Source organism: Enoplosus armatus, chromosome 6 (genome assembly GCF_043641665.1).
Source record: "Enoplosus armatus isolate fEnoArm2 chromosome 6, fEnoArm2.hap1, whole genome shotgun sequence".
Classification (NCBI taxonomy): Eukaryota; Metazoa; Chordata; class Actinopteri; order Centrarchiformes; family Enoplosidae; genus Enoplosus; species Enoplosus armatus.
This window is the reverse complement of record NC_092185.1, coordinates 25,973,514-26,096,636: the sequence shown is the minus strand read 5'-3', so window position 1 is coordinate 26,096,636 and position 123,123 is coordinate 25,973,514. Positions and strand designations below refer to the sequence as shown.

General features: G+C 44.5%; 3 protein-coding genes across 3 annotated transcripts; all 3 read right to left on the bottom strand.

Annotated features, from left to right (window-relative positions):
* Window positions 1-4,072: 4,072 nt before the first annotated feature.
* carmil2 (capping protein regulator and myosin 1 linker 2) lies at window positions 4,073-51,626 on the bottom strand. Its single transcript, XM_070907108.1, has 41 exons — window positions 51,599-51,626; window positions 50,004-50,110; window positions 49,556-49,606; window positions 49,163-49,222; window positions 48,934-49,055; window positions 47,649-47,746; window positions 47,312-47,382; window positions 47,094-47,167; window positions 46,937-47,012; window positions 45,447-45,535; window positions 42,069-42,163; window positions 41,857-41,943; window positions 40,732-40,841; window positions 40,103-40,180; window positions 39,197-39,273; window positions 38,231-38,335; window positions 36,388-36,457; window positions 36,185-36,266; window positions 35,398-35,494; window positions 34,540-34,594; window positions 34,079-34,251; window positions 33,745-33,813; window positions 32,515-32,608; window positions 31,939-32,025; window positions 31,496-31,624; window positions 31,035-31,151; window positions 28,548-28,723; window positions 27,187-27,274; window positions 26,662-26,751; window positions 26,486-26,552; window positions 23,304-23,839; window positions 17,263-17,366; window positions 11,659-12,562; window positions 9,255-9,356; window positions 9,088-9,124; window positions 8,845-8,913; window positions 7,781-8,043; window positions 5,754-5,889; window positions 5,384-5,473; window positions 4,744-4,860; window positions 4,073-4,623 (listed from the first exon to the last, which is right to left on the bottom strand). Exons 1-41 carry the CDS (start codon window positions 51,624-51,626, stop codon window positions 4,073-4,075), a joined length of 5,631 nt encoding a protein of 1,876 aa, XP_070763209.1.
* Window positions 51,627-53,490: 1,864 nt separating this feature from the next.
* On the bottom strand, window positions 53,491-62,647 carry ctcf (CCCTC-binding factor (zinc finger protein)). Its single transcript, XM_070907502.1, has 16 exons — window positions 62,591-62,647; window positions 61,978-62,158; window positions 61,710-61,855; window positions 61,458-61,577; window positions 61,104-61,283; window positions 60,803-61,018; window positions 60,505-60,667; window positions 59,476-59,646; window positions 59,219-59,352; window positions 58,073-58,193; window positions 57,745-57,894; window positions 57,457-57,617; window positions 57,061-57,243; window positions 56,848-56,980; window positions 56,502-56,765; window positions 53,491-56,274 (listed from the first exon to the last, which is right to left on the bottom strand). Exons 1-16 carry the CDS (start codon window positions 62,621-62,623, stop codon window positions 56,027-56,029), a joined length of 2,604 nt encoding a protein of 867 aa, XP_070763603.1. The 5' UTR covers window positions 62,624-62,647; the 3' UTR covers window positions 53,491-56,026.
* Window positions 62,648-72,645: 9,998 nt separating this feature from the next.
* On the bottom strand, window positions 72,646-98,228 carry ripor1 (RHO family interacting cell polarization regulator 1). The gene is made up of 25 exons (XM_070907363.1): window positions 98,165-98,228; window positions 92,030-92,153; window positions 91,730-91,882; window positions 90,923-91,001; window positions 90,702-90,725; window positions 90,118-90,171; window positions 89,261-89,410; window positions 89,045-89,108; window positions 87,930-87,973; window positions 86,357-86,482; window positions 85,346-85,494; window positions 85,072-85,204; window positions 84,551-84,667; window positions 83,571-83,690; window positions 82,494-82,651; window positions 81,655-82,336; window positions 79,408-79,547; window positions 78,404-78,524; window positions 77,198-77,333; window positions 75,990-76,151; window positions 75,720-75,878; window positions 75,410-75,606; window positions 74,057-74,140; window positions 73,842-73,932; window positions 72,646-72,743 (listed from the first exon to the last, which is right to left on the bottom strand). The coding sequence occupies exons 1-25, from the start codon at window positions 98,226-98,228 to the stop codon at window positions 72,646-72,648; spliced, it is 3,429 nt and encodes a 1,142-aa protein (XP_070763464.1).
* Between the last annotated feature and the right edge of the window lie 24,895 nt (window positions 98,229-123,123).

The following is a 123,123-nucleotide window of genomic DNA, read 5'->3' as shown; positions in this document are numbered from 1 at the left end:
CCGAAACACATGATATATTAAGTGTATACTCCTTTATATTGTTATTGTATAGCTGCCAACTCTTATCGTGGACTGTAATATACATTAAATGTGTTTAAAGAGCAGAGTGCCGCGTCTCATGTCTTGTTTGTGGATGCAGGTATTGTGCTGTATGGAGCCAGGACAGCGGCTTTTAGATTTTGGCATTGAAAACAACATTTTGGCATTGAAAACAAAAAGCTGAAGTGAAAAAGGGAAACGCTGGTATTGAAACACTTGCACCGGGAGAAAGTTGGCGCTGAAACAGAGGCCGGGAACCAGATGAATCCAAGCGGGCTCATGTTTCACAGGTTTCATTTTCAATGGAATGTTTTTTCAATGCAGGCACTTGTTTCAAAGCATCAGCAATTCCAATAAAGAATGAATATAACATACTTGTTTTGACAACACACTTACAATCTTATTTTGATATTTTGTGCACTTGTGATGTGTTTTTCAATGCCAATCTTCTGATTTTTCTTCTTGTTTTTATTGAGTTGAATTGTTTTTGTTTTTTTAATTATACATCCCAGAAAACATTAAAGTACTTTACTGAGTCTTATGCTTGCGAGTTTGGGTTGGAAGGATGAAGGTTTCACACACTCGCCCACATCATTACATGTTCAGTTCACTTTCATTTGCACTCACTTAAAATGCCATATAACACAATTTGTGATTTACAGTTTGTTTATTGGCGCATTTAGTCGGTTTAAGTTATATTTATTCGTTTCTCTTTGCCTTTGAGTTACCTGGCTGCTGAGTTCTCCTTCCCAAGCCAAGGACCATACAAAGTGCTCTCACAGCATGGGGGGGGGGGCTATGTTGTCCTCCCCTGTGTGTTTATTGGTTTGATCCACCTGTGTTTTTCAGTAGAGGTATGTTTTGTTGACCTCTTAAAGGGGCCCTATAATAATAATGCCTTGACTGCACATAATACATTTCGGCATGTATTCAAAATGCAATATACGTCGTATCAGAGCCAGATACGCCAAGGACAGCCTGAAATATCGTGTACATATCAATGTATATCTAACTCTAAGACTGTCCCTGACCCGCAGCTGCTCCTGTCTCTTATTATCACCCTACTGTATTTAACAGTCCTCTGATCCACCAGCTGGGAGCTGCCTGGCCGCTCTTTGATACAGCAAAACTAAAAAAAACTGGAACTTCCACGATCCCAGTGGGGAATACGAGGGAAGAAATGGAGCATAATTAAGAATAAAACAAAAGGAGATCACTGTGCGTGGAACACACTGTGACTAACAAGGAAAGCAACTGCAGGGGAATATAACATACCACCTCGCGTGCCAGCCCCCGGCACAGCAGCCATGTTCACTTTGGACTCCCCAAAGGAGACATTTAACAAGAACTTAAAAGTCTAAATTGTTTCTCACAATCGTGGCCAGATTCTCCAGTTAGCGGGGTCTCGTCCTGAAAAGAACTGCTGGGTCACTGGTTCCTTCCGTTCGCTGTGCGTTGCGTATAGTTTTTCTGTGATGGAACACTGACTGAGATAACAAACCTCTGAAAACAACATTTCATCATCAGCGCAAAACAGTTGACACAGTAAGACTGGAGCTGTTGGAGCCTCTGAAGTTGTCGGACCCCAAGGAAAATACATTGTAATTTGTAGGGGAAAGGCAATGGTGTTGGTTTATCCTCTGGGGAAACACGGCCGTGCTTGGACGATTATATTGCAAAATCTGTTTGGAGGTTGTTCAGTTTGTCTAAAACGGCTTGTTTCAGACAGAGGGGGGGGGGCTGAGGGTTGAAATGAGCAGAATATGGGAACTTTAAAGATCCAATAAAACATCTTTATTTAAAATATCTTTAAAGTGGCACGCTAGAAATGTAGCATTAAATTTGGCACATTAAAAAAAATGCAACAGAGGCCGATATATCCTGACTTTTAGTCTCGATATGGGTCAAACTCCAAAAACACTGGAACGACATTTAAGGATGTTCAAACTTCACATCCCCAGTTTGTGATGGGGGGGGGGGGCCTAAGCTAATGTAACCCTGCTGACATCACCAGGCTCCTCCAGAGACAGACGACGTCAACGAACAGACCCGAACAATAAATACAAGATGACACACAATTATGACACAACTCTTTTAATAATTCTTAACTTAAGTATAGGTATGGATTTACACTCTGTTCATAACTTTTGTTTTTTTGTTTTGCTTTATGTCATTTTTGTACATATTCTGTGCGTGCAAGGCAAAGATAAACATGACGGTAGAAAATAACCCCCCCACCCCACCCCCGGGATGAGATGGGAGGCTCAGGTCACCGACAGCGTGGGGAGCTGAACTCACGCACACACACACACACACGCAAAAAAAACACACGCCATTCTGCGCAACTCACCCTGAGAGTTTGAGACTTCAATACACTCGCGTTGTTATCTCGCAAAATATCTCTATCATATGTTGGGACTTTTTATTAGGATCTCGTCTGGTCCTCCTGCGATATGATGGACATGTTGATGTTGATTACATACAGTGGAACGGCGTGCAGAACTTTAGTGCCCCCCCCCCCCCCCCCCCCCCCCACCCCGTGTGTTGATCTGGAGACTCTAAAGGCTTAAACGTGAAAACACTCTTGTGAAAAACAACTTGGAACATTTCCCCCCCACGTTGATGACACGATCTGATCCGGTAGCAATAGCGTAAAGGAAATGGATTTGACATCATTTTCAATGTATAGAAAATGTGAGGAAATAACCAGAAAATGGGGCCAGCTCACCTCTCTGTAGGGGGAGGGGGGGGGGGGGGTATTGTTGAAAAACATCACCTTTTTATGCTTTATGTAGCTTCATCTTAGCCTGGTTCCAAACCTCCTAAGTTGCCACTCACATTTGAAATTCCTCTGAGCGATGGAAAGGTCCGGTTCTGTCCTCCTGACTGGAAAACAGGTGTCTTAAACCGCAGGACCTCTGTCTCCACTGAAAAGACGGGGCATTGAGTGGACGGACGTCACAGTGGGTTCGGGCCCATACAGCTAACAGAGGCCAGTTTCAGGCTGATGACAAAAAAAACTCAAGTAGAGGATCGAGAGGGGATTAAAAACACCGTGTGATCAACAACTGGAGTCATTAGGATTTAAACGTTTGCCAAAAATCCCCCAGTTGAAAAAAAACGAATGGGAGCAAATGTGTGTTAATGTAGGTGAATCACTTAAATCTGAGTCCGTGTAGCTGAAAGTGGCCGTGTCATTTTCTAGATCTGAAAAATAAATAAATAAGTCAAGAAGTGAAAAGATGCATAAACTAAAATCAAGCCCCCCCGCCCCCCCCGCCCCCCCATCAAATCATAGTGAGAACTCGTACATGTAAGCAAGGTGATACAAATGATAGAACGTGTCGATGAACCTCCACTCGCGCGCTGTGTTGTTAAAATGAGCCGAACAATACAGACACCCAGCCGACGCTCTCATCTGTGCACTCGTTTAGCCGATGCCGGCTGCATCCCATTTCAGACTGGGCCTCCTCAGAAGGACACTGAGCCTTTTTGAGGGCGTGCTCAGACTGAACGCAGAGTGAACTTACTCAATGCACAGAGGCTCCCTGGGCTGGCTGAGAGTTAAATGACTTACAAATGTGTTTCAACTAGAGAGAAAATAACAGAATGATGTTCCTGGTCCCTTTTTGGACATCAGCCAGAGGACGAGCCGTCCACACACGCTACGCATCTATGTTGCCAAGCTAGCTACGGCTAACGTCTGTACATTTGTAGTCTGGCACAGCCCATCGTTGTTCTGGGATAGAAGGGGGCTTCCGCTTCCCGTTCATTCCCCCCCGAACGACCAACAATATAGCGACCGCTGAGACGTTAGCTGTGAGCTAGCAACACAAATAAAATGACATTTAGTCCTCAGAAGAGGACCCCCCTGACATGGGACACAGCAGCTGTTCTTCTACAGTCAGCTACTCTCAGACCTCGACAAAGTCCCTGATCCCAGTGATGTCACAGACCCTCCTCCTCCTCCTCCAGGTGTGTCTCAGGTGAGTCAGTCTGTGTGTGTGTGTGTGTGTGTGTGTGTGTGTGTTCTTCAGACAGAGGGGGGCTCAGTTCTTTGGTCTGCTGGCTCTGCCTTCGCTGTGTGCTGTTTGGAGCCCGCCTCTCCTCTCTCCTGCGTGCTGTTCCCCAGATCCACCGCGGCCGGTGCCGTGCCGGGGCCCTTCTCCTCGTGGGACGGGGGACTCGCTTGGGGGTTTTCTGGGGAGTCGGACGCAGCGGGGATTGTGCTGGGGGTCTTTTCTTGAGGTGGCGGGGACGCCAGCAGTTTTTCGAGAGTTTGGGGCAGTGCCGGGGCTGTGCCGGGGCTCTTTTTCTGGGATTTGGTTTGGGTTAGGGCCGGAGGCCTCCCCAGGATGGGTGGAGCTTTGTCGAGGGCCGCAGCCGGACTGAAGAGTCGGGGTGCTGATGCTTCTTGTGGAGCCTGAGCTGTAGAGGAGGGACACCCGGAGTATGGGGCTTCCTCCTCTCCTGGAGGGGGTTGCTTTGTGGTTTCAGCTACCATCCCTCCACGGCCCGTCCTTGCTCTCTCCGCCCTCAGCTCCTCCTTCTTTTCTTCAGCCGCCTGTGTCGCTGTGTCACCGGCTGGGTGGATGAAGAACACGCAGACAGAAGGACGGCTGTGTTATCATCGCAGACAGAAAGAAAAAACAACGAAGAACTGGAAAGTAAGAGATGAGAACGACTGATAAACACCGCTCTCACCATCCTGCGCTCTTTGTGCTTCCTCCCCACTAGGTGGTGGATCTTCAGTGCAGGTGGGCAGATCCCCTCGGTTGCCCCGGAAACGGATGGGCGACCTCTGTAACACTGCCTTCAGCTCTGGGAGAGATGGAGAGCTTTAATTATCACTGTGTGAGAAAACAAACTCTAAATATATTTACAAGAAACAATTGAAATACGCATTAATGCACCTTAACAAGAGATGTGGACATATGAAACCAATGACGGCAGGTCACACAAGTAGACAATTGCTTCACTTTAAGGGGGGGGGGGGGGGGGGGGGGGTCACCAAGCCCAAAAGGTATTGATTCAAATAAGGTTGTTGATTCAAATCAGCATAAGCGGCATGAAAACACATTTCAAGAACCAGCAAATGACATTTTCCAGACTTGAACCCGAGCTCGTGCAAAGGTAGTCCGGCTTGGGAACTGACCTCAGGTTTTGAAATCTAGTAGTGTCACTTCAAGAACCTTCAGAGACTTGTGCTTTCATGTGCATGGTTTTTATACTCCTTATCTTGCTGTTATTGCTTACAGGTGCTCAGTGTTATTTAGAAATGCTGTTCTTTTTTTTTTTCTTTTCTTTAATATTGTCTTCATTAAACACTTTGGCAAAGTCTCACCTTGCGTCATGGCCAGAGCGTCCTCGTGGACGGACACGGCCCTGCGCTGTGGAAGGGGCTTCATGTGTTGCCGTGGCTTAGGAAGACTCTCTGAAAGTACACACACACACACACACACACACATAAATCATCATCAGATCACTTTGTAATATTATTGTGAACAATGTTATGTGAATGTTCATTTAAATGTAACTGACTGAACGCAACCTTCTATCCATCCTTTTACGATGTTAAATGCGTGGGGCGGTTGGCATGGGGAGGGGTACAGACTACCTGATTTCTCATAAAAGCTCATAACCCTTCAAGTAATACATCATCATACCCTAATCGGGATGAATTATTTGGTTCTAGAGAGATCAGTCAGACGTACCGTCGGTCACCGATTGTGCTTTCTCAGAGCGATCCTGCGCGCTGGGACCCCTCCACGGAGACGGGGCCGGAGGAAGCAGCTCTTTCCTGGGGGACGGAGCTGTGGCTGCACCCCGGGGACCCTCCTGGCATCCATTCTAGGGATGAAGATCAGAGGGTGCCTCAGTGGGTGCTCAGTGGGGCGTCATAAATAGGCAGTGGCGATATTCGATAATGTATATATTAGCTCTGTGTAGCTAACAATGCAGTCTAATACAAGTGAATCACACAGCCAATCAGGGTAATCCACGGTTGGCCAGTTATGTGCTAGCTCACCCTGATTGGTTGTTTGATTCAGACCTGGTCCAGTTTTTTAAAAGACTACATACAAAAGGGGGCGGGTGCTGACAGACATTTTTTTAAAGAAGCCCTTTAGTTGGATATTGTTAGTGGCATGCAATGGGTAAAATTAGTTATTTCACCCGAAATTATAATTCAATAATATTGCCTGCTGTAGCTTTAAATTGTATCATGTCGTGTGTGAGTTTTTTTTTTCTAATATTCAGTCTACCCTCATTGATATAAATGGGTTGGGAAAAGAAGTTAGAGAGGAGGTATTATGCTCATGTCCAGCTCTATATCTTTATTCTGGGACTCCACCAGAGCAGCTTTGCATGATTCACAGATCTAATAAGTCCTTCTTCATCTTATTGTGGCCCTTCATGCGGCCCCTGCAGCCCACGAGTGGCAGGGAGACGCCTCTGAGCCCTGAGCACAGCTCACCGCTTCATACTGAGCGGCCGTGGTCGACAGTAACTTAGCTTGGAAAATAGAGACATGGGGACTGAATGTGATGAACTTCCTGTTCATCAGACCACAACTGAAACAAGAAGTAGGTTGGAAAAACGATAGATGTTGATGATAGAAAGCTTTAGAAAGTGACTGCTAACTGCTGCTAACTGTAGCTGCCGTTAGCTCAGTTTGCTCTGAGCACCAGGGGGAGTGTTGGTGTTTACACCACCAGCACAGGAGCTTTGGACCGCCGGGAGGAGGAGGTTTTCAGTCCCGGGCTCCGAGAGTCAGATGGATTAGAGTCAGTTAGCTAAGAGCATATATATAGATATATATATCTATGGCTAAGAGGACTGCTAGATGCACAGCTAAGGGTTAAGTTAGGTTAACAGCAGCTACAGTTAGCTTAGTTAACGATGACTTTAGCAACAAGTAAATCCATCTGTCCTTCAAGAAAGGACCGTGGGCGTGCTGTCACTGCTGTGCCCTGAGCAGATGAACATCCCTGAGGCTTATTACGTAATACGTCTCACGGAAGTGAGACGCGACAAGCTGAGCCGTCTGAAGACTGAGCTTTCGGCTCACAGGGATTGTTTTTTACATACGTTTTCCTCATTATTCGGCAACTTTGGTAACGTTTAATAGGAATATCCGACACTGCAACACTATGTATATGACAGAAAATAAGGAAAAGCATAATAGGTTTAACACCTAGGTTGACCTGAATGTATTTGATTATACTAGATCATTTCATGACAAAAGGTTTGAGGAGACACAAGTACTCATTGTGTCTCCCACGAGGTCCCACTCAATCATTGCATTGACTGTTTCTCAGAAACAATATTGTCAAAGTAGTTCCCATGTGGTTCAACAGAGGGCTCCACTCACGCTGAGTTTTGTTTTCACAATTGATTTCATTCAAAGTCCTCTCATGTTAGTTACTTCCAGGATTGCACAACACATATAACTCTGGTTTAAACATTACTGCCACCTTGTGGCCTGTATTAGTCACTGTACCCAAACTGAACAAATGTAGCTGTTCTAAGTTGTTGTTGTTGTTGTTTTTGTCACATTACATTCTCATATTAGTATTATTTTATATCCATCTATCAATCACATATTCAGGATCTTAGAGGTGTGTGTGTGTTATTCTTTTAAAACAAACTCTGAGGTAAAGAAAGAAAGAAAAATCAGCTCTGGGCGTACAGCCTTGCTTCTGAATGACCTTCCCAGTTTTCTCACTGACTGCGGTGCTACCTGTGCTGTAGTCTCCCCCGGCCGGCCATCATGAGTGTGCGCTCTGAGCTGGACCCTCTCTGCTGAGCCGCTGGAAGGCGGAGCAGAGGAGGGCCGAGCTCCTCCTCCTGCGGGGGCGGCCGGGGTGGGGACCGGGGGCTTGGCCGCGACGGCAGGTTTGGGTGGCAGGGGGCCAGCGGGGCGATCGGGGAGGGCGGGCTTCGGGTGAAGGGGAGGGTCCAGTCGGATGGCGTCCAGTGCTCTCACGGGATGCCTGGGGTCTGCTGGAAACAGAAAGTGGGAGAGACAGTGAATCACTCGTGGACACTCACTGTGAATGATGCAGGTTTGGTCCAATCAGTGACTGCAGGTTGGACAGGTGATGTAGATGATTCATTCCCAGTTTTCAATGGATTTTGGCTTTAAACCTCTTAAAGTGTTATTCTATATTTTTGATATTGTCAACAAATCCCATAAATATCAAAGCCAACAATGCCCCAAGTCCATCGGTTCATATTTAAAAAAAGGCTCAGTGAACTTATCCTTTAAGGCTTAAAGGGTTTACGGGGAAAATCCATTGAAACATGTCTTATTTGCCTCCACTACATAACCTTTGTTACTATTTTCTAGTAGTGTGCATGTACATAGCTTGTTGAAAATAAAAATTTGAAATAAAAAAATAAAAAAGGCTCAGTATTTTTTCCTTAAAACAGCTGGTCACTAGTTTTAAGCAAATGTTACTTAAACGCGAGGAAATAGTGCATTTGTTGGGGACTATTTTCAGCGGCGGATAAATCCACATTTGGAGCTCTAGTGAGTATTTGGGGCAGCAGGACGGCGGTGTGTGTGTGGGATTGAGTCCAAATAAACTACAGTGTGTGTGTGTGTTCATGCTGATGAACTCATTCATGTGCGGCTCATTGATGCGATTTTAACAAACAATGGAGCTCTATGGCACAGAGGAAGAAGATACATCAGGCTGTGATACACACACACACACAGTACTCGTTGGTCAGTAGGATCGACTCATTATTGGTTTGGCTCTGCACGTCATCTAGTAAAGGGGGAATAGGTAACGTTGATACCTGATGAAGTGGACATGGTTCTGGGCTTCATGTATGTGGGAGGTGGTTCAGGTTTGTCCAGGATAGCACCTGAGGGACGGAGATAGCATAGCAGATAGCAGTACGGCTGAGAAACTCAACCCAAGCAGGGGGCTCCGTGAAACAAATACCATCCACATCCCATACGTGTTAGCTTTAACTTAATGACTGAAGATTGTAAAATTTGTGTTGATGTGATGGAGATAGAAAAAAACACACGCTTACCTTCAGAGTTGGCCTTTCTCAACTCCTCGTCTTTATTCTGCGACAGACACATTGGACAGTATTAAAGTACCGCAACAAGTTTCGGGAATGATCTGTATTAAACTTAAAGAAGCAAACCACCAACATGGTATAAAACCATGGCCGGTGGGCCACGCCCCCCGTCCTACCTGGCTCGTCTTGGTGGCGGGTGGAGTTTTGGCCACGCCCATTCGGTGCAGCATCACCTGAAGCCTCTGCTCAAAACTAGGTGTGCTCTCGGACGCATGCTTCTGGAAAGACGATACGTGAACATTTATGAAGAGTGAATGTGAATGTTCACACACCCACACACACACCCACACACACACACGCTCAAACAGACATACAGTTGGCTGATAACTACCCAGTGCCAGGACCACACTGTTACTGTGGGTGTGGTGGTGTTTCCTGGTGTAGTTGTGTACACATTCTGAATTATTGGATTAAGGTCCTGTTCAGTCCTCGGCGCAGACTTAAAGGACAGCAACTGTGTTTTTTTTACATGTCGTAGTCCTTTTGCTACTACTACTACTACTACTACTACTAATAATACTATCAATAGTGAACAACTCCAAAACATAGCTTTTTAAGGTATAAATGTGTTTTTCAGACCATTCACGTCACCACAGTGGGGCTGGAGTGATATTGGGATGAATTCTAATGATAAAAAGAATAAAAGATATAAGTAAATCTTCTTTCCGTAACCCATAAAAATGTCGACTGGTGACTGGTTTGAAACCACAACAATTAAACTTCTCATATTTGATCAAAGGACAAATAGTGGCACGGCGAGTTGTTTGGTACCAGCCAGTTCAATACACAGTGTTTTTTTTCTAAAGCCTTCTCGAGAATGGACGGATCTCAACATGCCAGCTTGGTGTTTGGGTGTGTTCAGCAATGATGTAAGCCCAACAGGCGTCAACTGCCTTGGAATCAGGTTTTTTTTTTTCTTTTTTAATAACCCTAACCATTGTCGGCTTTGTCAAAGCACACTGACGTCACATTATAAGCAAGCAACTGATCAGACGCAATTCAGTATGTCGGACTGTCTGAAGCTCAGCGCTGACTGCCTCTATGCACTCATTCAGGCCTCTTTGTCTATGAGAAGAAAATAGAGCTCTGATAGGTCCGTATGCCCATCAGTGAATATGAGTGTCAGTGAGTGAACTTGTTTGTTCATTCCATGATTTTTCGACAGTGTGTTGTGGAAGCATTGTGCCCAACAGCCTGTACAGATGATGTCCGTGATTGTAGGTGGTTTTGTTTTTCCGGAAATCAGCCTGTGTGGTCGGGGGCCTTAGTATTTTGAAAATAAATGTGCCTATTTTGTACCAAATTTGCCTTTTGTTTTGCCCTTGGTTACCTACTAGAATTGAGCATGTGATTCAACGCATTTCTTTATTTTCTGAAGTGAAGTCTAAACAAATGAGCAACGACAGCGCTCTCTGTCCATGGTGCTAGAATATGTGGCATTTTCGCTGCAGGTCGCGTATTACATGCAAACGTTAGGCACTGTGAATGTGAGAGAGTTAAAATCGCGTAGGCCCTTGCTGAAACAACGCCCCCCCCCTGTGTAGGCCTGCCCAGTGGTGGGCGGGGCAGCTGTTGCCTCAAACTGTCTCTGTTGTCACTCATTTCCAATGTCAGTATAGCCGAACACACAGTACAGCTGCTGTCATTAACCTAGATATGTGTTTTCAGAAAAAGAGACCACACCACTCAACCCATAATACTGTAATTAAGGATCAACTGTTGACACTTACAAGAGCATTTATTGTGTTCGTGCTGATTTTGTCAGACAATGTCATGATCATAATATAATGATGGAATCAGCAGCCAGGAATGATTGGTTAATACGAGCTGTGATCGCTGTTTCATGCTTGCTCAGTTGTCTGTATTATAACACAGTACAGGTGATCTCAGAGCAGCGGGAGGGGACTGAACGCACGTTCAACCAAATGAGCTGAACTAATCAGAGTAACCGGTTTGTCATGTCCCACTTCGTATCAGATGGTGGCTGTAAAACCCACAGAAATTTAGATGCAGATCTTTACAAAAAGGACCTGGAAATGCTAACATGGATGGACACCATTAGACCACATAGTGTGAATGTGGCCTGCAGAGATTTAACAGATGAGTTTTGTCTCTGGCCGTACAACTAGCTAACAAAGTTAGCTAATGCGCTAAAAGAGTTAGCGTAACGAGAGAAGTCACCTATTCCTCAGAGTTGCCCGATTTCTGATGGGGTGGGCGTGACAAACCTTTAGACACATGACGTTATCCATACCTACAACAGACAACACTTTATTTAACCTTACGCGACATGAAGTGTGAGCTAGCATGCTGATACCAGGTGCCTGTTACCACAAAGTTGTATTGTCAGTAAAAAAAAAATCAACACTTCCTGCACATAAACATTTACACAAAGTGTTGAGTGTAACACCGAATTTACAGTCCGGGTCGTTTGGTGTTTGCTGGCGTTTCATTCCCATCACGGGTCGTGCCTTCTCCTATTATCTACGAGCTGTGTGTTCAGTGTTTTGTCAGACTGACCTTAATGTGCGTGTCATCCTTGTCTTCAGGCTCTAATCCCGTCAGCAGTATGAGACTCTGGCTCTTGCCCTCCCTCAGTGACCTCTTGGTCACCTTCAGTCTCCTCTCTCCGTACGGTGTCCCCCCCGACATCGTCTCCTTCATCGGCACACCACTCCTCTCCTGCTCAGTTAGAGGGGACGTGACCCCGGGGCTCGGGGTGCGCCCCGGCAAGACGGGAACGGCCTCCTCTTCCAGGTTGGAAAGCGTGGCGGTAGTGAGGTCGGGGCTTGTGGCGATAGTGGGGTAAGAGGGAGCTGTCTCACTGGGAGGCGTCATCGTGGTTAATGTCTTGGCAGGCACCGTCGCTCCCCTCGCATCGCCTGCAAGATGGCGGCTGGTGGCAACGGTTCCTTCTGTGGTGGCGGCATCATTAGAAACGTTAGCATCCTCCACTGACCTTGCCCCTCTTCCCTTCTCTCTCTCCTTGTCCCTCTCCCTCTCTCTCTCCCTTTCTTTGGCCTCGCGGAGGGGTCGAATGAGGTCTGCAATGGAGGTCCTTTTGACCTTCACCCCCTCTCCTCCTCCTCCCTCTCCCCCTCCTGCCTTGGCAGCTCGGCTGGCTCGAGCCCTCTTGAAGGCAAAGAAGTCGCCAAACTTTTTCTTGATGTTTTTGGTGGGGAGTGCGGTGGCGGTGGTGATGACAGAAGAGGGGGTGGGGGGAGTGGAGGATGTAGGAGGGGGTGGAGCATCAGTGGATGTGAAGGATGTATCGGTAGATGGGACAGAGGGAGAGGTGACAGTGGGGGTGGTAGAGGGGGTGATATTGTCAGACGAAGAGGAAAAGGGGGTTGAGGCAGAGGGGGTGAAGCTTGACTCTGAGGGAGTGGCTTGGGCAGGGTTTGACTCCTCCCACCGGCCTTTTCTGCAGCAGGGAGACAGCAGAAAGAGCAACAGACAAGAAGAGACGCTCAGTACTACAACTACTGCTACAGGACTCAAGACACATGCTCAGTTCAGGTACACAACAAGAAAGGTCATGCAAACAGCACGCGGAGCAAAAACATCCCTCAGTGATTACTGCTGTGCGCTCCACTAAAGGCCTGGCATGGTCAGCCTGTCACGCAGGGATCTAGATCAGTGGTTCCCAACCTTTTTCTTGAGGGACCCCCGTTTTACCATTGTATATACAGTAACGACCCCCCACCGCCCTCCATCCACATACAATTACAAAAAAGTAGCCTCTTCTTTTGAAATATAATAATCCATTTATCTAAATATATCATATATTATTATTATATTTCATTCATTTCAATGATTCATATATGCGGTGACATGCACAGACTTTCTAACAGCCTGTCTACAGCGGGCACATCAGACGTGTTTTTGGTTGGACCTGGAACAGCCCTGGGCCATAAGTATATAGTTCTATAAATCCATCCATGACGGGAACAGGCATGCTTTCATTTTAACCACTGCTGCTCCCCTACGCTGTTTGGGTGGAACAGTTTTTCAGGCTTCAACTGCAGGATTTTGTATTGGGCTGTGAACTCTGGACTCTGGACGGCAGCCGCTGCTGATGTGCTGCCTTTGCTGCGTGGCTGGTGTCGACAAAGGGTGTGAAAATGAAAATGGACATGACAACAATGGACGTCTGACACTCCCCACTACACAGACATGGGAAGTAGAGTTTCAGTTTAAGATGTCGCACTACTACGAAAGCCCCGAGAGGCAAGTGAGAAAAAAAATTCTGGTGATCCATTTTCTGAGTCTGATCTAATTAGTTTTCTCTCCTGTGTTTATGACTGATGGAAAAACCTTTTTGCCAGGATAATTAAGTTCCCTATGTTTTTTTTTCATTTATGAAAACATGTGAAAAAATAGTTTTAGCAGGTAAAAAAAAAAAGGTTTTGCCAGGATTGTTTTAAGTTTGTGTGACTGTAATGTTACAACTTGCTAACATACGACATGCAGTATGTACCTTGTGTTTAGAGTGCATGGAGAAGTTAAAACTCTTGTGGTGCACTTCTGCCTCTTGTGGCAAAATGAGTATTACAACAACAAACACATCCTGAAAAAAAAAAACTTTGTCTGATTTCACAGGTGAAAAAAGTTCTTAAGTCAATAAACACAGAAGAGCAAAACAGCAATTTAGATCAGAGGTTTTCAGAATTTGTTTTTCTCACTTGCCTCTCAGGGCTTCCGTACTGTATTCAGGTCAGGTCAACTTGCATTGGTGACCATCCCCCCCCCCATGTAAAACCACCTGTTATGATGTGATCACAATCACACTGATGCGATGATATTTGTTTTGTCACACACCAAGCTAACTGTGAACTGAAACAGGAAACTTACAACAAAAAACCAACATGTCCAGAACAGAATTAAGACAAGGAATGTTTCGTGTGGTGATACACTGAAGGGGCACAACAAAAAGCATTCACCATGCAGTCTACAACACACACAGCTACAAGGATGAAATCACAAACATGTTTATTACATATCAATACACTCTTATCTAAGCAGCAGTTATCAGGAGAGGTCTGGCCTTTGCTTTCTTGAAAATGCAAAAAATACACTCACAACAATAGGAGCTCTTTGTTCACCCACCAGCTACAGTGAATAGTCATTATTTTAAAACGCCAAGAATGAGACGAAGAGCAACTTATCATCAAAAAGTGTGGAATTTGGTGGAAATGTTCAGGGATCCAAATGGTCCCAGGGAGAGCTGCCTGTCAGTGTTTGTGTGTGTGTGTGTGTGTGTGTGTGGGGTAACATTTTATTGTGTTGTAGTAGTTTTAATATATGTGATGTGTGTAACTATAAAGGTGGCAGTATAGTAGAAATGAAATCAAAGCTGGTCTGTTCACAGAGGGAAACGTGTCACAATGCCTTTGATCTCCACAGCGTGAAAAGGCTCAACGTCCAGACGAGTCAATGTCCTCAAAGCTTTTCTGACCGAAGGGCAGACCAGGACTGGAAAAAACACGTGGGGGTCCTTGTCAAGAAGATGATGTGGATATATCACATACCACACTCAATATACATGCTGACTCCATAACAAAAATCCAAAACTTGTTTGAACTTTGTTCTGGAGGCAGCAGGTATATTATAAAAATGTTTGCACACACCCGTTTCCCAGAAACGTCTTTAAAGGGCCACTCCATTTTAGTTTAGTATTGCACTTTAATAAATTTGGCTGGGGGGGGGGGGGGTTCACAAGAAACAGATAAAAAAAGAAAAGAACTGTCTGAATCAATGCAGCAGTAGTCGCAATATCCTGACTTTATAGTCCCTTGTGTGAGTCAAGCCCCATAAACACTGGATCCTACGTTTCCCATAATGCAACACCATAACATCTGTCATAAGACCCTCCCTGCCCGGAAAATGTGCCCGTCTCCACAGCTCCGGTTGTAAGGCAGGCTCTTATGAATTTGTAGTCTCCCAGCCCAAGCTGAGATAACCCTGATGACATCACAATGACATCATCAGGGGTTATTTTCTCAGACTTGACAAAGCTCCTCCAGAGCCACAGGAGACATTATATATAGTACCGTATAGTAGTAAAGTGAGTGAGTTGACATGTAAATTCAGTGGACTGGCCCTTTAACAAACTGTAGTTACTGTGCACACGTTGTAGTAATTGATAAAAAAAAAATGGTGGTAGGAAATGTTCAAAAAAAGATTTCATATCATCCAAGGTCTGCAGACTCCAATTGCAACGTTCTGTTTTGGCGAGTGGGTTGGGGAAACACACACTGTCGTGAGTCGGACGAGTGATGTGTGAAGAAGGTAAAACACAGGAGGTATTTCCTTCATTTCTTTTTCATTTACTAGCTGATTTTAAACAACTTGTATCCACTTCTACTTGGACTCCTGTGGACTTGTATTTCATCATTGTGGGTTGCGTTTTTAGGGCATTGCAGGGCTAATTTGTTTGCAACATTAATAGGACATTAATAGTGGGCGATATCACAAGTTTTACCAAGTACCACTAGGGTGGGTAACGCAGATACTATGTCAATACTTTTCATTAAGAAGAACTTCATGTAACTTCGAGTACCTTAAGTTACGTTCATCACATGTAACCAGGTAGTACGCAAGTATTATAGCATTATATTGCCATTCCTAAGTGTATCCCACAATTCATCATGGTCGTGGAATATTAAATAGAATTTGATCAATGGTTTTTGAGAAATACATTTCTTCCATAAAAAATGTATTTCACTCCCCTTGTGCCTCGCTATCATGTGAGAGTAGAAAAATAGTCACATTCTGAAAACAAAAAAATTGAAATAGAAGACATTTAGTGCAGTGGTACCCTGAAGGACTTTTTTTGTCATGGCACCCTAAAGCAGGATTTATGGTCACCATAGTGTCCCTGAAACCGGACTGGCCGAGCCAGTACGTCATTTCAAGCACCTCTACAACCCCTCCATGAGAGACCACAGGGGACAGCCACATGATTCTGAACTCATGGAGAGAGACCGCTGCCACATTTCACAGATAAAAACAGATACAGTCTTCCTCAGCAACAACAAGCTCTAGTGCCGAGTGCAGCCATGTTGCTTTATGATGATTGTTTTTGGCGTTTCGGAGAACACTGCAACGGATGCCTGTTAAGCATAAACACACCCCAAATCTCAAAGCTCACTCGACATCATGGCACAAGCATACATGCTTATTGGTTTGAACAATTTGAAATGTAATATTATCATATTACATTACATTATATTGTTAATTATTGTATCATGTTAAATAATATAGGCCTATTCTCAGTCACTCAGAATAAAAGCCAACATGTGCCCTGCATATTTACAGATAAATGTTTCATATTGTTGAAACTATACATACTGTTATAAAATAATAACAACGAATACATTTAAATACACAAATGTGTTAAATTGATATCTTTAAAATTGGCTTATGTTTAAGGTGTACAAGGACAAACAAACAAAACTTGTAGTGTAGTTTTCATGTATACCAGGTATGGGAGACACACAGCACACAAATATATGATGTCGGGAACGCTCGACACCACCGCGAATGTGTTCGGATATCGGACGGCGCTGGTGTCCGTCTTCCACAAGCTGTTAACCCGTTAGCCGAGTAGCGTCGAGTGTGCTTTTGGTTTGGTTGGTGGGCTCAGATTCAGTGCTCTCAGACTGTGTTGAGGGCTGAGATGGATCAGCATTTCTCTGAGCTGACTGCTGAGCTCCTGGAAAAACTCCCGAGCCGCGTGCGTATGTTTATTGCTTTTTTCTTTCTGTTTTGATGGTTGAAAGTGTAACATAAAATGCAGCTAATGTGAATGTCGCGGATCCTTTAGACCACTGGTTTAGTGGATTGTTTGACTGACACAAAAGAATATTCACATCCAAGCTGCCTTGTTTTTCCATTTTGAAAATCAGGAAGTCAGTGGCTTTCAGTCATTATTCAAATCCCATACTGACATCAAGATGTTCAATGGAGCAAGCCCTGTTCTTAGGAGATATCAAAGGTTTCATTCCCAGTATACTGCTGCCTTTAGTGGATAATTGGCAAAGAGAAAAAGAAAAAAGTGTGTGTGTGTGTGTGTGTGTGTGTGTGTGTGTGTGTGTGTGTGTGTGTCTTAGTTCAACTCACAGTGCATAGTCAGGGATGATTTTCTTGGTGAAGAACTCCTCTACTCCTTCATCCACTCTGCCCATCCCCTCACTGGCCTCATTCTCTACCTTTGAAACCGGCTCCTGTAACAAAAAAACCCCCCACAACAATGTAACACACAGTATGTAAACTTTGCATTGTGTGTGTGTTTGTTTGCAATTCTGAAGGAGAAAAAAATATGCCTGGTTCATTAACTTTCATGAGATAATCTGTGATCAAATGGAAGAACCACTGATTTGACAAAGGCATAAAGTTTTATCCACATTACGGCATTTCAATCTAATGAAATAGCCGCAAGTAGCGTTAACTTGCTAACTTACCATTCAATGAGTGGACTATCCATACAGCTACTGTAGCCAATGTTATGTGGCGAACTCATGAGAGTGTTGAACATCGCTGTAACGTCGCAGTACGTGTTAGCTTGGTGGCTAGCACGAGCCACATCGTCGTAAGCTAGTTTGATATTGATTTTTTTTATTTTTTAAATGTACTCTATTTTAATAAATTAGGTATTTTCTGGATAACTGTGTTGCAAAATGGCATGTAATTAAATTGGTAAATTCAAGGTGAAGGGGATGCGACGCCGTTGACAGGCTGACAAATGAAACGCACTGTTGCCTTGAATAAAATGACAGATTTCTCTGGGTCTCTGCCCATGCTGCTGTGGACTAAGCAATAAGTAGCTCCAGTTCAGGACAGTTGTTATGTGTAAGCATTATTCTAACTGGGTCAAGACCAGTCTGCAGAGACTCACTTACATTTGCCTGTGTGGATCCAAAGCCTTCTGCTAACCTGTCTGTTTCTACATGTAGCAGCACTTTAACTAATCTGTGGTGCATTCTCCCACTTCACAGCACTGAAAAATACTTTCCAGGTTTGAATTTGAACGTTCGGACTGAGGCGAAGTGGGTACCCGGCCTGGTCCCCTGCACGAGAGGCACGAAGCTGAGACTAAACGTAGCCGACGGATTCAAGTGTAAGGAAGGACAAAGGCGAGACAGTTTCATTTAGCGATGGCACAGTAGGAGGAAGAGTCGAATAGGTTTTACAGGTTATACATCAGCCATCATTAGGGATAAGTGCAGAGTGAATGCTGTCAGCTATCTAAATCGTCCTGTAGATGTACTCTAAAGGAATATTACTGCATTAATGTTCGCTGCTAATGCTTTAGCTGCTCATCGCACTGCTTTGCATTTGAGAACACATAGCTGCAGTGATGCTAGGTTCAGGCAGCATTTCTAATGACAACTTGATTTACTGAGCGTAAACAGGTAAACAGGTGCCTTTTTCCGCTAAACCTCACCATAGGTAACCATGGTAACCATACACATCAAGGGGCGCCGTGGCATAGGGGTCAAGGTGCCAGCCGTGACCTCCTCTCATTTCCTGTCAACTCTTTATGGTCAGAGTCTTTAATAAAGGCATAAAAAGGCCACAAATATAACCCTAACCCTTCTTCAAAGATGGTAACAGCTGTAGCTTCAGAATGCTTAGAACATAAAAAATAAAAATTGAACATGACTAAAATTTCAAATGACAACAAGACTATAACTAACAATAACCAAATTACTGAATTATTTTTTGCTGAAATGAATGCTTGGAGTCTGAGATGAAATCTCCAAAAAACCCATAAAAATGGGACGTTTTCCTGTCCGTGAATGCAGTGTTTGTTTCTATCTTTCAGCTCTTTCCATCTCTCTCCATCATCCGATGGAAATAATGTGCCTCTCTTTCATTCCCTGCCACCTCCTTTACAGCCACCTGTCTCTATGTGCTTACATGCCAACATGGCACTTTGTCGCACAATTGTTGGCATGCAGACTCGCTCTCTCTCTCTCTCTCTCTCTCACACACACACACACACACACACACACACACACACAAATACACTTGTTACCAAGGGGCAACAGAGCTGTCTCCACACACCAATCTGCACACCCACACACCCGTGTTGTGGATGTGGATAGTCAAACATACAATAGGCTGAAAAATAATAACACAATTGAAACTGTGCACATCGACCTTTGTCAAAGGTTCTTACAGTGTTGTAGATATAGTCGGGTTGGCGTCTATGGCTCTGCATTAAGCTGCCCTCTGCTTATCCAGCAAGCACGCTGAATGCAGGGGAGCAAAAGCAACTCCTCCCATGGGTGCACAGACAGACAAGCCAAGGCAGCAGCGTGCTGCATGGACCACAGGCCTGATTGGACAGACTAAAGCAGGTGGAAGTAAAGCTCTACCAGGCAGCAGAAGTTCGACACCTTATTTTTCATGAACCAGATGCAGGACTAGGATATGATATGCACATGATGGCAACATCAGCACCATTTCCTGCCACCCCACCCCTCAGACGTTCTCTGTTCTCTTTATATAATTTTCCACATCTGGATGTACCACACCTGTCCACCAGATGCCCTCACTGAGTTTCTTCCTGTCTCTGTGAGTCACCAAACTGCCCTTGGGGACCTTCCTTATGACTCCTGCTTATTATATACAGTAGAACAGTGGGAAGGTTTCCTCATGCATTTGCTGAACTAATGTCACTATTTTGCATTAAAAATGGGACTAAATTCCTAATTTATTTATTTTTTTCAGGGTGACAGAGGACTGGAGTTCTTCCAAGTGTTCGTGGGTACAATGCAGGGAGACACCCATGATTGACCTCCAGTCCACCACCAGTGATCAATGGAGACAGTCCTTTGATTCATACAGCTTGTCTCTAGTCCACCTAACCATGAGAGGAAGCCCAGTAGAACGTGGATGGAAAGGAAAATACCACACAGGACGGACCAGCAATTGACCCTCCATCCCCGTCAGTGCTGGGTGGGATTGAAATTCTAAGCAGAAAATAATGCCTTCAATATTGGGTGTAGTAGTTCTTGAAAAGGTGTTGAATTTGAATCGTTGTGAAACAGTGTTCTTCATAGCACAATAAGTATTTCATGTAGAACCATTTGAGCATGACGCTATAGATCACCTTTGTAAAATGGTTGCTTTTAGCAGCACAAAAGGTTCTGCTATGGTACGGGCCTAAAGAAATGTTTTTCTGCTACAAAAATCCCTTTATTCATTCTTTTAAAATTCCACACAATTAATTAATAGATTTCACAATATTAAACTCAAAATCCACCCCTGTAAATCTCCTCCGCTAGGGGCCGCCACAGGATAATCAATCATAGAAGAGTACAGTAACTAGCCACATATTTGAGCGAGCAGCACTGTATTGTAAATCGCTATCTTATTATATACCATAAAATGATAAAGACGCAATGATCTTAATATGTTTGCAAACCATAGGCTATTCTAGCTAGTTAGCTAACCAGTCTAATCTAATGTGTTACAGTATATGCTATATCACATCCATTATCGAATGAACAATTACAGTTTTCCCGCACATGTTGTAGGCTGTTGCTTAGCTTTAGTTTATAGTGTACTGAACATATTAGGTCCTGGGTTAAACATCTGTCATAATTTTGCACCAGCAGCCAGTTTCAACTGCAGGTGCTAACGGAGAGCCAGAGAGTTTATAGGTGAGAGATTACATACTTAAAAAAGTTATATAAACGCTTCTTCGTTTGCTGCTCATCATCCCTGCCTCATCTGCTGAGGCGGGGAGAAGCTTCAATACTTTAACCTAGAACAGCGTAAAAATGGAGTCACATTGCGCATCGGGGTCGACTTCTGTCGAAAGTGCCGTGCTAGTTTTTGTTTGATGTTGACAGACCAAGTAAAAACCGAGATGTAATGGAGCAGACTTTGAATTTATTTAAATATCTTGGCTTGGCTTTTTGTCACATGATGAAACGGGGAAAAAAAAGCTCTACAGGCTGAACATTTTAGGGAGGTGGGGGAGGCACCAACTGAGCAGAGAAGTGGAAGTGGGAGTGCGCTATGTGGGAACCCCTCACACTACTGATCTGTAGCTCTCTGTGATATTGTTTACATGAACTGTTTTAAAGAGCGGCATACCAAGAAGAAAAAAAAACGCTTTTTGTTGTAAGTAGTTGTATGTCGCTTGATATGATCTTGATTTTCCTCAGTTTTACCTTCCACATGTCATGTTGGCAGCCTGTGTTTACATTTGCAACCTCTGAAATGCTTCATTGAGCATGTTTGTGGTTTTGACGGTAAAAAAACCCCATCATTTTGATTTGTATGCGTTTTTGGGTTCAATATGCTGATACAGTACGCCAAAATGAAAAAAAAGTAATTGTCAGGTCATACAGGTGATGTTGTGCTGAAGAAAAAGAAACCAAACACTGGTAAACATTTCCACCACATAGTGTTGTATATAAAGGCAAAATCAAAAGCGGCCAAAATAGTCTAAAACATCTTAATGCGCCTGAAGACCTGGCTTCGCTCTTCAGTGTCACAAACCCCACTCAACAACTTTGTCATGTTCAAAAACACATTCACGTTTATGGGTCAGTAGGGAGATAATATAATTTCTATATTTACACTGTTTTGTTTGTTTTCTTAATGTGCAAATAACCCTTTCTCTCATTTGTTAGTTTGCATTTCTTGGTGCAAGCTTTTTTTCCCCCGAAACAATTTTAGCAAATGATACTTTTAAAAGACGATGGGGGGGACAAAATCGGCCATTTCAAAAAGTGGTGGGGACATTTCCCCAGCGTCCCCAGTGTGTAAAGGACACCTATGTACCATTTGGAGCCCTCTTCTTTGGACCTGTTTATTTCGGTGTGTGAATGAAACAGGCTCCATTTTCATCAACGAACAGCACATTTCATCTTAATGAAATCTTCTCTTCCAGTTTCTCTTCCAGTGCTCGTGGATGCATTATTCTGTTGTGGTTCAAGTATGAAAATGCCTGGCATGACTGTGTAACGTCACTTTAGCTAAAACTTTAGAGGCCAATGCAAATCAATAGTGCAGAAAATCACATAAAATTGCATATTTCTTTACTTTAAAACCAACTAAAAATAGGCTCTATGGAAAAAAGAGAACCCAGGTGCATTTAGACTTTATGCTGCTCGGCGGCTTTTCTTCTGTAAAGCCAATGTTGTTTTATTTTGTCAAACAGAATCTCAAAAACAAATGTGTGATCGTGCTCACACACACACACACACACACACACAAGGTCACCACAGATGAAGAGAAGCCCTCTTTTTCCATTTACACAGTGACAGCACAGAGAAAGAGACCCCCATTAATGTGAAAACATGAATAATTGAGTTAGTGAAAGCATTCCCAGGAGGGAGAGAGAGAGAGAGAGAGAGAGAGAGAGAGAGAGAGAGAGAGAGAGAGAGAGAGAGAAATCAGCAATAGGAACAACCCAGGGAACACCACTCCCAAAATGCATGTGCCTATTCTCACACACACACACACACACACACACACACACACACACACACACACACACACACACACTGAGCACGACTACATGGAGCAAGAGAATGCAAAGATAAAGATGGCTACCATTATTACTACAGTATTATAGAAATTAAAGCAAGAGAGCAATGGAGAGAGAGGCTAGATACACACACACACACACACACACACAGATATATATATATAGATAGATAGATAGATAGATAGATGGACGTAAAATGGGTGTTTTACTGCATTAACCTAAGGATCCCAATCACATGAGCAGAATACCCTCCATTCCTCCCCTCTTTCCCTTTTTTTTCTATCGTGTTTTCATTTTCTGTATTCCCATCATTTTCTCCTCTGGGATCCCTCTGTAGTCGTGCAATTAGCTTCCTACTTTATCTCGCCTTCCCTCTATCCTTCATCCATCTCTCCTTCCCTCCTATATCTCTCGCCTTTCCGTCCCTGCATCCGGCTGTCTACCTTTTACTGTGGCTGTATTCGATTGAGCTAATATGCCTGTGTAAAGCATATTTTGCATGTGCATGCTTTGTTGTGTGTATATATATATATACATATATATTTGTATGCAAATGATGTATCATTTCTGCATGATTATATGCGTACATGTATGTGTGTGTGTGTATGGTCATTGGTAAGCGTTTATGGGTATGTGTGTGTGTTCTTACCTGAGGCCTGAAGGAGGGGGGCTGTGTGTGTGTGCGTCGCGGCCGTGGTCGGGAGGCGGTGTAGTGCCTTAGAGTCTGTCCCTGGGTGGGTAGAGGCTCCATGGGAGAAGCGGGGGATCCAGAGCCGGGGAGGGGGCCTAGGCTGGGGCCGCAGCCAGAGAAGGGAGCCTCTCGTCCGGGTAAGCCTCCGCGGCCGGCAGCCTCCTCCTCTGGAGCTCGAGTGGGGATGGAGTAAAGGAGGGGGAGACTGGGAGGAGAAATGAACGATGCTCCTCTCGCTCCTGGTATCACTGCTGCAGCATCCAATGCCGCCACCTCCCCCTCCCTCCGCCTCCTCCCCTTCCGTCCTGGGGGGGAGGGGGATGGGGAAGTGGAAGGGGAGGGGCTTGAGGCTGTGACTGTCAGGGGGGTTGCTGTTGGCAACAGAGGGAGGCCACACCTTCCTCCTCCTCCTCCTTCCTCTCCAGAACCTCCTCCCCTCTCTCTCTCTGCTCCTCTGTCCCTGGTCTGCTGCTCCCAGTCTGCATCCAGGAGACCTGAGTGTGAAGCAGTGTGACTGATGAGAGGAGAGGCACAAGGAGAGATGATGAAAGAGAGAAGGACAGAGGGAGGGGGGGGAGAGATGTGGAATCTAGCCCACGCAGTAAGCATGCTTTTTGCTGGAATGTATATATATCTAGGGCAGACAGAGCACTATAGAGAAGACGTGGGGACAATGGAGAGGCAAGAAAACAGGGAAAAGGAGTAGTCAATAGGATAGAGGGGGAGTAGATACTAAGCAAGGAAAGAGGGGGAACAAAGGGGGGGGCACACAAGAGAGAAATAATCAGTTAAGCATAGACATGCAGAGAGAAAAGAGAGGAAGCAGAGCAGATGGATGCTGCAGTCACACTGTACTGCACGAAGCTAGCACAGTTCTACACACAAGACAAGGTGAACTGTGGTAGGGTTAAACCTACAGTGTTATTGATCTTTCAAATATTCAAAATGTCTTAGAGGCCTTTGAAATACAATGAAATGCTCAAATTTAGATTTGTTTTTGTTTTTTGGTAAAGACACTAAAATATTGACCCATTTCTTTTTATGACCCACATCTGTCAAGCACAAGTATACAGAAACACAAAAGGATGGTATGTTTCATTATTACTCTTCTTTTAATGCTATCCTCCAATCGACCCCCACGTTTCCACCTCTTCCCTCATCATCCCCTCCTCCATCTTCTCCCCATCTCATCTCTCCCATGGTGAAAGTCACTGGTGTGAAAGTAAACAGGCCATGCTCCAATTAGCCAAACCAAGTGCTGTGCGTCGGCCACAGATTGGCTTAGCATTGGGACAAGATGAAACACTTGATGGGGGTTAAGATTTATACCTTTCATTATTCATCAAACGTGTTTGGTGGTTTGAAAAAAAACAGATTTTAAGTGTGCAATTGTTTTCAATTTAAATAAGCTCATGGTCCTAGTTGGAAGAACACATTTTGATTTTATGACTCCATGACTTTACTTTTTTAACATTTTTAGCCCCTCTACTGGTATGCAGTAACAAAATTGTCATTATGTTGCACGTTACAGCTACAGACTGTATATAAAGATGGACGACATGACAGCTCCCTGAAAGTGAAGCCAAAATGTCTCGATCGCCCCCCTGGTGGCTGGCCGCAGTATAGGTCATAAACCCCGCCCCCTCCATGTTAGCGGATGGGACAAGGACCAAACTAAAAAAATCAAAGTACACGTCATATACATTTTTCCCAAAGATGGTTTCTGTCATTTTAGGTAGTTCTTATCACGCTGATGTTTGTTCAAGTGTTCATTTTTCTGATAAGTTTGGTTTTCATTAGTTATTTGATATAAAAGCGGAGAGAGACCTCATGATTGACAGTTGAGACTGACTGTGGGTGTGCTTGCGATCAGGTCGGGTGGGTGTACGGGCGGGACCGTGATACCGCTGCTCCACCACCCGATCGCTGCGCAGACTCTGGCTCCAAATGACGTCACCAGTGCAAGATGGCAGCTGCCGTATGCAGGAGAGTCAATATTTTATATTTATATTTATATTATATATAATCAGTGCTCTCCAATTGCTACTATCAAATTGTTAATTTGTGATCATTTTTGCTCTTAAATCACACATTTTTGCTCTTGAATTACTTAATTCACCTTCAAATCAAAACAAAGGGATGAATTTAGCGTTTGCAGCTGCTAGCCTGCCACTAACATTCAAGTTTCTGTCACAGCAGAAACTGAAGCTAAGTTAGGGTGGAAACCCACTCATTCTTTCAGACTAATATTGTAAGGTTGTCACATTCATTACATTGCACCTTGCTCCATCTGCACGCTTTTGTAAACAGTTGTGATGCGACACTGGATGTAGTTTCAGCAACCCTAGCTAGCTTTGGCTTAGCTGCACATATACCACTGTGTAATGTGAAGTGCAAATTATACAGTGACAGTCTTAAAGCTGCTAGTCAATGTTGTGAACTTTAACCCCCCCAATCCAGAAGGTGGCGGTAATAACAGCAAAGAAACAAGAAGAAGAACTTTAACCCCTGACCCGGGCCTTATCCTCCATTTCCTTTTCGGCGAACTCAAATAAATGGACACAAACTAAAAGAAGCTTCTTGCGATCGCTGTTATGCAGCAAAGACTGCAAGCCAGACGACCAGTCTCTCTTCCATCATCACAGTTGCTCTGTAAACAGCGGAATGCTACAATGCTCTTGAAGTTCTTCTTGTGGGGGCGTCTTCTGGTCTGATCGGCGGACTACATGAGCGGCCCCCTCAGCTCTACAGAGAGCATTTTTCAGTAATCAGTTTTGCTTTTTTACAGCCCACGACTTAACTGCTTGGTTTAGTCTCACTGCTCTCATCAACCTCTTTCCAGCAGCAGCTGGCAGTGGTGTTCAGTGAAAACGCTCTGATGAAGCCACTGTACTAGACTAGCTGCTGAACATAGTGGAGCATTTAGCAGCTGAAGTGTCAGACATCTCTCTCAGGAGTTGGTTGCAGTCATTGTATACTTTTTCATTATGTCGTTATTATTATTACAGTTGGCATATGATCTCTTTTGCAAAGGCAATCGCCCACTCGTGCAAATCAATTGAATCTAATCCAGATGCAGAGAGAGGGAGAGACATCGAGAGACATGATTGGATCACATAGTAATAGTGGTTGTGTCTTACTCTTAATGGAAGGGGCAGGCCTCAGGCTCTTGGAGTGGAAACTATCTCTCCAAAATGCTGGACTGTACTGGTGATGGAGAGAGTAAAAGCGAGAGGAAGAACCAAAAATGGAAAAATCAAACACGTAAATGAATGAGTTAATGACAGACAGAGAGACGGGGGTGTGTGTCCCTTACGTCATCGGTTGGGAAGTCGCTGTCGACCAGTCGGAGCTCTGGGATGTTGATTCTCAGAGCGATGCACGGATTTTCTTTCAAAAGGCAATCCTTAACGGCAAATAAATGAAAAACATCACCAATTATGAGGGCAACATATTGAACATATTTACACACAGTGTTTCTCATAATATATGATAATACCAATAATAACGCTGTGTAATTATATACAATATGTACAATATTTAAGGAGATATTCTTGTGCGCCATCTTATACAGAGTGACATCAAGAAGAAGAGTTGGATTTATGGGAAGTTGCGTTGTTTTACTTTGGATGGCGCTAGCTGCTTCCCCCTTGCTTCTAGTGTTTGTGCTAAGCTAGGCTAACATCCTGGACTCTCTGTACTGGACCCGCAGAGATGATGGTGTATATTTTACCATATAGTAAATATAAAATATATGGAGTACAGGAGCACTTCACCACACACACACACACACACACACACACATACATATATAAATGAAACACAATACACACACATTTACCATTTTGTCCCGTGCCATTGTCAGGTCCTGTAGCACCTGCTCCATGATGCTTTCAGCCAGAGAGACACTCAGTGTTTGTCTCAGTTCACTGGACACGCGGATCAAAAGAGAGGACAGGGGAAATAGACAAGCTTGATTGCATCAGTTTGAGGGGTGAAAGCAATAGTTATAACGAATCAGGTATTTACAGTAATAAGACAATATTGGCTAATTAATATCCGTATCGTTGTGTTTCAGTACAGACTTGAACACATTTACTATAATCCAAACATAACTTAGAGCAGTCCAATATATCAGACACACACTTATCTGTCACGTCCATGATGTATTTAGCTTTGCTTAGTTAAGTCGTGTCTTGTTACATAACAAACTAGTCAATGATACATCCAAGAATCAACTCAACCTATGAGGACAAGCCTTTAGAGTCGCTGGACTGCATCGTATTGTTCAGTGTGTGTGATATTTCTTGCTACTTGTAAATGAGGTGGACTAAATATTAACAACACAACTCTCCAGCACAGTTGCCTTTGTGTCGGGACAGGGAAAGCCAAAACAAATTCTGTAAAACATTTCAAACCGAAACATTCCGGTTGAAATGTTTTAGGTTTACAGTGAGCAAGTATCTGCTTGGTGATTTTTGGTAAATAAAACCAAAGTAGACGGTTCTGATCTATTGAAAGACACTTTTCTATTTCTTGACTTCTCTCAATTGACACCCAAGGCTTCTTCAACAATCAGCGAGGCCCCTTGCATTCTACAGTTCTCTAAAAATGTTAGAATATTTGTTCCTCAAGAGAGGGACTAGAATAGAAGTTTTAAGTCTGAGCCCAGGTCCAGGTCAAGGTACCTTGCTTTGCCTGCTGCCACCATGACCTGACCCCAGATAAGCAGAAGAAACTGGATGGATGGAATAGGAGTTTTAGGCCAAGTGACTCCTAGAACCAGGGTATAGCTCTCTTGGTCCTTTAATTCTCATTGAGAACCTCTAACATATACTGATATCCTCTGGCCTCCTGAAAGGTGATTAGAGACACTGGGGTTAGGCATTCTTTCTCACCCTGGTGCGCTACTTCAGTGCGTAAATCCTTGAACAAACCTGACAACCTAGCAGACAGGCAGGAGGTAGCGTAGTAGTCTTTGTAACTCGAGCCGCATGGCAGTATTTGTGAGCGTTGAATTAGCACCAAACCAACAGGAATGGGATTTTGTTGGACCGTGGCCTAGGCTCCTGGGCAGTGCCCAGATTGACGTTAGATTTTGGAGTCCATCAGAACCGGTTAACAGTATTTACCTCTCATTTACAACACAGTCAGATCGTACAGTATCCATGGTGATTATACAGTGTAAATTCGGTTTATTACCGCAGTCTGTTGCCGATGGTCTGCCCTGCGTTCTCCACCAGAGTGCCTCTCAGGAACGTGTGTGTCTGCCTGCTTCTTTTGGACACGCACTCTGACAGACGCTCGCACACAGTAAACCGCTGGACCAGCCGCGGACACGCTGCCTCCGCACACTTCATCAGGCCTTGAGCCAACTCCTGGAACACAAACAGACTGGGACTTGAGCATGGCCAAGACGGGCATCGAGTCAGGACTGACAGACAGACGGAAATGTTTTTTTCTAATATTTTAGAGATTCACTCGGGACTATCCACTGGATATTAAGGTATAACTGGAACATGGAATCGCCACTGCTGATGTGAAGTAGTGGTAGTTTGTAAATGTGGTTTTACTTGAAACAGAATTCTGCTCCAAATCCAGGAGCCACATTTATTATCAAGTCTTTCCATGCATAGAATCATGTAATCACAGGTATACTGATTTAGAGCCACAACAATTCCATTACTATCGTTAACCAGATCAGATAGTAAACTGAAGACATGCTTCACCCTCTACCCGATAGGGTGCCGGGTGGCCCGCCGACCGTTTTGTAATTCACAATGAAAATAAATTGATTCACACTGGGAATGTTTTTGTTTGTTTATACCAATTAGTAAATGTTCAATAATGTCCCTCAGCTGTTACTTGGGAAGTTGCATGTTAGCCTGTCAGCGATCTGTGCAGTGCGCATTAGTGTTTGGTTTCAAAAAGTTCATGTACGCCTGACCTAAGAACACTAATGCCCTCTACAAGAAGGGCCGGGGCCGTTTTTGGAGGCGGCTGAGGTCCTTCAACATCTGCCGGACTATGCTGAGGATGTTCTATGAGTCTGTGGTGGCCAGTGCTATCCTCTATGCCAGGGGTGCCCAATACGCCGATCGCGATCTACTGGTCGATCGCAAAGGTAGTGTGGGTAGATCGCACGGCATTAAAAAAATAGACGTCAGCCTATCATCCATCCGCACTATGAAATTTGTCACTTGATTGACATACAGGGCAGCCAGTCTGACATCTGATCTTTTCAGTAGGTAGATCATTTTGACTTGGTCAAGTAGCTCGCAAGTAGCTCGCATGCTGAAAAAGTGTGTGCACCCCTGCTCTGTGCTGTTGTATGCTGGGGGCAGCAGGCTGAGGGTGGCGGACTCCAACAGACTCGACAAACTGATCCGCAAGGGGCCAGTGACGTTGTTGGGGGTGGAGCTGGACTCTCTGACGGTGGTGACAGATGCTGTCCAAAGCTGCAGGTCATCTTGGAAAATGTCTCACATCCTCTCCATGATTCAGTGGGAGACTCATTCCTCCCAAATGTACAACTGAGAGTGTCAGACACTCAGAAGAATCACTTATTTCACCTCTGTCAGAATCTATTACCTCATTATTTACTCTATTTGTACCTGTGCAATACATACATATACATTGTTATTGTATATATTTTTTATTTTTCACTTAAATATTGTAAATGTATATATTTTTTTTATATCTTTTTACATTTTTTATATCTTATATTTTTTACAGACTTCTCATTTCTAACTCCATGCTACTTTTTCTATTCTTGAATGGGAGCACCTGTAACTTGTCTAATTCCCCCCCCCCCCCCCAGGCATCAATAAAGTATTTCTGATTCTGATTCTGACCTGCTCTGGGCACGTGGGAGAGGTTTGCCTTCAGGGATCATGCCTTTTAGGAACACCTTTCCAATAAACGGCACTATTTTGTCATCTCTGGATGACACTGAAGTGACCATGTCACTGCATTTTGCGCATTGGCTTTTTTGGTTTTTTTTTTACCATCTTTTTTTCCCCCTCACTTGCACCAAATAAATCACATTGCTATAGTTTAACCTCATTTAGCAGTATTTCAACTTATTGTATAAAATTGTTTGTCTAAAGGGATGTTGTTGGCCAATTATGAAGATTTGGGGGTCTTCTTTTTCATGTAAATGAGCCTACTCATGCTTGAGCAGATGGATGTGTGCACACTTGTTTGATTAATACAAAATGTAATTTGGTCTGTGCACGCTTTTGATAAATTACACTCCAGGTGAGCCTGCTACACAGTATGTCTTTTAACTGACTGTGGAATGAGTAGAAATCTTTAAATAAGCACTGTGTACAGTTGATTTTTTAATCCCACACCCTTCAGAAACACAACAAAATAAGTCTTTTTATCTAAGAATCTAAGAAGAGAGCGTAAATGACCCGATTGTTATATTTTAAAGCAAAAACAGTATTCATGTTCACTGTTACTAATGTATTAATATCTGTCAACACTGTCTGTAAAATGGTTCGACAACACGGATGATGCTTAGCCGAAGATGGTTACCTGGAACACCTATTCAACAAACCAATGAAAGTACCCACTTGTGTGTGAGCTTGTAAATGTCAATTGGCAGAGGTATCAAAGAGTCACCCTGTTCTGGAGTCAGAGTCACTTTGATAAGGTGTACAGTGAGAGTATTTAAAGGTGTACCTGTATGCTTCTATTGAACTCGTTAGTCAGCGCAGTAGCACTGTCAGCGAGGATGCAGTTCACCGAGTCTCCGTCGGAGGCACACTCCCTGCCTGCCTCATACAGAGAGGGAAGCAGCTGCATGGGGAGAGGCAACAAAAACATTAGGGGCATGAAGCCTCATTTATACCCCCTGGCCACTTTATTAGGTACACCTATACAATCTAATGCAATCCAGTACAACAGCTCTGCCACACATTCCACCTTTACCTATATGTTTCTTACGGAGGTCGTGGTGGTGGTGTACCGGAGTGCATTTTATTGTGTTTCTAATGTTATCTCCCCCTCATGTTTTGTAGATGGGGTGAGCAAAAACATTAGAAACACCAAACAACAAGATTGTATTAGATTTTAAAGGGGAAACGGCTCAAAATGACATCATTCATAAGTGGTTTTCCAAAGCCCATCTGAGCAGCCTGTACCTTGAAAGACTCCCTGGCATTGTGCAGCACCTCGTGTGCTGTCAGGACGTCAGCCTGGACCTCCTGGAGGTGGCAGTGGTTTAGACGCTGAAGGCCGTCCTCCAGCTGCTGACACAGACCCTGGACCAGCTACACAAATGGAGGACAACCCGACACAGCTGAAGGTACGGCCTTTGACTTTATTCTCCACACTTCTGCATGTGTAACTATTTTAAAGAACATTTGCTGGAATGAGTGCTTTATTTTGGGGAACCTTAACCAGCATAATAAGTAACAAGTTTAAATTCAATATTTGAACAAAACGCATTCTACTGACAGTCGCTATCTAAAAGATATTAGTATTTTAACACCTTTATTCTTTAATATACTGTATTAGAGTCAATTAGCAGAATTGTCGACTACTGTTGTATGTATATGTGGTATATTTCTGTTACACTTCTCACCTTTTCAGATTGTGGTGCTCTAAACACTTGCTGTCGGTCCACTCTGTCAGACTGTCTCAGGTTGTTTCTGTCTAAACACTGCTGAATCTGCACACACACACACACACACACACAGTGTACACTGAATAATTGTTTTGTTACACATGACACAACATTGTTAACCAGCGTCCCTCACCGCCACAGCGGCTTGATGCACCATCACATCCACTCTTGCTGTTCTCCCGTACCCCCAGTTCACGCCTGACATCCGAAACATACCCAGCTGCTATCAGCGAAAATACACTAATAGTCACAAAAAGTACATTTCAAAGCACAGACCAGAACACACTGATAGTAGAAGGGGAAAGAATTACAAAAACTCCCCCCTAACTGTTCAAAAACACCTAAAACGCTACATGTACACTTTTCATACACACAGAAAGACAGCATGCTAAGGCAAACATGTGAGAAATGACAAACGCATTGTATGTAGTACAGTATATCTTTCACCATTTGGAATAGGTTTGTGTAGGTGTTTTAGTCACATTTTCCAGCCCACTCGTGAAGTGCTAAACACTTAGACTCAGACACACTGACCTTGTGCAGGGCCTCTTTTGTTCTGTCAGGGTTGCTGCGGTAACTCTGTGTGATATCGGCCAGGGGGAGAGACACCTGCTGCAGAGTGAAGTTCCTGCACAACATAGAACCCTGCCATCAAAATTCACTATCTATTCAAATGGGGATAGTCTGCCATGCATACTGTGCAGTGCAGTCCTCGAGTGCCACCGCGAGGTTGGGGATTGTGGTTTTTAATGAAACGTCGAAAAAACTATTGGATGTTCACATATTCACGCCCCCCCCCCCCCCCCCCCCCCCCCCCAGGATAAGGCAGATAAAGCCTTTTTCCATCTGTTCTTTATGACCAAATCCCTGCAAAACTAATGACAATCAGCCTCAGCTACACTTTGTGCTTAGTGCTATCTAGCAAATGTTAGCATGCTAACACGCTAAAGTAAGATGTTTAACATGGTAAACATTATACCTGCTAAACATCAGCTTGTTGGCATTGTCACTATGTTTAGTTTAAAGAACCTCACCGCCTCGTTACAACCTCACAGAGCCGCCAGCACGGCTGTAGACTCTTGTTCTTGTTCCACTTTGGATTCTAATTTACATTAAGAGGTTGTTTACTACGGAGCCCCTGAAGTCCCAAAAGATCGTTTTATATCTTGTGCACAGAACAATGAACTATAGTTATGCCTCCTCCAACCAGTCAAGTTGCAGTTTACATCCATGTCTGTCCAGACTCATATAACATGATGTTATTGATGATACATATGTGTGATTCCAGTGAATATACATTGTTGAACTGATCAATGAAGGATTATCACAGAATCTGAAATTGCCCAATTCATTCTTAAATTATGGCTAAAAACCTATTTTGAGGTCACAGTAACCTTTGGCCTTTGAGTCAAGAGCGTCACCTGTTCAGTGTCCGACCAGCTGTGAAATATGGCCCTCAATTCTTGAGTTATGGCCAAAAACGTACTTTGTGAGGTCACAGTGACCTCGGATCAGTTCATCCTTGAGTCCAAGTGGCTGTTTGTGCCAAATTCCCTCAAGGCATTTGTGAGACACAATGCACAACACGTATATGAAGTATAATGACATGGCTTCCGGGGCTGTGTCATTTTCCTACTGCTTTGTGGTTACTACATTGTGAGTTCGGTCCATTGTCCAGGATGTAATTAGCGCACGTTGTGTGACTTATAGCATACCTTAGCTAACATGTACATGTGCGTGTGTCTGTGCGTGTGTATGTATGACCTCTCCAAGGCATCGGCCACATCCTGGAAACCCCTGGCAGTTACATTGTTTCTGTCCCAGGCTAGAGTCCTTGAAAGACAGAGAGAGGTCTGGTTAAAGACGGCCTACAGTGATCACCATAGTCTGGGTGAAGGAGGAGTAGTGCTTGATTCACAAAGTACACCATGCAACATCAAATGACAACACTAAACACTCTTGCAGCCAATCAAATACTACCTTTTAGTTTCAAGTAATGAAATGATGACATCTACTGGCAAACAGTGGACCCACAGCTTAGAGTGTGTGTGTGTGTGTGTGTGTGTGTGTGTGTGTGTGTGTGTGTGTGTGTGTGTACCTCAGACTGGTGTTACTCATCAGTGCTTTGGCCAGCATTTTGGCCCCAGTGTCGCCGATGTTGTTTCCACTGATGTCCACTTCGGCCAGAGCAGCGCGGCCACCCAGAGCGCTTAGCAGGATGTGCATCCCTGTCTTCAGCTTGGAGTCACACACTGATAGAGACTGCAAGGGCTGCACACACACACACACACACACACACACACACACACACACACATATAAAACCGTGGCATTCTAGTCTGTCAAGTATTGGGGGGAAAAAACCATTTACATTGAGAAAATTAATTGAAATATGGTAAGAAAGTAAGTATGGTAAATGATCCACAGTCCACTCATGTAGTGTACTGAATGCTCTGTACATGCATCACTTATTACTTACTACATCACTCACATCACTTAATGGGGAGCTAATATTAATGACTGAGAGAGTGAAATGAAATGTGAAAAATGTGTCACTCACACACTCTTCATCCTGAATGAGCTGAGCTATGCGATGAAGAACGTCAGTGAGTGCTCTGGTGGACAGAAAGAAGCACATATCAAACCACGAAAACAAGAAATATGACATAGACAAGAAAGGGAGGAAGCATGGAATGAAGGGGAGGAGCAACATTTTGTCAAAAATTTGGTTTCGAAAACATACACGTAAACCTGCAATTATAAACTGAATATTCCGGTTCGAGTTACGGAGGACTGGACTCAGCAGATGTGTGAGGTATTTTCAAGAGCATTTGGTTTAAGAAGTAGCCCAATGAAGACACAGACGAAGCACAAAAACCATGCATACTTCAGACGAGCGGGCGATATAATGAGGAAGAGATATAAGGTGGGAGACGCATTTAGGTTGTTTGCCAATTTACCTGATTGTGTTGTTATTTTTGCAATTTACGCATTTATAAACTTAATTTAAAACGATTTACGAGGGACGTTTAACAATGGTGACGCTATATAAACCTACAGCCAATTCGCGACGGTTCGAGCGTAACAACAGCTGCTCTGGTGTCTGTTGGGGAAACTCGCTGACGCAACGCGGTAAAACTGCACTTCTTCTTAGTCGTTTGTTTCATTGAAGTATCGATATGCAGAGGGACGTTTAAGGGAGTGTCCTGTGGGAGTGGAAATGAGGCCTGAGCATAAAAGAGAACCGTGTAATACCTGCCGCATCAAAAATCTCACGAAAAGTATGGTTACTTCTGTTTGGAAGCATAGGATTTTCATTTTGTCAATAAATCAATGAACTCTTGTCTGATACCAGGAGAAGACATGGTTGTAGGGTAAGTAAGGATCCTGCACAAAAAAAGCATTATGTTCCCCAGACCTGGACTTCATGGGAAAGTTTCTCCCCAGTGCGAGGTGTTGAAGAGAGTGACATCGGCCGATAGACAGAACCAGAGTCACCATGTCATTCTCAAAACCTGCAGCCAGACACGGGGAGAGAGGGTTGGAATTATTATGTCAACATTAAGACAAAAAATGGAGAGAGGAAGTGAGAACGGCAGCTGCATATTCCAGACAATGAAGGTGAAATCACGTCACAAGTGTTCTGACTCTCCAAATGGTCATTAACAACCCTTCATCAAGTCATTTCATAAATTCCCTGGTTTATATAACATCAAGTATATCCATATTTTAATGAATCCTCTGATTTGTCAGCACTGAGGTGTGTTAAATTTAATTGAATTCAATCAATTAAAATGCAGCTTCACAAACCAAAACAATGAGTATGTTTTCCTTCGTCTGCTAATAAAAACAACGTATGGTGTTATGTGTTATAAAGTAACCTGTAGCCTTAATGGGTACAGTAACTTTCCATTACAGTATTATAGTACTATTGTGTATTTCTAGAGAAACAAAATAAAGAGGCTACATTTGATAAATGAACTTTATTGCTTAGTTCAACTTCTATGTTTAAGGCCTTTCATTGTCATACTGGAGTCTCCGCTGGACAACCTATCGTTGTTACATGTAGGCACTTCTGGATTGCAGGGTTACGTGCGGTGATGAGTGTTGAAATTGGAGGTTTATTGTACATGTGGTATGATGGAACACTGCCATGGTTTTCCCTCTTTGAGCTGGTGTGTGTATATGCGTGTGGTTTTGCATACCATTGTCAGAAATATCCAGACTTCTGAGAACTGTAGCTTCAGAGATGTGCTCCTGTATTACCTGGGCCCCTGCTGAACGAAGCTACCCACACACACACACACACACACACACACACACAGACATGCAATAACTTGTTTACCGTGGCTTCCGCTACTCATCCCAAAAACAGTTTTTTGCATTTGTGTGTGAGTGTGTACCATACCTCACAGCTACTGAGGTCCAACTCGAGCCCAAAGAGACGAGTGTTGGTTGCCAGACCCTGTAGTAGTAACCTAGTTGCAAAACAAAACATATCTATGAAATATGGGGCAAACTAAAAAAAAAAAAAGTACACGTGAAATACATTTTCTATTATTATTATTTTAGGGTGTTCTTATCACACTGATGTTTGTTCAAGTGTTCATTTTTCTGATACTTTTGGTTTTAATTAGCTATTTTTTTGCTATAAACTATGATGAAACATTATGGGATTGACTGTGACCGAGCTGCCACGCAAGGTGCTGGTCTCCATCGGGAGCAACTTAGGGTTCAGTGTCTTGCTCGAGGACACTTTGACACAGCCGAAGAGTGGCTTCGATCACCCTTTAAACAGACCAATGAACCACGGACCTCCAGTTGATCAGGTTTTGTTGAAATGATTACAATGTGCGTTGTGTGTGTGTGTGGGGAGAGATAATAGTGCTGTCAATGCAAGAAATAATTACAGTAGTCAGTCATTGGCTTAAAGGGAGGTACGTTTTGTCAACCAGTCAACCATATGTTTGCATGATTGACAAGTGTCAGACTATCATAGTCATGGTTGCTGCTTGTTTTCCCCTCCTCAGCTCCACTCTGTCCACACTTTGCACAACGTTTCTGGCTCCAGTAACTGGTAAGGTGGCAGGCTAAATTGCTTCAAAACATCCTTTAAGAAGGCTATGAATGACATCACAGATGCTCAACAAGTCTATGTCTATGGCAGTAATTTCAGCACTGCTCGGTTTGCACCTTCACATACATTAACATTAACCTCTAACATAGCCACAATGCCAGAGATCTTTCAAAATGTCCAAAAATGTAGGAAAATGAAGGTTTCTTCTTTTTTTTTATATGTAAAACACAGTGCTAGCTAACATTTGCTACCACTACCTGTTATGCCACTTTTCTGGTGTCTAATGTCATTAAGCACAGCGAACCAAAAAAAAAAACAACAACATAGATTTATACACGTAGATACTGCATCCAGCTTGTGAGATGCGTCTCTGCCGCTGCCATCTTGCAGCAAGTTCTGGCTAGTTCAAATAGTAGAAAATTGCAGACTTTAGGATGTTCTAAGGAGAGAAATGCCAAAACCATGCAACGGAGAATAATATTTCACAGGTGCAAAGTTATTTTACAATATTACCGTTACCAACGTGTTGAATTTGCTATATCACACTAATTAATCCTTTGTTTAAGCTAACATAAAGTGTAACATAACAAAAAGTGACTGTACTGATAAGCTAACTTATGTCAGGTGAGATGCTGGATATTGTTTTTGTACAATGTCTCTCTATTTGTGTGTTAAGTAGTCCTAAATGATCCATTTTAAAGTATTTGGTTACACATTTGTGAAGTCTAGTTATTTCCAAAATTATAAGCGGCGTTATGCCATGGCGGCCATTTTACAATATAGTGAGAAGAATGCTATATTGCTGGCTAACTGACTAAAACACTTAGCTAGCTGCTAGCTGCCTGGGTAGCAAACATGAAAGGTGTGTGTATTATTGACCAACATTATTTCCAGAGAGAAGTTAATACTTTTTGAATGGGTCACTACTGTAGCCTGGGTGGATTTTTTTTAAGCATCTAGGGGCAATAAGCAAAGTTATGCTATGGCGGCCTTTTTACAATATAGTGAGAAGAATGCTATATTGCTGGCTAACTGACTAAAACACTTAGCTAGCTGCTAGCTGCCTAGGTAGCAAACATGAAAGGTGCGTTTATTATTGACCAAAATTATTATTATTTGATGTAAAAAAAAAAAAAGAAAATCATATCATTGCATTTGTCGGGAGTTAACACACCTGAGAGCTTGTGGAGGTAGTTTGGTTGCAGATAGGCCCACATATTTCAGCTCACAGCTCTGACTGAAGAACTCTCGAATGCTCCTGGTCACCCCCCGCACCTTTCTACAAACACAAACAACAACACACACACACAAACTTTTCTTTTAACAACAATTTTGTCAACCACAGCATGAAATTGCGCTAGAATGGATTACAGTATCTGATTCCACCAGCTGAGCCATCTACATTTCTAGTCATGACAGACTGCTATGCCAAGCCTGCCTGTAGTTGGACCAGGTCTGAATCAAACAGCCAATCAGGGTTATCCGCAGTTCTGTGTTTTGATTCCTCTCTTCCAACCGTTCTGATTCACGCTGCAATCCAGAAGGATTGTTTGTAGAAGTCCATGTGATTGGCCAATTACGTGCTAGCTAATCCTGATTGGCTGTTTGATTCAGAGCTGGTCCAGTTTTTTAAAAGACTAAATACAAAGGGTGCGGGAGCTCACAGACACACATTTTTTTTAAAGGAGCCCTTCAATTAGATGTTATTAGTGACATGCAATGGTCAAAATGAGTTATTTCAACCGAAATTATAATTCAATAATATTGCCTGCTGTAGCTTTAAAATGGAACAGTGGCATTATTAATGCTAGTTAGTTCCACCTGTGCTTTTCCTGCTGTGACAAGTCAAAATGTCAAAAAGGTCTGGGCTGTGTTTGAAATTGTCACTAAATAGTGTTTTTGTAGTGTTGTCTAGTCAGAATTACTATGCCCTGTATAGTGAATTATCCCCAATGCATTGTAAAAACTAGTGCGGGTGGTAATGTAGATAATACTTAGGATGGCCTAAGTATTGTGATAATACATGATCCATGATAGCTGTGCAAAATGTATATTAGTGCAAAAATGACTGAATTCCAATAATGCAGAGAGGATGCCAAGTTCACCGCTGACATTATTGAACTGGAACAGTGGAGCTGACCTGTGGCTGAAAGGGTTCCTGGCCAGGTTGAGGTGCATCAGTTTGCAACAACATCCAGCTGACAGGGACACAAATAACTGCGAGAGACGGTTAGAATGAGTGTTATGAACGAAATGACAAGCACAGACGTTCAATGCACAATCAATAACAGTGGCGTAGCACAAAAATCTGGACTCGAGAACGTTCTTTTCGTCACAGTTTTTAGGTCTGGTCCCTGTGCTGAGAATAGATTACTGTGTTACTGTATTTTATAATAAAGGGAAACCCAATAAGACTTTACTCAAATGATGTTTTGTTTGTAGAATGAAGGTGAATTCCAGTCTGTTGCAATATAGAAGTAGTATCATAACAACCTTATAAACTTAAAGGCACAGCCTGAATATATACAAAAAGGTATAGCCCCAGTATTACAACTGAAAACAAAGGATTAGAAACCTGCTATCACTCTCAAACAGACTGATTGGTTTTAATACAGAGATAATACTTGAAGATATATAATAAAACAGACTGCTTGATATCCCTGTTACAAATCTCATTTCAATGTAAACTGCAGGAAATGAATGCTTGAAAATATTTTTATCAATCAAATCAACGTTAAACAATTTATTGGTGAAAAAAGTGGTAAATGTTTATTAATAACGAAAGGCTGGGACAGCATCACACCTGAAACCTGTAGAATTCTTCATATGTTCAAATAAAAAGACACAGCTTGTAAATAAGACAGCTGCATGATGACGTGTTTTTCTGTGATTGTGTGTTATGCTAAGCTAGGCTAACCGCATCCTGGATCTTTCTCGACACAGGACACACTGAGATGAAGACCAGTGAGCTGATTTCCCCAAAAAATGTTTGTACCATTCCTACAACGTTTACAACGTTTGTACAGATATATTGTCTCTCACTGACCGTGTCCAGAGGGCAGTTGGTGTCGCTGAGGTCCAGGTGAGACAAAGAGTTAGTGCTCGACAAGAACTTGAAGAGAAACTGCAAGACACACACCCACATAATGTTTATGCATGCTGTGTAGAAAATGTTTTGAGATGTTTAGGCATAGTTTGCTGCAGAGCGTACACAGATAATGTTAACTAATGTTAACTGGGTTAAGTAGAAGGTCCCTCCCTGCACATGTACAAGGACTTTCAGCCCAGGAGTTTAACAATGTAGAGCAGTGGTACCCGACCCCTATTTTACTATTGTATACACACTGACGATTTGAAGTGAGACAACCTCAAAGGTTCCCAAAGCGCTTTACAGATCTCATTCACCCATTCACACACACTGATGGTGACCGAGCTGCGTAGGGTTCACCAACATGCCGCCCAACCATTGGGTTAACCCAGTCATTGAGCCGGAAAACCGTACTGGCCCACCCGGACTTCTCCCCAACCTCCGAATTACAGCGCCACCTCTGGATGTGTACGTACAGTATTGCATGCGTATCCATGTGTGAATTCTTTGCGCGTAAAATGATCTTTCGTCGATCCACAACATTTGACATGAAACACACACACACACACACACAGAGCAGAGTGTACCGTGGCTTCTTCGGTAACCAGGCTGCCGGGGTTGCCAGACAGATCGAGGTGGGTCAGAGACGCTGAGAACAGATGAGTGGAGGATAGCACCTGACTCAGACAGCCGAGACCTGGGGACAGACAGGTCAGACCTTGCAGAGAAGCTGATCACGTTGTTGGAGGAGGATAATGACGTGGATGTAAAATGTGTCGTGTGTGTGCGTGTGTTTGAGTGTAGATTGTATTCACACCTGGATTAATGCAGCAGCAGCCTTTTTACTTGCCTGAACCTAAAAATCTGTTGATGGACTCCAGACTGATCAGAAATCAGCTGCCAGGCTTTTAACCAGAACCGAGACACGTGATCGCAGATTTTACTGATTACTTTTAAGGCTCGACATTACGGAGGACCACAAGAATCACGGAAATAGTAATAAAGCATTTAATTAATTAATAAGCAATTGTACAACAAAAAGAGTGCACAAATGAATGCATGAATCTATAAATGAATAGACTAAATAACAAAATAATTCATTATTTGATATTCTAATGTGCAATACAAAGAGGAATAATTCAAACATTTTTAAATAGATTTTTAAAATTCCATTATTTATTCATGAATTCATTCGTGTATTTTCAAATTAAATGTACTTAATGACTGTTTTACGTTGTTTTTGACTATTGACGGATTAATATTTCATTTGTAAATTATTTTTATTTACAATTTAATTTTAATTTCATTTACACAATGAATTACTTTGTTATTTAGTCTGTTCATTTACAGATTCATACATTAATATGTACACTAATGTACTAACGCCTCATTTTTATTGTACAATTAGTTATTAATTAATGAAATGCTTTATTACTATTTCCGTGACTCTTGTGGTCCTCCATACTTGATGGCCTCTCTCTCTCTCCCTGTTATATCTCTGACCTCTTAGGTACGTACTTTGAGATCCCCGGGCAGAGGTCCTTTGTCTGTTCCAGAGGCCCCGACTGAAAACTAAAGGGGACAGAGCGTTTGCAGTCAGGGCCCCTAAAACCTGATGATTTCATAACTGGTCTGTTTTATTTTGCTGCCTTTGTTAGGTGGCATTTTGGATATAGTGCTCTATAAATAAAGATGATGATTATTATTATTACCTCGAGCAGTCATTGACACCCGGGACAGAGAAAGGTGCTTGAGTCCTTTGTCTAGATTCCCCAACTCCTGACTGAGAGCTATGACACCTAGGAATGTAAACACAACAAACACACCATCCAGTATGCGAACTGATTTAAACAAACTTGGCTCAAGATGGAACGTGGCTGAGAACAACTGTTCTACCGCTCAGATGTGATGTATAAACACCCACCTTTGTCTTCGATTGGATTTCCTGAGAGGTTGATGGATTGCAGGGTGGAGTAGGTGTGCTCCCGCAAGGCGGCTGCCATTTTGACTGCAAAGTCCCTGCAGCAGAATAAACAAGGTTACTTCTCAGATATCTTAAATTTACAGGTAGTAGTTTCAATCTTTCTTGAGGTATATTCCCTTAGTTATAGGAAACCCTGTGGTTCAGTGTCTCTTGGCTCATCTGACAATGTGCACATTCAAATAATCAGCCGACAGAAAGCGCCAGACTGGTGCTCAGAAACAGTCCAACTATCTGAACTAAAGTAATACAACATGCCAGTGGTGTATAGGCAGAAACTGTATTTTGGGTGGGTGGGCCATCTTTTTCCCAGAAAAATGTATGAAAAGTTAGAAGAAGTAGAAGGTTGTTCATTCCTACGGCTATAAGACTGTTTAACTGCACACAAATCTGCACAATCTGTACATACTTTATATTTTCCGTGTATATATTTATTTTTGTCCCCAATATTTTTTTATATCTGTATTTATTATTTGTATATTGTTTTTGTTTTTTTAAATACTTCTAATTCTTATTGACACAGTGCTGTCTGCTGTGTGTTTCTGCACCTTTCTGTCTTTGCTGCTGTGACTTGTAAATTTCCCCGCTGTGGGATTAATAAAGTCTAAGTCTAAAGTCTAAAGAACAAGCGTAGACTAAATGAAAAACAAGCGACCAGTTTATTTTGCAATGTTCGGCATCACAAAGGCAATAACAGCAAAACACGGCCTGTCCAACAGAACATCAGTCTGTAAAGGCTGCACACAACAGCACAGACAAAAGGCGTCCTTTAAGCTATATCCAGCCAGCTGCACATTGGCTGTACAGCCACTGTTGATTATATTTTATTGCACAAAGTGGCAACTAAACATAAATCCAGTGGAGAAGGTGCTGACTTAGACAGAAATCACACATGTGACATATCCCTCGTGCATTCAAATAGAAGTGCAGTTGAGCACTCTTCAGTCCATTCGAACGGCATGTGTTTTCGGGTGAGTCTGTGAAGAGGATGAGCAATGAATGCATGCTTGTGCGCAAAACGTCCATGATGAGAGCACAATCCCAGAAATGCTCGTACCTCGGCGGGTGATCTTGGGGCAGTCTGCTTGCACACGCGGTGGATGTTGACCGGGTACAGTGCCACACCATCACGTGAAAGAACGTGTCCCATATACTTGACTGCGGATTTGCAAAAGTCACAGTTCTTTGAGTTTCATTTCAAACTTGCAGGTCAGGTTTTGAAGATGATCCTCAAAGTTCCGTCCCATGACGTCATCCAGATAAATGACCCATGTTGTCCAGTGGAGACTTCTCCAAACAAGCTCCTTTAGTCTCTGAAAAGTTGGTGGTGAGTTTTTCAGACCCGTGGGCATCACTTTGAACTGATAAAGGCCGTCACCTGTTGTGAATGCTGTTTTGCGTTAGGGTTGCCAGTATCCACTTGACATGCCCATGGTGGAGAAAAGGGGAGAGTCAGACAGTGCATCCGACAATGGATTTTCATGGAAGGAGAGGTAAGATGGGCTCTTTGTGAGATGGGAGTGTCACAGTTGGATACTGTAACGTCAGTTAGTTTAGGGACATACTGGTGTGGGCTAACCAGCTGCACGAACTAAGTGACGTGCTCCGTCTGTCTGTCGATCTCCTCCGCTCCGTTTCTGTACTTCTAGCTGCTTGGGCAGTGTTGCCAGGCTGGTTCAAAAACGTAATTATTAGCCAGAAAATAATATCAATATTAAAAATAATATTTTTTAATATAATTAAAAAATAAGAAAAACATCCGCACCATGACAAATCAGGCCAAAGTTTTGTCGACCCACCCAAGCTAATTTCTACCTAGATGGGCGGAAAATCACCCAATCTGGCAACATTGCAAGTTAACTTCTGGTGCAGCGTCAACCAATCAGGGCTTTTTTATTAGTCATCGCACGTTTCTGTTATAATGTATGATTTATGTGACAGTAACAACTCAGTGCAATACATATATATGTAAATACATTGTTATTGTATATATTTTTTTACTTTTATTTTTCACTTCTCATTTCTAAATGTACGCTACATTTCTACTCTTGAATGGGAGACCCTGTAACTTGTGTAATTCCCCCGGGGTCAATAAAGTATTTCTGATTCTGATTACACACACACACACACACACAACAAAAAAGATTTTTCATTAAAATATGTATTTCACAATTGGAATTGCGGCGCACCAACGCCCTTATAGGACCACACGCCAATGACCACGAATAGCCTCTACAGCCACTTCAGAACGTCGGCGCCATTTTGAAAAGCCGAAGCCCTTTTCCATCTCCCGTGAAAACATGTGGAAAATCTCCCTCACAGCACTGTGGCATCACATGGGGAGAGCCGGCTGGGGGGAAAGGGCGCCATGGTGTATGACAGTGACCACTTTTTAAACAGGCACCACTCTTAAAAATGCACTTATGTAATATGTAATATGACAGTCTTAGCTTTGGTGAGCTAGGCAAGTCCGCCTTAAGGTTGAAGTATCCAGAGTAACACGTGCACCTGTCCCACGCAGACAAGTTCAACAAGCAGCACTCCCGACACGAAGCACCGCGGAAATCCACGAAGAGAGCAGCAGAACGAAAAGAAAAAAAGAAATGACGTCCATTTTCTTTGCTAGCCTCTGTTGACAGTTACTCTCACATGTTGTCCTTGTTGCTCTCTCGGTGGTTAAAATGCTCGACGGAGTCCCGTTTTATCCCACGACTACACCTACCGAGTCACTAGCTTGGCGTTAGCTTGTAGCAAGGAGCAGTCCGACGGCGAGGAGAGAAAAAAACATAGAGGCGGTAAAAAAAAACCCAGTCCGCAAACCCGCTGCCACCAGTGTAACGCCGGTCACCCCTCAGCCTTAATTAAACTTAATAATTACTCAATTAATTTTACTTGTGAGACGTGGGTGAAGTAAAGAGCACGGGGACAGCTTCGTCCGAGTAACCTGGTCCACTTTGATGTTCGATCCCACCGTGGGACAACTGAACACTCATTTCAGTTTTGAACAGAACAGAATGTGGTTATTATTAAATTATGCCAAATATCGCATTAAACAAAAATACATCTTCACACAAAAGCTCAAAATCTCATTTTACAATAGCCTGCAGCCACTGCTGGGGGGGGGGGGGGGGGGGTTTAAAAACAAAACCGGATCAGTATCATCTTATAACGTGATAAGTTTGTTGTTATAACAAGATACTTTTGTTGAAAGGCACCTATGCAAATCTTGTAGAGGGAAGGGTTTGTTTCCCCTGCCTACCTGCCTTGCTTCATGACTATATATCTGCACACAGTGACACACACACACACACACACACTCACAGTTTGAGTCCACAGGCCTCCAGTGAGAGCTCCTCCAGACTGGGAGATCTGGACAGCAGGAAGGTCAGCTGCTGCTGGATGTCCACCGACTGACAGACAGAGAGACAGTTCAAAGCTCATGTCAAAAGACACAATGTGCGGAAAGTGTTTAGTGCAGAGAAAGGTCTCCCATGGATTCACATTTTCACATCAATCCAGGGACTAGGTGGGGGGGGGGGGACTTTTGGAGGCTCCTGGTGGTGATAACTCCTCATCTTCCTGTGAATGACTGGGTCGCATTCAATTTAAAAAAGTATATTCTTCTCATGTATCTCAATACTGTGACTATTCCTCGGCTCAGCAGGAAACAATGCGTGGGAAAAAACGCAAAGAGGGAACGGTACAACATGTTTTTACACAGAACAAGGACTGTGGATTGCAGTGGATTTGGTCTGGGAAGGTATTACTTCATGGCCAGAATGGAGCGGAGTTACGATCGCCCCCGAATATGGCACGCGAGTATAAATCTGAAACTATCCTCGATGTGGTCAGAACCTTTCACTTAACCAGTAAGAGTCAAAGCAAAGCAACAGAAAGGGGGCGGGGGGGGGGGGGGGGGGGGGTGGAGTTCGGGAGACCTGGGTATTTATCAGGCAGGGAGGGTCTAAAGAAAGAATCAAGGTGTGTTTTAGGAAATGTAGGCTACAGGGTTTTTCAGACTTATCCCGTTTTTACACACCAAAAGTCGCATTGTCTTGTTTTGATTTTGAATTCAAAGTTCAAATGTGACAACAAAAAAAAAAAAGTAATGCAAGCATATGCATTATACAGGGAGATGTTTCTTGTTATTTGAGCCTACCCTCGTTGATATAAACGAGGTTGACGAAATAATAGGAACACCTGCCGGTATATCGCAATACAATTGAACAACACCACCGTCTGCGGCCTCCGAGATGATCGTACAGTTGAATCTCTAAAACAGATTCAAGGAAACGGAACATTACGACCTTCGTGACGGGAGCGTTTATTGCAGGAATGTAATGTAGTATTAGACGATGTACCTAGTGAACTGAGTGTACTGTATATGCACTGCCTTTGGGTTTTTTTTGTTGTTGTGTGTATATACAGTATAGAAGTACACACAGAGTTCAAGACTGGATACAGATACACACATTTGTCTCTGCATTCACTCTGGTTTCACTGTAGGTTGTGTGACCACACCCAGGTAGCTGATGGGTTCACGTGAAACCCCCCTTTTCCTCTCACTTCTCCTGTTTGTTTGATTTCCTCTCGGTAAGTTGTGCTGATGAGGCGGCCCTTGGACTCGACAAACGTTTTCGTTTTTTTGGTCAAATCTTTATCACATGAAGTGCCTCTTCAACTTCTTTGTGGGCAGTTTTTCCCGTGAAACGCCTGACACTGTTTTTAGGAATGGATTCGAGATCGTAAACCCTTTTACAATTCTTTAACAACAGAAGGACGCAGATAAATGGACTAATGAGAGAGTGTACCAGTTTGAGTTCTTTGCAGTAGATCTTGGTAAACCACTGGTTGAAAGACAGAGCTGCTACTGCTAAAGCCAAGACCCTGAGAGGAAAGGAGAGGAGAACAATTTAAACGGAGTATGTGAGGCAAGGCTGGACGAAACAGCACTGCACCGTATCTCACCTGCTGTCTAAGTGGCTGAAGTCCTGCAGGTTGAACTGTCTCGTGTTGTTGATGTAGTAGATGTGGTCAATGTCCTGCCAAAACACCAATGGACACACCAACGTTAACATTCACTTATTGTCAAGTGTCACTTAAGTCGTCGTTCATGGCAAAATGGGTCCTTGTAAAGTCTGGTGACTGGTGGCATATCGAATGTATGCATCACCGTAGTTACTTACCCACTGAATCTCCTCTCTGAATGACATCTCATTGAAATCGCACAGGGCGGCGTAGGTATCAGAGAATCCTCCTGGGGAACACACATTCATACATGAGCTTCCTTGAGACGCAAATGTATCAGCGGTCATTTCGGCGAATTTCCCGAAGGACTTCTACTAGATACACAGACAATGTTGAAATCACAAAGTAACAACAGGTGATCGTCTGCGAAGAAGCTGACACTGTCATCTTCGGCTTCCTCAGAGTATGGCAAATTAACCAGTGGCTTCTTACATGACAACATACACACCGATCACACCGCCAACCACCCCGTACTGTAGAATGAAAGGCACTTACCACAGGGGCCAGGCTGACTGTTCAGCTGCTCCTCGATCACACCGGTCAGCGTGAGGAGTTTCTGCTGGAGGTCTGGAGGAATCGTCTTCAACAGCTTTCTGAAGATCCGAGGACAAGAACCACGCTGACACGCCGTATAACAAGACAAAGAGTCCGCAGCCATGCTCGCAGCTCTGTGAGGATGTACTAGCTAAATGCTAAAATCCGCATGCTGACATGCGTACAATAGCAATGCTAACGTGCTAATGTTTCGCAGGTATTCGTTATTACAATTCATCCTGAGGAGGTGTACCAAATTTCATGGGAAGCCATCCAATAGTTGAAATATTTCATTTAAAACCACAAATGTCATCCTCATGTTGGCGCTAGAGGAAAAGTCAGAAGATCACTGAAGCAGTCGGGATTCTCCCTCTGGGAAACCTTCGGTCCGTGTTTTGGCATTCAGGCGACAACTCAGAAACTCAAAATTGATCAATACTGAAACCCACATGTAACTAGTTCTTTCTAAAAACCTAACTTTGACGTGGAAATGGTCTCATCTCTAAGCAAACTCTAGACTTGAGGTAAGTGATTCCCCTGCTGGTTATGTAGAGGTACTGCAGTTTGGGAAGCATGTGCGCCCAAGCCTGTGGTGAACTTTGCATTAGTTTTATGAACAATGTGGTAGGAATGATCAATTAAAGGTGTGACGGATTAATTACCAGATGCAAGGTGTATATACAAATACTACTATAAATACTGCGTTGAATTAGAAAGAAGTACTCATGGCTGTTCTTGCGTTATTGGAAGACATTGAAAACCGTTTCTTTTTCATGATGCGCATGATGATCCGCTATCGTCTCCCAAGAAATGTTGAGATGAAAGATTTAGCCCCTCATCTGCAAAGGAAGACACGCTGTAATCATGCAATACCCGTATCTGTCCAAGTTCTGTCCACTTCGGGACATTAAGGGGAAATCGCCGAAAAGGCAGGTGGCATCAATTTTAAGTTAATTTGAGATTCGTAGATCACATGTGCGTAAGTTGCAAATGGACTTCTTAGAACCTGCGTAAGCAAGGTTTTTTACACTCGAGCGCACTGGAGCGCCTTACTAACACGCTGTCACCCGTCGGTATGCTGTGTGCAAAGTTAACATTTTGACCCGATACTCCACCCGCACACGGACCCAAAAGAGCGACACGGTATGCCGAGACAGAAATTCTGCATGCAGACCCATGAGGCAATGGCCTATCTTCTCATTGGGGCGAATTTCAGACGCGTCGCAGGTTATGGAGCGAGACCCACCCTGGGGACGAATCAGGGAAGATCCTCTTCAGTGAGGCGGTCATGTGACTGACCATGGCCTCGAGGTCCTCAACGTGCGGCACGCTGAAAGACAGAGTCTGGCTGTCTGTCTCCAACACAATCTGCGTAAACATATAAGCCACGGTCATATTTTTAGCCTCACATCTGTAGAGATTGAGCCATTTAATCTCACAGTGTTTCTCAATGGAACTCCTACGAAATGCTGTACCTGTGTGAGACTGTGGATGTTGATGGAACAAATCTCCAGGTAGCTGAAAGTGCTCTCCACCTGTGCACATGGACACAGACATGTATGTGGAAACACACACACACACACACACACACGCACACACACACACACGCACACGTGGGCAAATCAAATTCAACTTCAAAAAAGACCCTCAAAGTCTCCGTGTTGCTGTTATTTGTCCGGGTTTTGAGATTTCTGCCTTTCTTCAGAGAGAGAATGATTTGACGTTACGTTTGCAATCCCAATCAAGCCATGCAATCCCTGAAAACGTATGTCGTGACACACGCGAGAGACAACAAATCGAACCCAGATACGTCAATCCTGAAATGTGCAGACGGATGTTGTCGTTTAAACATTTGAGTTGGGATTTACCCTGACAGGTTGCTTGTTTATCAGCAGGTAACCCCTCCATAGACTCAGCACCTGAGACAGAGGGACATGATTACAAGGCCAGAGAGAGAGAGAGAGAGAGAGAGAGAGAGAGAGAGAGATGTCAGACATGGGACTGAGGTGGCCTCTAGCTCCCCCTGCAGGAACAGCATGGTTGCTGCATGTTGCATATTTGATGTACAGTTCTGTGCCAGGGTTATTGTGTTTTAAGTTAGTCTATGGTCAGTTACATTTGACACAGCCCCCCCCCCCCCCCCCCCCAACAAGTAAGATTAGGTAAGTGTCACCTGAGCCCTTCCGGGGACCTGGGGGGGGGTTTGGCACTTCAAATCTCTCAACCTGTCATGTTTGCACACAGCAAGCATAATAAGCGCAACATCAGACAGAACAGTCTTTATTGTCCCAGGGAGGGACTCTGTCCATGACTCACCACGAGCCGGTTGGCTGATCTCCCACATGGTTGACTGGAGGGGTTCAGGACAACAGGCGTCACCAGGCACACTCTGTGAGGCTTCAGCAGCTCGGAGATCTGACCTGCTCACGGGGTCACAGACACGAACGGGATGCACTGAACTCAAGTAACCTTCATCATCCTCTTGACATGCTACATCATTCGGTGACGGCGGGGTCAGAGGGGGTTAGAAACCTGCCAATCGGGGTAATCCAGAAGGTGGAGTCCACGTGATTGGCCAATTACTTGCTAGCTAATTCCTGATTGGCTGTTTGATTCAGGCCTGGCCCAGTTTTTTTTTTAAAGACTAAATACAAAAGGGGGACCTTCAATTAGATGTCGTCAGTGACATGCAATGGTCAAAATGAGTTATTTCAACTAAAATTATAATTCAATAATATTGCCTTTAAAGCTTTTGTCATGGAGTTTTTGACTTCTGTGAGGTATGTAGGTAAGAGGACCTCTGTAGGGACCAATGATGGAACCAAAATTCATGATAATCATTTTGGGGACAAGGTCAGTTCATTTAAATGAGAGCGTGTGAACTTGTTCATCGTCCGAACTGAAACTAACTGTGTCCATTTCCTCTGTCTGGTTAGCCGAAGCAGCTGTTTCGGGAACATTCACATTTTTTAGTCCAGTTTTTCAGTCCTGAAAGTTTGTTTCTGCACCGTTAGCCACACTTCCTGCGAGGGGAAAACTGAAAGTAAACACACCCAAGACTAGACAGATTACCCTGACGAGGTTTAGAAAACATTTAAAACTGTGGAGTCCCTTTCTGCAAAGGTCTTCAATACCACGAAAGGAATGTCCCGAACACCTTCGGTCTCGCGATGATGGCGGTTTTCTTTTTGTTTTACACTGAGGCCTTAAGGTGATATGCGCTGGATTTACTTTCCCTCACTGGCGTTTCATCGTCTAAAGCTTTGAAATTTGATGAAATCAAGAACTTGGAATGATCAAGTGAAATGTATCAATTCTGTACTGGGCTTTTCTGGAACTGTTTCAAAGCATCCTGTGGTCTCTGAACTCGCCCCCCCCCCCCCCTTCTGCTCAGTTCATAACATTGTTAACAAACCACAGATTGAGTCAGTCTGCGTTTCTCTGACTGTAACAATGGAAACTTTGCTTCCATTTGAGCTTCGTGACGGCGAACCTAAAGCTTGACTTAACTCGGTGGATCAGTCCAACCTTACTTTGGTGTGTTTCTTTATTTGTCCCCCTCACAGTCTAACTGCTTCAAACCTGTTCTACTTTCAAAAGCTTTTCCATAGTTACATGAAAAGACAAATTCCATTTCTGTTTTTGGCATCAAAGTTGTCCCATGTAGGCTCATGTCTCCGAAGCGCCTCCGAAATGAGCATACAGTTGGATGACCAACCTAGGCTTTCAGTTTTAACTAGGTGTACCTAAACACACTGAGAACCGGGTGTAAATATACTGCGTGTGGTTTGCAGTACATGCGGTAAAACATACAAAATCACCGGCGTGGTCCCGCTCAGTTCTCGCGTCTCCAAACTTGTCGCTAAGACAAAAGAACGTTGACGCTGCTGTCGAAAGTCGGCTCATCTTACCTTGCAGGCTCTGAGGGACGGAGTCCATGTTGTGTCCCTCGATAAAATGCTGGTATTGAACGAATGTCCCCACTCAACATGAGCGAACCACCCTGACTGAAAACTGGTCAGGCTGAGCGTTTTACACCACGTTCCTCAACACCAGAGGCAGACATACTGGAGGGAAAGATGGATCTGAATATAATGTCATGAACTGACAACTCAAATGTCCAGAGAGAAGATAAATCTGTAGCCAGCGCCGGGTGTAGAGCAGAGAGAAATCTGACTATGCAGGGTGTCGATGCCAAAGGTGAGGACACACACACACACACACACACACACACACACACACACACGAACCACCAGATTTCTTTCTCATAGATAGCACGTCTGCACATAACCCACTTTCTCCTTTCCACTCATGCATGCGTGCACACACACACACACGTCACCTTTTTTTTTTTTGTTTTTGCTCATGAATTTAACACACATCCTGTTCCATGTTGTGAGTCACTACGGTAGTGAACATAAGAGGCTGAGCTGGCAGGAACCTCATCTAACCTCCCACACCGAGAAACACACCACAGTCAGGAAATCTGCTGTTTCACAAAGGCGAGCTTCAAACTGCCGAAGACGTTTAAAGGCGCGTCAAAAATGTTACACGTTCATTTTGGGGTATGAAATATTGGAACGCTTCATGGGAAAACGATGGCGAAGGTGAATGCAAAAAGAGCAGCACAGTGGTTGAAGAACTTCACGTCAGAAAATCTCATCTCGAAGACTGTTTTAGTTTGCAGACGTTAATACTGGAGCACAGCTGTGCGACTGACCTCGGACCACCAGGGGGCGCCAAAACCTGCTCCGCTTGCTGTCATGCAAGAACCTATCCATCAAGTAAAAGCAGCGATTTATAAAGCACAGGTAAAAGCATTCACAGTTGTACTAAAATGAAAGTGCAAAAGTATTTTAAAGCTTTAAGATGTACTGAAGTATGAAAAGAGAATGAATGGCCCCAAACAGAGTGTTGTATTATACATGTATTACATGTTAGACATTGAACAGCTAGAAGCATTTTGATGTTGCTGACTGAAGTGGAGCTCATTTAAAAATGTGTTTACAGAGTTAAAGGTCCCATATTCTGCTCATTTCAACTCTATATTTTTATTCTGGGATTCCACTAGAGAAGCTTTGCATGATTCAGTTTCAAAAAGTCCTTATGTATCTTCTCCTGGCCCTTTCTGCAGCCCCTCAGCCCCCCCCCCTCCCCTCCCCCTCTTGAGTAGTTCCTCAGCAGAGCGCTCCAATGACTCAGACAGACTGAGCGGGTGGATGAGCGTCCCTGTACTTGGTGGGTGGTGCTGTGATTGGATCGGATGACCTGCTGGGGGGCGTGGCTGAGTGCTGTGGCTGTACAGTTGTGACATCACAACCTTACGGAAGTCCTGACTGCTCGTTTAAAGGCGCAGTGTCTGAATACGGGCTGTGAGCGTTTCTCCGTGGACCGAGTGTTTTGTTACTTCCACAGTATTTATACAGCACCTAGACCTGCTTTATGATCAAACAAGACATGGACATCTCACTTTCTACTATAGGGGACCTGGTAGTGTACAATTTTCCTCTGAAATAGTAGTGTATAAGTAAGTGTACTTCACTCAGGTTCTTGTTATATTACAAAAGGAAACCTGTGCTTTTTTTTTGTTTTCAAACATATCTCATCATTGTTCTGCACGTTTTTGAGATTTACGTTTAAAATGTGTTTTCTTACGGTTCCTTGACTTGGATATGCAACGAGTAGGATTGTGTCACATAACTGATCGTGTAACTGGGAAGGCTCCAGTGCACGTGCATTGAGAACGCAGGCGAGTCCTGTAGTTAATTGGAACTGTTGAAAGAACAGACGCATGCAGCAGTCATGGGCCCATTAGGATGATTTTATTTTTCCTTCTTCAGCTGTACAGTGTCTCATCTTCATGACAAAATGACATGACAAAGGGTTCTTCGATTTTCTTGGTCTCAAAACAGTGATGCGTTTAAAACCGTCTTAAAACTGTTCTCTCGATTCTTCTGCCAAAATAAACAAGCTACGTGCAAAAAAAAAAAAACACCCCAAAAACTTACTGTTGCTATGGGAACAGTCGAACATCCATCTTCCATCTGTCCGCCTGCAGAACAATAACATGATAGACTGACAACAGAACAGTTTGTTCTTTCGTTGTTTTACAGAATGAGGATCTCAGACCACAGCGGTACACTGAAAAAGTGTCAATTTTGATATGAACATTGGTTTCCTCGCACACCTTCAGCGTCTCAGCCTGGTTTGTTTTCCTTTTACAATACTTTTACAATGGGCCTCTAAACAGAGTTGTGTTAGAAAGGAAATGGTTCAGGTATGGTTCTAACAAAAAGGGAAGGCCACAACCGTCAACCGTCCTAACCTGTGGTCACTGTGGTCTTCAGAGCTGTTAGCCCTGGTCTAGCATCTTCGGAAGACTCGGATCACAGGATTTGTTGAGATTTGGACTGCGGGGAATCCTCGTTTTGTGTTTTCATGAATAAAACTCTCGATTTGGAGTGATTGGCCTGGGCCGAGGTGAGGACACGCCTCATGGACACCCACTGAAAGCTCTGGGCTGGTGGAACTACAAGACTTGGGCTAATGGGGCCTCGGTCCAGGGGCTGGATCTTGATGACCTAATTAAGTCACATAGCACAGCAAACAAATACGCAGCTTCCAAGGATTGTCACCCCTCCAAACAATTTTTTAGACGGGTGACCCAACAGTTTTTTTCTTTCAGTTACTCAAAAACCTCTTGTTCCTTTTATAGGTCGAACTAACCTCACACCTTTTGGGCCAAAGGTTAAGGGCGAACACAATGAGACGAAGCTTCTGTCATACTACTGAACTGAACACAGCGTGCAACTGCAAAAATGAAAACCGTGAAACAAAGAATAACGACAGTTATCAAAGCAGATCCAAAAATGGCTGTGAAGCGACAGAATATAGACAGAAAAATGTGATAGTGGTTCAGATTTAGTCATTCATTTGGGGGGCGGGGGGGTTCATCTGCGGAAGGAAAAGCATGATGGAAAGGTCATTTTTTTGCAAATCACCTTTACAGGGCTCAGGACATGGAGTACCGGGGTATGGCACTGACACACTTATCCATATAAATAAAAACCTTTTCGACCAAACATCTCCGAATCAGCTTTTTAAAAACATGTAAAAACAAAACCAAAAAATCACAATAAATCAAAAAGCAAAGGGTTTAAAATGTGTGGGTGGGGGTCTGGTATTAGAGTTTGTTACTGCTGATCATTCAAATGCATAGACATAATTCCATGTTATTGAAAGTATTTGGAATGTTTGATCACGGAAGTCGGGGGGGGGGATTCTTACACTATCTTTCTTGCAGGAAACTTAATTAGCAGCGATCTCCAGTATTTGATTTGCACGAGCCGGCGGCGGGGGGACGAAGGTTGGGGTTGCTGGTGAACTCGCTTGACTCCAGTTAATTTGCCCGCATCTGCCAGTGCCCGTTTGCTCATGTATGTAAAGACGAATCCTTCTGTTCCTACTGTAAAAGCCTCCATGTACACAAAGCCAGCTAATAAACACCACAACACGGACCGTGTGCTTCCACAGGTCAAGGAAGGAAATCATACTTTTGGGAGGGGGGGTGGGAGAAAAAAAGAAAATGTACAGATCATATGAGAGCAAGTGGTATCTCAGAGGCAAACCCAAGTACCATATACTACGTTTCATTAGGAAAAACTACATTTATATCTATATATACACATATAAAGGCTTGGAATTTTGCAAAAAATCAGCATAGTTGCGAGAACAGCAAAGCAGGTCAGCAGAGAAAGAAAAACAAACAAAAAAAACAATCAAAAGTGAAGGTAGATCGAATAATGTCTCCTTTTGGCAGAGCAACGTGGAGAGAAGCTGAACATTTAAACTGCAGTGAGTGTGGGCACAGACAAACTGACACAGGATGTGGCTTCGGGTAGAAACGAGTCGCAAAAATACACAATGATTCATTCAGGAGGACATTCAAACTGAAACAAGCATTTAAGAGTGGGGAGCAGTCTGTCATTAGCTTGGACGATATCTGTGTATGGTGTGGGAGATGACAAGTGTGTGCAGTGGTGTTGTGTGTGTGTGTGTGTGTGTGTGTGTGTGAGAGAGAGAGGGACCCACAAACATCAGGTCAATGTACATGGATGTGAAGTTAATGTGTGTAAGTATTTACATGCGGCTTCCCTTCTTTGTGCATGGTTGTTTTTGTTTTGTTTTTTGCAGCCACTTCAAATGGAGGCAAAATGGCTGCCGTTAAAAGCTCACACAGATGGAACATCGGGTGGAGGGCCGAGGACGCGGAAATGTTAATGTGGAATTGCCAATTTTACCCATAGTCCGGCTACATGTGTGTTGGCTGTGCGCTCTGTTCACCGGTCCATCATGCTGAGGATCATCTCTGGCGTCAGGTCTCCGTTGGCGGCGGCGGCTGCCGTCTCCTCGTTCACAGCCAGCTCAACAGTCTCCACACCTTCCCCGTCTAGCCCCACCCCCTCCACGGTCAGGGCCACTCCCTGGTCCAGGGGCGTAGCCGCGGAGGCGTCGCTGTCCTCCTTCTTCACTATGATGTTCTCCACTGCTCCGGTGCTCTCGTCTTCCACCTGAATGATGGCAGCAGCTGCAGAACACAACGACAACAACAAAGAGACACTTTAGTGCTGCGTTCAGGGGTTATGGGAATAAAAACCAAGTGAACACCTTCTTCACCTTCAGGTCTTTATCTGTAGGCTGATTATGTTGTCTGTTAAGTCCCTACAGACTGTATACATCTCACTGTCCATGAAAGTGCTTTTTTACATCAACCGGTCTACTTCCTGGTCTAATAGATCCTGTGGGTTTTCTCACCGGAAGCGGCCGTCTTGGCAGCCACCCTGGCTGACTTGCTGGGGGTCGGAGGCTTGGGGGCATTCTTCGGGGGTCGTCCTCGTTTCCTCTTGACCGGCGGCTCGTCGGGAGCCGGCACTGGGATGGCGGCAGGGGCCTGGTCCAGTTCCATGCTTTCTGCCTCCTCCTCCTCCTCCTCATCCTCCTCGTCCTGCAGCAGCGACGCTTCCTCCTCCCCCTCCCCCTCAGCCTCATCCTCTTCGTCCGGATCGGCGTGATCCTCCTCTGAATGACACAAAGGCAGACGTCAGACGTACTTATCGCAACTGAGAACACACAGCGTCATGTGAACACGCCAGATTCTCACCGCTGTCATCCTCGTCCCTCCTGCTCCTCATCTTCCTCTTTCTGCCCCTCCTCCCTTTCTTCGGGGTTGGAGCTCCATTCTCAGCGTCCTCCACCTCGCCGCTGCAGTTCTCAGAGTGGCGAGCCATGGTGTTCTGCAAGAGCACACGGTTAGACGTTGAACCAAGCGAAGAGTTCACTTCAGCTTCGGCATGAAAAGAGAAGTGTCCCTTACCCTGCGAGTGAACGTCTTGCTACACTTGGGACAGACGAAGGCGGTGGGGACAAAGTTGGGGTCGTGGTAGCGTTTGAAGTGCATGTCCAGCAGCTGCTTCTGCCGGAAGGTCTTCTCGCACTGGCTGCAGGCGTACGGTTTCTCTCCGGTGTGGGTTCGGCGATGCATCACCATGTGGCGCTCCTGGACCCAGCAAGCACGGGACACGAAGTCACAAAGCCACAGTTACACAGACAGTACTTTTACAGTAAAATGACATAGCATCTACTAGCCAACATGCTAAACTAAGATGAAGAGGAGAACATGGTAAACATATATCTCACAGAGCTGCTGGCATGGCTGTATTGTAGTATGGCAACCCTACATGTCACGACACAAGGATATATGTGTACGCACCTGGCGGCAGCAGTAGTCGCACATGTCGCATTTGAACCTCTTCTCGTTCTTGTGGGACTTCTGGTGCTGGATCAGAGCGTAGCGCTCGTGGAAAACGGCGTCGCAGTAACGGCACTTCTTGCCAGTCTCGATAAATGAGTGCTGCTTGCGAAGGTGGACGCCTGGAGATCCCACATGGGTGACAAAGCCAAAACACGTTAGGGTTAACGAAACAACGGGGCAAAGTGAGCTATCTCGCCTGCCTGGCAAGTTTACACTGTGTTTTGTGTGTGTGTGTGTGTGTGTTACCCAAGTCACTCTTGCGTGCGATTACGGTGTCACAGTGCGGACAGTGGAATTTGGCAACATTCTCCGTGTGTTTCTGCAGAATGTGCATCTTCATGGTTCCACTCTGGGTGAATCGGGCGTGGCAGATGTAGCACTCGTACGGTTTCTCTCCTGAGAAGAGGATTAGGAGCGTGTACACAGGTTTGTCACTGTTCCCAATACAACAGAACAATAAAGGAATCCTAACAGGTAACAAATAGGGCAAGAGGTATGAAACACATTGTATGTGTTTGTATCTCTGAAAACTGACATTCGCTGCTATATAAATGTAGAAAAGCAAAGGTTTTACCTGAGTGCGTCCTCATGTGTCTCTTCAGCTTGTATGTGTCTCTGCTGGCGTAGCTGCAAAGACTGCACTGGAATGGGCGCTCGCCGGTGTGGGAGCGAATGTGGCGCTTTAGTTTGCTCACCTACACAAACACAGTCACCATGTCAGAACACCATGGCAAAACATGTATATGCCATTAGATAGGCCCAGCAGTTAGTGACCATTTTGGACTGTTGGAGCAGAGCAGTTGTATAGACCCCTTTTCTGTTAGTAAACATTATGACTTTTTCTGTGGGCGGGGCTTAGGTGGAGGCAGAAAAACCCATTAGCTAACACTAGCTTGCGAGTTTTGTTTGCTTGTTTTTTTAACGATAGCTGAAGAAAACAGGAGTTTCTCTGAATATGTACGGCCACTCTCTCAGTTAAAGTTAACATGAACCAACGGGTCCAGACTGGCCAACCCGTACACGCTCACTCAGTGGACGGACCATCTAACAGGATTACCTCCGGTGGAATGGCCAGACATTTAGCGTTACACCTACCTGACAGAGAAACCAAGCGTGTGTAGTAAAAAGAAACTGAGGGCGTATAAATCTTTACATGCCTATAACTAAGTCCTGAAAGGTCATGTAGGCCTGTAAGACTTTAAACGCAAAGATTTAACAGATGAGTTTTGTCTCTGGCCGTACAACTAGCTAACAAAGTTAGCTAATGCGCTAAAAGAGTTAGCGTAACGAGAGAAGTCACCTATTCCTCAGAGTTCCCCGATTTCTGATGAGGTGGGTGTGACAAACCTTTAGACACATGACGTTATCCATACCTACAACAGACAACACTTCATTTAACCTTACGCAACATGAAGTGTTCAATTTCAATTTGGAGCCATTAATTCCTTTGATTCTGGCACCCAACAACACAGCGAGATGATATTTTGGGGAGGTTATGTAGCCTACTGTGTTTGCCTCCAGCTAACACTGTGACGGAATCATGGCGTCTGCACTAAAAGGGTCTATATCTGTCTACATTTGAACTTAATGCTGCTGTGCTACAGAACGGTGAATGTATCCTTTACGCTCCTTCACACCGGGATGCGTCGATGTGGATGGAGGTTAGTGTACATTAAACACACATTAAACTGAACGTGGAGCAGACAGGAGCTCATCTTACCTCGACACTGGCATAGTCACACATTGAGCATTTGAAGGGTTTCTCGTGCGTGTGTTTGTAGCGACGATGGCGAACCAGCTCTCCACTAGTCACAAAAGCCATGTCGCAGTCTGTGCACTTGTGTGGACGAGTCCCTGCATAAATAAAAAAAACAAGACACGTGTTAAGCTACCCTTGCGTGGTATTCTTCTATTCTTCTGTATCCTCTTACAGCTGCTATTTTGGCGTTTTTATGACGATTTGTGTTAAGTGAATACCGGTGTGTGTGTTGAGATGGTTTCTTAGCAGGGTGACCGTCCTGAAGGCTCTTCCACACAGGTGACATTTGTGGGGTCTCTCGTCGGTGTGGCTCTTCATGTGTCGGTCCAGGTTGGAGCGCCGGGGGCACGTGTAGCTACACAGCTCACACTGAAACGTCTTCTTCACTCCTAAACGCGCGACAATGGACACACACACACACACACACACACACACACACACACACACACACACACACACACACACACACACACACACACACACACAGTGTTTGTAACATGCGGACACAGTCAGACACACTAGCCTTTTTGTATACAGTGATGAGTAATCAGGGCAATGTTTACTCCTCTGTTTAGACCCTGACCCGTTACACATATACCGGCATATATTGAGCAATGTGGGAAATGACTCCCTAGACAGAATACTAAAGAGAATGTTGTATCTAGTTTCAAATATTTAATAGAAGACTTCCCAGAGGACTAGACTAAGTTCAACAAATATTTGCCTAATAGTCTTTGTTATTGTGAGAGCACCCATCAAAGTAATAGTTAAGTCACGCTGAGGTAAAGATAACTGTACAGTTGTTACTATAATAATATCATAACTATGACACAATATGTTATATCATTATATGATAGTATTGTATTCAAATGCATGTATAACTTATAGTGTTGATATTATTGACGTAACAATATAATGTTAAGTTAAGTTCTATTAAAAATGGGCAAGATCGGTCCAAAAACATGGCCGCCATCAATTAAAGAACTTCGCCAAGGGTGGAGCTTAGCGGGCCATAACTCAAGTTATTTTAGAGCAATCCTGATTAGAGACTTCCATTCATTTCCAATAAAGTAGGGGGGAGGAAATGGCGAAACCTTTAGAGTGTGCAGTTAATACTGATAATGATGAAACAAATACATGAGCATAAAGCAGTTTCTAATTCTTAAAACTTTGAAGAGGCAATCCAAATCACACTTGATAGTGCCATTCCCATTGTGTCCTCAGTCCAGCAGACAGAAGCGTCTCACCTTTCTTCTTGATCTTGGTGGGTTTGGGGGGCTTCATGTTGCCCACCACTTTCTCGGCGTTGACCTCAGACAGAAGGCCCTCCTGCTGTTCCTCTTCAAAGTCGTAGACGCTGACGTCCATGTCCTTGTCTCCTTCCGCGTAACGCAGACGACTCTTTTTACCCTGGACAAAACGGCGAGCCATCATCAGCTGGTGACAATTTAAGACACAGCGGTGAAAATACTGCACAAGCCCAGTTCAATTCCAGAGACGTCTCACATCCCCAGCAACAGAGATAACTACCAATAACTATCTTGCCTTTTTGCTCTTCTTGACAATTCCGGACGGGGGCTGATAGTCTGGGTCTTTAGCCCAGTTTGGGTCATCATTCGGAGGTTGAATGGGCTCGTCCTCTCCTTCTTCCAGCAGCTGGTTCCCCACCTCCTCATCCTCCTCCTCTTCAGGGTGGGCTTCTCCTCCCTCCTCCTCCTGCTCCACTGTCTCCACCTCCCCATTAGCGCCAACCTTAACGACCTACACATCAAATGCATTCATTGTTCAGCCAATTGCTCACTATAGACAAAAAAAAAACGAGGGATGAGTATGTCTGTTTGTGTACCTGAAAGCCCTCGGGCAGCGGCAGCGTGTGGCAGATAACCGGGTCGCCGTCCTTCGGCATGGCTGTCGTGTCTACAAAGGTGCCTTGCTGCAGGGCCTCCACGGTGGTGGCGGAAACGGGCACCTGGACAAGCTGGAGCTCCCCCAGACCCAGAGCCGCCTGCTCCTCCATGTTTACCACCTGAGGACAGAGAGAGCTCGAGCTCAGCACATATCTACAGGGGAATCTATTAAGAGAAATTCAAGACCTGAGAGGGGACACAAACGGCTTACGGGCAGCTTATCCTAAAAGGGATAACAGCTGAAATACCGGGAGGATACTAAGATGTGAAATGGCTTCAAAAAGAGCACCCACCTGTAGTGTGATGATTTGAGTCTGGTCCACTGTTGTCACTGTTGCTTGGTGAGCGGCGCCCGCCACCCCTCCGACGACACCCACCGTCGCCGATGATCCCCCGACTGCAGCATCTATCACCTGCAAATCAACGCGACGTCAATGGGCTGCTGCATGACAGTTTGGGCCAGGCGTGTTGGTCTTGGTCTTGGTTCGAGCTGATTTCATTCCTACTAGAACTAGAGTTAGAGCAAAAGTAAAAAATGAGCTTACCTCAGTCTTCATCTGCAACAGGGTGGGATCCAGTGAGTCCATAACCATCATTTCGACCCCTGCTCCACCTTCCACACCAACCCCCACCCCAGCTTCCATCAGCTGCTGCTGGGCCTGGGTGGCTGCTACCATTCCCTCCCCGTGACCTGAAACACAACGTTGTTGCTGGGAATAAAACATTTGACCCACAAAAACATGTCTACTGTGCTCTTTTTTTACGTATTGACTGTGAGACCATTTCATGTCCAATTAGTAAGTGAGTAAGAACCTTGATCCAGGACGACCCCGGCTTGTCCCTCCACCACGCCCCCGGCCTCTGCAGCTTGCTGGAGGAGGTCGGCCACCATGGCGTCCTGGCTGTGAACGGCCTGGATGGAGGGGAAGTCTTTGGCGGGGACCTCCACCACCCCTACACCCTCTGTTGGCCCTCCGTCCATGCTGGGTAGGAACTGAAATATGGCATTGTGGAAACAAACATTATCCAACAGCAGTGTATTACGTCGCCCACAAGCTTTTTAAGCCCACACTTTGGAGAAAGGTCTGGCGCAACCCATCTGGCTTGTTTGTCTTACTTTAAACCAATCACAATCACTTGGGCAGCGCTGAGCCCAGGATGCAGCGACAGTGCCCCTGCAAAATAGTGTCTATGGGGAACTTGTTTTGGTGGAACATTTGCTCGTGGGGAGGCGAGTCCTGTCGGATGTGACAGTCAGAATTTATACGCCCTCTGAGAGCATAAGCTCTGTACATGCTCAGCTCACATAATATTGAATTCACCTGCTGTGAGTTGGCTGAAGGAGCTTTAGTCTGTGGCAAGTGTGGCATATTCCAAACAACCCATTAGTGTGAAATTGTTGGCTCAAGAACACGACCAGTGTTACCTGGAATAGCAACGATAAATTGACTGTTTTCATGGTTTCTGTAGACTTGTCTGCAGTCTGCAGGGTTGCTGTGCTGCTGAACGCTTTGAGCTTTGCTGAATCAAATGTCTGCTACCTGACTGTCCCTGTCAACCTGAGGGGAGGGAAGAGGGACATGTTACACAGCTGCACTTATACACTGGCATATTTCCTTCCCATACAGACAGTGACTTTAACGGCCTACACATCTGTGTTACCTGTTCTGTTCAAGACTTGTGCTCACCTGAGGCTTCAGGCTGCTACCTGACTGTAAACCTGCGGGAGGGGGAATACATCATCACAGTGTTATGGGCAGACACATTGACTCTACTATTATGTGCTTCCATGGCAGACCCTCTCCTCTCTTGTTATTCTTCCAGCTCAGCAGCTGAGAATGCCCCAGTTCTCTTGAGTATACTACCACGGCCGAGTGACAGGAAGTGAAGTGGTGAACGTGGTCACTCAGCATCCAGATGCTCACACAAACAAGTGAGTGTTCAATTTGCTCTTGGTGTCAATCCAGGCAGCTGAAGGGATACTTCGCAGTCTTTCAAAACACCTTGCACTCACACGGTGCCTTCCTGATCAGGTAGAACTGCTTTATAACAAGAAAGACATAGATTTGACAAGCTACAAGCCCAACAAAATACAGGCTCAAATAAGGGTCAATATGATTTTGAGCTTGTGAAATGATGTTCAAAAATAATTTGCAAGCCTAAGGTTGTACATCATCCGTGTGGGAAAAAACTGCATGACAAATTCAAGCTCAAAAGATTTGTACAACTTCAATCAACACTAAAAAAAAAACAAACAAGATCTTTGAAGAGCTTATTTTGTAATTATTGACCTGACAATTACAAGATGTGTACCTTATAACATCTGGTGACAGATTCGAAGCAGACAACTGGGAGACAATCAGCACTAAAAGTTTTCACACTGCTTTCTGGTTTAACAGCTAAAAGCAGGCCCATAATTCATACTTAAATGTGTGTGTGTGTGCATGTATAACATCAGTGTCACACACAGTGGTGGATATTAAACACACACTATTACATTGTTTGTGTGTGTGGGTGTGGGGGGGGGGACAATACATTGGCCAATAAGTAACAACAAATTGCAGTAGAGTAATACCAAACTAGGTGTGAGGTAATTTGGCCCTGTTCAGACCTGGTATCAACATGCATCCTGGGTGATCTGATCACAAGTGGACAGCTCTAATACCAGGTGTGAATGTTCCCAGGACGCATTGAGATCTGATCCTACCCCTCAGACCACATTTGGACTCGCTCGCTCAACAAGTAAAGCTTTCTGGCCATCAGGAAACTCCGTAAATCACAGAGTTGAGGCAGAGCAGCCGGAGGACACCAGAGGGAAAACGAGAAAATATATTTCTCCATAAAACACAATGAAGTTTCACCAGAATCAGTGAATAAAATTATAAAGCTGTGTTTTTGTACAGTAATCAGTGAGGCACGGCCCCCAGAAACACTCTGCTCCAGCGGCATCTATCATTTTTGTCTAATTTGTGGTCTGATGGACAGTAAATTCATCAAATTCAGCTTAAAAACAACTTATTTGGTCTTTGCAAACAGAAATGATGTTCGTGTTTATTTGCATATAGAGCGGCGGAAGTGAGATCCGATAACAAGTGGTCACTGGAGACGCATGTTGATGTCAGGCCTGCACAGAAGTACTTGGAGCTGTCCACTTGTGATCGGATCACCCAGGACGCATGTTGTTAACAGGACATTCTAACTTTGTACCTTGGTCACAAATCTAAAAAAACAAAATCAAAAACAAATCAATCTGTACCTAGATGGATTGTTTATATTATGCGTTTGTACTACCAATCGATATATATCAAATTCTTAAACCTCACAAATACCGATATCAGTAGCCTCAAAAATCAGGTATCGGTCAGGCCACTTCGAATCTATACTCAGATGTTCACAAAAGCTGTTTTCTTTGGACAAACTCACAAATGGTGATAACCACCAGCTTTGAAATGATTGCCGGACATTTCACAAGCTCAGTATCTTATTGGCCTGTTTTTTTTGAGCCCAAAGAAAAACTCCATGCTGAATTGCCACACATTCACCCTAGAGTCAAGAATTTAGTCTGCTGTCTAGATCTGGGGACTGTGGAGATCATTCAGTAAAACTATTTGAATATTTAGTCAATCGGTGATTGGGCCCGTGACCTCACTTACCAGTATATACCAGTTACAGCAACATGACTTATATTTATTATCAACAACCAGTGCCTAATAAGATGGACTCTTGAGTATTTTACTTGAGATGATGTCAAGTAGTCACACAACTCATTTAAAACATCAGAGCTGCATTCTGGTCTATACGTACATAGAATAGAAACAACTTTGTAAGTGTAAACGGTACATATTATTATTGACAAGGACTGTGATGCAGACTCCACGTCTGTGACAGCACCTGACATCTGTTTGTATGCAGGTCTTCACGTCCACTTGTCTTTATGTTGCTAAACGGGTGGACGCTGGGGAGGCTTTGGTATAGGCCTTCATAGATCATTTGACTTATGGTAACGTTGTAACACATTTGCCACGATATGGCAATAATACTGAGCGGCCAGCCGGGCAGCTGTCGCCTCCTTGCACAGCATTTATATAGCGGTATTTTTGTAGCTCTCCAAGCCGAATCGTAGAGGGAGCTCTCTGCTATAATATATATCTGTGGCTATGATGCTCTAGGTGGGCTTAGAATAAGAGACAAGCGGGCGACGGGTGCAACAACAACTGCCAATTCCGACCACGGCGCGATGGTAGAGAAACAGAAGACAAATACAATACTCGACAATGGAAGATGGCTGATATTGGGAGAACACGAATTGCGTATTTGGTCTTAGTGGGTCAGTGGCCGCTGTGATCACCGGGGATCGTTTTGCAGTGAATGCCTCGTCATGGCCTTAACGTTAGTTTCCTTGTGTATACTTCGCCACCAGGAAAGCTAACGTAAACTGAACCGACAGAAACAGTAGATGCGGCTATCAATTCAGTTAAATGAAATGCTAAAACGAACGTTTGCTCTGGTCAAATTGGGGGGACTCCGGTGCTTTCGACACTTTCAGACTTACAGAGGGTATTGGGTGGGGAAGGGCCTCGGATCTGAGCTAACCTAGCTAACGCCAGTTGCTACATTGATTTTTCTACAAATGAACGTCTAGTTTAGTTATGTAACACGCGGAACACAAAGTGACACAAGCGGGGCAAAACGCGACTTGGTTATTTGTTTACAAGCTCGTAGTAACGTTGCCGTGCATGTAAGGATGTTTGCTTGTGTGACACTTATATTAATGCAAACAAGCTAACATTAGCTATGGGCGATAACTTCAACCCGCCACTTTCCATGTCGTCAAGGCTGTAAAGACGGGAAACAAAGAAGCGAGAAAATGGACGCCTTGGCCTAAACTCTCCAACCAAATCGTCGAAGTATTCTTAACTTATCCTCGACGATATTTTCACAAATACGTGTAAAATACAACGGGTTGCGTACACATTTATTAGAACTTCAGTTATTTTAACGTATTTTGACGGGTTTTTCAATAACGATAGAGGGAGACAAACACTCTCCGACGAGCTGCCCGGACCCAGAGCCCCATCGTGACACCTAGAGGCCGATTAAAGATCCTGCAAACTCCCCCCTTATCAGAAAAGTAGTGATACTTTACCTCTTTTTAGTGTATTTCTCTTCCCGTTTAACACGACCGAAAGCAGAGAGTCTGTGCTACAAAGTTTAACAGGCTGGGAAGAAATGCAGGCTTCTTCGCAGTTTGTTTTAATCCCTCTCCCGCTTTAGCAGAGTAGCCTCTGCCACAAAATGGCAGTTGGGAGCTCAGTGCGCCTGTGCGGCCGCTGGGGGGTGGTGTCGAAGCTGCTGCAGACACCCTGATTGGCCAGGAGGGGCGCCCCGTTGGAATACATTGAAGCCCATATATCACAACGCTAGGAATAGGGCTGCTTTCAAGAGCCTCGGAGATATGAACTGTCGTATCAGAAAACAACCTCGAGATGTCAAAGTCTATATTGAAAGTAAGCGTAACAAGTAAAAAAAAGACATTATGTTCATTTCAAATAAAAACAAAAAGAGATTTATTTTAAATGATGTGAGTGCATCTGTTTAATGCCATGCTATCCACCGTTTAATTGTGGTCTGTGGTTAATACTGTAGCATTTGCATCCATCAGTCCACATAAATCTTTATTCACTGCCTTTAAATTGGTTTGAGTGTACAACCATGTATGCCCACCAATTCAGTCATGATCCTCACATCTGAGCTAAAATGTATTCTCTTCAATATGGCTCCCAAAACCTCATACATGCCCTGAACGCAGCACACATTATACTGTGCGGTCTGTGCCAAGATCCTATTGTATATTGATGCTCTTAAGTAGCCTACCACCCAGGACACCCTCAAGGTCCTCTGACAAATGATCAAGAAGTGAATGTCAGCAAAAATATCAGAATAGTTATAATATAGTCTGACCATCTCAAAACTTCCCATAACTTTAGGGAAGTGCAGGGCAGGTCTCAGCCAGAATGTTTGTTATTTGTATGTATGTGCAGCTCACGGTATAATTAACAAAAACAATGACACAAAACAGTCTTTAAACACATCTTTTAATAGTTTGTATGCATTTGACACCAGAATGCCTGGAAATATATTTTAGAAAAAAAAAAAAGGAATAAAACAGTTAATATCCAATGCTGCACAATTTATCAAGATCGTGGAAATATGTGGAAATATATATATATATATATATATATATATATATATATACACCACTGCTTCACGCTGTCTTCATTCTTAAATAGTCTTATCTCATCTCATCTATGTCTTATTGCATCTCTGTTGCGATCAAACCTTGAGGCACTTTAAACACCGACATGCTTTGTGGATGCAGAGGTATAGCTGCAGAATGCTGCTGTCCTATAGAAACTAATAGTGCTAAATACATTGAATACAGTGGTAGCCATCATGTATACAGTACAGAGCCCCCCCCCCCCCATGTGACATCAGTCCTGCATTATGATTCTAGTGACACTGCAGCCTGTAGCCTATAATATGCTGTATTAAAGAACTAAACATCCAAATTGAACACAATATACAACTAGCTAGCTGTGTGATCACCCCTCACCTCACCACAATACTAAATCTACACTGCCAATGCATTATTGCTTTCAATAAATATGCATCTGTGATGCATAAAAGAGGATTAGGGCGATGTGCAAAGATAGTTCTGTTCTGAGATGAATCCCTGAATACTTTATTTACTTCTGAGATTAAGCTCAGAGAAGAAGAAAAAAGGTCTTAATTCTTTTAAGATTTCTGAACGTATTTTTCTGCCCAATTTCGGATTTATTATTTCTAGCATTAATGGGAGGATTCTGACTTTAAGTGTTTTTTCCTCATAACTTTTCAAGCCATGGCCCTATTCCTTGGTAAACATGGTTACATCCAGACAAGCACAGCTAGGCCTGCTGCTGATTCGTGTCTTATAGCTCTCTTAAAGAAGTAGATTCTCAATATACTTCAGTGTCGCTAAGAACATCTAAGGGAAGTAAACAGGGTTGGCACATTGTAAATTACGACTCTGAACCCTCCTGCTCAAAGACAAAAGCTGTGGCCATTTCCATACTCCATACCATATTAATACACTAATTCTAACCACTATTTTGAGCATGTAGCATGTTCACATGTTGAAAAGCAGCCAGACTAAAACTGACACATATCTGAGTGATGTTCATGGACACAGTTGTTACAAAAGCTCAGACAAGAACAAAACTGTAGAACAGCCATGTTAGCGGCATTCGGCTCAGGCTGTACTCGGGCTACTACTTTGAGCTTAATGCTAACGTCAACACCCTAACATGCTCACAATGGCAACACTAACATGCAGACGTTTAGCAGGTATAACGTTTTAGCGTGTTACCGTTTGCTAATAAGCGCTAAACAGAAAGTACAGCTGAGGCTGATGGGGGATGCCATTCGTTTTGCAGGTATTAAATAAGCCGGTCGGACGAACTGAAATTTTGACCTGATGATGGCGCTGGAGGAAAAGTCGGACCATCTCCTTAGTTATTACAGTTCATACTGAGGAGGACGTGAGTGTCTGAGCCAAGTGTCATGGATCCATAAATGACTTGTTTCAGTCTGGACAAAGACAGATGGACCGACTGACCAGCAATGCCACCACAAGAGCCCCGCCGCTAGCATGGCTAACAATTACACATCATTTCCTTTTCACAAATTTTTTTTTTACTGCCAGAACAGTGCACTGTCAACATTGAAGCTACAGTAGGCAATATTATTGAATTATAACTTTGATTGAAATAATGAATTTTGACCATTGCATGTCACTAAGAATATCTAATTGAAGGGCTCCTTTATAAAAAAAGTGTGTCTGTGAGCACCCGCCCCTTTTGTATTTAGTATTTTAAAAATCTGGACCAGGTCTGAATCAAACAGCCAATCAGGGTAATCCGGGGTTCTGCGTTTTGATTGGCTGTTTGATTCAGACCTGGTCCAGTTTTTTTAAAAGACTAAATACAAAAAGGGGGGCGGGAGCTCACAGACACACATTTTGTTCAAATAGATATTATTAGTGACATGCAATGGTCAAAATGAGTTATTTCAACCGAAATTATAATTTAATAATATTGCCTGCTGTGGCTTTAATACATCACGTTTACACCGTAGTAACGGTGATCAGGAAGTGGAAAAAAAAAAAAAGGCAGAGTGGCAACTTCACGTCAGCAGTCACACTATGAAACTAATGAAACGCGGACATTTTGGCATTTTCACTAACACTGGTCAAACTCGGTGGGGATGACTGGGCTGGACTATGAGGATGTGTGATTCTAGTCAACGTATAAAACACATTCTTGACGTCATGCTGGAAGCTTGCTTGAGTTTGGTGAAGCTCAGCTCTGTGTTTAAATGTTGTTACATTGTTGTTGTTGTTGTTGATATGATGGCTACTGTGACGATTCTGCACTTAAGAAATGGAAACCAGTGGGCCGCCTTGAAAAAAAAACAAAACATAAGCACAATTCAAAAATCCAAAAAACACTAAGCTATGCTTTGGAATGGAAATGAAACGCATTCACCAAACTGAAAACAAAATGGAGACACTATCCCTTTATATTACTACTCCTATTACTTAGTATCTCATAATTGTGAGATCCTATTTCATAATTATGAGGGAACCATTTGTAATGACATCATTGTTTATAATTACAACTCTTGTAAGTCATAATAAAAAAAAAAAAAAAGTGACATCTTGTAATTACGAGGTCAACAATTACAAAATAAGGTCTTGAATGTTTTTCTCTGGGTGAATGCAATGTGCTTACTTTGGAAAATGGTCAGCAGCATGTTACTTGTAGTAAATGGCATAACAAAAATCATTTATGATTCCATGTCTGGGGCTAAAGTATTTTTTAATTCTATAATTATTCCTCTTCTAATGTTTAAGGATGCCAGTACTAACACAACAGAGACACGTTTGGATTCTTATTCTGCCTAAAAAGCCAGAAGTCTTTTGTTTGAGGTTCAAATGTTATTGATCCGAGTTTAAAAGTGAGCTGATCCCAGACCTGGATGGACCGATCTATGTCCACCCAGCGGTCTGTCTTTGCCTCCACAGCAGTCTTGTGACAGTAATACAAATACTCAGTGGCTCCAAACAGAATGCCTCCCCATTTACAGAAGATGTGTCGGTGGTACAGTGCCACAAAATAAATGGTGTCATTAAAACAGTAAAAAAAAAAATAAAAAAAAAAAAATAAAAAAATGCATCTCATAAAACAAAGTGTACATTTACAAATTAAGACTCTGCTAAGATAGAACAATTCACAATCACAGAATATTCAATTCCAGTGGCATGTAAGATATAAGATAATAACTGTAAAGAGCAATGGCACTGAATTGCTTAAATCCTTCACCTGTGTTTTCAAGCCTTTACACAGAACACAGTGCGACGCAAAGGCCTGTGAGATTGTCATCTTTTGAACTGGAGGACAATTCACAGTTAATAAGCCTGCGGTAGCTGCGTTGCAGATATGGGATAGAAAGCGAGTCTGCCAGTTGAAACACGCTGCTGGCCATCCAGGGGCAGGGAGGACGTAAGAGGACATATTGTCACATCTGTGTCAACACATATAATCCCCCCCCAAAAAAATGTCTTTGCTTCCCAGGGCGTGGCTCTCCTGGGTTGAGTCCTAGGACTAGAAAATCAAGATTTCGATGATGCAACATGCGTTAAGTTCAGCTCAGTAAGAACAAGTGCTGGTTTGCACTCAAAAATAAAAAATCTTTTTCAATGCAGGTACAAAAATGTGTTGGCTGAAGCCTCATATTGACATAAGACCGTGTATTTCGTACCCCATCTTTTAAGGCCTCAGTATGCTTCAAAGGAGGTGGTTGTTAGCGTATGTTTATGTACGAACGGAACGGAACAGACTATTTCCTGTGGATATTGTAATGTATCAGACGATGTTTCCTTTTTGTAGGAACACAATTCTATGTCCGTATTATGATTTTCTTTTAATTTATTTTAATAGTCCAGGCAGCCTGGCTTTAGAATAAATAAAGATATCAACTTCTAAAATAACCCTTAAATTTAGTTCTTCTTCACAGAAATGAATGAAATGCATGTATATATATGAATATATGTACATATATAAAAATATACAGGAACCACTGCTTTAAACCAACACTTTCAGAGGGATGTTTTCTGTCTGTATGGATCTAAATAAGTTTTCTAATAATCTGCGAGTTGTTCCTGCAATGAAAAAACGAATTTTAAGTTCAATAAGTTCAGAACATCTATATTTCGAGAACAAACCAACACTTTTTCCTATCCGAGTGAGTCAATCGCAGTTTCTATGCACCAATCAAGTTTCAGTTTATCCATTCTGAAGTACTTCGCAAGTGTCGCAAGTCGGGGCCGTAGCGCTCGAGTCTGGTCTTGAAACAGGTTTTCGGTCATCTGTCAGCCTCGTAGCAGACTGTAGATCTGCTGTCAGTCGCTGTCGGTTCGCCTTAAGCAAGTCACTTATTTTCCATAGTGTGTTTTTGCCATGTTGCTTGTAACACGGTGCAATTATATTTTGTTTCTAATAGTATTTGATTATTTCTACGAGCAGTATTCAGAAATCAAATAAAGCAACATTTAGGCAGATTTACAAACAACAGCGAGAATATCCGACGGGCGGTTTAGTCTTTTGGTCTCGGCCTTGATTTTGGTTTCATTTGGACTCGTCTTATGGTCTTGACCACAGCCTTCGCGCAAGTACTGCAGAGAGGTAAAACTATTGAAACCAACGAGCACAAATAGAGCCGATGGCTTTAGTAAAAGGCAGAGCTGTATGAGAAAAGTTATTTTACTGTCCTTAACGTTAATGTGTCACAGAAGAAGCCACTTGGCCTTAACTAGAGACTGCAGCATCCATCGCGAAAGCGGTTTTATGCAACGGTAAGGGGTAGCACGTTATACTGTATAATGGGATGTGTCGTCTATGTCAAAGTAATAAAATGTATCACAAATACAAGACACTCAACATTTTGTACATTTTGGGCACTTGGTAGGCTCTGAAGGTGGAAATCGACTTTAAATAGCTTTCTAGACTTCAAACTTCAAATATAATGTATTTGTGTATCCGGGCAACGGAAGGGCACGACCGCTGAACTCCTCCCTTTATCCGCCCTTCCATTCAAGCCCTGCTCATGTTGTACATTCTTCCTCGGCGGCTTTTCAGTCCGACTGATTTTCTCGGAGTAGTTAGCACGGGTTGACGGACATGAAACTGGTGTGTTTGTAGCTTACGCACTTTAAGTGTTTCGCCCAGTGTTAATTGGGGTTGCTGTCCTCGGCGTGAGTATTATTGCAACCTCTCTTGACAGTGTGTATACTGTATATCATATATTATATTTGTCTTTGTATGCCTTAGTGGTACAACATTCTGTTTTGTCCCCACCCAATGTGTGTGTGCGGGGGCAGTGTTAGAAAGCGGTGCTGGCCATGCTTCCCGGGGCGAAGAGCCTCGGTATGCTGTCCTGAGACGTCTCCACGTGTCGGTGGGCCATCTTCCCCTCCTCGCCTGCTCCACACAGACGAATGGAAGAACAATGACGACAACAAAAAAAAAAGACAAAACAAAGAAAAATGGACAAATGAAGGAACGCACTAATCCTCACCGTAGACATTTGTGTTCAAATGGCAGGGTTGTATATTTCTTATGTCTGCCTTAATTATTGTTACGTCACAAATGTATGAATTAAAAGAAGTACAAAAAAAAAAAATGAATGGATGAAAAAACACACAAAAAAAGGCAATTGTTAAGTCACCATAGTCAGAGTAAATATGTGTGAGGGTACGTCAATACATGACCCAACCAATGAAATTTAAGGCAAATTATTTCATAGTTATCACAGCGTCATCAGTTAAACTGATTCTAAAATTCAGTTATTATAGTATAAGATCGTAAGGGTCTAGGCAGCATCATAAAACGATTGATCAGGTTTAAAATAAGTCCAAGTCTAACCCAATTCTCCAAAAACTGACAAGAATGAAAGATACGACTGACCTTTCTTTAAAGGGGACCTATTCGGCTCATTTCCAGCTCTCTGTTTTCATTTTGGGATTCCACTAGAGAGCAGCTTTGCATGATTCACAGTTCAAAAAAAAGTCCTGATTCATCTCCTCTGTCTGAAACGAGCCGTTTGTGCTCCTGTCTCTTTAAGCCCCCCCTCCCCCCTCCCTAAAAGCCCACTTTCTTCTGATTGGACAGCCAAGTTCCGGAAGTCTTTGGAAGAATTTCCGAGGGCAAACTGTAAATCTAGCATTACTAAGCAACGTTGACATGAACGTAAACATCTGGTCAGTGCCTGGAGCACAGATACCATATAAGGACATCCTTACCATATAAGGACATCCGTGCCTGTCTGACATCAGATAGACACGGCGGTTGAAAAAAACTGAAACGGAGCGTTCAGAGCAGTCTGAAGCCTGAAGCTTTTCATCTCATTATTTGGCGACTTTGGCAACGTTTGGTATGAATATCCGACATTGTAACATTACATATATGACAGAAAATAAGATAAAAACATACTAGGTCTGCCTGTTTCTGTATTCATTCCTTCTATTGAAAAGTACACCTCCTCACAACACTGGAAACTAATGTGGTGGTTATCATTACCGAGCACTAGCAGCGCTTGTTTGGCAGCGTCTCGCACTTCCTCCTTGTCCGTCCGACAGAGATACACTAACTGGTCGATGCTTTCTTTGGCCTGGAATGACAACAGATGGAATACAAGGGGTCGGTAGAGACTGGAACAGTATTTTGACAGTATGTTGACAAGGTGGAACAGCTTTAGGAGGATAGGGGGGCACAAACTCCGTGTGTGTTCGTACCTTGAGACAGGCTAAGGCCTTGCATCCACAGACTCTGCTGTCGGCGTTCTCGTCTTCCAGCAGCTCCAAACAGCTGACCAAAGCCTGAGAAAGGACACGGTGTTCACTCTGTTATGAGGCTGCTGCAGCATATGTTATCATGTACTGACTCATCTCACCACGATGCTCTGCTTTACATTGCTGCTGTTGTGCCTGACTGAAGCATTATAATAACTGGAGCGCGATCACATTATCAGCTATCTTATTACAAGAACATGATAAGTCACGTCACTACAGACAAGGTAAAAAATGGCCGACACCTCACAGTGTTAGTACTTTACTTTTCACTTCAGTATATAAAGTAATAATAGTAATAATAACTAAGCACAATTTTTGGGTTAAGCATGTTTATTTTTTTATTCTGGTTTCCAATTGGATGGTCATATGTTTACGTCTGCCTACAATATGAGCTGAATATTGGGGCAGCCGTTTATGCTAAGAACAGGAAGTGAAAGAAGCCAACTTCCTGTGCTGGGGGGAGCTCTGGAAAGCAGCATGTGGATATTTCTTTTGGGTTTTAGTTAGTATTAGTATTTCCAGTATTTGCAATTACTGTTTGTTTTATTGGTACTTTGTCATTATTATTATTATTTTTTTTTTTAAATTGTATAGTACTATTGTATAATGTCTAATTGTAGAATTTTGTTATTTGTTAGGCCAGGTATGTTCAGTTCAGACTTCTGTTGCATTATTGTTCTTACAGTTAAAGAGCCCAGATTTAGTTGTATTTTTGATACCACTTTTCTTTGCTTTGCTTATGTGTTTTAAACATTTACAACTTTGTTTTTTTCCTGATTTTTTGGCCAAATAAAGCCTTAACTTTACAAAGTTATCCTCGTGTCCCTCCCTATACTGCTTGGTCCCTGACATGCAGCAACATTCCCTTAAATGTCTCTTCTATTTTCTGTTAAAACGTTCTTAGCCAATCCGACTCTGCCTCTCACCCAGGTGTGCTGAATGATGAGTCCCATTGTTTGTTGTTAGCATAGGTCACGCCCCCTAAACTCTATATAAGGGCAGGTAGTCGTGCCGTGTGCAAATACTCAGTAAACATGTGATTTTTAATAATGCAATCATTATCATTACTCTAAAACATATAATAATTTAAATTTGATTATATGATATTCATGTGTTTTTTTTATGTTCCTAAGATGTAAAAGTTGTGTGTCCTTGCGTTGCTCTCGACCGCTTGTAAAGTTTTCTCTTACTTAAGAAAGTAAGAGAGAGTAATACAAAAAATAAACTTTGCACACATACATGCAGTACACACACACACACACACACACACACACACACACACACACACACACACACCTGCTCTCTCTGTCTGGGCTGGGCGGCCAGGCCTCTCAGTACAGAGCTGGCAGAGGCTGACACTTTGCCTCGAGGGTCTTTCAGTAGTTTGGCCACGGCGTGGAGTCCTTCTCTCCTCAGGCTGCACTCCGCAGGGTGCCGCAGAGTGTGGACTATCACGTCCTGGTCACATGACGCCAGGCTCTGCACCAACCACACTGTTGGACGGAGGTTATCACAGATTATTGACACTGATCCGAGGTTTTTTTTTTTTTCCTGCATTCATTGAGCTTTGTGTGTGTGTGTGTGTGTGTGTGTGTGTTTGTGATACCTTCTTCTGCCAGCTCAGCGATGTGTGTTTCCATGTCACTGACGCCGTTGGCCTCCAAGTAGCTCCACAGCTGGAACAGCGTCAGCGTCACTCTGTCTCTGTTGCTGCCTCGCCGCGGTAACCTCTGATCCAGCACTCGCTCAACCAGACACGAGAACACTGGACGCACACACACACACACACACACACACACACAGGTGTTAACATGGCACACACACATCAGCATGTACTGTACACACACACACACACACACACAGACAGTTGTTGTACCTGTGTCGGCCATGTTGCTGGCCCTCTCGGGCAGTATGCTGGAGTAGACTCTGGAGAGCGTAACCAGGAAGCTCTCCGCAGAGACGCTGTACACGCTGCCTTGTCCCACACACTGTTGCCATAGTGACACAGCCCCCAGGCACAGGCCCAGCTGTGGTATCACTGCGTCGGAGAGAAGATAGGTCAGAGAAGTTCATTCTTGACCTTGTGTGAGACAATAATCTCAACTCAAAAGGTCCACTCACTGGCTTTTTCTGAGCTAATGACGCGGTTGAAAGCTTTGAAAAACCTCCCTTTAGCTTTTTGCTAAACCCATCAGAACCTTTTCCATACAGCTAGCACACTTGGAAGGCATTTACAGTGTATTCACACGGGAAGTGGGCCATGATTCTTGAACACATTAACCAGTTGTGACAGAATTTAGATGACATGTGCACACATCATCCCGTGATCCCTTAAAAATCGGTGGTATTTCGACATATAAGTGGTGCTACGGCAACATGATACATTTAAAGGTCCCATATTCTGCTCATTTCAGCTCTATATTTGTATTCTGGGTCTCCACTAGAGAAGCTCTGCAGGATTCACAGTTCATAAAAGTCCTTATGTATCTTCTCCTGGCCCTTTCTGCAGCCCCTCAGTACCCCCCCCCCGTCTGAAACAAGCCGTTTGAGACAAACTGAACAACCTCCAAACACTTGAAGAGTAGTTCCTGAGCAGAGCGCTCCAATAACTCAGACAGACTGAGCAGGTGGATGAGCCTCCCAGTACTTGGTGGGTGGTACTGTGCCTGGATCAGATGACCTGCTGGGGGGCGTGGCTGAGTGCGGTGTACAGTTGTGACATCACAAACTTACAGAAGTCCTGGCGGCTCGTTTAAAGGCGCAGTGTCTGAATACGGGCTGTGAGTGTTTCTCCGTGGACTGAGCGTTTTGATACTTCCAAAGTATTTATACAGCACCTAGAGCTGCTTTATGATCAAACAAGACATGGACATCTCACTGCCTACAATAGGGGACCAAGAGTCTTGGTCACTTACAATTATGCACAACTCATCCCTTTATAAAGCCTGACTATTCCCAGGCTTTCTAGGTTTGTTATCTTCCGGCAGCCGTGTGCAAGGCCCTGAAGATGAATGTGTTTTTGATCGGCTACGGTGAATATGGAAGTATGGAGGCCCAGGCAGACGTATGGATACTAGAGCTTACCTTCAGCAGGCTGTCTGGGGCGTCTTGGGTTGTCCTTGATGATGCGTCGGATGATTTCGAGGACTTGAGCCTCTCTCAGCAGTCTGTCTAAGGCGTACATCTCCCCACACCGCAGAGGGCCAAACATACCCAGACGCTATAGACATAACAACGCATATATCACTTTACACGAAACGGGGACATTCGCGTACGGCCCGTCTCCAGAACAACAGTAAATCTTTCCAACATGGATGTGATGCAGTTTATTGATTATTAACGGACCAATCTTGTATTGGTTTTCCACAGAAAATCTACCCCAACGCTAACTGCTAATGCTTTATGTATTACTTTGACTTACTGATTTCTACAGGTTACAAACAAATTGATTAAGCTCCAAGGAATAAACTCTCAAAGACATTTTAACTTTCTTTTTAAAAAAACAAAACAAAGTAATGCCATGCCAGATAATCAGATACTATGTACTGCTAAAACTGGAAATAATACTTCTACTTTATAAACTATTATAAAACACAGCAGTGACTACTACAGCTCCTTCAACCTACTTCTTCGGTACAGAACTTCCATTTGTTGAATTGTGTAGATGATGAATTAAATTACTTTTGTCCTCTATTCATCTGGATGGTGGTGCTTGTGTCCAAGATAGATTAGCACAGCAAGCTTATTGGCTAAGCTAAGAACCTTGACAGACTGAATTCGAGGTAACAATGGCTGTATTGGAAACCGCCTGCTATACTAGCAGTGCGCACTGATTTGGCCTAAATGTAGCATGTAGCGTGCAGTATGCAAACAAAAGCTAAATACGCAGTATGTCAAAAACACCCGGATGCGGTGCTGATTCAGAAAAAAATCTCCAGTACGCGTCGGACCAGTCTACCTCGCCTGCATGCGTCCCACAATGCAAAGCGCTGGCGGTGGATTGCCATTAACGTTACGTAAACTGTCACTTAGTTCACCTCAGCAGTCCACCAAAATCTGTTTCTGAATCAATTTGAGGCGAGAAATAAACAACTCAGTTACTGAATCTTTACTCATATTAGATCTACAAGGCCTCATTTAAAAGTTTGTTCAAGTCGGGGGGGGGGGGGGGGCAGAATACCTGCATGAGTGTGTAGTAGACGGTTTCGAATACAGCCATTGTCACATAAGCACGTGTGCTATGGAAGCCAGAGGCCTCTATCTGAGTACGGGGGTATGTGGGCCTCTTACCAACAGCTGTGTGCTGCAGTTCTTCAGGTGGACCACCAGGGAGCGGTCTAGAGTGGCGTAGCCTGTGGTGAGGGGGGAGGTGGGGGAGGAGGGGCTGTCCCAGCCTCTGTCCTGCAGAGACCTGCGCACATGCAAGAGGAATCGTCAGTGACGGCCTCACGGCGCTGTGGGAGGACTGAGCTTCTGATGGCTCATTCAAGTCAGTTCAGTTCAGTTCAGTTCAGTTCAGTTCAGTTCAGTTTGTTAGTCCTCGCGTGTCCCTCAATGGGAAATCTCAGCAAATACAGACACACAACCACATAATGATAACACATGATCAATAAGCTATATATATATATATATATATATATATAAAAGTTATGAGATGGGGAGTGTGTTACAGTGTTACAGTGGTGGAATAAATGACTCAACGCAGTACAAAAAAGACATTTTGTACAGACGTTCACGTTCCCCTTGACCTTTCCTCTCCGTGCCATCGTCATGTCGGCATGTTTTTCTTACACACAGAATGGTCCAAATCAATTTCAGGTCAAAAGAAAACAAAAAGCACGGGGATCAGACCTGTATTTGCTGCTGGTTTTTAGCTTTCGGTATGAGAATCTGTACAGTGGGTTAAGTGCCTAGTGTCTAGTTACCTCTAAAACCTGCCGATACTAGCTTTGATGTGATACTATTGGGCAAAGAAAATAAATCCTCATGAAGTCGTATCTCAATGCAAATACCAGTTTAACCAATTCCTGCGCTACAGTGACGGTGCAACACAAGCTCCACTAGATGGCAGCGAGATACTGCAATAACAATGGGATTCTCCAACAAGAGTTAGAGGTTTGTTTACTTGACATAGAAACATGTACGTATGTAGTATATTCTCACAACTCCGTTTAGGTTATTTCATTTCTTTCACTGGCTGATGACTCGATGCGTCGCCTCCATGTGTTCCGGATAAATCGCACGCGTTAGGACCGATGCGAAGTGTGCAGAAGAGTTGGTTGGTCAGCACTGACCTGCCGTTTCTACTCCTCTTGCTGTCGCCCCTCTCCTCCTCTTCCTCCTCCCAGTCGGACGTGTTGAGGAAGTCGAAGCTGCACAGAGCCGTTTCCACTGTGAGGCTGACCACACTGGGCGAACGGCTATGCCTTCCTCCCTACAAAACACACACACAAGAGCCACAGTCAGATTGTAGGAACACAGGCAGGTATGTCTACACACAAAGAGTACAGATACATCTGCTGCCACAGACTGTTCACCCTCCTCCCCTCTGGGAGGCGCTACAGGACCTCTCCGTTCAAGGGCCAGCAGGCTCAGGAGCAGCTTCTTCCCTTCAGCTGTCACCTTGCACCACACTGTTATACTACTGTCCATACAGCGTATACCTGAGCTAGAGTGTATACACTGTATTCATGTCATACCTCCAGCTGTATTACATAATATATGTACATTACTCTGCACTTCTGCAATGACAATAAAGCTGAATCTAATCTAATCTAATACGCATATGCAATCTAATATCTGTGCACACACACACACATACTCGCACACACACACGGCCATTATTAGTAGGAAAACACACAGTCAAGAGTCACGACTACACAAACCTGGTTCCACCTTAATGCAGCACACACCAGCTGCATGTTGTCACATATGAAGAATCTGTATTTGTTGATACTGTACTGTACGTGTACATGTGACGGCACGCACACACACACACGTACAATAACTTCAAAAAGAAGTGGGATGAATGCGCAGCGTAGACTGTAATTATTACAGCCCGACCAATATCAATTAATAGCTTTAAGGCCGTTACAGATACCGATCAGAAATCTGATAATAACATATGTTTACATAAACACATTTTTTTTTTTTTTTTTGACAATGACCTCTTGAATTTGTTTTTTAAAGAACTGTGACCGAGATTACGTAGCAAGCGGGACTATGTAACGGAGACACAGTAAATGACCTCAATAATACATATTGTTTTGTGCTTGTGCCATTTCATTGGCCGGCTGTGGACTTTCTAGCCTGCTGCTATACTACGTTAGCTCCTGGAGTAAAGTCCATCGCTCTAAAGTGTTTTTTCTCCTTTATGCTCATCCGGACGTCTATTGCAACAGAGCACACCTCCCTGCAGGTTTTGAGAATATTATTTAATATATTGTTTGTTTGTTTTTTTACATATTCACTCGTACTTTTGTTTGATAAATTGATTGAGCATTTTTCAAAGTTACTGTTTCTTCCATATCCATGTGGAGGAACACATGTGAAGTACCGTGCATGTACATGCAATCAATTACGACCATGGGAAACAGTAATTACTAGATGTAACTCCAGCTCTATGAGTATGTACGTAGCCCTCTAACGGGCTTCACTATAGGCCTTTTTCATGGCAGCCATTTTGACTTCGTCAAAGCAGGAAGGGCAGAGGTGAAACTGAAAATTTTGTTAACGACGGCTCGGTCCCATGAAGTGTTCCAGGAGCCGGCATGCACAAAAAGGGGACCCTGGAACGAGCTCAACTGAATGGAATACGGCCACTGCTAATGTTATCAATGACTCAGTTACACCTGTGCTCTTTCCTACTATGTCATGCCAAAATGTCTGCTGTTGGTAAACCCTCGTCGAGTCTCCACCTCGGCACTCACCGCCACACCAGGAGCTAGCAACCACGCACTATAAAGCACCAGTCTCCCTTTCGAACTCAGCAACGGGAACAGAACAGGGGCCAGCTGGGCCTGCAGTTACGGGGTTCCGCGTGTGCTCATAGAATTGGGAGTCAAATCCAGTGACTACTATTTCTACTTCGTATGTGCCACGCCCTCTTAAGCGGGCTTCGCCATTGGTCACCGCCGAGGGAGAGGAAGGCCGTTAGGGATTTTTCTGGGCCTGAAACTGATCGCAAACAAATCAGACCCAACCGCTGACCGGGCCAAAGAGGTCAAGTGGTCAGCCAACTGAGCGCCAGATGCCTGAGGGGCCACACAACCTAAGCACACCACGCCGATGAGGCAATGCTCTTGGTGGAGCACGCCTTGAGACCCTTTGCCCACGTCGTATATATCCAATGCGCATATGTAGCATGTGCCTGAGGAAGACCGCCTGTGGTTGAAATAATGTCATATCCACATCGACAGTGGCGTGCCTGTATTTTGTTCTTTAATCTATTAGGTTACTTGCTTGTACTCAGTAACAGTACGGTTCTTGGCGACTCTACCCGCCTCCGGAAGCAACTTCTCTCGTGCGTGCTCCAGCCTCACCTTCAGTGTGACCTGCAGCAGCTTCAGCTCCTGCTCCAGTAGCTGTAACTCGGGGAACTGTCCTCTGTAATCATCCAGAGAGGAAACAACAGCACCCAGGGCGTCCTCCAACCCGCTGTCCACCGGACCGTCGCCCACTCCAGACGGACAATCTGCTCCCGCACCTGGCACCTCCTCCTCCACCGACACCCGCTGGGCTACGTACGTCACATCCCCGTCCTCTGGGAGTGTGTCGCACTCTGGGTGTGGGCGTGCGTTCGTCTGTGCGGGAGTGTCCGTCCTGGGAGAGGAGGATGCGAGGGCAGAGGGGGGTGTATCCCGTTGATCCGCGACGTCGTCGGCTGTCGCGTTCTCTTCAACGACACCGAGCCTCCTTGGCGACAGGTTAGTGTCTGCGCCTGCAGAGGCGGGCGGCTCAGGAGTTCTGCTGGGCATCTCCATTTCAATGTCATTGATGGAGAGCCCGGACGCCAAAGACATCACCTCCCCTGATTCACCGCATGACCTGTCCGTCAACACGATGCCGTCAGCGCTGCTTTCACTAATGTGGCTCAGAGAGCGTGAGTAGCTGTGTGAGGCCGTGTTGGTCACCACCCCATCCACCGTCACTATGGGAGAGTGTTCCCCTGCATCCTCTTCCTCACTGTCAGGTTTTGCCATCACAGTGACCTTCTCTTCTTCCCTGTAAATCAGTTCATATCAGTGTATCAGTTAATCTCACTTTTGATGGAGCACACCATCTAACAAGCATGTAATCCCTCAAGTTTCAGACAACAAATATGATTTAAAAAAAAAAACCTACGAGGGTGTAAAAAAAAAAAGACGAAATCCAGCACTACCTGTTGCTCTCTGCTTGCTGTTTGGATATGCTGGGAACTTTGAGGGTGGAGTTTGGCGTCTCGGAGGAGGAGTCTCTGGGGCAAAACGAGATGTCAGGCCGCAGGGGGGAACTTCCGCTCTCGGCTGGCCGGATCTCTGGTGTCACCACCACCGCTGCCTGGAGAGCGACAGAGATGGACGCACTGAGTCACGGGGAGAGTCTGACCCAACACGCTAACAACAGAGTAAATTACTTCGGAGAAGCACCTTAAAATCAATGACACAGCTTACAGGCAGCAAGTGGAGAGTATTAGGGGGGTTGTATGTGCACGCAGTTTATGAACAGGAAACACATTATAGGGATTGTGTTCCCTACAATTAATTGACATGGACTATCTCTAGTAGTCTATATAATGTCTTCGAATGTCATTTGGAGGAGAATAACATTTATAAACATACTAAGGTCTGGACAAAATGTTGAATTTGTAAGTGATGGAAAAACTGAAGTTGTACGTTAAGAGCTTTTCAACCTTAACAGTTCACAAAGGGCTTCACAGATCCGGTCTCATTCGCACGCCGTTGGCGACCGAGCTCAGCAGCTCTTGCTCAGGGACACTTCGACATGTGGAAGGGGGGAGTCAGGGATCTCCCGTGTTAATCACTGCACTGCCGTGCTGCCCCCACATGGATTTCTGTTCTTCAAGCTCACAAAATACTGTATTCTCCCTAAATCAATTCAATGTCATTAAACCACAGTTTAGAGGTGGACTGACTGATTGTTGGTTTTGGTAATTTTCAAGGGGTTCGAAAAACACAGCATCACCAGTCTTGTCCGATAAGATTAGGTTGGTAAGGAGTGGTAATTAAATCCCCCCCGACCTAACAACAAATCCTTTTACCAGTGCCTACCTGTGCCGTGACAAGTAATTACATTCCTGAGGGGCTGCAGAAAGGGCCAGGAGAAGATAAATAAGGACCTTTTTTGGAACTGTGAATCATGCAAAGCTGCTCTGGTGGAGTCCCAGAACAAACATATGGAGCTGAAATGAGCAGAATATGGGACCTACATGGAATCCTAACATCCTGTTGCGTGTTACCTGATGATGTGTGGAGTTGCGCAGCCCTCCCACAGACAGCTGAGGACTGGAGGAGTCATCAGAAGATTCAGATGAATTCGACCACGCTGTTCCATTCTCTTCATGGCGGCGGAGCATGTTCTGAAAGAAAACGGATATGGAAGTTTGACCAAGTAGAGGCGGACACAGTCTGATGCCTAATGCACCTACCCCAATGGTGCCTTCCAGCTAAAGGTTGTTTGAGATGTTTGAGGAGACTAGTCGTTGAGGGGGGAACCAACATGACCAACAAGGGTCTGGGTTTGGGTCTCTGTACAGGCACGATGGTTCCAAACCTGGTAACCTCACTTTAACATCAAGACGTGCGCCAGTCGCCAGTCGTTCACTACGGAATAGTCCCAGCACAGAACCCCACCCCCCCGCGAAACCACAAATTCAGCTTGTGTACGAATTGAACAAATGAGATACAACGCGCTGATTAGATTCAGTGGGATCACAGCACAGCCCTCTGAAGATTAAACAAGCTGCCAAGCCCAAACACGCAGTCCTTAATTATCTTCAGTTAACAGAACAAGCAGTGTTCAGCTCTGCTTTGTCCTCCTCTATTCTGCTCCAGCGACCACGTTTGTAGAATGCCGAGCACACTGCGCGAGAACAATGGACTGGAAACTGATATGTCAACAGCGATCACTGAGGTAAAATCAAGAGAAATACGCACTCTGAAATGAACGTTTTGTCTATGTTCTGTCGGGAGGTTCTACTTGCCCTATAGGCGGATCTTCACTTCACAAAACGACAAACACTACAGCAGCAGATTTCTAGGTCCTGCTCTCGAGTGGGAGCCGGCAATCTGTGAGATCTGGAGACCTCAGTGCAAACACACGGAGGCTACTTGTCTAGGTTTCTAACGTTCTACACCATCATTACTGGCACTAGCCGACATACCAGTGGGTTCTACGTTCCTACATTCCCTGGGGTAGCTCTACTCCATTGTGACTTACTGGAGTGGGCTGCCTCGCTGGCGAGTTGTCACTGCAGGAGCAGCTCTGGCTAAGTGTGTCTCTGAAGATGTCCAGCAGCGGCCAGTGCTGCCGCCTGGCCAGACTCCGGGGCAGGGACTGCGCGTCAAAGTGGCAGCAGGTGGAACAAAGGGCAACGGAGTGGTTAGGGGCCGGTGTGGTGGTTGGCCAAACAAACTCAAAGCGCTCCCTCTATAGCAGTACTTCTAGACCCTGAGAGCTCTGGCCCTGTCCTGACATTTGATGAATCGAACAGATTCTTTGATGAGAAATATCTTTTTTTTTCTCAGAAATGACCTATACTCCATCTTTATATACAGTCTATGTTTTACACATTAATAATAATCAAATATAAGGGTAGTGAATATCAGCACAAACTACCAGCAATCAGCAACTTAGACGCCAAATGTTCCAGTGTCACTCTTTGGAGAAGCATCAGTCAAACGTCACTCTGACAGAGAACAGGGGTAAAAGAGAGGCGACTGGAATGGGGAGGAACTCACATAGAAGGCCTGTTCACGTAAAGACGGCGTGTCAGGTGGACTCTGGTTAAAGATTGTTGAGAATCTCTTACTGACGGTTGGAGCTTTGTTGACAGTGCTTGCCACTGACCCCAGGTCATCTTTATCAAATGGACTGACAAGAGCGGGAGGGGGGGGGGGGGGGACAAAAAGGAAAGGAGGAACAAAAGACAAAATTGAATGTAATATTTCAGCAATGTTCTGTAAATGAATAACACTTTAGTGATTACATTAACAGATGGCTGGCAACACTTACTTCCAGGTGACCTCGAGGCTTAGCTTAATAGTTCCAAGGTCGTTAATGTCCACGGCAACTGTCTGGGGTAGCGCGGCAAACAGGTCCTTGGTCTCGCAGGAAACACTTCCCACGACCACGTGATTGGCTAAGCTCTTCAGCTCCGTCACCTAGGGAAACCACAGAAAATTACTGTTTGATCGCTCTACCAAAGTCTCGCTGCCTTTAACGGGTCCAATTCCTGTCGCGTCACTCAGGTTGAGACAAGACACAAGAACACGTACATGTTCGCCCCCCCCCCCCCCCCCCCCGACTTGAGTCGGAACATACTGTTAAATGAGGCCTTGTAGATCTAATATGAGTGAAGATATCAGTCACTGGGTTGCTTATTTCTCACCGTACTGCAAAAATAAATGGATTTGACTGCATACTGCATTTGTCAGTAGTCTGTAGTAGGCGGTTTCGAATACAGCCATAGACTCATTGTGCCCCCTTGCAGTTGGTGCAGTTTAGTGCCATCGACTGGCCTTGATAAAGTTATCAGGCCGTGAATCTGCCGTTTTAATGAACGCCACACTAGGGTGAAGTTAATCGCGATCTGCAGCAACGCGACTTGAATCTCCTCCGTGCTTGACGTCCTTCTGTCTCTTTATATGCCGCCACCGTCGTCGTGTAGCCGCGCAAACATGACGGCCCATGCGTCAGCGGACTAACTGTCCTCATCCTCCAGTGTCTTTAGACCACAGAGGAAACGCAAACAACAACGGGCTGGAGGAATCTTTTAGATCCTTGAAAAGCAGTCCTGGGACCAAACGTTCTGGGTACTTTGGGTGGAAATGCGGCTTATTCTTTACTTTTACTTGCTCAGCTTTGCTGCTGTGTAAGTACACGTTCACTGGTACAAGACATGAAGTCTGCATGGACTATTGCATTACCAGGAGTAGTGTTCCAGACCATTCTGAGCAATCAGAACTAAGCATAATTAAAAAAATAAAAGGACTTGAAAGGTGAAAGACGTTGGGTGGGACTGACCTTCACGGAGAGGAACTCACTGATGAGCGGAAGAAACACCATGTCTTCACTGTCCCACACCTGTTTGCCGTTGATCTCTATTCTGCCTCGGAGCTTCCACCGCTGCCGACCGTACTTCATGAAGATCTGAACACACACACACACACACACACACACACACACACACACACAGCGTCAGTCTCAGCGTCAGTCTCAGCGTCAGAGATGCATTCAGGGTCAAAAAGGCTCATTACGCAAAAACAACTGGCAATAATAGATTCTGGGACAAAATCCCCACAAAACTAACGCTGATGATACAGCTATATCAATCAGAATCAGAATCAGAAATACTTTATTGATCCCCGGGGGGAAATTAGACAAGTTACAGGTGCTCCCATTTAAGAATAGAAAAGTAAGAAGTCTGTAAAAAAAAAAAATATACATTTACAATATTTAAGTGAAAAAGAAAATGGAGACATGTAGATGAATCACTTAGAATTGGCCATCAATTACTCCCAGAAGCCTTTGGACCTCCCCATGACTGAGCTTGAACTTTAAGGCGTAAGGCATCCTAAATGACTTGCTCCTAAACCTCCCAGGACGACATCGACACAATCATCAAAAAAGGCCCAGCAGGTGATGTACTTCCTGCGCCTGTCTCAGGATCTGGATTCTACACTGCAATCATCCAGCCTGTCCTCTCCACATCCATCACTGTCTGCTTTGGATCGGCCGCCAACCAACAGTCAGGACTGCAGACCCATAACGCAACCAGGACACGACCCACAGAGCGCTGCACGCCACAACAACCAGACCCAAGAACAGTTTCCACCCGCAGCTGCCGTATTATGTGAGAAAGCTATCCCTATGCGATAACCCTGCGGCACTGCAGCAACAAAGGATGAATGAAATCTATTACATTCTGCTGCAACTTCCATCAAGCATGCTGCATATACCGTGCATGTAAATGCACATACTGGATTTTGTAAAAGCAAATTGCAACTAATAATATTGCAACAACTAATAATTCCTTCAGAGCTGAATTTGGCCAACTTCTGTTATTAATCAGATTTTTTAAAAAACAATCAATTAAATATCGGCTTCATCAAAAACAAGTCCTACCACCACAAAGACCCGCAGGGCCGACCAATGAGCACAGAAAGTAGTTGCCTTACTGGTCCTGACGCTTGTTCTGCCTCAGGAGCAGTAAAAAAAAAAAAAAAGATGGACTTGGCAAATAAATCACGACGTACATGAAGCGAGGGACTTAAAACATCCACTCGAGAGACGAAAAAAAAACAGCAGGCCTGTGTGCAGGCTGTAACGTTCCTCAAATTAACACATGAAACAGACATAAATATTACCATCACCGTTTCCTGCACAGTTTTTCACCATTTGGGGTTTGACTGGCGCTCAATTGAAATTACGTCATCTTGTTGCGCCCTCTTCTTCTACCACCAGCTGACGGAACAGCTCCTAACATCCGCATAACGTCAGATTTTCTCCAGATTTGGTTAAAGTTTGCACTACACTTGGATGGAAACCTCGCTGGAGACAGAGGGAGAGAGGGGGGGGGGGGAACTGATGGACTAACCTCATATTGGTCACCAGCACACAATCTAGCGAATCCTGCCAGACCTGAAAGACAAAAAAGAAAAAAGCCCATCAGCTTCTCATGAGCCCCATTGGGACTGGGTCTATTTCTCTAAAGGGAGGTGGGGCTGATTTCAACATTCCCTGCACTGGTCAGTGATTTTAATCCCGTCCAGGGTGCACATGCAACGCGCAATAATTACAGCCACGCCACTGCCCGTTTCTCGGAGAACTCGCTGGTCCTCCTGTAATTGAAATCACTTCCTTGAATTCTAAAGCGGATCTCTGACTTTTGTGTGAAAACGTAAAGAAAATGTTTTTCTAATCTAAATAGATGGAAACATGCTCCCGCCGACATGGAGGCCTGTTTCGGCAAAACCAATGAAAGCCGTCCCATGAGAGCTCATCAAATGAGCTGTTGTAACGTCTGTTTGCATTTGGACAAATTAGTGCCATAAGAGAAGTGTTAAAGTAGCTATTTGCAATGTGCCCCGTGGATGTTCAGTCACTTAATCACTGCATCACTTTGACACGAAAGAAAGTTCGGAAGCGACTTTTTTGCTACGATTGATTTGTGGATTTATGGACAAATTTGCGACAGACATCAGAAATGACGACATCGCCGGGAAGAATAACTCACACTGAACACTGAACGATGATCAATATGTATTATGACTCAAATTTACATCACATTGCCCTCCTCTTCAACTCTCGGGCACTCTTCTTTTTCTAGTTGGCTAGTAGTCTTGCTCCTCTACTCGCTCTAATCACAGAGTAACTTTTCAAGACTGCGTCCATTTAAAATTCAAGCTGTTGACGAACTGAGTAAGTGTTCTTGTGGGATTCTTGTGCGCCGTTTTACCCAGTGGCTGCCACGCACCAAAAGTACCTGGCCAATAACAGCGAAATGGTTCAGAGTAGCAGTCGTGTGAGTCCACGGATGCCACGTGCAAAATGTTATTTGAATTCAAACCGTGGCACGAATGAATAAAAATGGATGTTTCATTAAAGGATTGTTTAAAATCGCGTGAGCGTCACAGTCGCAAAGGGGTTGTCGAGTGTTTCCCCTTTCTAGTCCCCTTTCTAGGACTCGCCATCCGTGTTTTTCGTTCTTACCTTTCATCTTAATGTGGAACTCCCCCAGCTGGTTCTCCAACTCGCTCTCCAACACACACATGTTCTGCAGACAGGATCACAGAGGGGACCTTCATTTATCAATTTCAACCCAACAACAATGCAATGGCCCTATTCTCCCACAAGGATCACTACACATTTACCATTTTTTCTCTCTCTCTCTCTCTCTCTCCACTTCCCTGTCCTCTTCTTACTTACCTCTGTGTACTCTTTGTATCCTTTATTGGCTTCTGCTAAACTCTCCCTGGCCTCCTTACTGCCTGGAGAGGCAGTGAAAGCCTTCACCATCTTGTTGGCTCCGTCCCTGAGTCTCCTCTGCAGGCAGTAGGCTTCATACAGCTCCTCGATCTGGGAAAAGAGGAGGCAGGGGGAGGGGTGGGAGGGGGCATATAACCAAAATAATGACCTGAAAGAGTCTAAAGCTGAGTTTCCACCCAAACACTTTTGACATAATACCCTTGGCACTCCTACCTACATGTGCCTAAACTCTAGATCTGCTAGATTTAAAAATGGCGGGTTTGTGCATTGAATCCTTTGTCGCACAAGAAGCGGCGATTCTGTCGACCAATCAATGGACTGCAGAGTTTCTAGCTCCGCCTTTTGCGGAGCAGCACAACAACATCTTTGGCTCTTTGGCTCATTGCCTTTTCTAACTGATATTTCAACACTAGGGGACAACGTTTTGTGGCAGAAGGGAACTGCCTCGATGGTCGGAACATTTGCAAATTGTGGTCAGGGACTGTGATCTGTGTCAAGCCAGCTCAGCATGCCAATAAAACGGGAGATTCTGTTTCCACCGAGGGGAAGTTCAAGGCTGTGGAAGTGGAAGCTAGTATTTTAATAGAGCTCAACAAGGCATTGGGTTACAATCCCACAACAAGATAAAAGAAGTGAGGAGGCATTAAAAACTCCATCTAAATGTAAGCGACCATAACAGAATAGCAATAGAGTGAGATCAGGAACACATCTCCAAAATGTTTTAGACGTTTCATTTTCAATAAGATTCACCGATGTGTGAAAAGGGCATTGGTTGACCGGGATCATGGTGGTCTTACCTTGCTGAGGTGAAACTCCAGTCGTCTTATGTACCTCTCGGTCACCTTCACTTGCTGTCAGAGGGAAACACAGAGTCACACTTAAGAGTCCTGCTCGTCCACACAGACTATAAACTATTTTCACGATGCACGTCAACCCAAGGCCAGCAAAACAAGTTCCTACTTAAAACCCAGAGGTGGCCCGAAGCACCTGTAATGCGACGAATCACGTTATAAATTCCCTTCCTACAAATGTTTCAAATTAAAAGTCTGGCAGGGAAAGGAGGGATTATGTCCTCGGAGCCGTCGGGAGGCTTTTAATATGAAACGTCTGTGCGGGCAAGTGTTGAGATTCACTGAAAAGTAAAAGTGAGTGGAAATAATTAGTGTAGAGAGGAGAAAGGGAAATGATGACCTGCTGGGGGGCGTGGCTGAGGGTGGTGACTGTATAGTTGTGACATCACAACCTTACAGGAAGTGCTGACGGCTCGTTTAAAGGCACAGCGTCTGAATACGGGCTGTGAGCATTTGTCCGTGGACTCAAACGAGACGTGGACATCTCACTTTCTACAATGTGGGACCTTTAAGAAATCTCAGTAGCTCACCTTGTCCAGTTCATACAGGAAACCCTGAGGAGGCAGAAAAAAAAAAAAAAATCAAGCCATCACGTTTCTCATACATTTTGAATGAAGTGGCAGCAAAATGTGACGTACACTCTTATGTAAAGTGATCAAAAAGTCAAGAAATAAAAGTAGAAAATGTCACAGGATTAGGGTTTCCTTTTCACTTGTAGCGTCTGGCTAAACAGTACAACGTCAGAACGTACCAGTCTGGAGTTCCTCTTCGATTCTTTCATCTGTCTGCTGAGGCTGTCCAAGTCCATCTGATGAACCTGCAGGTAAGACCTGAGAGGAGACACACACACACACACACACACACACACACACACACACACACACACACACACACACAGATATCTTTGGTTATTTACGTGCGGACGTTTTGAGCGTCCCCCTGCTGTCCCAATGCGCTGCTCACCAGGGGGCGCTGCCCCAGCTCGCTGTGCTCTGTGTGTTCTACCCTCGAGGGATGATCTTAAAGTACAGCACTTTAACCAACAAACACACAAAAGACATAATATTTAAAAAGATTAAAAAGCCTTCTATGAGAGCAATATCCCTAAAATGATTTTTCTTTTTTTCTTTTGTTGACGGAGGCTCAGGCGGCAGTTAAACCTGCGAATATGGTTTTCCTAACTCGCCGTTGGCACCGCCATCGCTGAATAAAAACAAGGTGGGCCGTTCGGGAATTGGGAATTCCAGGATATTTTCAAGACGCTTCGATCAGAGATCGGACGGAGAGGGGCTTCATATTTAGCGGACAGATATGCCAACGGTGGACTATTTCCTACTCTTCAGTGTGTAGTCTGTAGACAGACCACGGGGATCTCCTTCTATTATTTTCACTAGATCAAGAACATGAAATTCCCTTTGTCCTGAACTGTACTGCAGAAACATCAGTCGGTGACTCCACCTACAGATTCATCCCCCCCAGGGATCAATAAAGTAATTCTGATTCTGATTTGTATGTATGAGCGCCTGTGTGTGTGTGTGTGTGTTGTGAGTGTACTCACTGAAGGCCTTTCTTCAGTGCCTCATAGACCTGATCCAGACGCTCCGGTTGAGGAACTTTAGGTGTTGGGTTGGACTTGGCGGACACAGTAAACATCCTGCTGGCTCTGCTGGGCTTCCTGCTGAGACCCGGAGTGCTGAACACCGAGAGGTTCCTGCAACGTCAAGTCGACATCATCCTCAAGCATTCCCCGTTTCAGGACCAGCACGTAGTAGCGCACACGCAGCCAGGCCGTCGTTTGAGCTCCACCTGACAGGATGATCAAGTGTGTACTTGTGTGTGTGTGTGTGTGTGTGTGTACCTGTAGGGCTTGTCGTAGGTGTTGACTCCAGTGAAGCTCTGGCTCCTAGTGATGGCTCTGGAGGTGAGGCGTCTGACTGGGCGAACGGACAGCGACATGGTGGAGAGAGCTCGGGATGGACTCCCTGCGAGAGCAGAGGAGGAGAAGCATCAACAGGCTGCCGACGCCGCAACCGAACCGGGGACGTTGCAATTACGTGGAAAGCACGTTGATGCAGGTATAACTGTGATTTTATTTGTGTGAAATCCTTAATATCCCCAGTAGCAATTAACACGAAATTAACAACAACCTTAAGAGCATATAAATAGGGATGAAATAACAGGAAATTGACTGACATGGAAACCAAACTGGAGCAGAAGAAACTACGTTGCTCGTAGGAAAAGTGCTGTAACATCCGATCAAATGCAAATAGAGACCTAAAACAGATTCACAAACAAAAAAAAAAGATTCTGATTTATTGCTTCAGCTCATATCTTTTATTTTTTTCATCATGACCACTGGTATTTTGTACAATCATCCCAAAAAATGGGTCACCAGGTGTGTGTTCACCTCTGTCCCTCTACTGAGCATCTGGAGCTCTCTTAAAAGGTCCCATATTGTGAGGTTGTGATGTGATGTCAACTATACAGTCGCCTCACTCAGCCACGCCCCCCCCCCCAGCAGGTCATCTGCTCCAATCACAGCACCGCCCACCAAGTACGGGGACGCTCATCCACCCGCTCAGTCTGTCTAAGTTATTGGAGCGCTCTGCTCAGGAACTACTCTTCAAGTGTTTGGAGGTTGTTCAGTTTGTCTCAAACGGCTTGTTTCAGACAGAGGGGGGGGGGGGGGGGGGGGGCGAGGGACTGAGGGGCTGCAGAAAGGGCCAGGAGAAGATACATGAGGACTTTTATGAACTGTAAATCATGCAAAGCTTCTCTAGTGGAGACCCAGAATACAAATATAGAGCTGAAATGAGCAGAATATGGGACCTTTAAATAAATGTAAATTACAGCCCATTTTACTGCTGAAACAATAGTCCATTTGACTTCCTTTTGACTTGACTTTGACTTAGACCTTATTTATCCCACAGCGGGGAAAATTACAAGTCACAGTAGCAAAGACAGAAAGGTGCAGAAACACACAGCAGACAAGCACTGTGTCAATAAAAAACCAGATTTAAAAAAACAAACAAAAAAAACAATATACATATAATAAATACAGATATAAAAACTATGGGGAACAAAATAAATATATACACGGAAAATATACAATATGTGCAGATTTATGTACAAAATTATGTAGTGCATGCAGTCTTATAGCTGTAGGCATGAACGACCTGCGGTAGCGCTCCATCTTACACCGTGGGTGGAGCAGTCTGCTGCTGAAGGAGCTGCTCAGGGCCTCCACAGTCCCGTGCAGCCCCCCCCACTCCCCCCCCGCCAGCAGACCACAGCATAGAAGATAGCCGAAGCTACCACAGTGCCATAAAAAAAACACACCGAAGGACCTCAGCCTCCTCAGCAGGTGGAGGCGGCTTTGGCCCTTCTTGCACAGGGCCTGAGTGTGGTCAGACCAGTCCAGGTTATTGTTCAGGAGAACACCCAGGAATCTGTAGTTCTCCACCACCTCAATGTCCAAACCCTGGGGTGTTCACCGGTGTGATGCTGGATGACTTCCTCCTGAAGTCGATCATCATCTCCTTCGTCTTGCTGGCGTTGATGTGAAGCTGGTTGAGCTCACACCAGCTGACAAAGACGCTGATGACCTCCCTGTATTCCAGGTGGTTCCCCTCAGACCCGCACCCAACCATGGCAGTGTCGTCAGAGAACTTCTGGATGTGGCAACTGACAGAGTTGTGTCTGAAGTCTGAGGTGTAGAGGGGCCCCCGTGCTGCAGACCACCACATCAGACACACATTCCTGGAGCCTCTGTTGGTGAGGTAGTCGATTGTCCATGAAGCTGTCCAACTTCACCCTCAGCAGTGCTGGCTGGATGGTGTTGAAGGCACTGGAGAAGTTAAAGAACATGATCCTCACAGTGCTTCCAGTGTTGTGGGAAAGGGATCTGTGTAGTAGCATCTACCCCGATTCCGGGACGGTAAGCAAACTGGAGGGGGTCCAGCGTTGTGCTCACCAGGGGTCGCAGGTGTTTGAGGATGATCCTCTCCATGGTCTTCATAAGGTGAGAGGTTCCCTGGTTCCCTGGGGTGCGCTGTTTTGGGTCCCGGGACCACGCAGGAAGTCTTCCACAGGGCCGGGACTTTCTCCAGATCAAGGCTCATGCTGAACATGTGCATGACCACCCCCACAGAGCTGGTCTGCAGCTAGTCCTTGAGCAATCTGGGGCTGATTCCGTCCGGCCCCTAGGCCTTTCTCACCTTGATGAATCTCTTATTCCGTGAGTCGGGGGGGTAAAGTGAAAGATTTGAAGTGTCATTGCTGCAATTTAAATGACCCGCAGAAACACAAACTGTGCTGAGTTCTGAGTCAGCATCCAGCTTCCTGACTAACTCGTTTCCTGCTGGAGAACACTGAATAAATACCATCACGTGTCGTGCGAATAACAATCAGACATAAAAAAAAAAAAGGTATGATGTCGCACTAAACACCACAGCAGAACATGATGATACAGTACCGTGCATCTACATGTGTCGCTTCCTCATTGTGACAAGGTCAAGTGGATGGATCAAGAGTCAGTTACTCAAAGCAAACACACACACACACACACTACATAAGACACCGCTGCATGTACGCCAGTAAAAACTAAGTTCAAGGGACACGTTAGCGCCTAATCTCAGTGTACAAGTAAATACAGAAAACACATTATCAGTAATACAAATGCCATCCAATACAACACTAACACAAACAGTTACCGTAGTTTTGCCTCTCTCTCAGCTGACGCTTTGGAACAGATTATCTAAACCAGGAGGAGCTGGAGGTAAAACTTAAAAGTGACACACAGCTATGGTAATTACAGTAGGTCAATTTGCCAGTTTGTCCCAGTGGCCACGATACTGCCCCATTATATACAGCGTCTGTAAAACCGCCAACTGGAAACAAGGTCTCATTGCTCTTATCAGTCTTTAGACCACGCAGATCATCATGTAACGGCGCATTATGAGTGATATTGGTATCGTCTCAAAATGGGATATTCCATTTGCCGGTGAGAAAAGGGGGAGGTAAGGATTTCGAGTACTTTTCTGGTCCCCCTACCCCCCAACTGGTCAATACTGGACACTTTATTTTGGTCACTGCACTGTTTGTTATTTATCTTATCTTATTCTTTTACCTTTATATTTTTACATGCTTGTTGTCCGTCAGATTATATGTTATATGTTTATAAAATGTAGCACCTTCAGGCCACGGCAAATTCCTTGTAATGTATGTTACTTGGCAATAAACAGTTTCTGATTCTGATTCTGTCAGATCAATCAATCAATCAATCATCAAAACAATGTCACGAGATTGTCCTCAGCACCAACAAAAGGAGAAATGGTTGATGTACCTTTTATTTTGATGTGAATATGCTGAGTATTGTGATTTGGGAACCACCTGTCGCACTGTGGCGCATGAGCGCCTCTCTTTCAGTCTATATTTGAAACTTGAAAAAGAGACAGGCATGCTGACGGAGTATTCCGCCACTAAATGTCGTTCCAATGTTTAATGCGCAGTGCTGCGAATGTGTTCTGAAACGAGCGACGTCAAGACAGTTTTAACGTATAAAGCGGAAGTCTGTACTGCACGGCGTTGCAAAGTTATTGGAAGAGTTAGTATGGCATTGTTCTTGACTGTGTTCTTTTGAAGTGAATAAAATACGTAGATTGGCTAATCAAATCATAACAGCAAACGTAGCCTAGGGTAGAAGAGCGCTGCAGGGGGGACGTATTTTTGTAGGCAAACCGGGAAGTTAGCGTCGCCCCTGGTTCCCTCCACTAAAAGCCAATGGGATCGTTCCATGGGATTTTGGATTATTGCAGAAAATAAGCTCTGTGGCTCCCGGTGCCTCATTGTTTACGATCCCATTGTCACTGAGGTCAAAGCGATTTTGCGTCCCCGTTGTCCACTTTGACGGCTATGTCTAATGCCTAATACCTGGATACAGCGGGCTCATCCATTCTGTTGTCGTGGCCAGAAGCCGTGTTATTGTGCCTTAAGTCAGCGGTTAATTTCTGTCAGTGTTTTCCTACTGTGGCCTATCCAGTGTCCTGCATCCTGTTTCTTCAAACAGCTGAAAGGCCAAACGACCCCCCCCCCCCACCCCCGCGTGGGCCGCCCCCGCCCCCAGAGCACAGGAAATGTCACAATCCTACAGGAAGTCAGAAGTGACTGCCTCTCCTGACAGGAAATTTAACAAAGGGAGACAGTCCTGAGGGCTGCAGTCATCTGGCTGCAGAGAAAAGGTCAGTTCTGCTGGAGTTCATGGAAAGAATACTTTAGCAATACTTATTGTTGTAGAAGTAAACTGGTGGTACATCTTACGCCATCCTTTCAAGTAAAACATGCGCTCAAATAATAATCAACAATTAATTTGACTTTTAGTAAAAGTAAAAAAAAAAAATACTCTAAACTGCAGACAGGAGGTAAAATCATCAAGAATGTGTGTGTGTGTGCTGTGGGACGCCGTGGTCAACCATTTGTTGACTTAACCTAGTTTAAGTACTCACACGGAGTACAGAGGAGCTGGGGTGGGGGGGGGGGGTTGAGAGATAAAGGAAGAGAGAAACTGAGCCTGCCAGAGGTGCCGAGTGGACAAAGGGAGCAACTGGAAATGTTGGCTCTTACTGGGTCCATCACATTCAGGCACTTTCCTCTTTAAGCTCCAGATTAAAAAAAAGATCCATGTCGTGTTGTGTGTTGTGTCGTGTTGTCGCAGCAGTTTACCGTCGCCATGAGGAAGTCTAGATGATGAGCGATAACTCGGGAGGTCCGAGTCAGGTTACTGTAAACAGTTTCTGCTCAGAAAGACGTCTCTATGAAACCTTTTTATCTAACTATTATATATAATATATATCAAGGGTGTGCGTTTCTAAGATCGATCTGATACATATCCAGACACACGGGCTACGTTACATTTTAACACAGGACGATTCGGTGCGATGCGATACAATCTGTTTAATGTAGGCATTCATTTTCCATTCTAAATGAATAATTCTCTAAAAGTGGCATCGTTTATCTTCAAATAGATACTGTATATTTCATAAAAGACCAAGGGATCCCGAGTGTTTCTGTTGCTCAAATTCTGTGACGACAAGCAAACGTTCAAAATGAGTGTTAGTGGTGACACGTTTCCTCCAACAAGACTCCAAAGACTAATCAAACAGGTACGTTTTGATGAAACAAAGGCATCTACTTTGACTTTACGCTGTGCAGAATTAGCACCGAAAGCTTCAGTCAACCGCTTTGTAACTTCAGAATCGGGCTAAAGTTACAAATCGGTTGACTGGGACCGGCTCGCGGTATATTTAGATCGATCCAGGGGGTCCGCGCGTCGATGTAGTCGCATCTTTTTTCACGTTACACCCGGATTCCGATTGGTTACACTCCTAATATATCTAATATATTAATGAGTTATACAGTTGGGAGTCTTTTATCAATGCCAGCATAAAGCCCTAACCCTCAGTAGCCGGTCATTAACCGACAACCGACGAGATTCAAATGTAGTATTTAGAATGGACGAACGGCAATAGGCCTACAATAGATGTTTTTTTTATAAGAAAGGGTTTATCATTAACATCCCCTGCACCAAACATTTTAGACATGCATTTGGTGTCCCCTTTAGACCATTGCTCTAAAAAAAAAAAAGTTTTGGGCGGTGAAATGAAATATCCGCCCTTTGGGCTCCTTGTTGTCCATTGGCTCGTTGGCCTCCTTCGAAAAAAATAACCGACAAATAACCGACAAATTTAGGAGGCCAGGAGGACAAAACCAATGGAAAACAGCCCGCGTGATGTACGGTCACTGTAAAGCTTTCAACACAGAGCCTTTACATACATGTTCAGTTCGGTACACGACTTTCTTTGGTAAGGTACGCCTTGTAAATCCAATAATTACTGTCAAATTAGCCTGTTACATTAAATGGTCCATTAAAGCCAATTATAAATACGCTGTGTGTGTGTGTGTGTGTAAATATAAATTCAACCAACCAAACACCGACCTTGGTGGGGTTCCACGTCTCTGTCAGAGTCCCAGTTCAGACAAGGCAGCGGTAGTCGGCACATTTCTCCCTCTGTCCACACCCCACTGTCCTGCCTCCTGTGATGACCTCCAGCCTTAATATTAGACCTTCATTAGCTAATCAGTCGGCGTCCCATTTAGTTTAATGATCCATCCCCTCCATTCAAACTTCAGCCCAGCTCACCCAAACAAATCAACCGTCAAAAATGTCCGTCAAACTGCGCTGCGTCCCGTGTTCCCTACCTGATCCAAACGGCGGGTCCGGTCCTGCCCAATGGCAACAACAGATTCCAGTCACACCATCTCCTCTGCTATTGATGTCCTCGCATAAAACACTGGGACTGTGGCTCTGTGCCACGCACTCAGCCTTCCATACACCTCTGTGGTAAGCGAGTGTGTGACACCACACCTATTGTCTGACGCTCTCTGGCCTCTCTCTCCCGGACCATTCTGGAAAAAATGCTGCACACACCCAAACACAGCACCACCACCACTTAGTCCATATCGCCCCTCAACGCTTGTTTTTGCCCCCAGTGGGGATGACCGTCGGAGCAAGGTATCTCCCACAAATACTAGATTGTTGGAAATTGCTGTGTGTGTGTGTTCATGTTGCCCAGAGGATGAATCAAACATGTTTTAAACCCACACTTGTACACTAGTGCTGGATGATAGAGGGAACCACTTTTTCATGTCTGACACTGATACTGATACTGCAACCTTGAGTGTCTGCCGATACCGACCACAACAAATCTAAAAACTAACAATTCTACCCCCCTGAAGGAAGAAATTCATAGCCCACAACATGACTCCGTTATGGACAGTTCGGTACACACGCGGCATCTAGCTGCTATTCACGTAACACGCGCTGCTCCCCCGTGTTGTTGTCTTTATGACATGTCGTTCAAAGTTTAGTGAAGCCATTGACATGACAGTTTAGGCTGATGGATATCTGATCCAGTGATTTTGGCCAGTATTGGACCGACACCGATGCTGAGCTGCACAGCCCGGACAAAACACTGTCTCTCAGCCCAACCGGTCAAAGCAGATGACCCCCCCCCCCCCCTTCCCCACCACAACCTCAAGTCCTGGTTCTGCTCGCGGTTTCTGCCTCTTAAAAGGAAGTTTTACCCTGCTACTGCCGCCAAAGGCCTTGCTCATGGTGGGAACTGTTGGGTCTCTGTGACAACATGATAAAAGAGTCGGTCTAGGCCTGCTCTACATGTTAAGTGTCGCGAGATGACTTCTGTTGTGATTTGGCGCTGTATTCAATGCCAAAAACACGGACATGCAATTGAGATTTGAATTGGGATTCTGTAAAAAAAAAAAATCATTTATTTGCTTATATTTTCAGTATTTTTCATTTTTTTCAGTTCTGATTCTACTAACACAGAATTTTGAGCTCAACCGAAACACTGACTGAACTTGGGGGGGGGGGGGGGGGGTATCGTTAGGAACTTCAATATATAATAATAATACTGAAAACACCATCTGGTGGCATCCTCTGGCAGGAAATATGCAGAGCAACGTTCCTGTCGGTTTGAACCGTGTGACCATTGATCATTGTTCTGGCACCATCCACCGTGCAGCATTCAAAGCCGTCTCTAAGAACAGCAGATTTGTCAGTATGTTTGTTATGTTCACTAGAGGTGGTCTCTTCGTCAGAATCACATTTTGTGTGCGTGTGTGTGTGTGTGTGTGTGTGCGCCCCTGGGAAAATTGGGCGTGTGCACAATCTCTGTCATGTAAGGAATGCCAAATCCAGACAGGCTGGCAGATCCAAGAACACACACACACACACACACACACACACACCGAGGGAAAGAGGAAAAACAAACACAAGAATAACAATAAAACCGCTAAGTCCGAGAGTGCACCTATGCTACGGCCTCCGGGCTCAGCTGTCGTGGACGAGTTAGTCAAATAAAGAATGAAGTGAGCCAGCAATCCTGCAAAATTGCAAATCTTTCAGGCCCGATTTAGATTCTTCATAAGCGGGCTGCATGTGTTTCAGGCCTGTGAAGGCCCAGCAGCACTTCAAGGTGGGTTTGAACCACCGTCTTAAAAGGCCTTTTTACAGAGCCAAGACCAAGTCCGTCCAATCCACTTCAAATAAAATACAGAGAGGACAAACTCAATAATAATCCCATACGTGTCTCAGATCAGTTACTGACATTTCAACACTGATAACAATATTAGTACTTACAAGTCCAAAAAATAAATAAATGCACAAACGACTTGAACTGTCAGCAGATTCCTCAAATTTGGTCAGTAGAGTGCAGAAAAGGATACAGTCAAAATGTCAACATTTGCTGGAATAATAACTACAAATAAAGAAACAAAGGTATAGAGTGGAATGAAGAAAGTACATATACAAGTGCAGCCTGTGAAATACTGAAGTACTGCAATTTGTTCGTTGTATCTGCCATCATACACCCCCAGTCGAATACAGTACTGTGTCTGCTGATGGCGCTGGCTGATCGATGTTATTGGTCAGCTTTCTGCCGTGACAACATAATCTTTGCAATAAATGCAGCGCTTGTATTTCCATGGCGAACGAAGCATGTCCAGTTTGGCTAAAAAGAAATTTGAAAAAAACAACACACAGAAGCATTAACATTTGTTAATGTTGCTGGATATGATGACTAAACACTGTTTCACAGCCGAACAACCTGCCGGACGTGTGCTGTTCCAGACTGATCATTACAGATTCTTTGGGGAGGAGGGCCATGAATAAATCACCGTTTCTCAGAAGTCTTGGCACAATAGGCCACAAGAAGGGCATCAATAATTATCTTAGCACATGATGTGTGCTGTGGTCGAATGTGTCTGGGGAAAAACATGCTTTTAAACTCCTTATTTCAAGTGTTCAAGTCACAAGGCAGTCAAGTCTACAGCGATTCAACAAATGAGAGTCCGCTCAATGGCTTCTCCACCGAAAATTCACATCATCAACGGTTCGGGGGTCTCCGGTTTTTCATTGCACGAAATGATATGTTGCTAACAAGCGGCTAAATGAGGCTACAGAGGTCGTCGCGGACATTAAACGTCTTCATGCCGAAACACGGAAAGTCATCTACTCACTAGTCCGCCTTTAAATGGTAAATCTCACTTATATAGCGCTTTTCAACCTTCACGGTTTCATTGTGCCACCATGCCACCCAAGAGCCTCGTTGAGTTTACACTCTATATCTATCTGTCTATATATCTATATCTATCTATATTCTCTTAAAAGTAATGCCACCGTGGTGTAGTTCCTTTATAGCCTAACGTTAGCTTTTTACCTCTGCTGATTCCATTCACGCTTCAAAAATCATACAAGTGGTGTTCATTAGTGGAGATTATCTTGCTGAACAAAACGTGCAATCATCATCATAAACTTTTGTTTTTGCCACAGAGCTTATTTTCTGCAATAATCCAAAATCCCACGGAACAATCCCGTTGGCTTTTAGCGGAGGGAACCAGGGGCGATGCTAACTTCCGTATTTGCCTACAGAAATACGTCACCCCTGTAACAACTCTATTGGCCTCGTGAATCAGAATCAGAATCAGAAATACTTTACTGATCCCCGGGGGGGGGGATTATACAATTTATAAATATATTTCAGTTCGTGTCCCTGACTGCCACCACAAGGGAGAGACATGGACAGTTGTGACTGCAAGGTGAACGCAGGGGTCAGTCCTTAGTATTCCTCTGGGATCACTAATGCTTCATCTGATGTTAATAGTTTCCTCCCCTCACAACACCACTATTTCATACACCCCCCCCACCCCCACATAGTGTATATACAGTTTAGTTTCGTAAGTCCAGGCCCTTCCCTCCCTCCTATTACTGTCTTTAGAGAAGGAAACCCAGGAGGGAGTTACATCCTGCAAGGAGGGCAGGGTCAGGAAAAGACGAGAGCAGTCTGTGGATATACTGACTCACAGGAATAACCCATGGGCTTTACCGTCCAGCCACGCTCGCTCACTTCCAGGAAAGCGCTACTGGTGTCTGAAAAACGATTATGAAGCTGATAGGGAACTGGCCGTGAGCACCATGCCGGGTTTTGTTGTGTTATTGTTGCGGGGCAATACGGAGTGAACTTTTACGATTCATCTGCACTGTGACTTTGACACAATAAAAGCAGACACTGTGTTCACTTGGTGATGGACTACCTATCCCTGGTGGCAAGCGCGTGTGAATGTGTTTTCATAGAGGGCTGCGATGAGAAGCCTGATATCAATCTCCTGTCCTGTGTGTTAAATGGGATCCATTCCAAAGTCTGTTTCCAGGTGTGGGGGAGTACCCCCAGAGTGCCTATGCGGGGAAAAAAAAAAAAAAAAGAGCCTTTTGTGGCTCCAGAGGAGGCTGCACAAAATCTGATGAATTGCTTGACTGACCTTTGGTTGGATCTTAAGAAGAAAATGAAAAAGATCTGGGGATGTGGCGTTGCAAAGACAGGAGCTCTCCAGACCCTCTGGGGCCTGCACCTCGTCTCTGCAGCAGGCTAGAGGCCCCAGGCTACGTTAGCCGCTACTAGCGCAACCCGCTCCAATCTCCAACCGAGCTGTTCGGCGGTCTGGTTTCTAGTTGTGGCGTCAGGTGTCGACAATACTCTTACATACATCTTAAGTACAGATCTGGAGTCAGGACGTGGCTAGCCTAGCTTAGCATAACAAATACGCCTACCTGTACCTCTAAAGCTCGCATCTTAACACACTGTATCTTGTTGATCTAATCTGTACGCTAACTTGAAAAGCAAAAACAAGGGTTTGATAGGACTCTTCCCTGTAAAATACATCAATACTTGCTTCTATAAAAAAAAAGGGACACCTGGACGGAGTAGGGCTGAACATTTTACTCCAGTGTCTTAAAACCACTACTGTTCCATGTGTGACATAAAGGTTTCACACTGTATGTTGAGAAGTAAAGCTGCGACAGAAAAAAAAGAGACGGATACAGCCAATAAGGAGAGCTCAAACTGTGTACTGATACTATAAACTATTGTACTGATATTAGAGTCTATCATTTTCATGCCAAAAATATACAACATCCACCCATCCATTAGCTATACAATACATACACACACACATATATATATATATATATATATATATACATACATACATAGACATTTTATTTTATTTTGTACATATTTTTTACTTTTATTTTCACTTAAATATTGTAAATATGTATATTTTCTTCTTATTATTTTTGTACATACTCTTCTTTCTAAATGTATGCTACTTTCTACTCTTGAATGGGAGCACCAGTACTGTATAATTTCCCTCCCGGGACCAATAAAGTATTTCTGATGCTGATACCCGCTTATTCTTTGGAGGATTGCTGACACTGGGCAAGAGGCGGGGGGGCTCCTCCATTGAACCTAAACGGCATGTCTTGGGACAGTAGGAGGAAGCCGGGCAGACGCAGGGAGAACATGCCCCACGCAGCCTTCTTGCTGTTGGGCTACAGCACCACCGTGCCCTACTCCCTACACATAAATATAGGATAGATCTAGATCTAGATAGACCTTTAGAGCCAGGCTACTGGTAGACAGGCCTCCATTACGAATTTCCCCTTTTTTTTAAGTCTATCTGATCATCCTTTAGGAGGAAGCCTGCTGAGTTTATTTGCTGTTGCCGTCGTTTTTTGACACTCAATACTTCCTCCATGTGTGCTTGATGTCATGGCAACTTATCAATCAGGATAACATTCATGCCACACACGTGACTTTTTTTTTTTTTTTTTTTTTTTTTTTTTTACCAGGCCTTCACTGCGGACTGGCCTTTCTTTGTCTGTTTCGGCCGATGACAGTAATGTAAATCAGACAGTATGTGAGGTTTGTTTTGTTTTTTTAAACTAATTTAATTTGGGTTTTTGTTCCCGCAACGAAGACGAGACAATGATGAGACCAAACAGACATTAGGAAAGAAAAACTGGGACCAGATTGCTGTGTAACGCCCTCATCAAAAAGAGTTGACTTAAAAAAAAGTTCTTGTTTTGTGCAAGAACATATTCCAAAGTTCGGCTAAATCTCGGAAGAGGCATCAGCAGTCTAGCGTGGACAGTGTCTCCCCGCTGGACTAAAAAGACAGTAAAAAGACACACAGCGAGGACTGTGGGTTTTGTCTCAATCAGTTATACTGAACTGATCGCTTTAGGATGGGCAGTAAGGAGAGGAGGAACAACACACGGCGACCAAAAACAGTTTCAATGTACTGCACACCTGGGTCAATGTCATTGTTGCTACGAGACAAGACGGAAAACATGAAGCTACCCTTTAAACTCACTTTAACACATCTGGATATTCTACGAACCAGATCCGAAATGGAACTACATATCGAAACCTAACCCTCGACTGCACTTGATGTAGTACGTAGTGGTGCAGCGGCATGGCCCTTTAAGGCGGAGCAACCCCAAGGTATCTACTCAGCAGGAGTAATTTAATTTAAAGTAATAGATTTGAGTCTTGATTGTGTGCTGCTGTGTTCAGGAAGGTCATATGAATATGGCAAACAAATGTTGCTCTAAACAAGTCACAGGTTTGTTTTGTTTTTTTTAGGTATTTGGAGTAAACTCTAGCCATCAACTCATAATGTGTTACAAACATGTTAACCAGCAACTAGTAAGTTAATCTTGACAAACACACACACATACACACACACACACACACACACACACACACAGAGTTAATGATTAGAGATGAGCGGGTGTCACCAAGCTGCACTGCCCTGGTTCATACCTCCATATCCACTGTACATGGCAGCTGTGGTGGTCGACGTCAAATCTGCCTAGCGATGGGTGCTCTCTGTTCCAGAAAACAAGTGCTCCGTCCCCGCTCCAAGTATTTGGTACGCTTTCTGATCCCTCACTTTCCTTTCTCTTTGTACTCTCTCACCCCCTTTTTTTTTTTTTTCACTTCACTTCCCGTCTCTCTGTCCTGGTCTGTTTCCCCTTTTCTCTTCCCCCATATCCACTGTCACAGTTGTTAATCCTTCGTCCACTCAACTGCTGATCCCCCCTCTCTCTCTCTCTCTCTGTTTCTATACACTGATAAGAAGAGGAGGGAGGGGGGGGGGAGGAAAAAGGAAAAAGCAAGGCGGTCCTCCCCTCTCTTCTTCCCTGCTGACATCACTGGTTTTTCCTGCCCCTCCTTCTCCCTGTTGAACATATTGTTTCTGACTAAACATCATTCTTTACCCGACATCCTCCCACCTCAGTATCAGTATCCACTATTTTTAAAACATAACTCATTGTAAGGTATCACTGCATGTTTATTTTGTGTGTGTGTGTAATTGGAGTGGCAAAATGTAAATGTGCACACACACACACACACACACACACTTTTCTAAAAAATTGGGGCACAGAGACAACTGGTGGGGAAGTGGGGATTCTTCCTGATGCAAGTTAACCCAATCGGGCGGTCGCAGGGGACACGAAGGCCCTGTTCAGACCTGGTATTGACATGCGTCTTTGGTGATCCGATCACATTGGACAGCTCTAACACCAGGTGTGAATGCACCCAGGACGCATTGAGATCCGATCCCTCAGACCACATTCGGACCGCCTACTCAACTGGCGTCCTCTTCGCAAGCGGACGTGCGCACTCGCTCAAAACGCGAAACAACAAGAAGAAGAAGACGCCAAACTACGGGCGAAACAGATTCTCGTGGATGGGGGGGGGGGGCACACACGCTGTCCTCCGGCTGCGCTGCCTCAACTCTCTGTGATTTACGGGGTTTCCTGATCGACAGACAGCTTTACTTGTTGAAGTAACCGCAAACTGTAGCTGCGGTTAGTCAGTTAGCTAGCTCAGTTAGCCGTGCAGCTGGCGCTCCGCTGCCCCAACTGGGAGCTCAGGGCACCGGGGGAGTGTTGGTGCTTACACCGCTAGCACCGGAGCTTTGGAGGTTTCATAACGCTTTATTTAAGCGTTTACAGCTAATAGACTAGAATAGGCTAGCTGCACGACTATCTGAGCTAATTAGCCAACGGCAGCTACAGTTAGCGGTTACTTCAGCAACAAGTAACGTTAAAGCTATCGGTCCATCAGGAAACTCTGTAAATCACCGAGAGTTGGGTCGAAAAAGTTGAACTTGGCTCGACGTCACCCAGCAACCCACCGCATTGGCCAATGACATTTGTGTAAACACACATTTCTGGTAGCTCACTTTTCTCCCTGCTGGACATTCTGGAACATGCCGTCAAGCCAGAGCCAAGTGTTCCACTTTGGCCTCCACTACTCTCCGCTTTGGGGATGATTTGGATCTCAATTTGGAGGTGACACTGGGTGCGTGCCAAAAAACAGTCCGGCACAGTGCCAATTAGCGCCAGTTGGGTGTGGTTTCCACTTAATTTCAACTCAGCACGCGAAGCAGCGCATGTCGCTTATGCCGACTTGAACTCAAAGGCTCTGCGATACAAGCGAAGCAAATTACGAACGTGTCCAATACGAACAAGTTAACACACATTCCAACGTCACGCCTGCCGTCTAATACGCCGCGACAAGTAACAAGCGGGGTTGGCAGCGTTGCTGTTCACATCAGATTCCACTACCGCGTCTATGCTTTCAAAAAAAAAAAAAAAAGAACCGTGGAAAACACTGCACTTAGAAAATATCCAGGCCCTCATTAATATTTGGGGGAAAGGAGGCCAGTTAGAAGCCGCGGCAGCCAGTGGTTAGAGACCAAATGGTGGACCAGAAGAACTTAGAAGTATTGGTACTTTGGCCAATTGTCCGGTGGGGGCTCTTTGCTGGGCAACACCAGCTAACGGTAAATAAAACTAGCTTGTTTACAACTACAACTACATTGTTGCATTGGTACATTTACCTAAGTAAAGAATCTGAGTACTTCTTCGTATGCTTTTCCCTTTTTGATCAAGTGTATATCTGACATGTTTGTAAAATGCAGCGGAAACAGGACCCAGGACCCACTGCACCAGCGTAGGGTCTGACAATGGGTCCAAGGATTTCATCCCGATACCTAATGGCAGTCAGGGTGCCGTTGTCTAGCCTGTAGAGGTCTGTGCGTCCCTCCTTGGATATGCCTCCCCAGACCATCACTGAGCCACCATCAAACCGGTCATCCTGAACAATGTTACGGCTTCTCCGGACCCTTTCACGTCTGTCACATGTGCTCAGGGTGAACCTGCTCTCATCTGTGAAAAGCACAGGGCGCCAGTGGCGGACCTGCTAATTCTGGTGTTCTATGGCAAATGCCAATCAAGCTCCACGGTGCCGGGCAGTGAGCACAGGGCCCACTAGAGGACGTCGGGCCCTCAGGACACCCTCATGAAGTCTGTTTCTGATTGTTTGGTCAGAGACATTCACACCAGTGGCCTGCTGGAGGTCATTTTGTAGGGCTCTGGCAGTGCTCATCCTGTTCCTCCTTGCACGAAGGAGCAGATACCGGTCCTGCTGATGGGTTAAGGACCTTCTACGGCCCTGTCCAGCTCTCCTAGAGTAACTGCCTGTCTCCTGGAATCTCCTCCATGCTCTTGAGACTGTGCTGGGAGACACAGCAAACCTTCTGGCAATGGCACGTATTGATGTGCCGTCCTGGAGGAGTTGGACTGCCTGTGCGACCTCTGTAGGGTCCAGGTTTCGCCTCATGCTACCAGTAGTGACACTGACCCTAGCCAAATGCAAAACTAGTGAAAAACAGTCAGAAAAGATGAGGAGGGAAAAAATGTCAGTGGCCTCCACCTGGAAAACCATTCCTGTTTTGGGGGTCGTCTCATTGTTGCCCCTCTAGTGCATCTGTTGTTAATTTCATTAACACCAAAGGAGCTGAAACCGATTAAAAACCCCCTCTGCTACTTAACTGACCAGATCACTATCCCAGAAGTTTAATTAACTTGATGCTATACTCTGATTAAAAGGTGTTCCTTTCATTTTTTTGAGCAGTATACAATGGTAAATTGGGGGTCCCCATACAGGGCAGGCACAACGGACTGACTGACATTGTTGGGGGCGCTCAAGCACCTTGACCACATGCTTAAATTCGGTATTCTCTACATATACATAGCAGAGACAAACGCTCGGGTGACGTCGTCGTAAATATGAGGCGTTTCCACAGACAGACCCGACTTCAGCTGAACAATGTCGGCACACAGTTTGACTCTAATCCCTTTCACTGCAACTAACGGGGAGTTCGCTGTGCTACTACGGTTGCTACAGCTGATAAGACGACAACTGGTGCGCTGCCAAAACTCTCTAGCGCTGTCGAATTTTTGTTCTGCTGGGGGTGGCGGGAAGGTTCGTTCACAGTTCACACGAAACCTAACAGCGATACTTCCTGGAAACACTTGACCTTCGGCGGTGACCTCACGCTGCATAGCGGTGTGTAACCGCGAAGTCTAACCAAACTGCAGATCTTTGCGGGGTTCCAAATCGATCCCGAAGCATTGAAGTTTGTCAGGCCATTTGTTTCATTTTCACCATTGAGAACCGAATGTGTCAAGTTGCGGCTAATTAAAATGAGACTTCCTGCTCCTGTCATGCTACATTAAAAGGCTTCTCATTGGCAAATCACACACCCACACACACACACACACACACACACCTGCTGCTTTAAATGAGACTTGCCTCCACTCACTCAATCAACTCCAACCATTTTTCTGCCAAGTCATCTGCACAAACACACACACACACACACACACGCGCCCACGCCTTGCTGAAATGAAGCCACATTCTTTCCATTCCAGTGATATTTCTAATACCCTGACTTACCAGGTATACTCGTTTCCCCTCAACTTCTTCTTCCTCTACCGCTGATTTGCTTTTTCCCCCTTCACCTTTTCTACGTGTGGATAAGCTCTGCTGCAGATTAGAGTTAGCTTCTTCTTCCCTGCCCTTTGGTTGTAATGTCTGTCATTGGTACATGTATCAGTTTCATTCGGCGATTAGATTTAGAAGCTTTAACTTTGAAACTTAACTCATAACCCTGAGGTTATTTGCTCATCTCATCAGCATTTTGGTGAAATGTGGGGAAATGATGCATTTTATCAGACTTCCTAAATGTGGAAAAATGACAGAAGCTGTGCTGATGAAAAAAAAACAAACAAATTACAATTTGTTACCAAAAATGACAAATGACAACTTGAGCCCTCAAAAGACAAGTTGACAAACCTGTCCTGCTCTTCGCCTACACTCTTCACCCGATGCCCATAGCACACACTGAAGGCTTCATACGGAAAGAGGAAGTAACTGAGGAACAGTTGCCGGGATGGTCTGTAAAATGTTTAATTAATCATTAATCATTCTTATTGTCCAACTAGCCGGAATAAGTGAAACAACAGGGAGGACGTGCAGGGCCTTCAACAGCTGATCAGACAATGCACGTAAAAAAGCAGATATTTTGGAAGCATCCTCTCTTCTCTCCTCTCGTGCTCCCACATCCCTACATGCCAGTGAAGGCGGTTAATCGCTACACCTCTATTTTCTCTTCTCCCTTCCCCCCCCCCCACCGCCAAAAAGGTCTAAATCGTGGTGTGGTTTGCTGTCACTCGCCCAGCCACTCCTGATCTCCCTCTTTCCTCGTTTAAAAAGGAGGCACATACTGTGCGTGCACGCAACTATTTCAGTGTAAAGTTCTACCCAAAGCTACAACTTTTCTACACCTTCCATGACTGCTGAGCAGTTTTCATTGGCAGCCATCAGATTTAGTTCATTTCCATACAACGGCCCATCGCAGTGAGATATTATTAGCCCTTACAGTACGCTGACAGTGTCATCATGTGGTAATACAGCGCTGAGCAGGGACTGTGCTGAGACCTCCCCCTGCTGGTGCATTCAAGGTCCCTCCACCTCCTAAAACTTGAATTTGAATTCATTGGGGAGTTCTCAAAAAGGTTTCCTGATCCTAAAATAAATAAATAAATAAAGTTTAAACAATGATCACTGTGATGGATTATCTTTGTTCAGCAACTTTCAAGCAGTGCCGGTTTTAGCCTGTTATATTAGGGTGGGCTTGCAGAAATAAGAGGTGGGCAACTTGGGCGGTGGGCAACCCAGAAGCTCCCTGATAAAAAAAAAAGAATGGGGATTAATAAAGTAGTATTTCATTCTATTCTAATTTCTAATAAGAAGCAACATTTTTAAGTTTGCTGCTATGCCCCCCCCCCCCCAATCACAAGTTACAAAGGGTACTGTTATTTTCTGTGCTTTGGCTTTCCATTGGCTGAACAATTTCTTGTTTTTTCTTCATAAATTCTGTTGTTAAAAACTGTTAACAAAACCAAACGCTGACCACAATTTAAGAATAATGGGCTGGACGAAGAACCACTGGTACAGTCCTTGAAATCTATTTCTCTCATTATTTCAGTCTTTCAAGAGAAGATAGAAAAGCCTTGCTAATCTCTTGAATCTCTGCACACCAACACATATCATGAAAGAGAAAAACCTGCCAGAGAGCTCCTGTAGTGCTTTTATATCATGGAGCTGCATTTCCACCTGGGTTCCGTACAAACATCACGACTTTACCGCATGTCCTTTGACACATGATTTTATTTTAAAAATATTTTGGACCATTGGACACTGAAGAATTTTAACATACAGCACATGCTGGCAAGAGTGAGTGAGTGAGACAGGACGAGAGACAGTGAGAGAGACTGAATGGTGGCAGTAGGGGAGGATTTCATGAACAGAAGAATCCAGATAACTTCACAGTGAAGGTTAATGGAGGCTGGCACAAAGTGAGACTGACATAAAACACAAACAACCGCGAGCAGCTGGTTAGCTTCACTCAGCATAAAGACTGGAAACAATGGAAATCTAGAAACCTACCAGAACCGGTAACACTTACTAAATGACACAGTTAATTGTTTATTTAGTGCAAAACCAAAATGTAAAAAAAACATCTCTTTGCAGGGGGTTACGTGTCAAACTATTTCTTCCCTGGGACAGGCTGAATCTCCAGGAACACTCCAGCTCCTGAATTTAGTAAAAAAAAGGTCAAATGAATCAAGAACAGTGCTAAAGCCTTCCTATCTGGTTGTCTGTATTCCCTGGATACCTATCCAGGGAATATTAACAGAGCTCCGCAATGCCCTGCTTCATATTTTTAGAATGGTGCCCAGGTTACGCGCCTCACAGAGCTGAAAACCTCTGGTCTAATCTGTGTAGTTGTTGATCTCCTGTGACATGTAGACAGTCTGGGACAATCAAACACAACCACACGTCATCACATGTACCCGATGCATTCTCTCCACTGCCCACTGACCATTTCCTCTGCATACATTGCAACTTTCCCCCCCCAGAGCGGATGTTCCCAATGAGGCTTCATTTGCTCGGCAAAAGTAAGTACGGACCCGGACCTATGATCAATAAATTATTAAGGGATTTTAAGTTTTTGACGGGGCGCTTCTATTTTAACCGGCGCAGCTTTTCTAGTCTTTGCGCCGCTGGTTTAGCGGATCAGGCGGGAAACTCAAGCTGCTGCTGCTACACTTTTATTTTATTTTTCTGAAATTCAGCACTTTATTTTAAAGATGCACAATTTTTCAAAAGCCGTTTTATTTATTTTCTCTATTTCATTTTGAAATGCAGCCCTTCTTTTAGTTAATGAGAGAAGAACATTATACATATCTACAGTATTATATATCTGTAGAGTTCAATGTTAACTGACAATAAATATTGTCAAAATGGTTTTGAATTGTACTTTCTTTATTTGATTCATACAACCACTAAGCTACTTCAATATATAATCGCACTAAATCACAACGCAAGTTAGACGTTATGATGTTCCGGACCTTCGCTTGAGGACATTTTCTCTAACTGCACCTCTTTTAGGAATTTTAAGTTGAATATCCCCTGAAGTAAATCATTCAAAACACTCACCTATATTGCTCAACGCTAATAACGTAACGCTAATTACAACCCGTTATATCCATGGTATCGTCTTATATGATGCAGCTAGATGCATGATGATGATGATATACACTGTTCATAAGGTCTGCCTAACATTTGATCACGTGGTCAGTTATGGTTGACTAATGTATGGAGGAACAGCGGTTACATAACCCCCAGAAACGAGCCACAGCTTAACGTCATAGGTGCGCTCCGGTACTTAAAAACAAATAGCACTACACCTCTGCTCACAGAGTCAAAGTTAATTAGCCAGCCATTTTAAACCATTTCTAGAAATAACCCGTTTCTGACCAGAGCTTAGCTAAGAGGTAAGACAGGTGACAGGTAACTGAATTACTAGTTTCTCTGCTGGAAGGCGTTTATGGTCAAGCAGCAGTTGGAAGTGCTGCTTCACTCATACAAGCGTGCTCAAATGTTCTCCAGTGCAGCCTTACTTTTTAGGCAGCCAGTGGAGTACTAGTTGATCAAACAAGTCATTTGAATCATATTTCATTCTGGTGAAGTGGAATGAGCTTGGTAATGAGCTGACAGACTGTTCCTGCTTCACTAAGCGCCACATGACTGTTCTGTGAGTCTGTGAGTGTGTGTGTGTGTGTGTGTGGACCCCTGTGAAGTGGGGACTTTCTGGTTAATCTCCAGCTGGCCCAATAAGCAGCTTAACTGTCACTGGAGTGCAGCAGGCTAATTACTAGTTTGTAATATGGTGGTTCAGAGCCACACATAACCATACTGAAAATAACCTCTACATTAATGCTCGAGTTGAAATAGACTGGAGGATTCCAGCTAGGTTGGCGATGTATCAGCTATGACAGTTTTACCTCCTATCTAACATTAAACATGTGCTATTCTGGCTTCAGCCCCCCACCCACCCACCCACCCTCTAAGGATAAGCAGTATAGATAGCGGATGGATGGATGTCTCAAAACGACGTGAGGCTGTTGAATGGCATAAAAGAATCCCTGCTATCGGTTGCTGCCGGGCTTGTGAGCAGGATGTGCACGCAGGGGTAACTGTGTCATCAGGTTAACCCTTGGTGGAAGGTTAAGCCGCTGCACGGGCAGGTAAAGAGACACAGTGAGCAGATGCTGAACTGACAGTTTAATCTGGGTTCACAACCTGTTGACAACGTTACGCGAAGCCTCAGACCAAGACTGAGGTGACCACGTAAGGGTGGGTTCCAAAATGTCGAAGAGAGACTCCAGCCATGCTCGCAGCTCTGTGAGGCTGAACCCAGGCGCATGTATGAGCTACATGCAAAATCATTAGGACTCTCATTGCTTAGTCCTGCTATACATTTTGTCCAGGACAGGACGACAACAACAGACGCATTCGGCAGAAAGTCACAAGTTAACAGGGTCACTCGTTAAACCGAAGCACCCGCATAGGTTTCACCACGCCGTCTCACCAGGTGACCTTACGAGCGACTTTGATCCAATGTTCCTTACTTCTTATGAAATATAAACGTCTTCCAAACCGGTAGATTTGATGGTGCACTGGGCCACCGACCGGTTCATGGTACATTTAGAGCCCTAGTTGTTAACCTATTTCTATCTTGGGACTCTACCCACTACCCTTGAACCCAGATTCCCACTGCAGCTGTCAGGTAGGAATTCACCAAAGTTCGACTTGTGAGCCATTTGTGAACCCCACTCCAGGTGATTCATCACCGGGGTACACACTCAACTGACGCACAACACGTTAGCAGCTATACATTTTTAAGTGGTAAAAGCTGCAGCAGCTCTTACTTTGCCTGTAGCAGCTGACGTCAACATGTTTACATCTGCAGGTCTAAACCGCTGCTACTGCTGCCACGATTACACAGGCAGGGCTGGGGAAGCAGTTGGCTTGTGCAAGTTTCTGAGCGATGCCAGCGCAGGTACACTGCAGTGTGGGCTGTACTGTGTTGAACTCCCAAGCACAACTCATGACTCGAGGAGAAAATGACTGGTGCTGTGGTAACTTTCCAGAGTTCTTTGGTCCAAACAACCTTTTGATATCTTGGTATTAATAAACCTTCAACCTTGAAAATGCATAATTTAATAATCCATAACACACACACACACACACACACACACACACACACAAGGTGACATTGGTCGGGCAGGGTCCTATCCAGGTGAGGTGCGCACTTCAGTATCTGTTGCATAAGGCTCCATAGACATACTGCGTTGTCTGTCTCTCCCTATCTGCTGTGGCTTTGGTCTTACAGGCAAAAGGCCTAGTAGGTAATCCTTTTATAATCTCTTTCACCTGAACCATCTGCATGTGCAGACAGCACCAGAGGTGGAGAGGAGGACACAGAGAGGGAGAGACGATCACTCTGACAATCTTATCAGGCCAAACAAAGTTCCTAAAGTCAGTTCCCGGGCAACGGGAATGAGGAAACCGTGGCGCAGGGCAGATGAGATTAACGGGCAAAAAAAACAATGATCGGACGAGGTGAGCCGGCCTTTTCCTGGTCATCTAAACTTCCAAACAACACTATTAAACAAGCACCATAAGCGGCGAGCGACGCTGACGAGAAGAGGCCAGCTTGCAGGATGCAAACTCAAAATCCCCTGTAACTGATTTGCAATGCAAAAGCCTTCCGTGGAAGAGACTACGGTCAACAGATGCCCGGGAGCAGCGCTGAAAATACAGCTACCAACCCAACCAAGGGGACCAGGCTTCCCTCAATCCCACATGCACTTTTGAAAGAAGAGAAAGTCTTCGGAGTTCAGCAAAGGGCTAAAAAAGCTGTTCCAGTCAGTGCAATATATGATTACTGCAGCAGCTCTGTTATTAGGAAAAGACACTGCATGAGTCACTCCGCGCACGGACTGAGTCAGAGGTCACGTCAGGTAGAACTCCTCGAAGCCTGATAATAGCAGTGATCTGACTTCAGTCCGGGTTTCCACCCATGTGTACTTACAGCTGATGACTGGTTCAATGTTTCTGACCACAGGCAACAATAATCAGTGTTTCACTACTACTACAACATACAACTATACTACATTCTGGTTCTGTTATTCTAGAACGATTTGATCAATTTTGTCAAAATGCTCCTCTCAATCGGTTCAGTTTGAGGGCTCCCCGTAGAGGATATCCCGATTGCTGACTAGTGGGTCAATCTTTCAACTTAAATGTCTTAACAGAGCGCCGCAGGGAGTCCAGTCCCGGAAGTTAGGGTCGCCCCTGGTTCCCTCCACAAAAAGGCCAATGGGATTGTTCCGTGGGATTTTGGATTATTGCAGAAAATAAGCTCTGTGGCAAAACAAAGGTTTATGATACTTGCACGTTTTGTTCAGCGAGATAATCTCCACTAATGAACACCACTCGTATGATTTTTGAAGCGTGAATGGAATCGGCAGAAGTAACAAGCTGACCACTAAGCTTCTCTTACTTATTTCAATAACAACGCCTCCCAAAAACGACCTAAATCAAAATCCAAAGCATGATTTGCTTCCGTTAAGAAAAATCGGCATTAAAAACACTTCATTTTGAAAACCACTGGGCAGCCACTCCATGAAGCAGAGGCTTGCTTTCCTCCTTTTTAGTCTCAAAAGTGTAAATGTTGGAGCAGCGTGGTTTTGGTGGTTTTACAGCTGACGAGGCGTCCAAGTGTCTTTCAAAAGTTTCAGATTACGTTTAAGGCAATTTGATGACTACACTCAGTTACCAGTTTAATAGGTCCACCCAGCTAAAAATGAATGCAGTCTAATCCAACAGCATTAGCAATACATCTTCTCTACAAGAACCTCTAAGAAAAAATACTTAGAGGTGCCGACTCTGTACAATCATGTGGGCAGCTGTAGCTTGCGATTGTGTTTGAGTTGTATTGCATTATACCGAGTGTTTGTTTCTAATATTCAATCTTCCCTGATTGATATAAACCAGAGGTTCCTCCACCCTTTTACCTCATTATTTAAGCTGCCGGTATGCTTCATTAGAACTGCTTTGAAAAAAACATTTGATTTCCAACGAGGTCTGACAGCTCATCGTACAAACTAGCTCGTTTCTGGGTTTTTTTGTTTTTTTTTTAGCATAACCCTTAGCCCTTAGAAACCGCCTTACTCTTTTGGAGAAGTGCTTTCAGTGCGACACTGGCCTCGAGTTAATCCAGAATTAAAACATCCAACTGTGGAGGCTAAAAAAAGATGTTCCGGACCGCAAAATACAAATTGTATCTCTGAAAATACCAAAACCTTTGGGGGGGGGGGTATTCCTGGCTTTGCAGCACGAGTCTATTTGAAGAGTCAAAGTCATTAACTCTCATTACAACTTCAACAGTCTGGACAGTCATGTACGTGTGTGTACGTGTGTGTGTGTGTGTGTGTGTGTGTGTGTGTGCGTGCATGTCTATATGAGTGTGTATACATCCATGTTTGAGGGGTTTGTGTGAGTTAATTGGCTGTTTGTCCAGTTCTTCAAGGAAGTCTACTCCACCAGAGGAAGTCATAAACTTCAAAGGAGTGTGTGAGTGTGTGTGTGTGTGTGTGTGTGTGTGTGTGTGTGAGTGAGAGAGAGAGAGAGAGAGAGAGAGGGACAGAGGCCTAAGGCTGTCCAAGAGACAGAATGCACGCTGGGTAAACCATGTCAAGTTGCTTTTTGGGCCTCACAAACGCTTCAAACTGCCACTCTCCCCTGTGCTGCTCCAGCTTTCACGGCTACGCTCTCTCCCTTTACTGTCAGATGGAACAACATAAACATCATTAACAAAAAAAAAAAAAGAAAAAGAAAAAAGAAAAGCCATACTCGAAGGCGAGGTAACGAGTTTTGCCGTCACGGGGAAGGCCCGAGGCCCGAGAATCAGTCAGATGGGGATGATCTTAGCGCTGCACTCGGTTGTACACATGAAAAGCGCCGCAGTTTAAGTAGCTGCCGCCCAAACTCCCTGAACTCCGGTGACGCGCATGTGTGTTACCATGGTTAACAAATGGTCTTGCATAATTACATACTGTATAAATATAATCACTTATAAAAGACTGCATAGGAAACCTTCCTTGAAAGTTTCCACCATCAGCCATGAATCTGCTGTATTGTCGGTTCTCACACTGCATTACTTTCCCTCTCATCGCATACATAACATGGTGTGTGTGTGTGTGTGTGTGTGTGTGTGTGTGTGTGTGTGTGTGTGTGTGTGTGTGTGCGAGGCGTCACTCCACCATGAGCTTCGGCAACTATTTCAGCGTGTGGAACTCTACTGAACAGCACGTGGCTCGCATCGTGTTTGTGCGTTTCCACATTGTCTACACATCCCATACTTCAATATTACTACAATACAATATTCTAGTGCGGTGGTTCTCGAGGACCTCCAAGGGGGGGGGGTCGCGAGATATTTTCCAGGGGCTGCCAGATGGTTGTGGAGAAGAAAAAAAAAATAGACTTGGGGAATGTTTTTTTTGCATTACTGGAGGTTCCACGTCACGTTTCATTCGCCTTAGAAATTGAGGGTCAAAGTTGAGAACATTGAGAACCACTGTTCCACTTGCTCTTCCCATCCCTGCTCATTTGAAGCGTAGCCTGATATACGAGCGTTTCGTGTAGAAAGACGCGTCATGTCCCTGCAATTTACCGTCACGGCGCAGATAAAGGAAGTGTTTGTCCGAAAACATCGGTTGGTGGGGTTTGGGATTTTGTCCTTCGCCAGTCGCACGCCTGTTTAAGCGGTGAGCTGCTCGACTTGGTGCTTATTTCTAGAGATGGTAACAGACGTTTTATACCCGTGCGACACAACTTTCAACCTCTAGCGCCGGCGCTATGTGGGGGAAAAAAAAATGTACAGTATGCATTTACAGACAGAAAACACCTGAGTGTGCACTGAGCATGTCAAACTACACAGATCACAGGTTGAAGAAGCAACGCGATCCTTTATGTTCCATCTCGCTTAAAAGACGAGTACAATATATGATGAATGAATGAATGAAATGAGGACCGGACGAGCGAGTACAGTGTCTGCCCTCTGCCCCGTATCCGTTTCATGCGGCTTGTTGGCTCTCAGGCCTGATTATTAGCTTGAATTAGGTCTTCTAACGGTGAGAGCCCTGCGACGGCACAATGGACTTACTGTTCACTCGGCTCTGAGAGGGCAGCACAGACAGAGTGTGTTTGTGGCTCCGAAAGAGCATTCCCACAGCCAGCCTGAACGGGTTTGTCTTTGTCACCTATTAGAGCAATATTTGGATTCCATGACCCCCACCCCCACCCCTCCGCGGAACACAATCAAACAGGACTTTGTGTGTTTGTGTCCGCGGGCAGAGTTTTACTACAGTATGTGCTGCATTTCAAAGCTATGCCAAGAATGCCGTCACTCCATCTGGGGACAGATAGCTTGTCGAATGTCATAATATAGGAGAAGGGAGGATGCGGAGGGGCTGCAACTGACTTTTTTTGGGGGGGGGGGGGATTTTCATTATCAATTAAATATTTATCTAGTCTAAAAATGGGGTTAGGGTTAAGCCCTAAGCCCTACAAGACTGGACTGACGGGAACATGTTCATGGAAGCTGCCACCCTATCAACAGGTAGTGTACGGGACAGCGTCTGTGACTGGCTACATCAACAAGTGCACAGATGATGCCGCCCCCCCCCCGCGACTCTAAGAACATCTACTCAACTGCTAGTGCTAACCTGTCCCGGGCCACACACCTGCAACTCCCTCTTCTGTGCATGGTAGCACTCGCACCAATCACGATTAAGTGCTTCGAGAGGCTAATTACGCGTCAAATCAAATCCTGTCTCTCCACCTCACTTGACCCCTTCAGTTTGCATATCGCCCCCACAGGTGATGCCATTTTCCCTGTCGGAACTGGGCATGACCTGGAGCTGGATCCTGGACCGCCTCACAGAGAGACCCCAGAGCAGTACGCATCGGGAACATCACCCCTGCAGACACCACACTCGGCACGCGTGAGAGCCCATTCATCGCGACCTCCCTACCTTCCATCCGTGACATTTATACTAACCCTGCACAAACAGGGCCCCCAGAATCACAAAAGACACCTCCCGTGGACTCTTCAAAAAGAAGAGCATTCGGGCACGATCATCCAGACTCAGCAACAGCTTCTCCCCCCCCCCCCCCACACAAGCTCAACATAACGTGACCCGTGGACAACCATAAAAGACCGTATTTTCTAACACAGTCTTGTGTAGTTGTCCTGCGTATTGCACGACATGTTTGTTACCCTGTTTTGCACTTTATGTGTAGTCCCACCGAATGTTGTTCTTTTGGACTGGGGGACCAGGAGAAACACAGCCCCCCCCCCCCCCCCCCCCCCCATGTATTGTACAGGTTTGATCCCTGATTGATGCAGTCCATCTTCCATTTGAATGGAATGAAACGGGAAAATGTTGAATGAAGACACAATAATCATATTTGAGGGGGGGTAACGACTAAAAATTACTTCACTCAGTAATATAATAGTTTACCCCAATTCTACTAGAAAGGTCTTATGGGTCATTTTAATACTCCATCTGCGCGCGCGCGCGCACACACACACACACTGTACACGTGCAAACACGGACACAGTGCTTTACCTCGCGAACGGTCTCGCGCACGCGCACATAAACAAACAAACAAACAAACAAACACACTTTCCCCAATATTTCGTTCCAAATATTCTCCCCCAGTTTGCGCTCGCGACGAGACAAACTCAAGTCAAACTCTTCGGAAGAAAAAAAAAACAAACAAAAAAAAAAACGTGGCAACTTCTGTCGCACGTTCGACACACACTGCTCGCCCAAAACTCGAAACTCAGCCGCTCTCCGCAGCGCCTGCTGCCTCACTTTATGTCGTCGCTCATGTCATGCGTGTCGAACGCGGAATTGTTCCGCAACGAGCAAAACCGACGGGGCGACGTTTCGTTGAAACCGCTCGACTGAAGCTAGAAGCTGAAAGCTGGAGGCGCCGCAGAATTCAAAGATTTGTCAACACGGTTTGGCACGCCGGCGTCACACACACACACACACACACACACACACACATACACACACAGCAGAGAACGGGGCACGGGGGACATGTCGGGGTGACAGGACCGCAAGACTGCACCAGGTGCAGGCGGCGGTCAGAGAAAGGCGACTACACAAGAAGATGTCCTGGGCTAAAGTAATAGCTAAGCCGCCCCCCCCCCCTAGCCAAAAGTAAGACGTTCATTCTGACTAATCAAGAGATAAACAACATGCTAGTTAGACGTGTATTTAAATGACATTTGAACCAACGTACATGTTTGCTGCGGCGTTCTGGCTCCTCTCCTCAGCCCCCCCTGACACAAATCTTTCCTTTATCCCAACAAGAAAACCAGAAGCACCCGAGTGGAACCGACAACGAAGGAGGTATTGTTCCGGGCACCGTCCTGTCAGTCCATCAGCGGTGTCGTTAGCAGCGTCCTGCCTGGCACAGAAATATCCACTACATTCAGCGGGGTTCGCCTCCTTCCACGCAGCCAGCGGCGCAGCGCTCACTTAAACCGGCGTCAAGCTCGCCGCAATTTTATGCGAACGCTTCCGGTCGGCACTTTCAAATTAAAACATCGCTTGGTCAACAGGCTAGACCGCTACACTGGAGAGTCGGCTAACATCCGGCCCACACTGGCTGCTCACATGGATTCCCGGTTGGATCACCAACCTTGGAAATGCGGTTGGTGAACCCTCAAAAGCGTCAGTTTAATTAGGTGGCAGTTAGTTGAAGGTAAATGGATTAATTGCCAGTTTGTTTGGAACTATGCGCCAAAAGCGCTGATGCCAAATAGTTGGTTTTGTCCACAGGAGTGTCCAAAATCAGCCACACTGGATTACCAATTGGTCAAAAAAAGCAGCAACTGCCCCGGGGCCCAGACCCCCAGGGGTACCATAACTCGATTGTTCCATATTGTGGTTTGTGGTAATGTGATTTATAAAGCCCACTATCCACTGATATGATAAGGGTCTCAAGGTGTCAAAAGTTTGTTCTACAGCCTCCATTATCTCAGCTGATGTTAAGCTTACCTGGTGCATAATCCTAAATTTGCGTTTTTCACATTACCACCCCTCCTGTCAGGTTGATGTGATATGCTAAGCCTGAAGACCGAAGCTTTCGACACAGTTTGTCAACTGTAGGTCTGAGAGTAGGTAGAATTTTACACTGGTACTCATTTTCAGATTGGTTTGTTGGCTCTGGGTCTATTAATGGGCTCCCCTTTATAAATAGTCAAATAGAAAAAGGTCATCTTAATATTTCAGTTGTTTGTTTGTTTTTTAATTTAATTGAGAAACTAAGAACATTTTAAATGGTGTCCGTGTACCTTTTCATCCAAAGCGTTTTACCAACTGTAACACTAACAGTAACTGTCTGACAAGAGGAAAACAGTTATTTGGTGTGATTTAAAGCCCCGTATTTATGTTGTGAAGTTTTGCTTTTTTTCTTTACTTGACCTTGTTGAGGAAACATAAAATAACATTAAGGCTGTACTAGATCGCCATCTGCTGGACATTCCCCAGTTAGGAGGAGCTGTCAACCATTGCTATTAGGATCAGTTAAGATAAGATAAGATAGAACTTTATTCTTTTATTTGTTTTGCAGCAGTATTATTGCATAAAAAAACCCAGTAATAGCACAAAATTATTAACTGCACGGTTAACCTAAATAGTGGAAGGAAGTTTGTGTAAAACTAGCAACTTGTATTAGATTCTGAATTTCCTGTAGATCTAATAGTCCAAGCTGCCTGGCATTATAATAAATAAATAAATAAAGATAGAAACTTCTAAAGATAACCCTTAAATTCACTTGTCTTCCTCATAGAAATAAATTAAATGCGTGTATATTATATTCATATATATATATATATATATATATATGTAAAAAATCAAGACAGCTTCACGACCCCCGATGGTGCTTTGGCGACCCCTGATGAGGGTCGGGACCCCCAGGTTGGGAACCACTGGCGTAGAGGGCGCGAGAGTCATTGTCCATGATGCTCGGCAGAAATTATATATGGAGAGCTTGAAGAGGTCAAAAAACTCCAGCAACACTTACAAGAGCTTTATTGGCAGACTGACCTGTTTCGGGCCTGTGGCCTTCATCAGGGTCATCGCAGAGCTTTACAGACAGCCGTGGCTGGATTAATCTGTTAGGGGGGGCCTGCATTATAAACTATTACAATGTTATTGACACGTGCATAATAAAGGTAAGAAATGTGAAAGTCTTTGGCGATTAGACCCCATCGAGACAGCATCATATTTCAAGGGGGTAGTGAAGCCTTTAGTGTAGGCTACCTAGCGCTATAGAGCGCTGCAGGGATGGCATATTTCTGTAGGCTAACCCGGGAAGTTAGCATCGCCCTGGTTCCCTCCACAAAAAGCCAATGGGATTTTTCCATGGGATTTTTGGATTATTGCGGAAAATAAGCTCTGTGGCAAAACAAGAGTTTACGAAACTTACACGTTTTGTTCAGCAAGATAATCCCCACTAATGAACGCCACAGTCTTGCAATACACTGGCGGAAACCCTGCAGAAGTATTCAAATGATCACTTTGGGCATGAGCAACAAGGCAAGCACTTTGCCAGACAACACCACCCATGCAAATGAATACAAATGCATTGTACAACAGCACTGATGCTCAGTAGCCATAATTGTGGCCAGCGGCCTTCTTTCAGCTTTCGCCCAGCACCTCGGCCAGGGTGCCAGGGTGTTTCCGCCTGTCTGCCCAGCCTCCTGACTACCCTTGTGAGCGGCTCGGCCCGTCTGACTTCTCTTTAGTTGCTTTTCATCTTCAACACCTCACTGGAGACATGCCACGTGCCAGCCTGCTTCAAGGCCTCCACCATCATCCCCGTCCCCCAAAAAACCAGGGCCCACAGGATTAAATGACTACAGACCCGTCGCCCTGACCTCTGTGGTCATGAAATCATTTGAACGCCTGGTCTTGTCCCACCTCAAATCCATCACAGACTCTCTGCTGGACCCCCTGCAGTTCGCCTACAGAGCCAACAGGTCTGTAGACGACGCCGTCAACTTGGCCCTACACTTCATCCTCCAGCACCTGGACTCCGCGGGATCCTACGCCAGGATCCCGTTCGTGGACTTCAAGCTCTGCCTTCAACACGATCGTCCCGGCTCTTCTTCAGGACTAGC

Coding starts and splice junctions, on each gene's coding strand:
- ctcf (XM_070907502.1), bottom strand. CDS start 62,623: ATGAAAACAGTCAATTTATCGTTGCTATTCCAG. Junction 57,895..58,072: donor ACACATGAGGACGCACTCAG/GTAAAACCTTTG, acceptor TCCTCTTCTCAG/GAGAGAAACCGTACGAGTGC. Junction 57,244..57,456: donor GCGACTACTGCTGCCGCCAG/GTGCGTACACAT, acceptor TGCTGGGTCCAG/GAGCGCCACATGGTGATGCA.
- carmil2 (XM_070907108.1), bottom strand. CDS start 51,626: ATGGACTCCGTCCCTCAGAGCCTGCAAG. Junction 49,056..49,162: donor ACATCCACAGTCTCACACAG/GTACAGCATTTC, acceptor ATGTTTACGCAG/ATTGTGTTGGAGACAGACAG. Junction 47,013..47,093: donor TTCAGCCACTTAGACAGCAG/GTGAGATACGGT, acceptor CTTTCCTCTCAG/GGTCTTGGCTTTAGCAGTAG.
- ripor1 (XM_070907363.1), bottom strand. CDS start 98,228: ATGTGCCGACTACCGCTGCCTTGTCTGAACTGGGACTCTGACAGAGAC. Junction 90,172..90,701: donor TCCTGTATGAACTGGACAAG/GTGAGCTACTGA, acceptor TCCCTCTGACAG/CAAGTGAAGGTGACCGAGAG. Junction 79,548..81,654: donor TGCTGCAGGTCACACTGAAG/GTGAGGCTGGAG, acceptor TGTGTTTTGTAG/GGAGGAAGGCATAGCCGTTC.